The sequence below is a fragment of the Nothoprocta perdicaria genome, unplaced genomic scaffold (assembly GCF_003342845.1).
Source record: "Nothoprocta perdicaria isolate Ctin4 unplaced genomic scaffold, notPer1 scaffold_75, whole genome shotgun sequence".
Taxonomy (NCBI): Eukaryota; Metazoa; Chordata; class Aves; order Tinamiformes; family Tinamidae; genus Nothoprocta; species Nothoprocta perdicaria.
In genome coordinates, this window is record NW_020456032.1 from 1,211,483 (window position 1) to 1,353,398 (window position 141,916).

General features: G+C 44.7%; 4 protein-coding genes and 3 long non-coding RNA genes across 10 annotated transcripts; 3 read left to right on the top strand and 4 right to left on the bottom strand.

The window, feature by feature from the left end:
• The first annotated feature begins 23,728 nt into the window (after positions 1-23,728).
• Positions 23,729-24,601, top strand: LOC112957639. The gene is made up of 2 exons (XR_003251245.1): positions 23,729-24,021; positions 24,492-24,601. It is a non-coding gene; the product is annotated as an uncharacterized LOC112957639 (long non-coding RNA).
• A 15,247-nt stretch (positions 24,602-39,848) lies between these two features.
• LOC112957637 (urotensin-2 receptor-like) lies at positions 39,849-43,699 on the bottom strand. The gene is made up of 2 exons (XM_026051351.1): positions 43,655-43,699; positions 39,849-41,145 (listed from the first exon to the last, which is right to left on the bottom strand). Exon 2 carries the CDS (start codon positions 40,995-40,997, stop codon positions 39,849-39,851), a length of 1,149 nt encoding a protein of 382 aa, XP_025907136.1. The 5' UTR covers positions 40,998-41,145; positions 43,655-43,699.
• A 21,809-nt stretch (positions 43,700-65,508) lies between these two features.
• Positions 65,509-66,444, bottom strand: LOC112957662 (olfactory receptor 14C36-like). The gene has a single exon (XM_026051390.1). The coding sequence runs from the start codon at positions 66,442-66,444 to the stop codon at positions 65,509-65,511; it is 936 nt and encodes a 311-aa protein (XP_025907175.1).
• Positions 66,445-73,922: 7,478 nt separating this feature from the next.
• On the bottom strand, positions 73,923-75,135 carry LOC112957640. The gene is made up of 4 exons (XR_003251246.1): positions 75,063-75,135; positions 74,543-74,718; positions 74,224-74,323; positions 73,923-73,999 (listed from the first exon to the last, which is right to left on the bottom strand). It is a non-coding gene; the product is annotated as an uncharacterized LOC112957640 (long non-coding RNA).
• A 1,270-nt stretch (positions 75,136-76,405) lies between these two features.
• On the bottom strand, positions 76,406-77,500 carry LOC112957641. The gene is made up of 3 exons (XR_003251247.1): positions 77,410-77,500; positions 76,991-77,100; positions 76,406-76,492 (listed from the first exon to the last, which is right to left on the bottom strand). It is a non-coding gene; the product is annotated as an uncharacterized LOC112957641 (long non-coding RNA).
• Positions 77,501-93,395: 15,895 nt separating this feature from the next.
• LOC112957638 lies at positions 93,396-107,363 on the top strand. Of its 4 annotated transcripts, XM_026051353.1 has the most exons (7): positions 93,396-93,689; positions 94,328-94,565; positions 97,393-97,539; positions 98,674-98,985; positions 99,909-100,043; positions 101,252-101,392; positions 105,846-107,363. In XM_026051353.1, the coding sequence occupies exons 3-7, from the start codon at positions 97,476-97,478 to the stop codon at positions 105,887-105,889; spliced, it is 696 nt and encodes a 231-aa protein (XP_025907138.1). In that variant the 5' UTR covers positions 93,396-93,689; positions 94,328-94,565; positions 97,393-97,475; the 3' UTR covers positions 105,890-107,363. The 4 variants fall into 4 exon arrangements, with proteins under 4 accessions (XP_025907138.1, XP_025907139.1, XP_025907137.1 ...); XM_026051354.1 differs by lacking the exon at positions 93,396-93,689 and having other exon boundaries at positions 94,200-94,565; positions 97,390-97,539; XM_026051352.1 differs by lacking the exon at positions 93,396-93,689 and having other exon boundaries at positions 94,200-94,565.
• Positions 107,364-108,578: 1,215 nt separating this feature from the next.
• CD7 (CD7 molecule) lies at positions 108,579-115,622 on the top strand. Its single transcript, XM_026051356.1, has 5 exons — positions 108,579-108,956; positions 110,790-111,134; positions 113,154-113,501; positions 114,356-114,465; positions 115,456-115,622. Exons 1-5 carry the CDS (start codon positions 108,824-108,826, stop codon positions 115,564-115,566), a joined length of 1,047 nt encoding a protein of 348 aa, XP_025907141.1. The 5' UTR covers positions 108,579-108,823; the 3' UTR covers positions 115,567-115,622.
• Positions 115,623-141,916: the final 26,294 nt, after the last annotated feature.

Genomic DNA, 141,916 nt, shown 5'->3' on the forward strand with positions numbered 1-141,916 from the left:
AAATGCTGATGGAATAAACATGAGGAGCCAACGTTATTGCACCTCACATAACATATTGCTGACACCGGTTGCAGGAAACCTGAGCTCGCAAGGTGCACGACACGGCCCCGTGTAACACCCACTGCTATCACTGTTTTTGGAACTTGTCCATTCCTCTTGCTTCTCTGTGTGCTGCAAAGGAGTTGGAGTAATTAAAAAAAAAAATCTACATCAATGGAGGTTTTCTCCAGTTCTTTCAAGTGTTGCACAGATCAGGCCTATCACAGAGCTAAAAATTCTTCAGAGTTTGAAGTTGAGCACTTGACTTCACAGAATATGTGAAGTTTTGGTGCAAGTTAAGATTTGTGTGTCTTTGATAAGAAGAAAACCTTGAGAAATTTGGGCAAGTGCTTGTAAAATCTGCTGCTCTGGGGCAGAATGCTTTGGTCTAATGGTGTAATTGCAGACTTCACCCGGACTAATTGTGTCACCATAAATGTGTACTTTAATACAGTTGATCTTTTGGTCACCAGGTCACCTAGAACTCATGCTGAAAAAAAAACATACTAAAAAAGGATGACAAAAGAAGCCAGGAGCACGTGGGCCATCTCTGACTTGCTTCCAAATCTCGCTTCTGCACTGTTGAGGCCCATGGGAGCTGCTCTGCTCTCCCCGCTGCCCTGCTCGCGGCTCTCCTCTGGGCACAGCTCCCATGGGGAGCATTTTCCATGGGGGAGATGGCTGTGCTCTGGGCTCTGCTGCCAGCCACAGCCTTTCTGCTAGGCTGGTATCTGACTGCATAAATCCTCTTTGATATTTCCTTCCAGGCTTGACTGCCTTTCTTGCTTATCCCCTGCTCCCTCTCCCTTTTCCCTCTACAGCCAACAAAACTCTTGAGCTCGCAGTTCAAGCAGAACCCTTGAACTAGGCTGGGGCTGCGTTGACTGCTGAACAGGATTTGCCTTTTCCTGAATGGTTTCATTTAAGCTGTTAACTCTTCTTGCCTCCATTCAAGTTTTATTTGCACGTTGCACTAAGCTGGAGCTGCTGTAAGTACAAAATGCTAAGATCCTCTTCTTTGGGCTGACAATTTTTTGGGGGAATTGCTTTTGCTTAGCAGCTGCCTCTTACATTTGTAGCTAGTCAGTGCATCCCTTTCTTGATATATGGTACAACCTTACTTTTGGTGCAGTACTGTTCATCTATACACCTAGAGGAAAAAACCACATGACCTTGGATTTAAACTGCAAGTTGTCCTTGCTGAAATGCTGCCCACGTTTTGGGGCATTTCCCTGCTCAGAAAGCACTTGTATCATCTGTATCAACAGTTTTACCTCCTATTTCTGCTGCGAGTGTGTGTCATTTCATAAAATTCAATTTGTGCTTATAAACGGGCTGGCAAAAGGAAAACTACTCTAGGGTGAGCTAGCGTAAAATACTTTGTGTGCAGTTGGATCAGATTTACCAAAGTGACATCAAGTGACATCTTTAGCTGTACAAGAAGAGTGGTGAGTGTTGACCGAAGTCGTGGAAGCTCAAGCTGCCATGGGCTCCAGAGAGTACATCCAGCCTCTGTCTTCCTCCACCGTCCAATGTGGCATTTCAGTCCTGCACCCAGGACTTTCTCAAACCATTCCCAGGAACGAGGACTTTGGGCATCTTCAGATTTCTGTTTTTGCAGTCCTTGCCTATCACCTACTTAATTGTCTGTCTCCAGCTTACTTGTCCTTTATAATTGGCTCTTTGCTAATTTGCTTGGTTACCTCTTGAAATGTAATGAGAAAGATGAAGGTGACGACATAATTATTCTCTGATGGGTTAACAAGGCCTTTCAGCGAGCACAGAGTGGTTATAAGCATTTAGTCCAATTAGGAACATGGGTGACAGTGACTTCTATGTTTTCTGAACAGGGATGGATTTCATCCTTTGCAGAGCTCAGTGTTTTTGGCTTTTCTATATCCATGCACCTCTAAGGAAGGAAAAATGACATAAATACTAGACAGCATCCCTCATACAGTAATGAAAAGGGTGCATTTTGACTACTTTGACCTCCAGACTACTTTTTTTTAAACTGTGGCTGTGATAAGATCCCACAAAGCTAGAGAAGTCATGAAGGAATAGCTCAAGCTCTAGAGAAGTGAAATGAAGAACAGGAGTAGGTATTTTAAGAAAGAGAAAGTATATTCATTTTAAAACTGAGGGACCAAAAACAAGAAAGAATGAAGAAGAGATTTAGGGAAAAAAAAAACTCCAAAACTTTGGAGTTTGGCTGGGAGAGAAGGCATGGGGTGTGAAAGAGAAAAGAGGCAGAATGGTTATTTCAATGCTGATGAAATGACACAGGGTTTATTAGTCATCTGGATCGTAGAGATTTTAGCCATATTAAAAAAAAAAAAAAAAAAAAAAAAAAAAGAAAGAAAACCCTAGAGAAGTATTGACAGAAAAATCTCATTTTTTACTTTTTGCAGTGCTTACCAAGAAGGTGGCTATGAAAAGAGTTAGAGACTTCAGAGAATGATGGAGTTAGATGGAGACTGGCACTAATGCAAAGGATGTGATGTTAGATATGAAATATTGCAACAAATAAAGATTTGCACACCATGTGAGTTTAATAGACATTAGATTAAGAGGATAGGTATGGGAAAGAGTCATATACTGATAGTTTCACTTAAAGTTGACTGACTGCTACTGACAGTAAGTGAGGCAAGACAGAGAGTAAGTGAGGCAAGACAGGAATAGATTTACCTGCTAGGTATTTGCTACCAAGAAAAAAAACATGTTTTTCTATGCCAAGCTCACCATGCTCAGGACATGGCTCCAGCTACTTGGTTAAAGACCTCCCTGCATAGTTTGCTAATGTTGCTTGAGCACAAACACTGAACAAAAGCTTGGAGCTACGTACCTGTTTAGCTGCACAGCAATCATAAAATTTGCTAAGCAAATTGCTCAATTCAACAGCGTGATTGAAGAGTGGTCCCAAGATGAGCTCTGGGAAGTGGAGCAACAGACAGGGAGAATCCTAACCTCCTGAATAGCCTGCTAGAAATCCATTTGTGAAGCCTTGTAAAAGCAAGATTAAGCTCCAAAGAAATTGCCTGTGTGCCTGCACGCCTAAGGTGGATGCTGGGATCTACCTGCCAGCTGCCTGGAGGGAGAAGACATGAGGCAAGGTGGAGGGCTGTGCAAGAACGTGTATTCTAGCATCACGTTTCTCCCCAAAACAGCCAGAGAACTGAAGGTGCATGGTCCCTCACAGTGACACACAGAATTGTGAGTCAAGGGTAGGGCGAGGAAACACCATCCCTTTGCAGTCCTAGCCTGGATTTTTGCAGAGAAGCATGCTACTTGGAGCATTTATTTGCCAATGAGAAATTATGTGTATGGCTCATCTGTGTAACTGGTAAGCAGGCTTTCTCTTTCATCCTTCAGGAACTGGATCTGGGCAAGAAAATATTAGCGCAGCTTCTAGCAGTGCAATAGCTGCTCGGGCTCTCCAGGAGGTCTTGGCTGTGACTGGGAATTGTGCTAAGTGGGACCCGTTACACAGTATGGGTCAGGAGGTGGCAGACAGCGCTTGCTGCTCTGCTAGGTTTATCTAAGCAATTTATCTAAGCAATGTTCACACTATCACTATGTATGTGCTTAACATGTCTTGTTAGAGGCCTAGCTTGCATAGTGTGGGGGAAGAAGAAGTAACGGCAGGAGGGAAAGAGGTGGATTCCTCTGGAGGGTGACTGGGAGCCTCCGAGCTGGAGTGTCCAGCTCTGGAGAAGTCTCAGGCTTTTGTATGGCCGGTGAGAGAGACTCCTCCCAGAGGAGATGGAGACAGTGGGAAAAGGCTGTCTCTTTTGGTCCGTAATCTGTGCTAAGGTGAGCTGTCAAATTGAACTAGATGAGCACCCTGACTTTGTGTAGCACTAAGCTCACCTCAGCAGAGATGCTCTGCTGTAGTTTTAAATGTCAGTGTATATGAACAGACCACAAGATGGGAGGCAAAGGGAGTACGCATATTCTGTGCTAGCAAGAATTTAATAGCACTGTAAACCTCTGTAGCGAGGGCTCTTCTTTCTGCAGTGTTGCTTAGGATGGGATTGACTTGAATCGGTGATGCAGGAAGCTGGTGCAGAGCAGGAATGGCACAGTTTAATTGGAGCTGCAAAGCAGACACCTGAGAAGTCACTAAAGGGCAGGGGAAGATCAGGTCAAAGAAGGGAAAGAAGAAAGGGGAAGCAACAGGCAGGTAGAAGACAGCAATTAAAGGAAAATGCTTGAGAGATGTTCCTTATCAGGATCATCATCATCACTGTAAGGTGTTTTTGTTTAGTTCACTTAAACCTCATATTTGCAGTGAAAATGACTGCTTGCTCTGCCCTGCCCCTGCTTGTCAGCTCTGCCTGTAATTAAACAATGGTCATTTGGAAGAGTCTGCCGGCAATCCCTAAGCCTGGTTTTGGTTCTGATGAAAGCCTGCGCTCTGCGCCTGCTCTCCTTCTCCCCGCGTAGCATGTTCAGAAACATTGCTGAACCTGGCCTCCTTTCCACTGAGCTGTCGCCGATTTTATTCAATCAGAATTTGGGCCGAAGATACAGAGTCTGAGCCCAAACCACTAACACTCAATTGAAGATTATAGTTCAGAGGGTTATGTTTAATCAGAGGCTGGGTACAGGTGGCTATATTTTCTGTCAGTCTCTAGACTGATTATCTTTTATGAGTTATCTTTGGTCTCAGTGCCCTGCAGCTAACTCATTCTACAGGAATGCAAATATTTTAGCTTGGCTCAACTTCTCTCCCCGAAATATTTTGAGTTAATGTAAGTTGCTCCTGTTTTCCTTTTGATTTTCTGCATTATGTTGCTGCTCCGATGGCCTGTAGCCCAGGCTGCTGCATCTATCTAAACAGGAGCCTATCTAAACTGTGCACCTAGGACTGCTCTGCACGGGTCTTGGCTCTGGAAACAGAAGGAACATCCCCACCTGTAGGGGATGTCAGCTTGATATCTGCTCTGTCTTCACTGCTGGTGTTACCATCAACGCCTCTGTGCTAGGGCTGGACCACTTCTGCCTTCTTGCTTGCTGTCCAAGGGCCGGCTGCTTAATTCAGTGTCAACATGAGCTGGCTGCAGAGCAATAGTCTGGGATGAAACGGTCTAGATGTGACCTAGATTAGGATCTTTGGGTGGTATATTTATTTACAGTTGATACCCCTGGGGAAAACCTATTAACTAATTTCAGAGATAGTTACTTTTCCAACATGATAAGCAATCTCTGAGATTTGTTACAATCACAGCACTGTGAAGATACCCGGGCTCTCTTCCAAAGCCATGTTTTATCTTCACACACTATCTCTATGCTGCCTGGGAATTCTCATCCAGGAGCTATTTTGAGAGAGAAAGGCTGCAGCCGCTCGTGCCTGGGAACGTGCAGCACTGGGCTCTGCATGAGATCGCCGTGTTCAGGTGCCTGCTTCCCCACTGCCCGGGCTGCTGCTGCTGTCAGCCCCTGCAGCAGCACCCTTAGTTAGGGAGAAACTCTAGTCCGAGCCTGTGTAAATTAGTTCTGCACTCTCTAGAGTCCTGATTATGTCATGAGTAATGGTACTGCTCATCCCTTACTCATCAATGTGCCGCCAAACTATTTTCCACCCCTTTTCATTGTTCATCTTAAACTAGTGTTTTATTTAATGCGTGCTGACCATCGTGCTGATTTGATTCCTCGGATCGTGGTGAGGGCACAGAATAGTGGCTGATTTCACAGTAACCGGAGCAGACGTGACATAAGTTCTCAATCAGATAGGTCAACCGGGGTCAGAGATGCATTTTTCATAAGCAAGATATGAGTTTTAAATTTTAGCGTGAAACAAAATTAAAAGTGCCTGTGGCCTTTTCTACCACAGGAATTCTGACATTCCTTGAAAACACTGAATACTTTTCTCTTGCATTAACCTTGTGAAGTATCACAGCTGAAGTTGGCAGCCAAAATGTGCTTGATTAACTTCATCCAGAATCCAGACACACGTGGCAGCCTGGATTTATCACACATAGTTTCAGGCATCTGAAACTCCTGCTTCCTATCTAGTTAGTGCGGACAGAGAAGAGCACTTCCAAGGGCAAGACCAGCCAACATTGAGCTGTACTCGGTCAGTTCTGGTTTCCTGAGGTGGCTTGGAGTGACACAGTCTGTGCAGAGAGGATCTGGGAGCTGAGCAGGATGAGCCCCTGCATGATGCATTCTGCCCACGAGCAGAAAACCGACTTGAGGTAGGTTAGAGGCAAGGCTGGTTTGGTATTTCAGCTGCCTTAGGATGATGCATCAGCCTGGGAGATCGTGCCCTTTAAGCAAGGCAGAAAAACAAAGCAAAATAGAACCAAAAAGAAGAAATGAAAAAGAATGAAAGATTAAAAAAAAAAAAATCTAGATATCATTGCCTTGCATTATCAGAAATCTAAATGCACATCAAACCAAATTAAAGGTGAACACTCTCTGTAGACCCTTTAGCCAGCTAGTTTTTGAAAGCAGGCATTGCTGTTAGACTGAGGTTGTTCCTTAGTGAAAAAAACATGAAAAAAACCACCGTTAGCATTGTGTGATGTTGTCAGAACTACAGGATTGCTAAATGCATAGAGCATCTTGCTGCTGGTTATACAGGCTGAGCTGTTGCAATATTCCTGCTTTCCAGAAGCACTACGTGATTTTACTATTTCAGTTTGTAGCAAAAGGAAAGGAGACAGCCTGACCTTGTACTTGCAGATATGACCCATTTTACAAACAGATTTAGATTTTCTCTTTTTTTAAGCTGGGTGATTGCAGAAAAACTGGCACTCTTCCAAAAAAGTCCCAGCATAATGTTAATTCCTATGTGTTTTAGATGTGGAAACAAGGCATGAACTCGCATTTTCTCACGGCTGTGCTGCCTGCTTCTAGATAATCTTCTTGCCGTGTTAAGGTAGCCAGCATGCTCTGCATGAAGTGCTAGTGTAATACCTGCATTTTGGGGTTATTTCTCACCTGTCCTTCTTTGGTAGCAATGCAAAGATCCCATTGACCTTGGTCTTCAGGATGAAATGAATGGCAGGTGAGAAGCATCATGATGAACTCTGGTTACTTCCCATGCACCCCAGGATGTGCCCTGATGACACTGTGAGAAGGGCATCCTGTGCTGTGTGTGAGGCAGTGGGTCTGTGTGTACAACTTAAGGGAGAATTAAGTGCTTTCCTTGATGATGGCAACCTCAGTGGTGGCCAGTAATAGCTCAGTGGTGGCCAGTGATAGGACAAGGGGCAATGGGTATAAGTTGAAACACAGGAAGTTCTGTCTCCATATGAGGAAGAACTACTTGAATGTGAGGGTGCCAGAGCCCTGGCACAGGCTGCCCAGGGAGGTTGTGGAGTCTCCTTCTCTGGAGGTCTTCAAAACCCACCTGGATGCCACCCTGTGCCACATGCTCTGGGTGTCCCTGCTGGAGCAGGAAGGTTGGACTAGATGATCTCTAGAGGTCCCTTCCAACCTTGAACATTCTGTGATGATGTTACAGACTGATATCAAAGGAACAGAGTTAGTAGGAAATGATTTTGCTTTTTCCAATGGGGTCATGGAAAGAGAAGTCAGTGGGGGAAAAAAATTATCAGTGCAATATTCTGACTCTAGAGCTAGTGGGCAAAATTTTTTTGCTACCATATATATTTTTTTCTCTTTCTTTTTTTTCTTTTTTTTTTTTTTTCTCCCCCCTTCTATGGTGGTGAGGAAGAGATGAGGCTGCCTGCAATGCAGGATGGCTCCCAAGGGGAAAAGAGCCAAAATGGCCTCAGGAAGACAGCAAGAGCAGCCAAACTTCCCACACCAGCACTTTCTGGAGTGACAGTGCTAAAAAGCTGCTTAGATTGTGGGGACTGCAGAAGTGCATGGGTGACCTGTGCAAAATTGTCATGCCTGTGCTGGAGAGGGGCGTTACAACAAGGCCCTTAGAGTCACAGCCTGGGATAGAAGGTCACTGGGTTTTGTCTTTGTATCTCAGCACCACCAAAGCAATGGATATCAGCGCATACTTTGAAGAGAGCCTTTTTAAATCTGTCTGTGTCTCTCTCTCTCACACAAAGAGTTTCCCTTGGCACTTCAGCTAGTGATCGCAGCTATTTCTTCTTTGATGAAGCTTCTTGCTTCATCAAAGCCTCCTGCTTCCCCGTCTGCTTGCTTTAGCTCTCTCCTTCTAGCCAAGTCATAAATCCGGATTTGTAGCTCATCCCGTTCCCAGAGAAAGCAGACAGAGGGTTATGACTTCCCTGAGGGATGTGGTTTGGAGGAAGAATTGGCCCATCAAGTGGAAGAGATGAAAGGTAGTAGTCTGAAAATAGTGGACAAGTAAATTGATTTGGATTGAAATCATTCTAGTTTTAAATACAGTCTTCCTGGGAAAGCCCTTTAACCTCCACATATACCCCCCCTGAGGTCTCAGAATGCTCTTAGGATCTGAGTAATGTCAGCTGTTTCATCATTTGCACTGCTTTATTTTTCATGAAACTTTTACCAAGTCATTTATGAAGCCAAAATACAAAAAGATATTTCCTGGTGATTGGCACCACCGAGGAGCTACACAGATAGATCAGACTGTTATGATCCCAGAAACTGCACAGAACTGTAGAAAATCTTGAGAAAAACAAAGACAAGCTGCATGAATTTTTCATTTGCCTTCTGGATTCTGCTTGGTTGGGATCAGAGGACCACCCAGCACTTGCTAGTGTCAGTGGTTGATGGGGAAAAAGCTGAGCAAAGCCAGGGTGAGGAAGGTTGGGCACCTCTATGGCATGGCCACATGAGGTGTGCAGCAGCTCTAGCAGCTCTGGCTCTGCTCAGGCAGAGCTGTGCGACCATTTCACATCTCTGCAACTTGCTCCAAGTCATCCTTGCCTTGCTTGGGGCATTTATTTGACACAAAGAAGAGGTAAGGAAGCTTTAAAGGAGAAATGAATGCACATAAACTATTTTAGAGAGTACTGTCTGTACTCTCTTTAACCAATTGTATGTGTAAAGGTTGAGGAAACCTCCCAATGCAGTCTGCTGCAGAAAAAACACTACAGATAGTGGAGTAAATAATAATTCCACATTGCATGTAGCTTTTCATCAGCAGTTCTCAGATATAGTTCTCAACAGAGGAGGTCTGTAAGCCCAGAGAGTATCTTGGTCAGTGGTTACTTGGGAGCATGGGAGAGGCAATGCACTTGCTCTACCATAGCTTCCTTTGCAACTGTGACTCGCAGGGGCACAGTTTCCCACCTGGGCATAAACCAATTTAATTTATCCTCTTGCTTAATTGTATATTCTGTTTGGGCAGGATCTGTCATCATTTCTATGCAACTGAGCAGTGCCTGAACACAATGGTGTCTCATGGCTCTATTGTTACATGAGTGCTGATCCTAAATGCTTTGTGCACATTATCCATCTCAATAAACTTTACATCAGCCCAGTAAACTTTACATCAGTGAGACTGTCTTGGCTAAAACCATGCTCTGAGTCTGCACTGAAGTCATCATTAGTGCTCACCAGTTCTGTTGCCTAGCCCTGTGCATCAGTTCTGGCTGCAGAGATGCTCCCCAGTAGGTGAAGGTCTGTTACCTGGAGAATATCAACTAAAAAAGCAAACCTTGTTTTCCTGGAACCCCAGAGCCTCAGAAATGTTGAAGGCAGCAAATTATTGTGCTTCTGCAGATGAGAAGTTCCCTGAGTCCCTGGCTGTGTGCAAAAGCAATCAACACAAGTTTTGAAACCTAAGTTGGTGAACTCTTACAGAATATCAGCTTAAACCCATTACCACAGGGTTGTGTTTATTAGCTATGAGATTTTGGTAATTTTTGTCATTATGGAGTAAAACCATTAATTTTTAATTAACCATTTAATTGGAATTAAATGGAATTAACCATTTAATTCCATTTTTCCCCTCACAAGTTAGGTACACTTGGCGCATTAAGGTCTGACCTAATGGCAAACAACAGCAATACACGATTTAGATGGAAAACGTTTAGATGTTAGGCCAAACACTTGCTGAGGCTGGGGGCCTCAGTGAAAATGTGTATCCAGTTATCTTATACATCCAGCAGAGTTGTCACAGCAGAGGTACTAACTGCACCTAGTTATCAACACATTGTGAGCTCCCAGCTGCTCATCTCGACCTGATTTCCAAGAAGAAAAGCTTCACTAGTATGAACAGGCTGTTTCCAAACTGTGGAATGTAAGTGATATGTGACCTCCTGATAAGGGGTGAGCAAATCTCGCACAGTGATTTGTGGCAGATTCTGAGGTAACTTCCAGGTCCAAAGTATGTGAGAAGTCATTTCTCTCCATATTTATATAAGAGGTTTCTACTGATGTAGTCACAACCAATGGTGCTCTGTGGTTGAAGCTGGTACTAACCCAGAGTTTGGAAATAGGGCTCTAATCCAGCGGTGTCTGTGACTTTATGGTATGTTTGCAAATCCATGGGAGCATGATAATGTCCTGCTCTGAACAGCGGCTCTTTTAATTCCAGGATTTTAAAGTTCTTTATGAGTACTTGTTGGCTGAGTCTCATAAAGAGGACTAGAGGAATTACTTTTGTCCAAAAATTTATCTGATGGATTTTGTGCTGTTCTCATGAATTATCAACGAGCAATTTATGATGTGAGAAAACTTGTATAAAATTCAGAATAGTTCACCAAATGATTTCTGGCCTATACATTGAAGAAAACAGTACAGGAACATGTATTCAAAATCTGATTCTGGATTTATGTGGGTTAACTCTGTCTAGGACTATGAAGAGGCACAGTCTACTCTATATGCAGCTTGGAGTGTGAGCATTTCAAACTCACAGCAAAAGGACTTGTCTAGAGCAGCTTTAAGATGAATGTCAAAAGATTCTTAGATGATATGCAAATAAAAGAATTATCTCTAGTAGGAAAGAATTTTTTCAAGCCTGTTTTGCTGCTTATAACAGTCACATCTCCAAAAATCGCAAGTGTTTCTTGGCAAATGCTGCCCAAATCTCATAACCTTGGCAATGGGTTACTTTGAAATTCTTTGTTTTATAAGATGGCATTTGCACAGTTGCTGTTGAAATCCCAGCTAAGGAAGTAATAGTTTCAGCTTTTCACTGCCTAATAAAACATATCAACGAAAGGAGGAAAACAGCTGTCAAAGTGAGCTGAAATCTTATTGCAGCCAGGTTCCTGAGCCATCCTCCTTGTCCCTTAGAAGCTTTGTAGAGGGATTTTGAATGGCGTTAGCTGGAAACTGGAAGTCTGGCCTTTCTATCTTAGTAAACCCTTTCATGGTGACTTTGTCAGGCCTGTGTGGACAGGCTGTGTAATGACAGTGGCCATGCAAACCACCTGGAGACATAGGACCAGAGGGATTGGCAAAGAAGATGTATGTTCAGCAACCTCAGCCAGAAATGTCATTTATTGCATCTCCTCTGGCTGAGGATGAGCAGGATGGCAGGGCAGCACTGCATTGAAGAAAGCTAGGGTGTGTTTCCAAGCAGTTTGCCTCTAGATTTGTTTGTGTCTCTTCCTCTTCACAGCCAGTGGACATTAGCAGCATCTGCTCTGCTGAGAGTCTGCGTGGGATTCACCCCATCTACTCTCTCTGATTAAAGCTACATTTGCACATAAATGAGGCAATTAGGGCCTCCTCTGGAGCAGCTGAGGAGACACTGGTGCTCCTGACCCCTGGATGAATCCACCCAACTCACAGTTGGGTGAATCACTGTATCCTATGGAGGGGAGATCTGGAGCACCCGTATAGGCTGGACACTCCTCCTGAGGCGGCAGAAGTGATACCAGGTATTATATCGTATAAAATAATACAAAAAGGCTTTCACACAGAGTATCAGCTGTGGAAGGAACTATATGGGTATACAAATTCTCCAGGCACTCTCTGCTTCTTTTATTCTTGTAGTCTGCTGTATTCCAATGAATTGGTATCAGTGGAAATACTGACTCCTTTGTGTCTGCCTGTTGCAGTTACCTGGCTGTTGTTACCTCATGGTTGTCACCTGGGGTCTAGGAACACAGTAGATTTAGTCCCTGAACCTGCCCTTGACTATGATGGTGTCAAAAATTTTTCTGCAGCTTGTGGAATAACCCATCCATACAAAAGGAGCTGGATCATTTCCATGGGAACGGGGCACTCGGCTTGCTCCACAATGGGAAATACTGATTTGCATCCATGAATAAACATGACACCCCGGTGCCTTGGAGAGCCTGGGCTGGAGAAGAAGCGACTGCTGGCTAAGAAGTGTCGTTGTGCCCTGTGTGAAGGCGAGAGAGGGATCTCTGTCAAGTCCCATGGAAATAAGACCAAGCTGATGGCCTTTGGGTGAGGAGAGGCCTAGACTTGAGCTCTCTTTGATCCTCTGGGCTAGCAGGCCAGGATCTTATCTCTTAGGTTTTGATATTTTAACCGTGAGATTCATCTATGTGTCACAGGTTCAGTCTTCCCCTCAGTGTAAAATTGTGTTATCTGTTGTAAGGGGTTGGTCCTCCATGTTGAAAGCAAGGAAGTTCAGAACAGACTTGTTCAATTATCTGTGAGCTTATAAAGCTGGTATGTGATTCAGGAGAAAGCCCCTCCTTTGTTTTATTTCTTTTTATTATTTTTTATTGTTGTTGGCCAGCTTACCAGTCTGCTGCCTTTCACAGCCAATTGCATTTGTGACCTGAGCTCGTTGCAGCTCCTTAGTTAACTCTGAGAAAAACAAGCTGTGAGACAGATTTTGTCAACTCGTGCTTCCTTGGCTGTAGCAACCTGACAAAAATCTGAGAGCATTGATCACCTGGTAGTGGACCTGTTTTTTATAGTAACTTGGTGGGACATTCTGCCCCCACCTGTTGTTAGTGATGTTCTCTGAATTCCTCACTGACTTTCTCCTGTTTTCTCAATTATAATCTTTCATTTTCCCTTTGCTCAAAATCATTTTTGTACTGTAGTTCTACCTCAGCCTTGCCTTTTGCTCTGTGACAATCTTGCTTTAGCAGAACTAGTATCTGTTTCTCTCTGAGCCCATTTCTTGATAATGTCTGAGAAGAGTTGGCCATCCCTAATGTCAGTTCTCATCTGGATATATGTGGAGTGATATTTTGCTTGCTTTGCTAATCCCAGGTGGTGCTAAAAACAGAGATGGGGAATAAAGCACACAATGGAGTCTGTGTTAAAACAGGAGAAGTGCTTGCATGTTTGAACCATTTACTGTGTTTCATGAAAGTTCTGGTTTTTAAAAGTGGGTGTTCATTTAAGCAAGAGAGGCCTGTGTAGTGGATGACACCATGGTATAGTTACTCAGTAGAGGCCAGCAGGGAGATCTCCTACTTTGATGTTTTCCTCCGTTGGGTTATTTTTGCTTTGTTAAGAAATTCTAGGTATTACAGATGGACAAATGCAATGTGAAGGGATGGCAGCTGTTGGCTGCTGGCCTGTCCAGGCCGTTGGAGGCAATCTGCTAATGATGCCCATGGTCTCCCCTGATCGGACCCAATTTGTGCCCAGTTTGTTTGTAGCTGGTGATCTTCATTAACAGGAGAAGCTGGGGTTGACTTACCAGAGAAGGGAAGGGCTCTCAAAGTCAATGTCTGTGTCCTTGACCTGTTAGAGTTGGTGCAATAGCCAAATGCCATGGACACTAGGCAAGCATAGAGAGCGAGGATCATTTCAGGAAAATAGGGTTTTATTTTCAGTCTGTTCTCAACACAGAAGAATTGCAGTAACATGAGTCCTCCTGGGTGACAGCATAGCCCTCTGATGAGCTTATGGGCTGAGTACCAAGTTCCTGCTTGGCAGCTCTGTAATGGCTGGAATAGCAGGTAAGGACATGAACTGTTTTCCCTTGGCTCTTTACCTGGATCAGAAGTTTTACAAAGGGCAGCACCGTGATACCAATGAATTCTGGTACTTTCTGCTACAATCTTCATTGTTATCATAGCAAGTGAAATATCCAGTATGAAATACTTAGGCTCCTTGAGCCATTGACTCACATACTATCAAGGTTGACTCACTGTTGTTATTCTAAGTAGGATCCTGCTGTTTTCCTTTGAATAATCTTTCAGATGGGAATTCAGTCATGCTTCTTTCCACTTGTTGCTTTAGCCGGATGGGTTTCTCTGTGTTCTTGGCCCGTGTTTCTGGTTATAGAACAACCAAGTGCATTGTGTGCTGTGCAAGGATGAGGTCATGCTGGCACACTTGCTAACATACATATACCACGTGTCACACCAGGGTGTTGGGTTTCCTGTTGTATGCCATCCTAGACACACTGTGATGCACTAGCTCACAAGGCTGAGGACTTTGCTTTGGATATAAGAGGTGTCCTGTGTCTTGAGAACAAGTGGAGTATCACCCCTCGGTGCTTACTACTTGATAGAGGTTTAATGCTAGTCAACAAGAACTTCACATAGAAATAGTTTCTTCCCTGACCCCAGGTGCTTTGCAGAGGAACTAGCTGCCCACTGGGTGTTCAAGGGGGAGCTGACACAGCCTTTGATCCCCAGGCAGCCTTTGGTCTACCAAGCAGGCTTGTGTTTCCTCAGCTCTCCCATGTCTGCTGTCTTAGTTCTTGTGTGTCTCCGCGGGAGGCTGCATGTGTGTTGTGGCTTACAGAGATGCCTGACCCCATCCGTATCAATCACAAGAGTAAAAGCTCCTCTTCTGTACCTCGTCGATTAGACCTAAGCTGATGCGCTGAACTGGGGAGATGGGACAGAGCTCACCCAATACTCTGGTCACACACACTGCAAGGAGAGAGAGTGTAGGGATACTGAATTGCTTTTCTTTTCCGAGAGGTTATCTTCCACTCATTTTCATCACTTTTCCATTTTTTTACACTTTTCCATGTTTTTATACTGTACTTATTCCTGTTGTCCCTTATCCCTGATAGTAGCATTTAGGCAGGAGCTTACTAAGGCAGTGCTCCTAGAGCCAACGTCCTGCTGAACTGGAGACTTGCTTTTACTTTCTTTGCTTTTGAGACCTAACCACTCTGAAATTTTATATTGCTTATATCCTGAGTGGGACAGCTGTCCTAGAGAAAGAAAAAAAAAATAAACCACGGTCACAGTTAAAGAAATGCTGTTTTCCCTTTGTAACAGTATAACGGTTTCACAAATGGTATGCAAAACCTTATAATTTTTCTTGAAACACCACCATGAAACATTCTGTCTCACCCCGACATCTCAAAGACCGCAGGCTGCTTGACATTTAATGCATTTGGGCAGCCTGACTAGCTTGGCCATATTTCTCCATGTTATTTAACTTCAATGAAAATATGTTATTTTAAGCAAGACCCAGGAAAAAACTAACAGGACAGCTTAATATCTTTTACAAAACTACTTCTATCTCCTAAGGGCTCATCTCCTATCCAGGATCCTCAGTTCTCCTATCTACTAATAAGCAGGATGTGGCAAATACCCAGGTATGGTATCCTTGAATTAAGGAGAAAACAGAGACTAGATTGTTGAGCTCAGCTCAGCTACTAGACTCCCCATTTACTGTTCCCTTTCTGTCATAAGCAACATTTGTTTTGGGAAGATGAGGATTTGCAAGGTGTTGCTACATCAAACTCTTCTCAGAGAAGCTTTTTGGGGAATATCGTGAGTATCTGAACAGTTGCAAGAGTCCCACAGGATAGCCTAATAGTTAAAGGAATGGCTGGATATCTCAAACTCTTCAAAGAAATTAGTATTTTATAGTGGAAAACTTCAGACCATTGTTTGCTCTGGTATTGGATAATTATCATGACTGGGACCATGGGGACTGTGTGAACTGGCAGGGGAAAAGCCCATTCTCTGGGTTAGAAATGAAAATCAGTAAATTGGGAAAAAGCAAGGTTATGCAAAAAAAAAAAAAGAAAAAAAGAAAAAAAAAAGCAAGCAAATAATAATAAAAAAAAAAAAAAGCAAGAATGCAAAAGCAGGGATAAAGAGCCAGGAGCATCCTGGCCTCTGCTGAGATGACACTGGGCTCTGCAGCGTGTGCCTGGGGATGTCGGGAGGAGCGGGGCACCACGAAAGCGGGGTGCTCCCCCAGGGAGCAGGGACACCCCTCGTGCCATGAGGCCTGCACTGCTCAGGACAGGCAGTGTGCACAATTTAAGGCATGTTTTCAGCCTTTTCCATAACTTTGTCAGCAGCTAATTAAGGAGACATCTTAATTACTTCTTCATTTGTCTCTAGAAAGTAAAAGAGAACTTGGGTGCTCAGTGGATTAGGAGGCATTGAACATCTTGTAAAACCATCTGAGCCACGTGCCGTTATACATGGTAAGGGATTCTGTCTCTGCCTTTACAGCAGCCCCCAAAATTCTCCCGAGCCCTTACAGCTTCCTTCTGCTGCAGGAGGAAAGCAGAAGCTCGGCGATGCCTTGTCCGTGTCTCTTGCAGCGATATGCCCTTGGTAGCTTGACAGCTGCCCAGTTTTTAGCTCTTTTCAAGACTGCGGGCCAGGTGTCCAAAGAGCTGCGTGTTTGTGGAGCAGGGCCCACTGGGGCTGGCAGCTCCATGGATGGCCCTGTTCTTTGGGGTCTGCAGGGTGTTTTTTCTTGCTCGGCTGGCAAAGAGGTATGGGCTGGTGGTAAGGACTGTTTTCTTGAGCAAGGCAGAGCTGTTGTGGGAATTAATAATTCATAGAGTAATCAGCCCTAGTGGAAACTTGCACTGCTTAAGCTGCTTTCTTTTTCTTATTCATCTTGGGGATGAATGTAGCTGATCTGCATAGATAGGGGTTAATTTAATAACAGCAGGGAATGATGTTGTGACAGTGAAATACTGAAGCCTTCACCTCCAGGCACTGTTTGGCTGCTGGGCTTGGTGTTGATCTAGTCCATCCCAGGCAGGCATCCCATCGCAGACTCACAAATGTGTGGTGCTGAGCACTGGATCCTGGTTCACAGAATCACAGAATGCTCAAGGTTGGAAGGGACCTCTAGGGATCATCTCGTCCAACCTTCCTGCTCAAGCAGGGACACCCAGAGCATGTGGCACAGGGCGGCATCCAGGTGGGTTTTGAAGACCTCCAGAGAAGGAGACTCCACAGCCTCCCTGGGCAGCCTGTTCGACTCTGCCCATTGCCCTGTTGGGAGACTAGGGGAAAATTGCATCTGTTTGTTGTGCTATTGGGAAATGCTTTGACTGGTGGAAGCAGCACAGAAAAGCAATGGTCCTCTGCACTGAGGATGTGCTTGTGTGCTCTGGCTTGGAGAGGTCTTTGGTGTCGGGAGTATAGCAGGACTCTTGTTTTAGAAAATGTATAGTGAATTCATTATTCCTGGTACTGCATTTGCTATTTTCAGGTCAGGACTTCATTTCTTCCCTCATTAGACTGGATCAGGGCGAAGGGTAGTCTGCTTTCTGTGCTTTAGGAAGGCTTTGAGGAATGGGCAATGTCCCAGATAACCTAAAAATTCTGTGGCAGTGAGGAAGAGGCCCCCTTTCCCAGCACAGCTAGGGACCTCACAGTCTTTCTGACTATGTTTTTCATATCCTATCTTTCCTATCTACTATACCTACACAACTTTAATTTGAGAGAGTCTTATTTTATTTATCTCCTAAACTGGCTTTCAAATAACATTACCTTTCATAAGATACCAAGGAAGTGAAACAAATATGGTACAAAAAGCTCTGTACTCCGAGTAAACTCCTGGGACCCTGGAAGCCTTGGCAAGTTCAGCAATGAGTTCACAAGGCACAAGTGTGGCACCATCCTCCCTTGCCTTCTCTAGCATAGCAAACTTTATCCTTCTTGTTGCAGCTGGCTGTTGATCTGATTGCTGCATGCAAATCACTTTAAAAATAAGTATTTTATTTTGAAGAAATTAAGAGAAGCGGAATTACTTTCTTATTTCATAACAGTACAAAAAAGCTGGTATTGGGCATGGCTCCATATGGCTGATAGTGAAAGGTTTGCTAAGTACGCTGCTATTTTTCTGCCTATCTCAGGTATTAGTGCTTTTATTTATGGATTGACCGTACCAGTTTGCTGTGGGAATTCCTCTACATGACCTTCAGGCAGCATTGGTACTGCTTCTAACCACGGCTGGTGTATATTCTTACTTTGCACTTTACCTGAAGGTGCAATATGTTTTCTTGCCAGCTGCAGGTCTCTTCCGTAGACATCACTTTACCACCTGTGCCGGCTCGGGATTCTGCACTGGGTGTGGGAGTAGCTCTACTGCCACGTCTGCCCCCCAGAAAGGGACCTTGGTGTGTGTCCTCCAGGCTGCAGATGCTCCTTCTCCAAGCCAGTGGTGGAGCCTATGAGCCTCATTGACTGACCTTTTGCAGGGCAGTATTAGTTTATTTTCCAGCCTTATGAAGAGACCCTGTTATACCCTGTGTGGCCACTGTCCTGCAGGTGCCTGTGCCTGTGTTTAACACTGACATCTCAGCAGAGGTGGCACTTAGCAAATTCCGCTTTTCTGCCTTAACTCTTTTGGAATTCTAAAATGGAGCATGAGATTTGTAGGAGAACAAGTACAGATTTTATTTAGTAAGAAGGAAGCAATAAGTGTATGAAGCTTTCACTGCAAACCTGGAAACAATTAAATATACAATCAGGTCTGGATATTTAGCTGTATGCCTAGCTTAAAAGCTAGGTCTTGCCGAGCTCAATTTTGGGCTGGAGTGCATTTCACATGCTGCAGGTAGAGTTATAACTGACAGTCCTTTGGTGCCTGCCTCAAGTTTTGCAGAACGGAGTTCACTTGTCATACCAGAATTGCTTTTTAAATTGCTTCTGCCCTGTTTGTGGGTGAGTTAGCTTTAATGTGCACTCTTAGGCTCTTTTGAGAGTGACATTTTTTTTTCTGCATCAAACATCAGGAAAAAAAAGAGGTTAATTGTAAATGCCTTTTATGAAGCTCATGAAAGTCAATGCATTCATTACCAGCACGCTATACAGATGGGGCACATGTCAATACATTATTAACACAATTGTCAAGGTGCTTTGTCTGGATGTGTTTATAAGAGCAAACATAATCAGGCAAGAATTGGAATAAAAGCCAAAATATGTGTGATAAAGAGAATGGACAGACCCTGGCATGGTCATTCCTTCTGGATGCAGGGTGGGGTGAGACTTTCTGAACTGTGTATATTACCAGGACTTCTTCTGGGAAGTACAATCCCATGTCAAGTCAGGTTTTTTTTTTCCAACTTAGCTCTTGCTAAGTCAATCTTGATAAGCTAACGATAAGTGACAGAAGATCTCTGGCGCATCTGGCTGCTGTAGCTGAAGAGTGTCCTGCCTCCAGAGAGCCCTGTCTGCATCCAGAGCTATTGCTCTTCTGTGAAGGGACAAAACCCATGTACACTGCTGGGTGAGACAGCTCCTGTGGGTCACTGCTGAGCTGTGGCCACGTGTTCTTTTGTGCTGATTTTCTTACTCAGGCAGTTGTCTAGGGCACTGGGGCAAGATCACTGCTGAGATGGTGTGGTGACATCTTAAACTGTCTCACCTATTTGTTTAGTGAATTTGTTTCAGAGTCCCTTCCAGGTGGGAACCAGAACTGAAAGGATGGCTGGAGGGATGATAAAACATGACTCATGCTGTCTTTCATTCTCAAATCAGAAGAGAAGGGATCCTCTCCAGGAGGAGAAGGATGTGAGAAGATTATTTGAGCATTCATTTAAAGTGCCTTTGATTGTTCCATTCATCTAAGATCTCATGCTTTATTCCTACACTATTGTATTCGAATTGAATAATGGTACTTAATAAAAATGACATTCATTGTTGTTGCTATTGCTCTGAACAGGCTGGTAAAATCTCAGAGAAGCAATATAGCTGATTAGTTTGCAATGAAAAAGGTTACTGATATCAGGTTTTATGACCTGTGTGATAGTTCTGCTTAACCTTGTGCTTATTGCTTACTGGCAGTCCTACAAATACCCTACAGATCATAGGAATTTAACGTCAGCATCCTTCCAGACAAACAGGCTTTCTGGATTCTTGATAGGGAGAGAGGGCAGGATGTTTGTGTGTCCAGAATCTTCCTTTAGGCACCTTTTATAGAGGATCTGCAGGAAGGAGCCTTAGCTGTGAGCTTGACAGCCTGCCTGTGTTGCATGCTGCTTCATGAAGGAATGGAGTTGCTCTGGGTTGTCCAGATGGGTGGGCGCTGGTGTTTCTGAGAGCTCAAGCATCTCCTGTTGTGTTGCAGTCTCCAGGTACCCAGTAGGCTCTGCACAACACATCACACTGGCTTTGGCTTCACTCTGAATGTTCCTACCATTGTGGCTTTCATCCCAACTCTCACTGAATCACTGCATCATCCTGAGGTCACTGTATCCACTCTGTCTTGAGTAAGAAAGGGTAGACTTGGCTTTTACTCCCTTTACTCCCTGGCATTTCTTTTAACTCCCAAAAATCTGTGAGTGACCCATGTTCTACTTAGCTTTAAGTTTTACTATGAGGGCACTAGCCATGCTGTCCCAAAACATTCTGAAACCAAATTAAAGAGCTAAAAACTACAATTTTTCTCTTTTGGCTTCCATGTTGCTATGGCCACTTCTGTTCTTCTCACCTTGTCCTAATCCTTTTTGTCCCAGATGAAGACAGCTCCACAGTTCAGTAGAGACTGCAGCCGATCAACATTAAGTATATGCACAAAAGCACCATTATGTTTTGAAATGCCACCTTCTTGTTGAGAAGATTTGTGGATGTGTTCAGAGCTACAGCCAGTCTGAAGGTCTCTTCTGCAGTTTATATTTGAGAATTTCTACCCTACAGAAAGCTTAAGTCTGCTCACAGCTTGATACAAGATTCCATCCTTCCCCTGGTTCCCTTATGCGAGGCTTTACAGCCTTGGCTTCGGAGCTGGTTTCTGTACCCTGGGGCTTCATTTTAATGTGGGCCAAGAAAAGGTAATTCCAGTAGCATTTTGGGAGCTGTAAAACTGATGACTTTTGGAGCAAACACAGCCCAAATAAGACAGTGTGAAGTCTAAACAGGGATGTCTCTAGATGTTCCTTAAAATCTCTGGAGGACATTGGGTTAGTGGCATGCTTCCTCTGCCAAATTAAATAATCTGTGAACTAAATAATCTCCTGCATGATCTGTCCTAGAAATTTCATTATTCTTTCTGTCTTTTCAGATCTGTGCTGAAGGTCTCTGCAGAGATCAGTGCTTTGTTGTTGTTGTTGTTTTGTTTGTTTTTAGAGAGAAGACCAACGTACTATTGTAATTTTCTTCAAAAGCCAGTGAGCAACTTCCCGTTATCTTGTGGTCAGTCATATACTTTCTAGCTGAAATCCATGTTTGGTCATAGTGTTTATGTCCATTTTAGTGGGTTACAAACACCAGCTCAGCTGGAGGCAATTATTATCTGATATGTGCCCTGCGTAGAACATAATTATACTTGTCACTAAGTGGCACTGTGTAAATTACTCCTTAATTGCTACACATCAAATCAACAGTTACCCAGTCATTTCTCTGTGAAGTTAGAGTTCCAGTATTAGGCTCATCACTTTGGCATCTGCCTTCAACCAAATTCTCATTTGTTCCTTTCAGTACTTAAAATGTAATTTTCGGTGATGAAACCTTTTCAACGTATTTGGCATTAGTCCTGAAAATCCTCTGTTGGCCTTAACTATGTTGGTAGAGAGTTTAATATTTAAAACACAAGGAGTAATATAGAAGATAAGTCCTTCAAGGGCTACTGGCAAGATAATTATTGCATGTCTTTTGGGGCCAAAACCTCTCTTCTGGCTGGTAGGCTTATTCAAGAGGGGCTATAAGAGGGAGGAATGCAGAACTTTATGGTGATTTAGTTGGGCTATGCTATTTTTTGGGGGAGTGTGGGGTTCATAACGGTATTTGAATGCTATTAAAGTGGATGTAGTTTAGCCCTCTTAACCCTTGGTGAGTTAGGAGTGACTGGGCAGGAAAAAAACCCCAACCAGCGGGCGCACGTGCACCTCAGTGCCAAGATGTTTATCTGATCTGTGAACATCTGGCGGCCAGGCCCTGGACGAGACTGCTTCACTTGGCCGCTTCCCCGTGCCGTGGCGGAGGACGAGGCGGGCTGAGGTCTGTCCCACCGGTGCTGAGGGCGAACTCGCCGCCGGGCCCGTGACCCTGCTGCTCGGCTCCATGGGGCCTCCCCGGCCTAGGCCTCGCTGCAGCCGGGTCTGAGCATTTCTGGCCCGGGAGCGCCTTGCCTGCTTTCCACCTCGGTCCTCGTGGACTGCGAAGCTCAATCACTTAGTGCTGGGTCAAAATCCAGACATGGAGAGAAAATTTGATGGGAGTATATGTGACAGAAGAACCATGGAGGACTGTGGGGCTTGCTTTTGCAGAAGCAGGGGCTCTGTCCCCTTTCCGTAGTGCCAAGCAGACAGGACTGGGCAGCCCGGTAGAGGCTGTTAGAGCGAGGCACTTGTTTTCCTTCAGGCTTCCGCCCTGCTTTCTGTTGCTGACACCAGATACCGTTTGGCAGTGAAGCTGGGAGGAAAAGCCAGGGCTGGCGGCCAGCCTGCTCTGATTTTACATTCCAGGACTGTAATTCCTGAAGCAGTTTATGCGTGGACAGAGTGTTCAAAATAACAGAAGGAACATTTCCAGTTCGAGAAGGGCTCAGCAAAGTGCTTACGTGAAGCCTTCCTGTCTCCTTTTGCAAGCGGAGATGAGGAGCAAGTCCTGCAGTTGGAGCAAGCCTTGCTTGGGCCAGACAAACTGCTGCTGTGCTGGCCCAGCACACAGGCTTTAAATTCAGGGGTATTAACTCAAAGTGTCTGTTGCTATATTTTATAATAAAATTGCAAGCACAATTGAAGTATTTTAAATTCTTTGCAGTCTGAGGGCCTCCTATCCTTGGGTTTGATTTGGGTCTATACTGATGGCAAATTGTTCACCAGTTTTTCTGAAAAGCTGTCATGCTATTGAGTAAATTCTGTGTTTGTAAGACTCGTACAACCTTTTTAAATTGCTCTTTTTCTTTCTTTTATCTTTGGTTTGATTTCTGCCATCCACCTCCCTTATCATTGGATCTAGGCTCTTAAGGTGTATTTTCCAAAAGGTGTGGATTATGGCCAGACTGTGAATCCATAGGTGCTGCGGAGAAATAGTGCTATCCTAGAGCTGTGCCAGGAGTCCATCCTTGGACTGACATAGATGTTTGTCATATACTTGGGCGCATGAGAAAATAGATGGATTTAAGTTCCTCCTTTGTCTTCTTTGTCCTTTGTTTATGAATTGTACATCTGCAAGGACTAGGAAGATAATTGTATTTTTTTTAAAGCAAAGATGAGCTTTTCCAATAGTTGGGGTACTCCAGGACACAGAATTTTTTCTTTAAAAACAAACAACAACAACAAAAAAAGACTGTACATCTGAGATGTAGTGGAAAGCTATGGGAGCTGGTGGTACACGGTCCTATCATAATCCTGATAGAGAAATGGTTGTTAGGGTTATTGCATAACATGATGATGAATTCATTTTTTCTGTCCTGCATATACATCAAATATCATAGATGTACTTTTAGACTTATTTTTCATGTATTTGATTCATTGAAATCTGAATAGGGTTGGTAATTAAATGATAGATTTGATGTTAGTGGAGCACTGGAGAACTTTGTACCCATGGCTAGGACTCTTGAAAATCATTAACTGTAGATGTTTGCTCTGGGCACTCCTAACCAAGACCTCAGTACACATTTAATATATTCAAACCATGAAAATCATTGCAGACAAACTGCATAAACATGCAGTTAATGAAAAGTCTTGGCAAGCTCAGTACTTTTTATAGTGAGGTTCTTCTGTCTGCCCTATGGAAATAAAACAAAACGTGATTTCTCGTTCCCAGCTCTGACTGTTGGTTTTTTTTGCATGCCTAGGGTGATCTGCTGCAGTAAGGCTCTTGCCACAATGTCTGCCCCCTTCGAGAATGTGGTTGCTTTTTTCTGCCCTCACCAAACATTGAAGCTGATCACTTTATTTACCTTATGGATATAATCTTGCAACCTCCATCCAAAGAGGCTACATTTTTCTGGTGTTGAATCATCTGTGCTGAGTGCTCCATGAATAACGATCCTCCTAGAACTGTAAGTGACAGAATTCTTCATAATTGCTTAAATTTCTCAAAGTCCCCTGTGAAAGGTGTCTCACTGTTCTCAGTGACAAATCTGCAAGCTCCCTCAGAGCAGAAGATTTCAAAAACTGGAGAGCTTTCCCTTCAGGCTGCCTCCAGGCTCTTACTGACAAGTCACCACTCCTCAATGTAGAGACTGCTACTTTGGAATAGGAAGACCGGCATAGTCTTCCAGTTCCAAAGGTGAAGGTGAGGGTATTCCAAGAGTGAAGATGAGCCCTGAGTTGTGGCTCTTTTTTGTCTGGGCGCTGGTCTGGGTAATGGTGACGTTAGCTAGTGCTTTACTTGAGTTGCTGTTGGTTGTGCTACGTAACTACAGCTTGGGAAGTTCATGCTTAAGGTCTGCATGTGAGTCCTGGAGGGCTTTTGGTGTCTGGTTGCATTAATTGGGTCTAACTTTAGATAAATTTTGTTTCCCCACAGGAATAGTGATGGTTTCTTCCCATTCTGGATTTCCAAGTTAGACATGGCTGCGGGGAATATAATTATTCTTGTGATGTCTGCCACTGAGACTGGGCGCCATTTTTGGTAAATATTTGTCAAATTAAATGTTACATCTGCTTGTACTGTTTTTTTGTGACTCTTTGTGGCCAAACCCCAAAATATTTGAGCTAATGCATTTACTGGCAGGAATGCCTTGAGGAGAAGCTAATGTGAGAGATCATTTACAAGAAGCAAATGTGCCTATTTGTAAGTGTGAATATTTTCATCAGAAATCAAATTCCATGAGTGTGTTTCATGCAATTTGGGACCAAGAGCAATCTTATCTGACATAGACGTCCAGTCCACACTGAGCAATAAAAATCAAAGGATATAGATTGAACCAATGAAATGGCTCAGAGTGGGTCCTTAGATGAGGTATCATTAGAAGAAGTATCTGCATGAAATGAATCCAACTGAGAAAATAATAGCTAGATCTTTCATAGGTTTTGAAGGAAAAGATGTTATATACACTGAATATATTAGTGTATTTGCTTTGAGAAATGTCTATTTCCACTTTGTGCTTGCTAGTTCTATCTAGGTTGCACCATTCTGATCCCCATCTCTGTCTTCTGGATGCAGAAGAATTACGTCACAGAAAGGGTTCAGGATCTAGTTAACAGCATCAGGAAGAATGCTCTAATAGTCTCTTTTATTACAGCAAATGAGGGCCATCTCGTGCACAAATTTCTTTGGAGCTTGTCACTTCTCATATACCACTAATACATCAGTTGCCCAGAGCATGAAGGTGACTGCTCCCTCCACGGTGGTGGCAGCAAACCGTTCCCACTTCTGTCCTATTTTCTTCTGCTCACTCATTTAGTGAGAGTCAACAGTATTGTGGGGCAATTACAATGCCCTGGTAGTGTAATGAATTTGTTGGCTTCTGATTCAAAGTGTTGATGAACTGATTTAAAGAAGATCAATGGGAGCGGAAAATGTGCCTGATGGCTTTAGTACTCCAACATGAGGTACAATTTCTTTCTTCTTTTCAAAGAAAGTTAATCCTACAGACAGTCTTCCTACAGTGGAGATGTAGATGATGATTTCTCTTTACATTATGGCCATTCCCCAAGCTACACACTCCTGTGCAACTATTTGATCTGCTCTAAGAGTAGCAGAGGCAAAAGGAAAGAATGTTCTTTAATAAGTACTTGATAAAGACGTAGAGATGCCACCTGTTAGTTGCATTTATTTACAGCAGTTTGGTATCAATGTATGTTTGCTGCTTGTGTTTAAAGATGGTGTGAGATGGATGCCATATCAGAGCTACTGACTCAATCACATTGTATGATCGCAACCATCTGATGTGTCAGGATGCCTCTGCTGCTGCCTCAGCTCTTCCTTTGTGTGCTCTTGATAGTGCTAAGCAGTGTTTGCTTTCCAAGCCCTTTACAGACATGGTGAGGCAAGGAGGAGACTACTTTAGGATGACCAGACATTTTAGTTTGGCTGGCATTGACTCAGAATATGGATCCTTGTCTTCCTGTGAAGGCTTTCTGCAGGGCTCTCAATTCATGATTCTGGTCTTGGACATAGGAGTTTCCCAATTTCTCTTCCAGACTCTAGCTTTAGGAATTTACCTCTTCTGGACCTGTGATAGAAGACCTGGAGGCCAGTGATGTATGCTTTTAGAGAGCCCGGTACAAGGCATGTGCCTGTTGGACATCCTGTGCCAGGTTACATGTTATGTGCATGCTTGGTACACTACCCTTCCTTTTGCTCATGCGGATTTGATTCTGCAAGATCTTGGATTTGATTCAAAGACTCCCCATGGCTTCAAAACGGGCTTAGGATCTGACAGGGAAACTAGTAATTCCCAGTTTACCATATGAGCAGACTATGCTTTTTGACTACAAATGTGATGCTTGTAGAAAACTTCCCATACAGAAAACATTAATGGCCAAATAACAAGCCATATTGGATAACTGATTGAAAAAAATGGAAAATGGTGATTACTTATTTGATGAATATTTATTTGAATATTTATCTGGAAATAGAATATTTTGAATGCACAGTCTCTCAGCTAAATAATTAGCAGTAAATTATTTGATCATCTTTTACTTGCATGGTGCAGAAGTAGAACATGAATCAGACACTGTTGCCTACTGTCAGCACAGGCTGAGTTTCACCTCCTGAGAATAATATGGGTAATAGATGGTGAGAGTTGTGGAATAACATGAGCAGGAACATTTTTACTTATCTCCCAAGGATGTTTTCTCCCAGCCCTGCAAGGAGTCCTACTTCACAGTGAAAATCTGTGTGTTTCCTTTGAGGCAAGGAAGGTAATTAAAAGAGGCCCTTGCAGTGGAGGAACGCAATGCCAGCCTCTGCAGCACGCAGCCCTGCTGGCATCAGACACACCGCCAGTGGCTGGCCTCAGTGCTGGTGGCACGTGCATGGGCGTCCAAAGCAGAGCACTCTCCATGACCCCTTGGTGCTCCTTGAGCATCCAGCCATGAGCTCGGAGCATCCGTGTGCGCACTCAGGAGGGCTGCAGTGGCATCTGATCCTCTCTGCTGCAGCTCTTGTGCCCGCAAGGTAGGACCAGCTCAGCTCCTTCACGTCAGCAGCCCATGTCCTGGCCGGGGCTCTGGCCCCTGGAGCAAGGAGGGCACCTGAGCATGGCTGAGCTTTGCAGAGAGACAAGGAGGGTCCTGCTTGGGTTGGACCTCAGATTTACACAAGGAAGTCCTGCCAGGTCATCTCCCAAGAAGGGAATTTTCAGTTTTGAACATAAGTAAAGGAGATCTTAAAACTTCTGGAAAGCAGCTGGGATGCACAGCCTTGGGACACATCAATCCACCCTATCTCTGCAGCTTGAGAGAAGGACAGACAGACACAAAACCCAAAGGCTTTGTTGCATTTGTCAGACATGCAGATCAAACGCCAATTCCTGACTATGAAGTGCTTTAGTTGACTGCTGCTTCTGGAAGTAAATGATACCAGGCCACTAAATTCTTTCAAATCTCCATTCAGTATGACATCAGTGTTGGAACAAAGATGCCTGTGTTTTGTTTCTCCCGACGCTGTCTGCTTTTTCACTCTGCTTTCTGCTGTCCAAAACCCACTACTGTTGCTGCTGCTCGGGATGAAAGAAAATGCAGATTCCCTTTAGAGACTTATGATCATTTAAGAAAGAAAATAAGAAAGAAAGAAAACAAAAACCGAGAATAAAATTTGCTGCTCGTGGAAGATGAAAGTGCAGAATGAAAAACACTCTGCAGAGCAGGCACTGTGTGGATATGGGCTTTTCCCACTCTTGCTATGGTGCCAAGCCCTCATACTCAGCAAGGATTTCTGTCCTTGGGCTGCCTTGGATGGAAAGAGAAACTAAAAAGGCTAGTGACTTCACAGGGTGGAAAAATGTCCATTGCTGAAAAAGCTGAAACTACCAAATACTTTTAAAAAGGTAATGTTTCCAGAAGATTTGATATTCCAGGATGACACACCTAGCTAAAAAAAAAAAAACAATATTAATTAAGAAAAAATCTTCTTTCTGAGAAGCACTCAGGTTCCTGATTATGCTCTTGGTTTCTAGAATCTCTCTATTTAATATGTGTTCATTGCTGGCACTAACACGCAAGACATGAACTTCTGTCTCGAGATGCCATGCTTTGAAATGGTGATTTGTTCCTGAAGCCTGGAAAAATACAGGACCTGGATTCTTTCCCTACCTCATGGTTCTGGGGTCAGCCTGTTCCCGCCATCAGTAGAGATGACTTTTATCTTCTGAACTTCTAGCCCAGTGGTGCTGGTGGACGTCTGCAATGCAACAACTGTGTCTCTGTTGGAAGGTTATCCTCAAAGTGCCTTCAAGGATTGGACTGATAGATGAGAGTTTTGAAGGCTGCTTTTCATGCAAGAGCATCTGTCCAAAGAAACAGCAAACAAACCTTCTCCTTCCTTAGTAGTTTTAAAATTGGTACAGTTTGTTTTTCTGAGTCTGGATAGGATTCCATTTCTTAGAGCATGTGGTAATTAATTAAGTAATTAATTAAAAAGTACTTATTTGAAAACTTACTCACCCATGCACACTTGCTGTCTCTGTCTGGTAGCTTCTTTAATTTTGTGATGGAGCCAATAGCACAGGGACTGTCACAGAAAATGCTAGTAGTTAAGAAAAAAAGGAAAAAAGCCCTCAGTGCGCTGTCTCCTGCTTTTCCTGACTATATCCCTGTCAAAATGGGAGCATTAATTTCACATATGAGTGAGCTGGGGCTCACTGAGCTCTACCCGTGTGCTGCAAAACATTTGCAAGGACTTCAGGCAGTGGGAATGCACAGTGCTGTTGGCCTGTCCAAAGCCCACTGGCATCATCAGGGTGCTCTTCACTGTTTGCAGCTGCCTTTGAACTGCTCTCACATTTATTGTGCTTCAAATAATAGTGATTTTGAGATGCTTTGAGCTGCAGAATTATCTCAAGCATCTATTGTGGCTTGGGCCAACAAGGTAAAATTTTCTTACAGTGCCTGCTCTATGATTCCAATTGTACTGATTTTCTGTTGCTGTCTTGTACTGAGTAAGAGAATTCAGTCTTCTCTAGTTACAGTGGGTGCACGCTGTTCTTGCTGTGTTGGACTGTGGTGACACCAAGATTTCTGCACATCCTCTGCTCTACACAAAATTCTGAATCAAGCTGCAGGATTAACGCATCAGTATTTGACTTCTGTGTGATGAAGATCTGTCTTAGAGTTTAGTGGGGACAAGACTCATCAGGTTTAGCCCCTATGGAAAGGGGCTCTGAGAACCCCTTCTTCCAGCTGTTGACTGATTTTCTGTGTCACATTGGATCTGGGCAGTCTTCACATCCATCTGTATATTTTTTTAGTTTCAGATTTAATAAATACTTGCAGATGACTTCCCTGCAGGAATTTTAGGTGCTGACTTTTTTGTGCGGCTCTTGTATTCTCCTGGCTTTGCAAAGCTGCTTTGGCACCTTGAAGCAGGAGCTGTTCAGAGGGTACAAGTGTGATGCTCAGTAGATCTTTGTCGTTGTAGAGATCTTGGGAAAAAAGTTGTTGCATGAAAGACATTAGTGCTAGTGGCTCTTGATGGTCTTGCTGTGCCCCCTTACCCAAATTGTACCCAACTGTCTACTGGGAAAGCTAGTGGAGTTGCTCAGGGTTAGGAGGAATGATCTCCTAATGATGGACTGATTCCTAATGATGAGGAGTGATGGACTAGGTGATCTCTAGAGGTCTCTTCCAACCTTAACCACTCTGTGATTCTGTGAATGGGTTGCTTTGAGTTGCTCAGGGTTAGGAGGAACGTGTTGCTTTCACACAGCCATTTGCAGGCACTGAGCTCCTATCTCTTCTCCCTCTGCCATGCACAAAAGGACTATGCAGGCAAACCAACAGCCCTTCCAAGCATTTACATGTGGACAGCCACGTGTACATCCCTTGTACCCTAGCTGGGGTATTTTGCTGCCCCTAGGCAGTTTTCAGGTCCCTCATCAACAGGCATTGTCAGTCCCTGCCACCGTCTGCCATGCGGACTCTGCACAGCCCCAAATGAGAACGACAGACCCACAAGGAGTACATAAATAAGTAAAACTGAGACAGAGAAACCTCCATAAGAGTGCTGCCTTGGATGGTGCCAGGACAATCCTGTTCTGCATCCCCCTGCCAGAGTTTGGCCTAAAGAAACATCTGCCATCTAACCCAGCTTGGGTATATTTTTCTTTCATTTAAAAGAGCGCCCTTATAAACATCATTTCAGCGCCGGGGAGAGGCGCCAAGGATAACTGAGTGTTGTCCTGCGCGGTGTGAGCTGCAGCGTGCTGCGCAGCGCTCACATTTCAGCCTGCCTCCCAGGAGGGTGCATTTTTCCGTATGCTCCCCAGGTCCTGCGGTGCCAAATCACTTGGTGCTGAATCCATTTTGCAGCCCGCCAGGCACGTGGCTTCAGCTCAGCATGGCCCTAGCCAGACCTCCTGGGTCTCCCTGCTTGCACCCCGATCTTACTTCTTTGCCTCCCCCAAAATGGCAAGTCCTTTCTCCCCTTGAAAGTTACTTAGCAGAGAAATAAAGCAAGCACTTAACCATGTGTTCGTGCTAAAGATCCAACAGTAAGCTGCACTGTTAATTGCTTTGGGTATGGATTTCAAAGGACTTTGGAACTTGGTGGGACTTGGTGCAGACTTGGTCCAGATCTCATCTGTCCCAGGAGGAGATGCACGCTGTCTTGCCCATTTAGAGCTGAACAGTTTGAAATGTGTGCTCCTCTGAAGGTGTTTCCTCAACTTTAGGAGAAATCCGTAGCCCTTCTCCATTTCTCATAGATAATTCTGTTATCCAAAGCTGCAAAAGTCCTTTTCTCTATTCAGACCACCTCACTGTGTGTGAACTATGTGGATGCATTTGCTCTGGTCTAATGTTTCCATGTCTTCTTCCAGGACACTTTCCAGAAGTGGAAAGTTTGCTTGAGTATGGTGGGGAGTAACACATACAGATGCTAGCAGATTTATGTGGAGAAGGTCGATAAACCTTTCAAAGCTGTTTTAGGGGTGCAGCTTGAAGGCTCAAGTTGGCCCATGAGCAGCTACACTGGACATTAGTGCAAATGCTGGGATTTCGTGTTCACAAAGGTGAAAATTCAGCTTGCTTCCTACTTAGGAGAAATAATTTGACTGCTCCTAAAGTGATCTGACAGTAGCCCACTTCTGTTAGCCAAGATATGTGAAGTGATAGCTAATCCATTTGGACAGCATTTTTACATGTCGGTGATTGATTTACCTCACCAGTCAGAGTAGATCCAAATATTCTGGTGCAGCTCTTCCACACACACAGATATTTAGATACACCCATTCTTTTCACAGCAGGACAGAAAGGTTGTTTTATTATTTCTTGGAAAAAAAAAAAGATAATGTTTAACACAGTGATTCTGAAGCTTTCTAAGCTTCATGAGCCACCTGAGGCATCCCCTGGGTTTGCTCAGAGCAGCCTCTGTCCTGATGCATGGAGATCTCCAGGCACTTTCCTGCTGGGACCTGCTGGTGCAGATTGCTGCCTCTGAACGGCTCTCTGACAGCACGGCACTAACCTTTTGCAAGGTTACAGCCTTATCTCTAAAAACTATTTGTTGTAAATGTTCAAACGGAAGCCCCAAAGTTGCTCTTTGTCTCACGGTTGCATCTGAAGGGTATCAGTCACCGTTGTGGTGCTTCTGCACAAACTGCCTAAGACGAGCCTTGGAAGTAGTAGTCTGTGCCCGCAGAAGCTAAAGGCTAAATCGGCAAGACAGATAAAGGTTGAGGAAAAGGAAGGGCAACTTATTGGTAAAAAGCTTGAAAAACATTGACTGATCTGAGTTCCATGTTAAAGTTAGGAATTTAACTAATTTCAGCCAAATGTTCTCAACACATCACTGTTGCTCCTCTCTTTTTGGGGAGAAAGAACAATACATTTGCCATGGAAAGGGCCCTGTAACCATCTCTTCTCCCTGGGAGTGGCATTTTGTTGTCTTGACAGTTTGGCTATTGGGATGGAAGCTGAGATTTTGCTTTTCATGGCTTTGAGGAGAATTTTTTCTCCAAGAGAAATATCTAACACAGGTATTTGTGATTCTCAGAACATCCAAGATAATCCTCAGGCATTCCAGACCCAGGTATCAAAGCTAATGGGTTTGATTTTCAATTAGGGATTTTAAGAGTATAAAAGATAACTTTTATAAGGTAAAAGCTAAGTTTTGCATCTCCTGAGGCCGAGTGCAGCTTCTTCATGCAGGACAGTTGCAATTTTTCCTGTAATGTGGACCGGGAGTGGCAAAGCCTTGATGCCAAGTGCTGTGAATGCCCCAGGGTGCTGAAGTTTGTGGAGCACCTGTGGTTTATAGGACATCTGCCTCTCTCACAGGTGGAGTGGTGTAAGGTGTTGGAGCCCCTCTCAGCTGGGCAAGTGTGAATGAAAGTCCATTTCTTGCCTTGGAGAAGAAGGGTGGCACCATACGTGTTTGCTTTAGTGCAAGAACTGCCACAGACTGTCCAAGGACAGATTTTTTCAGACATCTCTTTCAAACCAAGGCAAAAAATTTAGCCAGCAGAAAATGAATCTGTCCCCAGCAGTTCACCAAGATCTTTTCCCTTTAATTAGCTAAACTAAATTGTAATCAAACTACCACTGATTAATGAGGGGTTGCTAAATGGGAAACTGTTCTTGCTATTTTTGGTCCATCAGAAAAAAAACCCAAGGGACATGATGATGTTCTAATGCAGCCAGATGGCCAGTGCTGTTGTGCCGAAACCCCGCTCTAGAGGAGGAGGCTGGGCAGGGTTCAGCAGCCAAGGAAGGCTCCACATGGGCTGCCATTAGAGAGCAGAAATGTGCCGTTTTCTGATGCTCTGAGGATTGGGAAGCTTTGGAAAATCCCACTTTATACCAGTCATACTGATTTTAGTGTGACTTATAAATAGGCCCTGCATCTGAATCCTGCAACTACTACTAAAGTATTACCTTATGTCTACAATATCATTTGATATCTTTGCTGCTACTATTGTAGATGATTTAAATCGGTGTGTAATGAGGTCAAAGGGCCTTTTCTTTTTTTGGCATAGACTGATTCAACTGCCTTGACTCCGGTGGGAATCAACCTATTTGTATTGCTTAATGACTTGGCTCCGCAGTGTTTCTTTGGTAAGCTCGATGTGATGAAATCCAAGATTCATAGCCTTGGCTGGAAGCACAGCTCCAGCAGACTTTGTGTGAACTTAAACACACAGTATTTCCAGTGAGCTCAGCCTGAACAGTAATATATTTCTGTCAGTCACGCAGCTTGGCCCGTAGTCTTCGTCGCAAGAGTTTATCTTCTACGTGGTACCTGCACACGTCAGCCAGTGGCAGGTAGGACCCACATGCTGCTCTGCTCCTAGCTCACTTTGAGCCAGATTTTGTTAAATTTTGCCAAACATTTTGGCAATAGACAAGAAAAGGATGAAATCCACATAACTGTTTTCCTCCCTTGGCTAGAAGGAGTTTCTTCTTTCACAGCCATCTCCCAAGTGAACTTTCTGGAGTTGATGCAGCTCTAGCTTGGCAAGGAGAGCATGGATGGGTATATGGATGCTGCAGGCATTGGGGCTCCTGCCCTGCTGCCCTGGCTTGCCCTTAATGCCGAGCTCCATCTAGTCCCTGCTCTGAAAACAGGCACTTGGCTCTAAAGTTACTGAAGAGTGCGGGAGACTCATTGACTCACAGAGACATTTTGGATGCACAGTTTTGTTTGTAAAATGCTTGTGCTTAATGAATTAATCAATTAACCATAAACTGCATAATTGTATGGGTGCATTACCCCTGAGATATAAAATAAACCCAAGCAGAGGAAAAGGCAGAGTGTGTCACTGCTGCCCACGTGTTCTCCACTCTGCATCTTCTGATTTGATGATTGAAAGCAGACAAAATTTCGTGCAAAAGGAAAACCTTGGAAGGAAATATTCTTACATACATTCCCAAAGTACGTGGGCAGCAGCTGCTACTCTGCTGTAGAAGACTCCCCAACTCACTCTTTTCTCTTTCTTTCTTACTGCAGGGTAGGGATAAGAGTAAGAAAGGTTATTCTAAGGTTAGAAATGCCTCATGTCCAGGCGGCTCAAAGCACTGCACTGGTGTTCATATTTGGCTGCTGGCATTCGCCTTTCTTTTCCAAAAGTATTAATTCCTTCAGATGATCTGTCTGTTGGCAGTAAAACCATTTGTGAGGCTTTTGACATATTTGAAAAGACAGATCTTGGCTTTTTAGTGTCTGCCTTTGGTGCCAATATTTTACCCCTCACTCTTACTGGAGTTTTAGATCACCTGCAATAAGTGGATGCCTGAATCAGCCACTAACCAATCAGGTTAGTTGTCACAATCAAAATTTCCATGCCAAATCCTCTCCCATCTCATCCCATATTGCTGGATGGTTTAATAAACAATTAGGGCAGATTCCTTCACTGATTTTTTTTTTTTTTATATTTGCTGTTATTGTGGTATTTTATCTTTCTAGACAGCTTTAAACTAGTAACAGCAGCTACTTGACAACTGATCAAATGTAATGGCAGTCAAAATTCTGACTCCTTGTGCCTTTTGCTCTTTAAAAATATATTTAGATATTTGCACTTTCTCTGCTGACAAAAACATGAATTCTCGCAAACAGATGGCTTTGCAGATGAGAAACCTTTCGGACAGCTGGATTTAGCAGCAATCCTTCAGCTTGCATATAAATTTCACTGCCCTCTCTGAATTTTTTGACTGGTGATATCCCTGATGTCTAGATTGTAGATCTGAGGTATTTGTTCTTGGGAAACCAGAATAAAACCAGGCAGAGATGTCTCCTGAGGCATTCCCAGGTCCTGTTTCGGCAGCCCTACTGTTGCCCTTTGGCTTCTCATGGCGAGGGGGACATCCTGGTCAGTGAGCCACATGCATGGTTCACATAAACCTTCTTTGACCTCATCCGTGACCAGAGCTCAGCTCTGTTTGGTCCCCTGATGCAGCCGCAGGTCCATGGCTAGGGCCTCTGCTGCAGCAGCTCTGCCCTGGCCGCGTCTCCCCAGCATAGACTCAGGAGCTGGTTTAAGGCAACGTTAATCCACAGCAAGTCCACCGCTGTGGGACCCCAAAGCAGACCCACGTGCAGCAGGAACCATCTTCCAGAGGCTTGTGGTAATGTTACTTGTTAGTGCTCCAAGTATGTGCTGAAGTTAAGTGAATTAGCTTGGATCATTGAAGGCTAACACTGTATTTGAGTCACATGTGTGGTGATAAACTCGGGGAAATGCCTTGGTTTAAAAAAAAAAAAGTGGAAAAAACATGTGTAAATGGCTGAATTGGGTCTAATTCTTTTTCTGTTGGTGCCTTTCTTCTCAAGTGGTGTGCTTGCTTCTTGTGTTGCTCCTGGGTGTGATGCTAGTGGCCTGGAATTGGTCTATCATAACTCATAAGGCCTCTTTAATGAGTAATAAGAGTTAATGAATGCCCGTTTTGGTGCATGTGAGGATAAGAATATTTATCCATATATGTGTTTCTTTGTCAGTATTAGCTGCCACTCAGCGTCCACTCATTCAACAGTGTGAGAGGTTTCTGCAACACCTGCAGTCAGCTTTCAGTTTTGCTGTACCGAATAGTCTAGAATCAACAAACTTTATCCTTTTGCTCTGTTTCTTCTTTTCCAGCCCATTTATAGGTATGCCTTTCTGTTCCTGCAGCACCATGTGTTCACTGATGTTACACTTCTTGATTATCTTGATTACACCGAGTTTTTGATATTCTTAAATCAAAATCCTTAATTGCAAATCAGATCTACAGCATCTTACTACAGCATCTTACAGTTGTGATGTTAGGGTATGGCATCTCATACAAGAAGCAGATGGAGTAGATCTGCACGCACAGCTTGCCCAGATTCAAGGTGGGTCTCAAGAGTATTCATCATACTTGGATGTCACTTGAGAACAAAGCTGATCAAATTGAGGAGAGGATCTGATACCTTCTTTTTTTTTTTTTTTTTCCTCAAAGAAGTCTCCAATTGTGCATCATAGATGATGTGAGAAAGGAGTAATACCTGAGTGAATTTCTCAGGAAATTCAGGAATATCTCAGCACTGGCAAGGGAATCATTCCTTCCAGGCAGCTCTGCCAAGGGGCTGATGTTATCCAAGATCTACTCAACCTTTGGCCTCCCCTTTCACTGCCACCCAGCAAACATTGAAGTTTCCCACCCTTGAGAAATGAAATGCTGCAGATTGAAAAATCCCACCTTTGTAGCCCAGCCAGATATTGAGCTAGTGACCTAGAGTTAAACCTCCTTTCATTCCTGCTCCTAATCCAACCAGTACGTGCACATCTGACAACTGGAAATGAACCAAAACTATGAATGTTGTGTTATTGTCCAGACATCTTCTGGGAGCATGTGCCAAGGCTTTTTGGGCTAGTTAGTGATAACCTGAAGAACTGCTGCTCTGGCTGTTCTCCCAGGCAACAAGGTGAGACCCTGGTGCAGTGTGAAGCAGGTGGCCCAGGTTTGCCCCATCCTACACCCATCCTTGAAGTCAGTGAGGCCATGAGGATGAGGAAGGGGCTTAGATGGGACTTGGGCTGCAGAGTTGCTCTGCCTCAGACCAGGATACAAACCCAGCAGCCGCAGACAGTGGGTTTGTGATGGCTGGTGCAGCTCCGAGGGCCATCTCCATCCAGGCAGGTGTCATCCAGGCTGAGCAGATGCTCTTTGCCTGCTGAGCTGTGAGACTTTTTGTAAGAGTGCTGTTGTTTGAACCAAATGAGAGAGAGTTTTAAAAACTATGTTGAAGCGAGATGAGGAGTAATACTGTTTCTTGAAGTGAGAAATTGTGCTGTTTTGCCTCCTAAAGGCTGAATTGAGGCAATTCAGTATTAAAAAAAAAAAAAAAAAAAAAAAGAGAATCCAGAAGGATTCTTGCACTTTTGGGCAGATTTTCCAATAACTTGCGTAAACCTGGATCCTTTTTTTCTGGCAAAAACACTATCCAGATGAAACATGCTGCCTGTCCTCAGCTGTAATTTGCTGCCTGTTTGAGTCCCCAGAGGTTTAGAGGTCTGTGTCCTTGGCCTTTTTGGACAGAGTGCATTTACAGCTAGAGTTTAAGTCCTGAGCTGCTGCTAAATGTTCCCTGGCTTAAACTAGCTAAAAACCTAGAGTTTTGATCTCAACCACCTGGATTTCAGGTCATAAAACATGGCCTGCAGCGTGCCAAATGGTGGGTGGATTTAAGCTTTCAGGGTGGTGAAGTAGTAGAAATACGGATCAAATGGGGCACAGGTGTTCAGGGTACACAAGCACGCAGATGTACACACCCCTTCCATACCAATCTCAACTTACAGTGGCATATTTCTGCGAAATCAGGGGCAAAATTAACTTTCGGATTCTTGACTGATAATGAAGTTCTGCAGGTGGAATAAATAGGGTGCAGTAATTATTTTACAGCTGTACTTAACTGAGAAATTCATTTTGATCTTGGAGGAAGCAGTTCTTCCTTTGGACTTTGCTGATGGCAGAAGCTCCACCACGTATGCTTGACGGGTCTTGAGGATGAGTTGCTGTTTGTTTTATGACCAGGACAGCCATCTGTTTTGTAGTACTTGAAGACAGCTGAATTCTCACAAGTTCTTTGGGAATGCAGAGCTGCTTGTGGATGGCTCGGAGCCTTGATTTTTACCTGTAGACAGGATGTTACTCCCTGTCACTGCCTGCACTGAGTGGTGATGGATATACATGCTTGAAGGAGGGAAAAAACAAAAACAAAAAACCAGCCTGGGCTGGAATTGGAAAGGTTTGATTGAACTATTTCATCATTCAAAGATGAACCAGCACTGATGGAAAAGAAACCTGCCATCACTGCCTTACTGGTGAGTATGTGCTTTTTTCCTGGCTGATTTAACAACCCGCTGCAAGCCCTTGCTGGGAGCTCAGCACCAATTTCAAGCAAGAAATGAGAAGCAGTAGAACCTGATGGAGGCTGCGTGTCCTCTTTGTCAAGCAAGGAGACCTGCATGCATGGCCCTGTGTCAGAGGAGCTCCCGCTGTGGATGCTCAAGCCCAAAGCACCTCTCGGGGCTAGCAGGGCTTCTGGCACAGCCCTGGTTTCACACCACATGTTCATATTGCTTTTACTTTCGCATATACAGAGCCATGACAATTTTTTTCATGTATTTTATGTGAGATGCTCTGGTTGTGCTTGGCTTGCTTATGCCGATAGTTCTGTTGGGGAGAAAGGGGTTAGGCTGCTTAATGCTCCCTTGTACTCCAAGTAAAGGTTCCGTGCAGCCTGCATTGGTATGTAAACCTGAATGTGCTGAGATTTTGAAAACAGCCTCTTGTTTTGATTGCCAGATTTTAAAAAAGAGGGACTGCATTTTCTCAAGGTTCAAGCCAGAGTAGCTTTCCATCAGAAGCAGAGCTTGTGTTGTCCCTGTGAGGCATCACCACGTAAGTACACTGAAGGGGAATAGATGGTTTGAAGGAGAATTCAGTTCCTTTATAAGAAAATGCCAAATGGAGTGTCACACCACGTTTATGAGTTTGCTCCTAAGCATTAATTTACTTCAAAGTCTGTAGCATGGGTAGAGGTTTGTTAGCTTTGCAGATTGCAGTAGTTGTATCCTTGCTAATGAGGCCACAAGTCTAACATAAGCAGAGGACTCCCGGCAGCATCCCTCAAAAGGTACTTTTAGACACCTTGGAGAAGTGCCAAACATCAGCGAGAGCATATTTACACTTAATGAGGACTCATCATCAGAGAAAGCCAGGACAGGCAAAGTGCTTCCTGTGTAGACAGGGCTATATTCTCATTTGGTAGAAGCAAAATCATCTCCTGTGAACACAACAAGGGCACTTTTGCTTTTATAACTGAGGATACTGGGGACTGCCAGCTGGAGATCCCATCTCCTCACCCGCTCCTCTCTTCCCTTCCCTGGCTGGATGGGTGACATCGGTCCGGTCTCTCTGATGAGTGTTGCAGTTTGCTTGTGGCTGCCCAAAGCATGACAAAATTAGAAGTTTCTGAGTCTTCCTTGGAGGAGGGAAAAGGGCAGATATTCTGGCAAAGGATGTGTTTGTGGGGCATAGAAAATATCCCCTCCTAGCATGGGTGCTCATGTGTTCGGGTAAGTGTGTTAAAGGGTGCTGAGTGTCTGCCCAGCTGTGGCACTGTGTTAACACACGTGCCAGCACATTGCAGGGCAATACTGCATATTCTGCTGTGGACACTTGTGTGGACTGAAAATCAAGGCAAGTGCATACACATAAGTTTAAGACCAAGTAAATGTGAATGAGACCAAAAGCAAGGAGTAAATGTCCTGGGATATTCTTCTTCCAAATTGTTCAGTTCTACCCCCAACTCAAACTGGACTGCATATCACAAACATCAGTTGCTTTGTCTTTATTTCATTGTTTCCAGTCCTCGTACAACTACTAATCAAGCTTTACTGCTTTAAAAAGAACAGACTACAGCCATTCACAAAAGAACATAATTCTTAACTCTGTGAGACACCAAATACCATTAAAAACCATGGCCTTATTATAGACTTTCATTATTGATGGCTACTCGAGGAGATAATACACTATAAAATATAAAGATAAAAAGCAAAAGACTATTTAGATAGATGTTCAGCTGAGTGTTACTAACATCAAATCAGTGGCACTGAAGGAAATGAGAAGAGACGTGGCAGAGCCTCTGGATTAAACGTGTGCCCATTACGACCTGCTAAGGCCTTGCCTTTACAATGTGCACTTTAAATCAAAGCAACATTGAAGTCAATATTCATTGTTCTTGGGAGATATATTTTTGTTTTCAGGCACTGCTGTTTCCCAAAGGAGCATGACCAAGAATATATGTCTCTGTGCAGTGCTGACTGCTCATGGAGAGGGATCTCCCTGAAATTCTCTGGAATCGGTTCCTCCTTTGGAAGTACCCACTGCTGCTGCTAAGAGACCGCTGTCTGTTCTTCAAGTATTCCCGGTAGTTTTTGGTGAGCAGGGTGTAAAGGAAAGGGTTGATACAGCTGTTGCTGTAGGTTAAGCAGGTTGTCAGATAATTAATGTTCTTCATAACCTTGGGAGATAATGGTAAAGATTCATAATACTGGAAGAGGAGCTGCCATATCCAGAAAGGCAAGAAGCAAGCCCAGAAAACCAGCACAATAGTGAAGATTAAATAGAGCACCTTCTGATTTGGCAGCCGGTTGGTCTGCTTGAATGATGCTGTTTGCGACACCCAGTAGATTTTAGCTAATCTGATATAGAGATGGCCAATGATTACCCCTGGGCCCACAATGCTCGTACCAAAAAGGATGGTGAGATAAACTTTGTAGGAGAGCTTGCTCCAGGTGGGCAGGCAAATACTTTTGTTGTCTCTTTGCACCAGCTGGATCATGATGAGCATTGGAAGGGTGAGCAGCAGTGACACGAGCCAGATGACAACAGCAATGGCTTTTCGGTAGCTCTTGGATCTCTTCACCGTGTCCAGGGGCTTCAGCACGGCGAAGTAACGCTCTGTGCTCATGACTGTGAGGGTGAAGATGCTGGCATGCATGGTGAGAAAGTCCAGACTGAAGAGGATGCGGCAGCCAATGTCCCCGAAGTACCATTTCTGAATGAAGTAGGTTCCAACAATGAAGGGGATGGTGAGAAGATAGAGCAGGTCTGCCAGTGCAAGGTTGATGATGTAAATGTACATGGAAGCAGATGATCGCAGGTAATGGCACATCACGAGCAAGGTGTAGACATTGCCTGTCACCCCAATCACACACATAAGGGAGAGGATTGTCCCGATGGTGCATATGGCGATCATGTCCTCCATGGAACTGGTGGCTGGAGGGCCATCCCAGGTGGCATTGATGGAGGTATTGGTTCTGATCTTAAGCAGGCTGCCATCACTTGTGTCTGTGATCGTGAAAGGAGTTGCTGAAAAGTGGATCTCCAGCTCATCGATTAGGGACATCCTTCTTGCTTTTTAATGCTGGATATTCTGTTCATGCCACAGGGGTCTGCAGATCTGTTTTTCCTGTTTCGAGAAATGTGATCTCTGCTGGGATCTGGTAAATCATTTCTTAGCGGGTTCTCACCCAAAGATGATTCTGCTTTCTCTACTAAAGACATCAGAAAATAGCATATTAGAAGATTAGCATATTAGACTGGTAGAGCAACAGAATTTATCATTCAGAAGTCATCTATCCTGAGTACATATCCGCACTGCCTGCAGGTACCAAGAGTCTTCTGCATTGAGGCTCCTCAACACAAAGGTTATGCTACCTTATGCCAGGTTCTACCTGGTTATGTCAGGTTTCAGGACTGGAACCTCTTGCTGCAATCCTCAAATTTAGTTTGTGGTTGGGAAGAAAAAAAAGCCTTCCTAAATTCATTGATTCATTGATAAATATTTTGGATACTTATCAGTAGGATTACTTAAACCATGGTGACCTGGCATTGACTAAGATCTTAATAACAAGGAGTCCACAACACCAGAAAAGGGAACGCAAACCTTGACATGCCATTTTCATCCAAATTGATGTCTCTTTTCTTTCAGTGACCCACTCAAAGTCTTGCCCAGCACATCTGCAAAGTTTCCACAGAGCAACTTTCCTTGAATAAGCTCCTGCTAAGTCTCATCCTGCAGTTTCAAACTGTAGAGAAGTGGTGGAGAACAAACCTATTTTCAATCTATATAGCAAGCTGCGCCATATGCATATGAACTGTTTTTTTTCATGCTCTCTCATGTGAACCCCCAGATATTCACATATATCCATGCATACATACGTTTCCAACAATTTTGTCTGTGAAGATGCCTAAATAGCCCTATGCGGAGAATTGTGTGCTTGCTCTGCAGCATTTAGGGCAAGTGATAGCCCTTTTATGCTGGAGCTATTGGTTAGCTCAAGCTTAACCCTATACACTGGCTCTGTGTGTTGGCAAAGGGAGATCAGACCTACCTGAGAAAAATACTAAAGAGGTACCTAATAAGCTAGAATTTTAAGGTGCAGCACAGGTTTGTGCCAACCTGCACATCTATCGGCTTTTGTACTATATGCTTTATGGAGCTCAGATTGTCTGTTCTTATGGGGAAGTTCTGCAAGAAGGGGTCCTGACTGCCAGCGCTCAGCAGGCAAAGATTTCCCAATGCCCCATTCTGCTGGCCAGGTTGGGTTTGTTTTATTATGGAAATTAGGCATTTTGCAGCTTTTTCCAATTAATTCAGTATCCCTTTTGCACCCACATCAACTCCAACCTGTGTGCCCTTCCTCCCACTTGCTGCTTGGCAGCAGAGTTACAGCACGAGGCTCTGTTCTGTCCATATACCATATGACCATATACCATTCTGACCATATACCCTGACAGAGGGTATATGGTACCATATGACCATATACCATTCTGACCATATACCGTGACAGAGTAACCACTACAGCTACAGACCGGACAATGTTCATCCTCTTCACGACTTCCCCTCATCTCCCTTCCCCATTACAACCTGCTGTGGTTGGCTCGTGCTGTAGACACATTATGCAAAGAGTCTGTACAAAAGGGCACAATCCAGCCCGCAGGGGTTTCTCCCTGCTTAGCAATTGGTAGAGGGCTGCACAGAACCCATCCCACCATCCCTTTGAGTGGAAACATCCAAAAGGTAAAGGCTGAACACAGTCCTCGAGTGGACAGTGCTCCTTCTGTGAGCACTTTCTCCTGATTTCAGCTTTGACACTTGCATCTCAGCTATTCCGGACCTTGTAAAACCAAACTGCTTCCTCCCTGGCCATGTGAGCAGTGGTGTCCCTTGCAGCTCTGCCTTTGGGCATGTGCTGCCAGCCTCTCCATGCACCACCTTGCTCCCTCGGTACTCTCTGTGACACTGGGCTTCCTCATTCGCATACAGACTGTGCTGGCAGCCGAGGCGCTGCCCGTGAAGGAGCCGCAGATGCTTGCAGGCTCTGCCTGCTCCTCTGCCTTCTGCCTGCTGCTTCGGAAAGGAAGGGCTCTGCACGGGACGCTCCGGCTAAGCCCAGTGCAGGTCGCACATGCTGCTCTTGAGTGCAGCTGGCTTCATGCTAGCTTGTTTCCAGGAGCATGTTTTCATGCATCAGGAGCTCATCTATTGCAGCTGCCCTGATGGCACTCTGGGCGCTGTGAAGAAGGGCAGATCTGTCTTGTGCCTGGGCACATTTGTGCCCACCCCAGGGTGACAGCTTGTGCCTGAGAGAGCTCAGCACACCACATCTCCCCGCTCTTCTCTTCCACTGAGCCCGCGTTTCACTTAATGCATCAAATTGCCACAGCCTCTAAGTTCATTCAAATGCTTCACCTGTCTCGAAACAAAGCCTGCAGCTAGGCAGGTCCTCAGTCCTCCAGCAGAGAAATTAAATACAATGAGGAGACCCTGCATTGTTTTAATGCTACAGCCCTCCCTGCACCCATGCATAAATGCATATACTCACACACATGCACACGCACACAGTAAACAGCTTGTTATCCCAAGCAGCAGTTTAAAGCATCTTATGGTCTAAACATTTTTCTCAGCCATTCCTACCTCTTGCTCTACCGTATCGCCACACAAAGGTACCATGCACATCCATTAAGCTACAAACAGAAAGGAATACATCCTGCTCAAACCTTGCTCTTAAATCCAGCAGAGGAAGTTTCTTACAAAAAATAAAAAAAGATGATTTTAAAAAGGACTTAAAACTGTAACTGAAAAAAAAAGAAAAACAGATAAAAGAGAATTCTTCATAGAAAGATAGTGAGAGATCCCTGGTGCTCTGTCGCATCTGGAAAGGCAGTGGCAAGAAATGTGCGTGCTACCTCGCCAAGTATGTTTGAAATCTGTGCGCTCTTAATACTCTCATTCTCCTCCCTTAACTCACGCCTGCTATTTCTGTTTCTCAGTGACGTGAGGCATAGCGTGGCTTTGACTGCAGCCAGAGAAGATCCTTTTTAAAGCAGCAGCGTTTTGACAGCTGGGGCTCACTTTGCCAGCTTGCCTGGTCTGGCCATGAGCCAGCTGTAAATGCAACATGTCACTGCTCTTTCCATCCCAGGACCTGTGATATGGAAAGCTGGCCAGCCCCTCCTTGCATTGCACAGAAGAGTAGGAATGTTTAATGTTGCCTGATCAAAACAGTTGTGTTGGGGAAGAGGTCGTGGGCCAGAGAGGGTTAAATTCCTCTGGAGAGGGTTGGCAGCCCACATGAAAGGCTGAGCTCCTCAGTGCTGCGATGGACTCCAAAGTGAAGTCAAAGTTTATTTGGATTGGATGGTATATGAACAAGTGAATCCATGCAGTGGTATCATGCACGGCAGCATCTGAGATATTTTCGACTGGCAATAACAAAATGTTAGCCAGGTTATTTGGGGTTCGGCTCGTTGCCTTTCCCCAGCGATACTCTAGGAATGCGAAGACCAAGTGAGAGCTATCTTGCACCTAGAAAACAGCAGTGCTGAGGAAGGGGCTAGCACTGAGGAATGGCTAAGCTAGACTCAGGAATATTTTAGCAACTGAATATTGTGTAGGTTGACTGTGCGGGACTTATCTTTTCTCCTTAGCTTTAGCTCCATGGAGAGCTGCCCATGGTTCATGGGCATGAGTGAGGACTGCCCATTGCCCCAGCTCACCTGTGATGGATGTAAGTGTTGGGAAGATGCTGGTCAAGTCTGTTGCTCTGTCAGTGCTCTGCATTTGACTGATCCCTACCTTCAGCAGTTCTTCCAAGTGGGAGGTTTGGTGCTTCTGTGAGGTGGCAGCTGGTTGCTCGACCTGGTCCCTATTGCCCTCCTTCATCTTTGTTACTGACCAAGAGCCAGTTCCTTCTCCAGCTTGTTCCCTAAATACCTGTATTGTTTCTGTGTTGTTCTCTGCCTTTTATGCTTTGTCATCTGGGAGCTTCCAGAAGCATCTTATTTCTGAGGTCTCTCTGTAGAGTGAACCCAGTTCACTGCTTGGTGAATAAAGGTGGTGCAGCCGGGGAGCATGTGCACCCTCGGAATAGTGCCTGAACGGCACGGGGTGACTGCGGCAGGTCTGGAGAACACCTGCTGTGCTGCAACAGGTCGGCTGGTCTCCAAAGTATGAAGATATTGCTGAGATAAGAGCTTTTGTCTGTGGCAAAGTCTTCAGTTGGGAGAAATCGCTCAGATGAAGGTTTGATTTTGCAATGAAAATAAATTTCATATTTGCACCTTTAATGAGGGCTTCACAGGTCTCTCTGCTCCAAAGCAAGATCCTAGCTAGTATTTTGAAAAGTGCCATTTGGGAAGGTGAGGGTGCCCCAGGACTATACTTGCTGCCTCTTGAGCTGCTCTCCAGGCTTCCCCAGGTGCCTGTGAGAGGTCAAACAGCCTGATGATTCTGGGCCACCAATGGCCATCCTGTCACTGCTGACTAATAAATCTGAATTTTGAGAAGTAGCATGTGGCTAAAATCTCTTGCGTGGAGGTCTCACCTCTCCTCATTAGCAATGCTAGGCTGGCAGTCATCAGTGGGTGCCTGAGTTCAGCACCCTAGGGTGGCCTTGCTGATAACTCAGCTCTCATGTCCTGTTAAGAGGACAATGCTCTGAGATCAGGCACAAGCGCTGCTCGCTAATCAGTAACATGAATTTGAGACATATCCACTAGGCATGGCTTAGATGTGCCAGTTCCTGTGTGTGGAAGGTGTGTCCAGAGGTCACCTTAGTGATGTTTCCATCTCTGCAGGACATAGTAGAGAGTTTACAGTAAACTGATGCTTCCAGTTTCCATCAAACTCTTGTCGTTCCTTGGTGTCTGAGATTGAGTTAGTTTTGAACCATGCTATGGAGGGAAAGAGAGAATGGGAAGGTTTCTGCCTAATCACCAGTTTCCTGGACTAATTAGCCATATCCTGGTGTTTTATCTTTGGTGTTTAAGCTGCTTGAAAAGCATTATACCAGCATGTTGGTTTATTAGGACATATCCATGGACACAGAGCTGCCTTTAGAGCAGACTGGATTCACATATGGTCAAAAGGCATTTGTGCCTTGCTAGAGCCATTGGAGAAGATGTCTGGCGAGTCATTTGAGAGCAGTGTGGGCAGCGTCAGGTCCTCAGTCCCGACTCTGAGGGCTGTTTGTGGTTTCATTTTCCCTTTTTCTGCTCCCCTTATTTTCCTCATCTGCATAACAGAGATCACTGCGTTCATTGCTTTTGCTCATTCCTCAGTGTTCGGAGTATCCGGACTTTTCGGATTTATCAGATGCTTTTAGAGCTGTAGATAGGAGTCCCAGCCGTTGTTGGTTGCAGCATGATTAGGAATTGCACAGGAATATCGGATGAGGGTACAAGTTCTCTGAGCAATGAGACAGGTCTGTTTTTAATCATTCATGCAGTTTTCACTGCCACAGGATCCTATGCTTCTGCACAGGATCTGTTGATGTTGCTGTAATGTCAATGACCTTTATTATTCTATTTTCTATGGGGCAAAGACCCATTCTCCCCTTTGCCACTGGGATTTATGCCAATGCTCTGGGAATGTGATTGAGCTTGGTTATTGAGTCAAACCTTGCTCAAGCAGTCAAACCTCTTGGGTCTCTCAGGCTGGGCTCTACACCCTGCTGGGCTGTCTGCCACCTTCACCTTGTCTCTGCAGGGGCCCACTTGGCGCTTTTTGTTTTTGCAAGAGCAATTTTGAGAAAAGGTTTGTCAGCATCAATGGACTTCCCTCTGTTCCAAGCAGGAAGTATGTGTTTGCCTACATATCACACTTGAAAAAAAAATGTAATAAAGTGCTGCTCCCTCTGAGCAGGGAACAGTTTGTACAAATGGAAGCAAAGAAAAATTTTTATGTATGTGTCTTGGTCTAGGTCAGTTCTAGAAATGTGTGCAAGCTCGAAGTAAGACCTGACTCCCATTTTTCTAACTCCTTTCTGTTCACGACAGACATCCCCTTTAATACCAGAAGCAGGCATGATATAATACGTATTTTAACTCTTACTGTGGCAGCACAGAGATTCGGATTAGCTTTTGGGAAACTGTCCCTGATGTCAGGGTCAGCCCAGAAGAACACCAAGCATTCGCAGCATCATGGAAGTGCATTTACCCTTAGTGTCTGTGGGGCGCAATTCCACTTGTTTATTTCCACGGAGCTCACCGGGTATAGTCAGAAGCAGACTCTTCTTCAAACCTTTGCTCAAATCCTGTGTCTTATCCATGGCTCCATTTCTTCTTCTGTAAAATTCAAGTAAAAAGTCCTTGCCGGAGCTGACAGTTGACTTTCTTGGCTTGCCTTTGAGGAGACCGGGCTGTGCACTATGAGATGGAGGATGCTGATGCAGGGATTGGGTTACAGCTCCATGGGTTTCTCTGCAGTTGCCCACTCTTTAGGTGCCTACAGTGTGACCAGCCCTCCCCTGCCACGTCCTTCACCGTAAGCCAGCGGCACTGAGTTAAGTGTCCTGGAGCACCAACACAGGAACTCCTTGAGGAGGCATCAGCTGCATTTACAGCAGCTATGGATCCACTGACTCCTAGCTTGTCCTACCCGCCGGGGCACAGGCTCTTCCCCAGGAGATCTGCTGCCTACAGGTCCTGCAGAGCACCTGGATCCTGCAGCCTTTCCCAGCTCTCTGGAAAGACAACTGGATGCAGCCGGCTGAGTGCCTGGGGTACCTCACAGGTGAATTTGTCCCTCATCTACCCTGCAAGGCGTATTGCAGACCTGTTAAAGTGACATCACCGTGAACCTGCACGCCAGAGCCTGCAAAGGTGGGAGAGGAATATCCAGCTACCAGGTTGTCTTTGTGGAAAAGATGACTCAGACATCTTATATAGGTGCTTCTTCCTCCACATTGCAGTGCTGCTGGTTTTAAATACTCGCTGAGCAAGCTATTGCTCCCTTGTAGCTCCTTGTGCTTTGCTTGCTGGCCAGGATAGGAATGGATTTCTCACAGGCAGTCAGGGCTCCTTCAAGACTTGGCTCCCACTTATTTAAGATTTACAAACCACTTATCTCACACTCAAGGTATGTCCAGGGGAAGCCTTGATGGGTTGAAACTATTAGGGAGCTATACTCACACAGGAGATAAGATCATACAACGGCTGCTACTGAGATAGAGGAGGCCAGTGACCTTTCTTTTCCTGAAACTAGCTGGCCTTAGCTATTTGTCAGCCTAAATGAAGTGATTCTGCTTTGTCTTTATTTCTCCTTCAACTTTAGGAATAGATATTCACTAGGAAGACCAGTGTACTGGCATATTCCAGCTTGGCATAGGCATATTCCAGCTTTTCCTGCCCTCCATTGAACAAATGGGCTTGCGTTGAGTTGTGGACTGGTCTGTGTGGTCAGAGACTGGCTGGGAACCTCCTTAGCCCTGGGGCCGGGTGAATTAAAGAAGCTCCTTAGTGCTTCTTGGTGCGATGTCACTGCATGAAGAAGGGACAGATAAGCCCGACACCCAAGCAAATTGGAGCTGCACTCAAATTTACTCCGTGACAGTTCGCTCCGTCATAGCAATCTGTGCTGCTCCGGTATGAAATGAATTTCAGTGAACAACATTAGCACAGTTCTAGGGGATGATCTTTAAAATGCATAAGGAAAGTATTCAGTGTTACCGCTACCCCGTCTTACTGTATGCCAACCACACGTAAAACCACATCTGTGGGTTAAAAATCTGCCACTAGGGAGGCCCCCTTTCTTGATTGTTTGTGTGTAAAGCTTTCTGTGGTTACAAATTTCAAATGTGCTCGTAAATCATCTGCAGTATCAAATGCCAAAGGACCTTCATACCAATGCAAACAAAGCTCTGTTGAAGCATACTGATTTACAGTATATTTAGGCTTTACAAGTGTGCTTTTCCAGATCCATTCACTCCTCCACATATTTATAAGTGTAAACTGTGTGGATAGGAACAACCATCAGACCCAGCTGGTGTACTGAGGTTTTGATCAGGGTACCAGGAAGGTCTCACCTGAGCTTTTTCAGGGCTTTCCCCTTAGCTCATCACATTTACACACATTTATGCGCAACAGCTGCTAACTGTACTGCAATGTTCATCATTCCAAGCCCAGATGGTGAGTCAGGCCTTCAAAATTATGAGATTGTCTCAAATATCAGGATTTCATCCTTTGTTGTCTTTTTTTATTATTCCTTTTAAATTCGTTTGCTCTGCTCTTCTGTCTCTGTCTTCTGTGATCAGGTTGCCCAATCTCCCAGAACCTCCATGACTTTGTGAAGACGACCTAATCTGCACAGTCCCTTTTACACTTTTATTAACCAGATCTATGATATGTTGTTTAAGCTTGTTTATCCTCTGGCCTCCCCAGCTCCTTTTCAATTTCTGGAAGAACTGCAGAGAACTGGATTATATAGGGAGAGGGAATCAGACTGTGCTAGCCGGAAAGAGCTATTCCTTCCCTCCCAAAGCCATAAAGTGCCTCACTTTTACAAATATTTTTTTAGAAAACCTCTTCAAGTGAAAGTGAGTTTGGTCTAGGTAACATTCCACATTTCCCTTTACTCCAGTTACAATCTGATAGTCTTTTTGATAGCATTAGAAGAGTGATTGTAGTAGGAGGACACAGAAAGTTTCCTCCTTCGTGGGCTATTCCACCCCTCAGCCTCATCCCCCATAGGTGTTCTGGGGAAAGTCAGACTCCCACCATTTCCACATGAAGCTTCTCTAACTATTTCTTAGGCATCGCCTTAGCACGGAGGGCAGTGCAAAACTGCAGCTTTTACAACTTGCCAGGCGGAAAGAAAAGAAAAGAAAAGAAAAGAAAAGAAAAGAAAAGAAAAGAAAAGAAAAGAAAAGAAAAGAAAAGAAAAGAAAAGAAAAGAAAAGAAANAAAGAAAAGAAAAGAAAAGAAAAGAAAAGAAAAGAAAAGAAAAGAAAAGAAAAGAAAAGAAAAGAAAAGAAAAGAAAAGAAAAGAAAAGAAAAGAGAAAAGAGAAAAGAGAAAAGAGAAGAAGAAAAGAAAGAAGAGAAAGAAGGTAAGAAAGCTTTTCTAGTGGCATATAAAGAGCAACAAATATAAATATGACTGTGTAGAATTTATTTGCCTTCCTGCATGCATGGGACAAAGCTGGAAGGAGCTAGAGACAGTAGGAGTCCCTGCACGGTGTTTGGGTGAGGGACACCTCTCAGCAGCTGTGCTTCTTCAAACTCTTTTTTTTTTAAAAAAAAAAAAGCAGCCCTGCAGATAGTAAATTCCAATTCAGTGGAATATATTTTCTTATTTAGTCTGAGAGGCAGAGAGTAGCATCAGTAGACTTTGTCTGAGCAGAAGTCCCATGATGTTCCTGGACAATATCCTAGCTGTGGGGCTGCTGTCCTTTGCTCCTCAGATGCTCCTGCTCCAGTCTCTCCAGGACCTCACCTCTCCAGAAGCAGGCAGCCCTTTTCAGGATGTAGGGATAGCAGCAGTGGCTAACACCCCTTGTCAGAGATGGCTGCACCATAGTCTCACCTGGCTCTTTTCCTTAAAATGCAGCATCTGAGCTTGTCCCCCCTGGCAGGCAGAGCTCAGCGTGTTTACCTCCTGTGCCCCACAGCTGCCATGCGTGTGGCTGCATGGTCCCTGCTGGGAACCAGAGACCTAAAAGTGGTGCCAGAAATAACAGATGTTTTAAAAATGAAGCATTTTGCACCCCCATCTGCTATCAGCACCTAATTGCGTCCTGCAATTAGGTGCTGATAGCAGATGTGTCACGCAGGCAAGGCGGCTCCTCCACAGGAGCCCGCTGGGTCACGGGCACAGGAACTGCCGGGCTCTGCTCAGGAACCGAAACACCCGAACAGGGACAGGGCCGGGCTGCTGAGTGGGGAGGTGGCACCATTCCACCTCCCACCAGCTTTGTGGTGCAGGAATGGGCTGGGGAAGTCAGATGTGGCAGAGAACGTGGGCACTTCAGCCTGCGTGGGAGGTGCTTTCCCTTTGAGGATGATTGTTTCCTCCTTGTATATTGTATATTGTGTATTGTATATTATATATATTTTTTTCCTGTGTCTCCAGACCTAGAGCATGTCACCTCTTGATCCTTCACAGAATCACAGAATGTTCAAGGTTGGAAGGGACCTCTAGAGATCATCTGGTCCAACCTTTCCTCTCTAGCAGTGACACCCAGAGCATGTGGCACAGGGCGGCATCCAGGTGGGTTTTGAAGACCTCCAGAGAAGGAGACTCCACAGCCTCCCTGGGCAGCCTGTGCCAGGCTTAATCCTTGTGAGGATCTTGTGGGATGCAGTTTTTGTATCCCAAATTTTTGTCAGTGGGGTTTGCTCTCCCAGCTGCACCTGGGTTGCCTCCTGCTTTACTGTAGAGTTTGCAATCCTTACTCATTCTCTAGCATCGTGAGGTTTGTACAAAGGTTCTACAAAGAAAGGGAAGTGAGATGCTTCGTTTTCATGGTTAAGCCCCAAATCTGTGTTCAAAATCACTCTTATTTCACTACAAAAGCCAGATGGGGTAAGGAAGATTGCTTCAGATGTGCATGTTTGGAGTCACAGCCCAGTACCCACACTCAGTATAGATTCTGTGCCCAGCAGCCTTTTCCACAGTGCCTGCTTGGCTATTCACATTTCCTCCTTTCAGGTGCCAGCTCTCCAAATTCTCACAATTCCTTTCTTTTTAATCCCTAATCTGGCTCTTTTTGGAGAGCCAGTGCCATTTTCATATCCTTAGCAGAATGCTTTAAATCAAATAACTCAGGCTTAAATGTTGGAAGGTCAGGGCTCTGGAGAAGCCCACTTGGACTGATTGGACATGATGCTCTTAAAACAGCCAGATCTTTGCATGTTGCCTGTATCCTATCCAAATGCAAGACATTGGGTTCCATGGTGCAGCACGTGGTAAGGAATGAGAGTTGTGGTGCACAGTCTATTTTTGTGAGTCTTTAAACACCTCAAAGGTTATCTCTAGGAAAAATGCCCGTTTAAGGATGTGGTTTTAGTGGGTTTTATTATACTTTTGCCTGCCCTTATTAATGGTATGTGAGTCACTGCAATTAAGTATCTTACAACCTTCTGCAGGCAGACTTTCGATGACTTGTGGTTGCTATAACTCCTGAGAGTGAGTACCAGTCCCCTCAGGCCATTCACATAATTTGATCCATTCCTCTGTGCCACGGCAACATCTGACAGTGTTTTCCCCTTGCAGCAGAGCAAGAGCTTCCTGTTTCTCCATTGGGTGCTGAAATCCATGGAAGCCAACTGCATTTCCCATGATCAGAAGGGAGGGGAGTCTTTTGGAACTTGCTAGAATTCAACAATGAACAAGTGATGTCCTTGTGCCACTGCAGCACCCTAAAGAGGGAACAGGATGTATCGCCAGTGCTGCAACCATCTGTGGTGCCCATCATGGCCTCCCCTGATTCATCTAATTGCCTCAAGTTAATTACATTAGTATGAAAGATAAAGTCTTGACTTGCTTTGAAGAAAAGGGGTTTCAGGCATCTTGATAAGAATAGAATAATGATGCTTGTGTCTCACCACTTGGCTATGTTTGGCATGAGCCCACAGCATGTGGCATGAGCCTGCAGAGCTGGGCAAGTTCTCACAATACTGTAGAGCCCAGCATGAATCCATATGAGCCTGTAAAGCCCAATGGGAACGTGTACAAACCCTGAGAGCTCTGCAGGGGTCCAATTCCAAATCATAGAGTCTTTCAAGAGCCCATAGGAAACTGCAAAGCATGGAAGGAGGATGTAGAGGCTGGAATGAGCCCCTAGGAACACGTGGCACATGCCCACAAGAGACCACAGAGACTTACAGTAATATATAGAGCCTGTCTTGAGCTGTACAAGTGCACAGAGCCTGGCACAGGCCTATATAAGAACATATGATCCAGCACAGGCCCATAAGTGTCCATAGAGCCTGGCATGGGTCAGTATGAGCCCCTAGAGCCTGGTTCCAAAGCCATACAAGCCTGTATGACTCTTCACAGGCTTGTTTAGCCTGACATGAACCTATATGAGCCCATAGAGTGCAACACAGGCCCATATGAGCCCATACAGCCCAGCAGAAGCCTGTAGAATGCTGTAGAGCCTGGCATGAACATGAAAAAGCTCCTAGAGACTAGCATGAGCCTGTAGCACTTCTATGAAGCCACTTGAGCCCACAGAGCCTTACATAGGCCCATAAGAGCCCATATAGAGTAACATAAACCCATATGAGCCTGTAGATTCCAGCACAGTCCTGTACAAGCCTGTAGAGGCTGGGATTAACCTGTACAAGCCTATGGAGTCTGTCATGAGACCCTGTGAATCTGTACTACTAGTATGAGCACGTATGAACCTCTAGAGCTTGGCAAGGGTCAGTGTAAGTCTGTAGAGCCTGACATGAGTCTGTGAAGTCCAGCAGAGGCATGTATGAAGGCAGGTCTCTATAATCCTATAGAGCCTGATACGAGATGCCGCGAGCTCACAGATCCTGGGGCAGGTTCATATGTGCCTGTTGAGCCTGATACAGGCCTGACCAGAATCTTTAGGGGTTACAGAGACCAACAGGAGCCACTACGAGTGTATAGAGCCTGGCAGGAGCCTGTATGAGCCTGTAGAGCCTGGCCTGTAGAACCTGGGGGATTTGGCACAAGCTGCTACAAGGCTGTAGATCACAGCACAGGCAGCCCAAGCTTGCAGAATCAGGCAAGAACCCGTATGAGGCCACAGAAGCTGCCATGAGACTGTAAGAGCCCTCAGACCATGGCAGGAGCCCAGATGCACCTTTAGAGCCTGACAGCAGCTTGTGCAAGCTTGGAGAAGTCAACAGGAGTCTGTATGAAGCTATACAGGTGGGCAAGGGCCTCTATGAGTCCATAGAGCCCAGCACAGTCCGAAACAACCCACAGAGCACAACAGGAGTCTGTATCAACTCACAGTGCTCAGCAAAGGCCAGTACGAGCCTGTGGAATGTGAATGAAGCTCAAACAAGCCCATAATGCTGGATACAGGCCTGCTTGCATCTGTAAAGCCTGGCAGGAGTTTGTGCAAGTCCATGGAGCCTGGTGAGACCTGCTACAAGCCTCAAGAGTTCAGCAAAAGGCCAGTATGTTGTATATAATAGTATTTACTTAGCACTAATAACTACATTTTACTGAATTCTAAGGCTGCACCTTGCTAACTTTTCCCTACATAGTTTGAGTGAATTCAAACAAGGAGAGAACATGGAGATAAGAAAGTGAGAAAACAGCTACAGCAGTAATCAGTAAGTATTATAACCCCATCGGGAGACAAGAAGGAAACCAACTAAGAGTGAAGAAGCTACTACTTGCTGAGCAATCATTGGTGTAAATGGTAGAATGGACAATGAACATGAAGGAGGTGCTTCTGGGATGCCTCAGAGGAAACACAAAGCTTGACCTATAATACTAGAAAAAGTCATCATATAAAGAAGTATTTTGTATCTTTTGGATAAGTAGGAAGCTAGAGTTGAACCCTGCTAAGAACACTGGATTGAACAGTTTCCCAACAGCAGGCTAGGTTTTCCCTGTTGGCTTGCAATGACCCTGTGAACCTAGTCTAAGGATTCAGATGGTTGCACCCATCGCATGGATGCCTTTGCTTTGCTTCTGCCCAGTGGGAAAGACCTGGGAGTGCCAACTCGCTGATGGGTGTCCAAGCAGCCATGCAGGGTCTGATGAGGGAGCGCTGGGAATGCAGCCTGGCCACAAGGCCATGGCCTAGAGAACAGGCTGTGAGCAGCCCAAAGCATCAGAGAGAAGGAAGAGACAGCTCTGGGAACCAGCAGCTGAGCTACAGCCTTCTTGCATGCCTGCAAGAAAATCTTTACCCCTTGGAAAGACAGAGGGCTTGAGCTCTGAGCACTTTCACATGGCAGCTGCCAAAGGACACCTGGAAACCAGGCTGAAGACCAGGGTCCCATGAGAGGGCTGGGGAATCTCGTTTGACTGGGACGAGGAGACATGCTGGGTCAGGCTGAGCATGCCAAGTAGGGTGTGGATGCAAGTGTGGGACAGAAGAGCCCCATTCACACCAGCAGACTTCCAGGAAAGCTAGGAAGGACTTGTCAGTACCTGCGTGCTACAGATCCCTGCCTGTCTTGTGACTCTGTTCCCAGAAAGTGGCCCATTTGTGAGTTCGCCATTCTCATTTTTAGCACTGGAGGAAATGTCCCACATGGGTGAATGATACTTGGGTTTCTCTTGGCACCCAGCCCCCTGCCAGTGCTCCAGATGCCCATGCTCAAGTTGTCCCCCAACTCTTGCTCTGGGGCAATGACCCTCAGAGTTGAGGGGGCACCAGCCGCTGCTTGCAAATTCCCAGGCACCCCTAAGGCCGTGGCTGGTGCCACCCCTTGCCTGCAGCTGCTGTGGGGGCAAGATGTGGCTGTTGCCCCCAGCCCCTCAGCACTATTTTTCCCTTCCTGACACTGCAGCCTGGCCTGCAGTGGGCCACTGGGCAAATCCCTTGCTCATTTTTACTCCCAGCTTTAATTTATCTGGTTAAATGGACAGGCAGTGAAAAGAAGACCTCCCTCTGCAGTTAAGAAGTGTAACATAGAACCTGAACACAGAACATGGGGGTACAGGGAGAACCACTCGTGATGGAAGATAATGGCTTGCCTGAACTCAGTCAGCATTCTCATTCTCCTGGCCCCAGTATCTCTTTCTTTTGTGCCTGCTGTCATGGTCTTTCTCTAGAGTTCCCTCTAACTGCATCTCAGCACAGTGCTGGGTAGCCCGGTGAAAGCAGGGCAGATGTTGAGGGGGAAGTTAGATGTGAGATGCTAGATGTGAGACCCCCCCCCAGTGCCATTGGGGGGTCTGACATCTGTACTCCCAGGGACTTCCCAAACAAGGTCTACTGGTGCTGCAGCCTCTTTGCCCGCACGTCGAGCTCCAGGGCCTCCTAAGTCTCCTTCGTCAGAAACAGCCTGTGCAGGTGTGCTGCTTTCCTGCCCTTTGGCCTTCTCCCGGTGTTGAACACAGGTGTGGGGGTGTCCAGGCATCCTGTCCCATTTCAGTGGGGCCAGGGGAGGGTTGCTTGATTCTGCTGGTTCACTGCTGACACCTCAAATGGCCTCCCAGTACAGCAAGTCCTGCCAGCCAACTCCAAGGGGCAGGAAAGGACCCCAGTTCACCCAAGAGACAACCCCCAACCTTCCTCTGGTGACCCTCTCACACGAGCAGGCCCATTCCTAGCCATAGCCATCAGTGCCTCTTATTCTTCCACACAGGGTGCCAGTTAAAGACTCCTTTCCCTCCTCTGAAATATTGCTGGGGAGTAGAGGGCAAGCCAGTAGAGGGCAAGCCAGTAGAGGGCAAGGAGAAACACCACTCCTAGCCAGAGGAATTTAGCAGAGGAAGCACTTCTCTTGGGAATCCCTCTGCCAATTCAGTTCTGCTGTCCATTTCCACCATTCCCAATGCACATTGTACGTCTCCAAGAGTTGCAGGACGCAGTTTGCTCCAACAGAAGTTGGCTGCAAGAGCAGGGAACTGTTCTCTCCCCATCTGCCCGTGGCCCTCCTGCCTTTCACCTCTACCAGCCTCTTCACACACACTCCTCCTGCTGCCCACAGCCTTCAACTCACCATGCAGCTAGGCCTGCTGGCATCAGGTGCTAGTCTAGGCCATTCCCATGCCAGAAGAAACTGGGCAATGCCATAATCAGTTCCAGAGCTCAGGCACTGCCTGAAAACTCACACAGGTGAGACACTCAAGTGTCTGGGATCAAGGCTGGTGTATATTTACTCTTGATGCAGCCTTTGCAATCTCTCCGGCTTTCTCTTCTTCTCTGCTCTGTGCAGGAAGGCAGTGGTGCTTTCCTCCTTAAGGGTGCTCAGACCTCTGGCAGTGTTTCCTGATGCTGCCAAGCTTGCAGTGGCACCAGAAGACAAATCTGTGGCTGCTTCTGACCTCCCTCAGGTGCTCTCAACTCAGAGCACTGGGACAGCCTGCAACTAGAGAGCTTGCACATCCTTCAGCACACTTGGTCTGGTCTGCCCTCAGAGTCCCATGAGAAGCTTGGCACCAGGCAGGGTCCCCAGGGATGTCTGACCTGTCTTCTGTCCTTTAGAGCTTCTGGCCCTTTCAAACTTGCATTTCCCTTGAAAGACCTGTGAGATATCTGATATGATCTGATGCCACTTATTTGAATTTCTTAAGGCCAGGGTGAGCTTTGCATCTCTGTCTTCTGCGTTATAAACAAAACAAAACAACAACAAAAAAATATTTGTCTATGAACAGAGAACAATGAATGTCAGTTACCTCAATCTTAGGAAGGCTTTTGATGCTTTCTCCCACAACATACATGTTAGGAATTTATGGTTGAAATGTGTTGACAACCAAATGGCCAAATAACTGGTTGGATGTTTGGGCTCACAGGGAAATGGTGAATAGGTAGTGTGCTTCCTGGAGGTTTACCCAATGGAACACCCAATGGAGCACCACAGGGTCATTCCCAGCACCTGCCTGTTTAACACCTTTATGAATGAGCTGGAGGGGACACATTTCATCATGTTTGTAGCTGCCCCAAAACTGAATGGAATTGGTCTTGTGCTTGCAGTCTGTCTTTGAGAGGGACCTAGACAGGTAATAGGAATGAACTGTATCATGAAATCCAGCAAGTAAAAATGCCAGGTTGCTGCATCAGGGACAGACTAAACCCCAAAGGGTGATTTTTATTTTTCCAGAATACAAAGATTTTTACAGAATGTAAAATATGATACAGCAGCATTCCTGGGCAGCAAAGAAGGCCAGCAGTCTGAAAAAGGCTGAAAGTCTTGGACAGAATTGATACCTTTTTCCCGTTGGCTGTTATCATTGCCACTGAGACCTGTGAGTAGACACCAGGACCTCATTGTCACCTTGTCCCCATAGGAGACCAGGAGGTGCCAGGTCATTGTCCTGAACATAGCATTGCATATCGCCATCTTCACACTGATACCAAGAAGACCCTTAGCAATGCATGGGTGAAAGGATGTCCCTTTACAGGGGTTGGGTGTACACATTCGGCCATTTTTTCTTTAAAAGCACAAAAAGAGTTAATGTGACATCAAAGCAACCTGCACATTTCCGTTGCCTACCTGTAATCAGTGATTACAATTTTCTGCTCTAATAAACCTCTGAGGAATCTTTGTTAATAATGGTCCTCAGTGGGACCCATTAATGCTTTATGAAACCTTAGTGTTTGCTTCTAACTTTGAGTTCTTGAATGTTTTGTTTAATCTCCTCTCAGTAGCTGTGCTTCATGGACTTCAGCATCAAATACATCCTGGGATTCATTAAAATGCAAAAAGCCCCGAGGTACCATGTCTCTCCCTATAACTTTCTTCAAGTCTTGTATTGCTAATTGGAGAAGTTTCAGGAGTGTCCATGAAAGACATCGAGACTTCAAAAATATATGGGTACTTCTTTTTTCCAGATTCTAAAATAAGTGACAGCAACGTTCTCCATATCGATCCAGAGTGTCTCCTAATGAAATCAGAATATGTAGAAAAAGCATTGTGCTAGATCCATGGCTACTGTTTATGGATATGAGGTCACTTATTCCTCAGTTCCTGTTAGGCCAGTTCTAGAGCCATGGCTTCTGTTGGTAGTTGTGAGGTCAGTTCTGGCTGAGGCCCTGATGGGGCAATGCTAGGAGCACTGCTGGTGTTTGGGGTTGTGAGGTCCCTTGTGTCACAGAATCACAGACTTTTTGAGGTTGGAAGGGACCTCTAGAGATCATCTAGTCCAACTCTCTCTGCTCAAGCAGGGACACCCAGAGCATGTGACACAGGGTGGCATCCAGGTGGGTTTTGAAGATCTCCAGAGAAGGAGACTTCACAACCTCCCTGGGCAGCCTGTTCCAGGTCTCTGTCACCCTCACAGAAGTTCTTCCTCACCTGGAGATGGAACTTCCTGTGTTTTAATCTGTACCCATTACCTCTTGTCCCTTTGCTGGCCTCCACCAAGAAGAGTTTTGCCCCATCCTCTTTACATCCTCCAACTGGGTATTTTTTACATGTTGATAAGATCCCCTCTCAATCTTCCCTTCTGAAGGATTCTGAAGCAGGCCCAGCTCACATCATATCAGCACCTGATAAGCTAATATTATGGCTATGATTGTTGTTTGTAGTTTTGTCTTCTTCCTAAGGCCCTAACAGGCACTGGCTTCACAACCCCAAACAGCAGCATTGCCCTCCCGGGGCCTCAGAAGTGACCTCATAAACACACTTGTGTACCAGTGCATACAGTGATAACCGGTAATTGGGCATTTAAGCGTAACAGGAGATTCAGAAATGGAAGTATATTAAGATGTATGCTTGTGCAACAGAGGCTGCAAGACATGAGTAACTATTCCCTTATGCCTGTTAGAGGAAGAGATTAACACTAGGCTTTTCATCATCACTATCCAATACACAGAAAAAGGGAGACCTCTAACGCCATAGTGAAAAGACTGGAAAAATGCCATCAATCCATGCATGCATTTTTTTTCTTTGCAAACAAATCAAAACTCTCTTATGAGGTCCAGAGTCTAATCTCTGCTAGTTTTCTTCCTCACTCCCCTCAGGATCTGCAACTCCACCATCTCATGACTACTGCAGACAAAGCTGCTTTTCACATCCCTCATCAGGTCCTCCTTGTTTTCAGGTTCTAGATCCAGAAACAGGTGACCCTTGTCGAGCTACATGGCTTAGCTATGCTAGGACATTGTCCTGCACGCCCTCCAGTATCCCCTGGAGACTTTGCATCCTGCTGCAATGTCCTCTCAATGAATGTCAGGGATACTAAAGAAGCTTCATGAGAACTAGCACCTGTCAAAAACTTGGAGTCTGTTCCTTGGCCCCATCAGGACGTTTAACCTGCTTCTTGCCACCAGCAAGCATAGAGAAGGCCTTGGAAAGTGCACTTCTTGAGGCATCTACAGGGCAGAAATGAGGGCACAGAGGGTGAGATGCAGTCTGTGAGTGCCGACAGGGAAAATACCATGGGCAATGCAGTCCCGGGCACCCCTCTCAGTGCCAGGAACCCAAGAGCTCTGAGTCTTCTTCAAGTTACAGAGGCTTTAGGGGCTTCAGACAAAGGCACTCAAAAGGCTGGCATTTGTTACAAGAATCTTAGACTCATCCTAATGTTCAGGTAGAGTACAGTGCAAGGACACCAAGATGGACATGGGATGGAGTAAGGGGCATACAAGCACAGAACTGGGTATGTACAGCCTAGACCAGAGAAGGCCAAGGAGTTTCGTCATGTTCTGCATAGCCTCCTCATGGATGCCACAGGGAAGATGGAGGAGGATTTTCATGGACACTAATAATATGAGCGGCAACAGGGACTGATTGGATGATGGGAATTTTTTCTTTGATGTTAAAAACAAAACCTTTTCTCTCCGAGGGTGGCCTTTTTATGCATAGGCACAAGGATCCAGAAAATTTCTCAGACCTCCATGCTTGGAGATCATCAAGATTGTCATCAAGATCATCAATCACCATTCTTTCACCAGAAGAGGTCCCAGTATTTTCTCTACTGAGACATGCCTTGAGCAGGGTGTTGGAACTCTGCCTCCAGGTGTGTCCCCACTTAGAGGCCCAACTTCCTGTCAGGTGGCATCTCCGCTTTCTGCAAAGGTCAGGGTAGGCACAGGTCTCAGCTGTCTCAGGTCCAGCATCAGGTATTCATCACAACGCTCATGAGACCAGATCCTTAATTTGCTCATACACCTGCCTTGGGTACCCAGCCTGTGCTTGTGGGGCAGCATGAGGACCCTCCCCAGCTAACATTTGGTATGAAGAGGGTAGACCTGCAAAATATTCTCCTTGGCCTGTAATGTGCACATTTCCTTGAACTCTTTTAACCATACACAATAGCTTATAGGAGTCAAAGCAATTCATAGCATTGATTTCCAGTCATGCGGAGTCAGCATGTAACTTTCTGCTATAGATTCCAACAATGTCATAGTTACACTCCACAATATCCCATTCTCCTCTGCCACTTTTCATAATTCCTTCACAACCTCATACAACAATGCTTCCCACTGTGGTGGCACGTGAGGTCGATACCCTACTGGCATGGCAGTTAGTATTTCCAGATCCTCCCTCCTAACAGCCTCCCTTTCAAACACTTCCCACCGATCTGGCCTGTTATATCTCTTCATACTCCCGTCATGGGGCCTGGATCGAATGAGTCGTCACTCTCAGAGTCAGACACTTCCTGACACAGTGCCGAAGGGGTCAATATTTCCTTCTGGTCATTCTCATCATTCAGACGGGTCCATACAGTTTTTAACGTAAGCATCATTTGCCCCCAAGTGGCCACATGCCGTACTGCCACGGCATCTCCATCTGCCATTGCCTTTTTAAGTCTTTTTCCAACATCTTCCCAAACGTCCTGCTGGAAAGTGCCATCTTGTGGAAAAGCAGACACTTTCTCTCAGCTCCATTCTAATAAAGTCACTAAATCTTTCCCGGAGACTTCCTGGTTTTACTTATACATCATGCATTGAAGTATGTCCAGGCTGCATTTCTGCTCTTGAGACATTCTGCCTCCCATGGTTAGCTGCTCACCTGTCTAGGTGATGGGTGCACACCAGAGCTTCTGCTTACTGCAATCCTGGTTCAGCTAGTCTATGCTTCTGGGTTTGGACTTTGTGAGCCTCCTTTATGGTCCTTGTTCGGGCACCATTTGCAGCATATGAAGACACAGACTCCAGTGTGGTCTACCAAAGATCCTTAACAATGGCAACAAGTGATATGTTCTACCATCTTGCATACAGCTTTGGCACACGATGCACAGCTGCAGTTCAACCAGTAGAGTAACTGATCATCCGCAGAATAGTCCAACGAGGTTCTTAATCATGTGCTAGCCATGTGGTTGTGATTTCTTCTTCTTCTTATGTCGTTTCTTTCTGTTCATGAGATATTCCTTACTGCTGTCCTTGAGGTCAACCTCCACATATGGGATGGACATTGCCTAAAGGCAGAATTCCTTGTTTGAGAACAGGAAAATCCAAGATGTTGTGGGGTGTTTCCCCAACCACCACTTCAAAACGAGAATGTTTCCCTGTAGGTCCTCTGTTTTAGAAACATGCTTGAAACACGATGGTTAATGTCACTAGAAACATGATGGTTGTTTTGGAGATCCCGTGCATTTGATATGGCCCTGTAGGCTTAGTGTCACTGCATTAAAACAATTGTCTTTATATGTAACACGCATTCACAGAATCACAGAATCATAGAATGATTGAGGCTGGAAGGGACCTCTAGAGATCATATAGTCCAACTCCCCTGCTCAAGCAGGGACACGTTGCACAGGATTTCATCCAGATGGGTTTTTAAGATCTCCAAGGAAGGAGACCCCGCAACGTCTCTGGGCAGTCTGTTCAGTGCTCTGTCACCCTCACAGTAAAGAAATTTTTCCTTGTATGGAAATGGAACTTCCTGTGTTTTAATTCATACCCATTACCCCTTGTGCTGTCACTGGCCCCATTCTTTTTACATTACATGTGCATGTTGATTAAATTTCCTCTCAGTCTTCTCTTTTCCAGGCTAAACAGGCCCAACTCACTCAGTCTTTGTGTGAAGAAAAGAAGGAAAAGAGGAGATGTTAGCATGGATTCACCACAGGGAAGTTATGTTTAACCAATCTGATAGCCTTCTACAATGGGTTGACTGGCTGGCTGGAAGAGCAAAGAACCATGGATGTTGTCTACCTTGACTTCAGCAAGGCTTTTGACATTGTCTCCCATAACATCCTCATGGACAAGCTCAGGAAGTGTGGGTTAGATGAGTGGACAGTGAGGTGGATTGAGAACTGGCTGGATGGCAGAGCTCAGAGGGTGGTGATAAATGGGGCCCAGTCAAGTTGGAGGCCTGTGGTCATCAGTGTCTCCCAGGGGTCAGTACTAGGTCCAGTGTCGTTCAGTTTGTTCATCAGTGTTTTGGAGGAGGGCACAGAGTGCACCCTGAGCAAGTCTGCAGATGATACCAAGCTGAGTGGAGTGGCCAACACTCCAGAGGGCTGTGCTGCCATTCAGAAGGACCTGGACAGGCTGGAGAGTTGGGCAGAGAGGAACCTCATGAAGTTCAACAAGGACAAGTGGAGAGTCGTGAACCTGGGGAAGAATAAACCCCAACAGCAATACAGAGTAGGGGCTGACCTGCTGGCAAGCAGCTCTGCAGAGAGGGATATGGGAGTTCTGGGTGACAACCAGTTAATTATGAGGCAGCAATGCACCCTTGTGCTCAAGAAGGCCAATGGGATCCTGGTCTGCATTAAGAGATGCGTTGCCAGCAGGTAAAGGGAGGTGATCATCCCCCTCTACTCAGTTCTAGTGAGGCTGCTCTTGGAACATTGTGTGCAGTTCTGGGCTCCCCAGTACAAGAAGGATGTAGATCTTGTAGAGAGGGTCCAGCGTAGAGCAACAAAGATGACTAAGGGACTGGAGCATCTATTATATGAGGAAAGACTAAACAAGCTAGGCCTGTTTAGCCTGGATAAATGAAAACTGAGAGGGGATCTGATCAATATGTGTTTATGATATATTTATCTCTGAGGGGAGAATATAAAGAGGAGGGGGGCCAAACTCTTTTTGACAGTGGCCAATGACAGGACAAGGAGTTATGGGTATGAATTAAAACACAGAAAGTTCCATCTCTGTGTGAGGAAGACCTTTACTGTGAGGGTGCTAGAGCTCCGGAACAGGCTGCCCAGGGAGGCTGTGGATTTTCCTTTTCTGGAGCTCTTCAAAACCCACCTGGATGTGACCTGATGCCACATGCTCTAGGTGTCCCTGCTTGAATGTGGGGGTTAGACTAGGTGATCTCCAGCCGTCCCTTCCAACCTCAACTATTCTGTAATTCTGTGATCCTGATTTCCAACAACCTAAGGGTCCGAATTGTCTGATGCAGGAAGGGTCCTGTATTTTTAGCTATTGCCAACATTCTCACCAGTGATAACACCACACAATCAAAAGTGTTAACAAAACCCCCAAGTTTGCTTAATGTACTTGTAAGGTGAATACTTCATGTAGCATGCTGACCAAAGAGTGATTTTTACTCCAAGTTGTTGGCAATTCATAGGGACAGGACAGATGACTTAGGTCTTGTCTTGTTTTCAGTCAAGCCTCAGTAATGATGAATTCCACTGCAATTGTATCTACATTTAATGACAGCAAGGCTTTTCCATCAGAGCAGAGGTGGAGGATCATCATTATCACCAGGTCCTCAGGCAGTTCCCCAAGGAAAACAAGCCCCTGCCCAAGCATGGCACAAGGGAGCTACCCTCTCCCTACCAACCTTGTCTATGTCTCTTCCACCTCACTGGGGACTGGAGCTATCTAAGCTCAGGGCACCTAATCACCGTGCATGTGATCCATGCCTAGAAAGGTGCATGGCAGGTCAAAGAGCATGGGAGGCAATGGGTCCATTGAGCAGCCCCATTTGGGACCTCATAGATGAGCCAGGAAGGGCTGAAGCCCCTGGAATCAGCTGAGCTGTGGATGCTACTTTGACTTCAACTCCATGCTGAGAGCAACAGATTCTCAGCCTTGACAGGAAGCAGCTTGTGGTAGGGCTGAGAACATGGTACTATCCCAGACTGTCCCATTTAGAGGCAGAGGAGGACAAGGCATTGTGGGGTTGGCCAATAGCTCTGCCCCTCGCTCGCCAGCAAGGTAGTCTCTGGGACAGGCAGAACCTTTCTAGGTGTGTGTGGTCTTTCTATTTATGAAGTCATTGAGGAGTTTTGATGGGAAGGGTCCTCAGGATTTCTCCAGTCCAACCTCCCACGCTAAGTATATGTATCTATGAGGAAAGGTGTAGCGAGCTGGGCCTGTTTAGCCTGGAGAAGACTGAGAGGGGATCTTATCAATGAGAGGGGATCTTATCAACGTGTACAAATACTTGAGGGGAGGATGTAAGGAGGAGGGGGCCAAAGTCTTCTCGACAGTGGCCAGTGACAGAACAAGAGATGAGTCCAAACTGAAACAGAGAAAGTTCCCTCTCCATGTGAGGAAAAATGTCTTTACTGTGAGGTTGACAGAGCCCTGGAACAGGCTGCCCAGAGAGGTTTTCAAGTGTTCTTCTTTGGAGATCTTCAAAACTTGCCTGGACACAACCCTGTGCCATGTGCTGTAGGCATCCCTGCTTGAGCAGAGGGGTTGGACTAGATGATCTCTAGTGGTCGCTTCCAACCTCAACCACTCTGTGAGTCTGTGTGATTCTGTAGGGTTGGTCAGAGCTCTGCAGTCTTGTCCTGATCCCTTGCAGATTGCTTGGCTGTGCCTGATGCTGGTTACCAGACTTGCTCTGCTCCTCCTGTCCGGTCACTGAGGTACTGCGCCTCTCATCAGTGGGTTGCTGTTCCATCTGTGTTGCCAGAACCCTCAACTCCCAACTCCCCTTCCTCTACAGAGCAGGCCTGCCCTTGCTACTCCTGACAGCATACTCTTTGTAGCAGGAACCTAATCACAAATGGTGCATGAACAGTTGAGCTGTGATACAGAAGAACCTGCTCTTCTAACCCATTATAAAAATAGACTGCATTCCCTGTGAATGAGTGGACTCACTCAATGGATAATTATTGGAAGTGACACTGTACCCATTGAAATAATTTCCTCAGAGCATCCTTGAGCTCCTTGTTCCTCAAACTGTAGATGAGAGGGTTCACTGTTGGAGGCACCACTGCATACAGAAAAGACACCACCAGATCCAGAGCTGGGAAGGAGACGGAGGTGGGCTTCAGGTAAGCAAACATGACAGTGCTGACAAACAGGGCAACCACAACCAGGTGAGGGAGGCACATGGAAAAGGCTTTGTGCCGGCCCTGCTCAAAGGGGATTCTCAGCACAGCAGTGAAGATCTGCACATAGGACAGAACAATGAACACAAAACACCCAAAGACTAAACAGCCATGAACCACAATAAGGACATCTTCCCTGAGGTAGGCATCTGAGCAGGACAGCTTGAGAATCTGATCGATTTCACAAAAGAACTGCTCCACCACATTGCCTTGGCAGAGGGGTATTGAAAAGGTGTTTCCAGTGTGCAGGACAGCAAGAAGAATGCCACTGCCCCAGGCAGCTAGTGCCATATTGCAACAAGCTTTGGTGCCCATAAGGGTCCCATAGTGCAGAGGTCTGCATATGGCAACAAAGCGATCGTAGGCCATGGCAGTGAGAAGAAAATATTCTGCCACGAGTAAGAAAACAAGCAGAAAGACCTGGGCAGCACATCCCGAGTAGGAAATTGTCCTTGCGTCCCTGAGAGAATTGGCCATGAATTTAGGGACAGTGACAGAGATGGTTCCGAGATCAAGGAGGGAGAGATTGAAAAGAAAGAAGTACATGGGGGTGTGGAGGCGGTGGTCATAGGCTACGGCTGTGATGATGAGGCTGTTGCCCAGAAGGGCCACCAGGTACATGCACAGAAAAAGACTGAAAAGCAACAGCTGCAGCTCCCGTGTGTCTGTGAATATCAGGAGAAGGAACTCGTTAACGGAGGTGCTGTTAGACATTTGCTGCTTTATGGCATGGGGGATGACCCCAAGAAAAAAGAAACTGAGAAGTAAGAAGGATATTTCAATAGTAATAAAACAAGGTTCATTCTTTCATAAACTCCCCATATTGCATCCCTTTGCTGAGAGGATTTATGTGCTCCATTTCGTACTGTCTGGATATGCTGCAAGGAGCAGAGGCCTCTGCCTATGGGCTGCACAGAATTCAGTCCCGGTGTATAGTATGGTTAGCAGGAATGAGAATGGGAATGAGTCTGACTGACATTCACAATTCCTGTCGTGTGAAATCCAGTTGTCACATGGAAAGGTTTTTCACATGTTCACCATCAGTTCTAATAAATCAGCATTGAGGAACAAACTATTAAGGATTTTAAAATGTTGCTTATTTTCTTTAAGATCTCCTTGTTACCCCTGGGAAGTATTGCTCAAAGGTGGAAATCTCTGTCATTCCTGTTGTAAATCCTATAATGAAAAACTCATTTTCATTTGGCAGAGAGTGAGGACTAGTCTATTAGCCTTCGTCCCAGCTGTCATGTGTTTCCACCTCTTTGATGTGGAAGATGATCCACTCATATGTTGCCCTGAAAAGAAAAGTCACCGTTGAGAGCACAGGAATCCAGTTTCAAGCTGCAGAACTTCTTTCCCTTTGTCAGATCACCAGCAGGACATCTCCGTATTCTAGCCAAGGACACACAAGGCTCTTTTCAGCGACCCCCATTTCCATACTCTTTGCATCTCTGTAGCTTCTTCATGAGTCTGTCATAGACATCACAGAGATGCTATGAGACAGCTGTGCCCTTCTGGAGAGCCCCTAGTCTGAGAGGATACCACAGGGAAATGGGCAAATGTCGTAAAGATGGTCTCTCCTTAAGGGAGAATATGCTCTTTTCCCAACAACATGGGCCAAACTTCCTGAGCCTTACAGCTCAGAAGCAGTTTGGGTCAACCTCTCTCCAATGCAGACCCCTCTTGCACAAGTCACAGGGTTGGTGTCTGAATTGCAGTTGAATACCTTGCCCCCTCCCTGATCCCAGGATGCTTGAGAGAAGAGCAAGAGCAGCATGGAGAGGAAGGGAAATACGGACCACCACCGTGGTCCTGCTGCCAAGGAAGGTAAACAGAGTTGGGCATGCTGCTTTGCAGACAGTGCTCTCACAGGGCAGTCACTCTCACTCCCTTCGTTGGGCAGCATGAAATGGGTCCATGTCAGGAAAGATACCCTCCTCCTACATCAGAGGTCTGACTGCAGAAAAGGTGTTGGACTCCATGCTTTTGAGGGCAGAGGTTCTGCTGTATGGCACATATGGGGCTTAATCAGAAGAAGAGAATATCTGCATCAGAGGGACTGCCCATGACTTGCCCAAGTCCATCCTCCCATGATGATTCTCATTATTCATCATCTCATTCCCTGCGCATCTCATTCCCTGCGCATCTCCTGCCTGGAGCTGTCCCAGCCAGATGTTTCTCCGTCCCAATGTCTTTTCCCTGCCAGTGCTCACAGACCCCATTCCATCTGCTTTGTGTGCTCAGTTCTGTTCTACAAAATTGTCCTGCCCCAGGGCATTGGTCAGGGGCATCTCTGTGCATGCAGGTCTTAAGGAGCAGGTCAGATAAAACCCAGTGAGGCCATAAAGGTTATGCTGGTGCTGTTTGTTGGCTGAGGAGGGGATTAAGGAATTTGCTGAGGTTTCTCACAAACCTATTGATCTCTGAGAATGAAGACTGAAGATTCCCAGTCACTAAAATAGAAAACTCTTTTGTTTTTTGTTTTTTTCTTCCCCTGCCAAAATAAGGAAACAGAAAATGCAGATAACAGAACAAAAGCTCCTTCCTTTCAAATAATCATTTTTTCACCTTGGTCTGGGAGAAAAAAAAAAAAAGAAAAAAGAAAAAAATTCCTCAAATATGCCCTGTACATGAGCTAGAGCTGTGAGCATCCCTGAATCATGCAGCACCCTCTCAACAGGTGAACCTGTCCTGCTGGGGTCAGACCTCCCACTCTGTGCTTCTTCCTGCTGCACCATGAGGAATTCCTCAGACATGCTAAGCGCTGATGCTTGCAAGTGGCAGAGTCGCTGCCCTAGGCACACAGCAGCCTGCAGCACAGGGACATTGCTCTGTATTACGGTCCAGAGCAGGCTTGGGTGCACACCCTGGCTTCACACCCCTGTAGCATCCCTGACAGAAGATAGCAGCATGCCTTGTCCTTCCAACAGTGTGACTGCTCTGAAGCATCTCCTTCTCTTCAAAAAGTCAGATGCGGCATCTCAAAAAATCTATCAGTCATGGGATGAGATGGGTTTAGAAGACCCCTTCAGCAACCCGAGTAGCATTGCTCCACAGACAGACACTTACCATGTCAAAAACTGCAGATTTCTCCAACAATGAGCACTCCTCTGCCCCCCCACTCCACACTGCTTTTCATTTCTGTCTTATGTCAGCAAGAGTAGGCAGTGCCTGGAAGCCTGCTACTCTTTGCAAAGGAACTGTTCCTGGACAGAGATGTCTCTTGGCAGTGCTACCAGGTTGCCAAGAGCTCCCTCTGTCCCTGGAGCTTGGTCCCACTTGGGAACAGTGGCCTTGCTGAAAAGTATGACTTTATTTTTCCTTTTACTCCCTCCTCCTGTGAGATGTTCACTGAAGCAAGCTAAAATAATGAGAATGCTACATTGCAAACAACTAATTTAATTTAGTGCAGACACTTGATTCAGTGATATACAAGTAGCCCAGCTGCATCATGTCAGATACTTGGGGTGTCTTGCACAACCATGTATCTCTAGCAGGTACAGCATCGGACCTATAGCAAAACCATGCCCTTCAGGATGGGTTGCTAAGCAAGTGCTCGAGGCCATCTCAGCTTTCCTCCTTGTGCCCAAGTAAATGAATCCCTCCAACATCTTTAGGCCAAGTCCATGATGTCTACATCCAACCATCTTGCATAGATGGGAGGCACATTACACCAAGATCTTCACTTGGTCATTTCTGAAGATTGATTCACCTTTGTCACAGGTCACATAGTGCCACAAATCAGGTCAGGCAGCACATTCCTCTCCTGCCATTCCTGCAGAGCCCACCTCTGTTTCTACCAGGCCTCGGGTACTGAAATATTTGTTGTCAGACTGGGAACCTCATTTCACCATTACAGTGCCTGACAGCCAAACGCTATGCAGATGGCTGTTAATTTTGTAGAGACACTTGAGTTTCAGTGCTTCATAGGGCACAGCTGGATGTGTGGCTGCTGTTTGTGCTTATGAGGTCACTTTTTCCTTGTTGTGTGGTTTTGAGGTCAGTTATGCCCAAGGGCCCAACTGGCCAGTGCTGGTTATGAAGTTGCTGTTTATTGTTAGGTCACTTCTGCCTCAGTGCCTGGTACGCCAGTGCTAGGTCTATGGCTGCTGCTTCTCGTTGTGAGTTTACTTTTCTTTCAGTGACTTAAAGACCAGTTTCTGGCCCATGGCTCTTTCTTACCGTTGTGAGGTCTCCTGTGTCATAGTGCCTGATAGGCTAGTGGTGGTCACTGGATAACGCTTGGGGTGTTGGCATCTACTTCTGCCTCAGTGCTGGACAGGCCAGTACTAAGCTCTGGGCTCCTGTTTGTGGTCAAGAGGTCACAGATGCTTCAGGGATCTCAGAAGCCCAGCATCATGGCTGCTGTTTGTCGTGCTGAGGTCATTCGGGCCTCAGTGCGTCACAGAACACTGCTAGGCACATGGCTGCTGTGTGCGTTGTGAGGTCGCTTGTACCTCACAAGTGCCCTGTAGGCCAGTGGTTGTCACGAAGTTGCTCTTTGGCATTTTGAGGTGTCTTCTGCATCAATGTCTGATAGGCCAATGCTGGTGTTTTAGTCACTATCTGTGGCCGTCAGGTCACTTGTGTTACAGGACCTGATAGGCCAGTTCTAGGCCCACAGATACCTTCTGCTGTTGTGAGATCGCCTCTTCCTGAAGCCTAAATAGGCCAGTCTATGGCCATGGCTGCTCTTTGTGCATGTGAGGTGACTTGTGCCTCAGTCCCTTGTATGCCAGTCCTGATTATGTGTCTGCTTTTTGTGGTTATGAGGTCACTTGTGGTTCAGTGTCTGATGGGCTAGTGTTAGGTACATGACTGTGCTTGAGAGGTGATGTTTGTGGAGAAAATTTCCAAAATACTTTAGTTTTTTAGCGGAAGAACAGGAAATGTCACTTGGCCCTACAAGCGGAACCTTAGCCCTATTTTGTTGTTGGTGGTGGTGGGTTTTTGTTTTTGTGTTTGTTGTTGTTGTTCAAAGGTAACACCAAAAAGATAACACCACTCTACTTTTCTACCAAAAAGACCCACCATTCTACTGTGGGTCTTCTTGTAGAAATAGGATGTAGGAAAGAAGGGACAGAGTGCGTCCTTCCTCTTTTAGGTACAAAAGCTTTTTTTTTTTTTTTTTTTTTAAAGTCCTCAACTTCAAATTTTCTGCTCTGTATTACTTAAGGTAGAAATGTTATGCTGGAAAAAAGGAAACATACCCTTAACACACCTTAAAGTCCTCATCCAGAGGCCTCTTTATCCAGGAAACTTATCCCTGCGAGGCTCCCAAGCTATGGATCGGGCCAGGTAGCAAATCTGGTGAATTTTTTCCTATGTCTTCTAACTCTGGGGAATGCCATTTCTCATTTTTGGACTTTGTTTGGTTCTGGTGCTTTTCAGTGTCACCTTGGGCAGTACATCTCCTCTGAGCTCAGTCCCTGTACCCTGCACTCACTGCTTCCAGCATCCTGACTCTACTGGGGGTGTGTTGCGGGTTACCGTGGTGCTCGGAATACAAAGGACTTGAAGATACAAAGCAAGCACAACCACGGCCTACAGGGAAAGAGAGGTGGTCTGTTTGTATGGGAGAGTATTAAATGCTAAGAGGAGAGAGTCTGGAGTAAGATATGAATGTTGTCTTCAATCATTGCCATTAACTTGGGACACGGAGTAGTATAACGTGCATGTGTGCATGGGCTCCTCTGTTGGGCTTTGCTGGGAGAGGGTTAGCATTAAAGGCTGACTTCTGTGTTTCCAGTTAGCTGGAGCATGAGCAGCCAGCCCTGTCAACCACACTGGCTGCACCTGAGGCCCCTTATGTCCCCCCAGCTTTGTCATCTTTATGGATGCATCTCTCCAGAGGGGAGGATGCCCTCTGTGCCCTGTTGCACTTGCCTCCAGCACTGGCGGGCAGCGTGGGGTGTTGACATGCAGAGCTTGGCGTGGCCGGGCCTGGGTCCTGGGCAAGGGGACACCAGCAGGGCTGCCTGCTCCACAGGTGGACAATCTGCAGCCTGGTTGTGACGCCCCAGTGCCTGCCCTGGCTAACAGGGCCCTGTATGAGATCATGACACTTGGCCTCTCTCTGTGCTGGCTCCCGCTTTGCTGTATCCTCTGCCCAGCTTGATGGGTCTGGCCTTGCCTGCCCTGGTCACACATGGCTGTGTGGTCAGGGCCATGTGCATGTGAGTGGTCCTGCTCCCACAAAGCCTCCATCTCCCATCTAGCTGGGCCTCCTTCAATTTCCTTTGACCATATGCAGTTGCAAGACATCATTAGTTCCCTTATCCTTGCATCTGCCGCTCAGTGGCAGCGGAGTGCTTACAGCTTCTCATCAGCCATGCTGCCATTTCACCCGCCCGAGGTCCTTCTCACACTCCTGCTAGGCGCCTCACTGTGTGCCAGCGGGTTCTCTGCCACCTCCTCTCACTCCTGGCACCTTTTAACAAAGCACGCCAAAGGGAAAAGATGTGGGAAAGAAACACTGCTTCTTTTCCCAATGAGATTGCATAGTGCCAACAGTCCCATTCTAAAGATTGCACACAACTCAGCAGTTGCTTTCCTGTCTTTACTTGATTCACCTACCCACATGATGTCCACTACTGAGAGCTCTGCAAAATCAAAAGGGCAGAGGAGCAGCCAGAGGAGAACGAGGAGAGGTGAAATCTCCCTTCTCAATCTTTCTCCGTTTTTCTTCTATTTTGTTGTCGCTCCCTTCTGCATGGGAATGCTTTCTTTTTCTGCTTCTTTGCTCTTCCCTTTTCTGGGAAGAGCCTTCAAGACAGGAAGGAACTGACAGAGCCAAAGGGGCTTATTTTTGATGGGAGTATTTCCCAGCCCACTGCTCTGGTACTGACGAGCGACCTGAATCTGCTCAGTTGCTGCTGAAGTGATGCCCATCTTGCCCTCTGGACGCTGATGACAGGTGCAGCCAGCTGCTTTTACCAGAGTGCTCATGTGACCTGGCTTGCTGTGTTCGTCCTCTGCCTCAGGATCGGCAGCAAGGAATTTTTCCAGAGCTCCTGTCCTTATCTGGGCGCTTCCTGTCACTACGGCAAGATGTGCGCGTGTTTCCACTGCTGTAGTGCTGCTGAGGGCAGGTTTGCTCGCTTCTTTCCAGGTTGTGAGTGCACCTCCTCTTGGGAGAATGAGCACCCCTTTCCTGGGCATCGGTGTCATTTGGAGCCTCTTGCAGGGCTCCATTTCTCTTTAAATATCTTGAATTCTGCATTTCAAAAGAAGACATTCTAAGCTCTATGCAAACACAAAGCTTGGAAAAGCCCCTCCCGCAAACTCTTCCCACCAGGTAGTCCTACAGTTGTCTCAGGAGATGGAAAAACAAACAAAACCCAAGAGAACAAGAAAAAACAGTCTGCTTTAGCTCTTCAGTGCATATTTTGCACCTAGCACCTCTTTTGGTGCCTATTGGAAACAAATAAGCATCCCTTTTGAAAGGTCATGCAAAGAGCAGAGCATGGCTTAAAGAAGTTCTTTCTCTCTCTTTCTTTACGTATATACGCATGATGGATGTGTGTCCATCTTTCTCTTTGAAACTTTTCCCGAAAGCCCTGTCATCCTTGTTCCAGTGCTGAGGAATAAGCCATTCTGGTTTTGCTGTCTCAACGAATGTCTCAGCACTAAAAATAAACCAAGGAAATTTTAGAGTCTTTTGTTCATGGTTTGAGTATGATTAGGAACTGCTTCCAATGCCTTGCAAGGCTTCAGGAAGCTGGGCTGCAAGGAAAGAAGCACCAAGGTTGCACTCAGTTTAACATGAGCCACTGAGGGATTAAGGGATTCTGCCTGCAGCAGAGGAGCTGTGAAGAAAGCTGTCGTGTGGCAGAGAAAACACCACAATTTGGTGCCTCAACTCTTCTCTCTCTTCCCTCCACAAATACCTTCATCATATGAGGTGGATGCTGTGGTGCCAGAAGTGCAGCTTCTTATTAGCTCCTTATTAGCTCCCTGCTGCCCGAGGAGCGAAGGGGAGGAAGATGGCACTGGTGCATAAGAAGGGAGTTCTCTCCAGGTAGTTCATCATAGCGCCTTGGGAAACAACAGTCATCTCATCTGAGACATGTTCTGTTAGCCTCCCCGTGGGCTGAATCCCATCCTACCACATTCTAGGAGCAGCTGCCATGTCCTGCTGAAAATGTAAGCAAAACTACAAACTGAAAATTAGATACTAGTCTTCTTACCATGGCTGTCCCTTCCAGAGCAAGAACTCCTGCTTACACCACCTCTGGCCTGGCTTTCCCCTCATGTCAGTGCTCAACAGCTACAGAGAGCACATATGGAACAAGTCACACAAGTGCAGCAGGGGATGGTCAAGCAATGAAAGGTAATACATGGCATGGGGAATTCCACAAGGGACAGATTTGATTCTACTAATAGTCTTTTCCTGCCAGGACAGAAAGAAAAGCTCAGAGGGGGAGAAGGAGAGAAGGTTGAGTAGTGCCAAAAGGAAATGTACCCTGAACCCACTGGACTACTTGCTCTTACCTGATATAAAAAAGTAAATACACCTGCTGACTGAGGACGGTTTGATGTCACGGGGGACGACCAAGTCATCGTTCATCTCGTACCACAGCTCATTACTGGCCTACAAATAAAATCGGCAATGCCTTTAGAGCTAGTGCGTGGTTTCTTCAGGAAAACCCCAAGAGAACACTACGAGACAGAGCATGCTTCAAGACTAGTCACAAGGAGACACCTTACAAGTCCTTTTCCCTCGAAAGCAGTGGCTGCCAGTAAGAGGCTGGGGCAAGTTTCTCTTCAGCAACACAGAGTTTACCCTGCAAGAAATGGAGCTGATACTTACTTAACTTGGTCAAGCAGATATAGTGTCCTGCATGACCACTGATCCCTCTGCGCACCAGGACAATGCATAAGGCGCAGAGGACGCGTTCTCCAACGCGCTGAGACATGTCAAAGGTCCAAATACTCTGGGTAGTCCACATCCTGAAGACAGAGCAAGGTTCAAACCCATTTGGGAACCTTGTATGAAAGACAGAGAAGAAAACATGCCTGAGAACATGGGCTAGACCCTTTTTGATAGACACTTCCTCTGCTTCCTCAGAGATCAATCCCCAAGACAGCATTTAATCATTTCAGTTGCAGGAACTGCTCAATACAAAATTAACTCCTGAAGAGCAGAGCGCACACTTACCATCGCATGAGAACTTTACTGTTTCTGGAAGAGAAAATGTAAGACCTACTTCTCGTGCTGATTTTTCCTAGGCATTTTCCGTTGCTACAGTTACACTTGGCAGATATTAGCAACTTTCAGAGGAGTCTTCTGCCATGGGAAACCTCCCTGCCCAAGAAGGCTGCACACATACCTTACTAGTCTTCTCGCCAGCAAAATCAGCAAATCTTTTCAGTGCTGTGGTGAGAACACTGGGAGAGGGATGTACTGTAAGCCCGTTGGATGCAGCACCATCTTTTCACACCTTCAAAGCAAGCACAGGTATTTGTTTCAACCCACTGGCAGAACAGCTAGCTGCAGTTTCCACAATTCAAGAACAGCGCAAGGAGTTCTGCTAGTAAGCCAGCAGAGCTCATTCCAGGGGAGCCAGCTGAGGGTCACCTAGGCACACAGATGCCCTCCACAGGGTACACTAGCACATTCCAGAACATGTGGTGGCCTCCCATCCCAGATGCTTGTGCACAGCTCCTACCTGCTTGAGCTCACTGCTACACAGAGGATGCAACTTTTAACTCCTGCCTGTTGGAAGAGGTTGTTGCACAGCTTCACAGTTAGCAAGGTTGACCATCTCTGGGAAGACAGCACAAGGAAGAAAATTCTCCTGTGCTTCTCAGAAAAGATTTCCAGCAACTTGCACAGAATAAGAAAGGCTCTGCTTTGAGAACCAAGTGTACCCTTTTCTAGCTTTGGGTGACTTCAGGGCACCACAAAAAGCTGCATCTCATCCTCTTGTTTATCTTTTTGAGTTAAGTCAAAGGATAACTTCTGCTTGGAGGCAGGCAGGATCTCCTATGTGGGTGGCATCAGAAAGAATCTTACTTGCTGCACTTGCAGTAATTGTCACCATTTAGCAGCTCAGGTCTCACAAATCCCCTCTAGTCTGCTGGGGACAGAGGACGCTGCCTGGATGAGGAAGAAAGTAGAACACTGAGTTCCTGGAAACTCACATCCCAACCCAAGACTGCTCTTTTGCTGCAGGGCGTCCCTTGTTAACATCCGTGAATCCTACTGCAAAGCAGTGAGCACTGGGAAGAAGGGAGCTGAAGGAGAGTGTGCCCAACACTGACCTTGCTTGAAAGTCTTGACAACACTGGGAAGTCTTGAAAGCCTTCTTTGAAAGTCTCTATTAAATTACTTGTATACAAAGAGCTACCTGTCCATGGTTCCGCGCAAGGAACACATGCCTTTGTATACGTAACAAAGCCAAAAAAACAAAGCAAACAAAGCCCCCAAACAAAGCAATAGAAAAGTCATTGTATACCAATCAGAAGTGTACATAAGTAGTACTGAGAAAGTATCATAGGATGAGCATGTGTGCAGAGCAACCACCCAGCCATTACCCCACCTTTTTGCTATGAACAGCATACATTCCTAAGAAAACTCTGACGATTTGAGAAAGACACAGAAGACCAAAATTCAAAATCTCAGCACCTTCAGAGGCATCTTCAAACAAAATTTCAAAACCTTTTACCTTTATCTCCAAAGGGATATCGAGGGACACCTCAGAAAACTGTGAAAGTGCTTGGTGGCTCAAGCATGTTACTGGAATCCCAACAGAAGGACCTTAAAAAATCAGAAGGACACTCACTTTGTCTATTGCCATTATGGAGATCCACTATTTCACTCGCACTGCACACTCTTTGTGACAAACATGCACAAAGGCACAGTTCTAAGGGCAGTAATATCAAAGAGTACCTCTGGATGTTAGGAATCCTGCAAATATTTGGAGAATGACAATATTACCATGCAATGCATGAAATGCTAGAGAAAACTGAAAGGATAAATTGGTTCTGCTTACTTGGTGCCTCCTTTCAAGCAAGCAGTGTGCATACCACCCACGGTGTAATGTGAGAATTTATGAGCATCTTCCTGCTTGTCACAGCAGAAACGCTCCCCTCTTCCTCGTAAATATGAAGAGTTATACAATATTTATCTTGTAAGAAGGGACTGTATAGATACCTTACGAATCTTTTTGACAGCAAAATCAGCAAATTCTCCAAATGCGTTGCACCCCTGCAAATTCAGGTGTTTCTACAAAGAATGCCTTCTGAAAAGACTTACGTGTAAGGTCGCTGAAGACAGCCAGAGGCTCAATGGCATTTTCAGAGCAGGACAGGACCTCGTTCACATGTGTTTCATTGTATACAGCATGCAGAAACCTTGCTCACGATCTGTTGAATGTCAAGGAAGAAACCACCTTGTTCTAGTGAAGGTCACCTATGTTCCAGTGGAAAACCTCAAGTAACAAAAATGTTGAAGCTGTAAGTGCACTCTCTGCCCTTCATTCCACTTGGTCTTCTCAAAAGTGCCAAGAGTCCAGTTTCCCTCCCTCCATTCGGTCCTTTGGGCAGCACCTGCCTGGTGCCCGCCCCTGTTCCCCATGGACCCCACTGCACAACTGCCTCGCCTCACCTGGCCCTTCTTGGTGCCCCCTCTGCCTGGACTCTGAAGCTGGGAGGCTGGGTCCCCAATGGACTCACCCATTCTCCCTGCACCACAGAGGCTGGCAGGTGGTCCAAGCAATCCTGTCAGTGTCCGTGGGACCCAGCCAAGCCTGGGTGCCTGGGCTGCCCTGTAAATGCATAAAGGGTTGCCCCAGACAGGAAGTGTGGGTGCCCCCACTCTTCTTGTATGGGTGCCCCCACTCTTCTTGTATGGGTTTGCGTGCACTCCCCATCCTCCCCGCTACCAAATCTGCACTTGCATGGTTCTGTGAAGTGAGGCCTCTCTCTCTTGTGTAGTCCATCCCTCAGCAGTTAGCCTTGGCACAAGGAGAGACATGGTGCAGAAGGCGGGGGTGGTCCTCAGGATCCACATCATGCTGCCCAGATCCCCGCTCTTGCAGTGGGGACCGAAAGCCAGACAATTCATAGCAGTGGATCACTCGACTTGTGTCGATGAAGAACGCAGCTAACTGCAAGAATTAAAGTGAATTGCAGGACAATTGATAATTGACATTCCAACGCACTTGTGGCCACGGGCTCCTCCTGGGGCTACACCTGCCTGTGGGTCGCTTGACGGTCCGTTGTCTCCTGCACTGTGCCAGCGTTATTGTGCCATCCCTCAGGGAAGGACTGAGGGGACAGGGCATGGTGGTGGCATCTGCAATGGTTAGTGTGGTGGCAGAGGAGCCTGGGGCCCTGGCGGGTGTGCTGGTGTCCCCAGACACACAGCTGCACCCCCTGGCTGCGGCGCCCGTCTGCCTGCACCGGCTGTGGGTGCCGTGCAGCGTCTCATCGCAGCCACCCTCCACCTCCGCCGCGCCCCCGTGTTCTGGGAGCAGCAATGGCTGCCACGGCGCCACATGGCCTGTGGTGTGGAATACCTGGAGCGCCTCGCAGGCCCGCGCCCCATGCAGCCTTCATCCCCTTACGTGCAGACTCGGGCCAAAGCCCCGCTCCCAAAGTGCCTGCTCTGCGTAGTTCATCCCGCTGGACCCTCGATGCAACTGAGACGTAGTGGTCCAGTGACCGTCACCTCCCATCCACCACCACCGCCTGGGCCAGTTGTCCTGCGCTCTGCCGGTGGTGTGCTCTGCCTCCATCCCTCTCTCCTGCCATGTGCGGGGCAAGAGTAGAGGCAGTGGCTGTGAAGGCGAGAGGAGGAGGCAAGGTGTGCCCTGGGTGTGGGAGCATGCAGCGTTGTGTGAGCAAGCGGAGTCCGTGTGTTTGGGTGCCGGAGCGGGGGGATGTGGGCCCCGTGCCAGGCCCACACACGGCTGTCTGCAAGTAGGGCACCACGGCAGTCCTGCATGGTGCTCCCACGCACACGCACCCATGGGCAGCTCGCCTCACACGCTCCATGGCTGCCAGCATGCAGTGTTGTCTACTGCTACCGAGCCCTTCTCCTCAGTGACCTTGGGTGGGGTCGCCTCAGGCAGTAAGTGAAAAGTGGGAGGAACAGCAGCACTCCCTGGAGTGGGGGTCAGGGAGTGCCCAGTGCCCTTGGCACCTGCTGCCCTGAGCAGGGTGGTTGTGCCGCGACATGGTCCCAGAGAGGTGGTGCCGCGCTGCGGCTCCCAGAGCGCCAGTCCAGCTGCAGCACAGACCCAGCTGCAGTGCCCCTCTACTCACCCCCTGGGCCCTGCCATGGGCCGCATGCCGAGCTCTAGCACAGCTGCCTTAGGAAGGCAACGCGGCGCAGCAAGCGGGGCGGGCAGCACAGGGCAATGGTGGCAGCGGTGGCATGGGGCGCGAACCACACAGAAGGAATGCAGGTGAAAACTACTATGAAAGAATAAAGTAAGATTAAATAAAAAAATAGAGAAAAAGAGTGTGAACACTTAAAAAATAACACCGACCATTCAGAAAACAAACCAAAATATTAAAAAGGAGCAAGTGGTGGGCACCCCTGCCCCTGCCAGAGCCCGCGTGCCTCCTACCTTGCCAAGGGGCGAATGCAGCAGCCGTCTCAGGGAGCTCGGGTGGCCGGGCGCAGGGAGCAGGGGAGGCTGGGGAGCGCCTGCAGCAGCTCCAGGGCGGTTTGGAAGGAGGAGGCGGCCTCCGAAGGAGGGGGTGGCCTCGAGGCATGGCGCCGCGCCTCTCTCATGGTGCCTTCAGGTGCCGGTACAACAGCACGCATTCATCCGCAGCGCCCCAGTCCCCTCCGCCCCAGCCGCGTGTCTGCTGCCAACTCTGAGCTCTGCCATGCAGCCAGTTCTCCTGTCCACCTCACTGTCCACTCATCTATCCCGCACCTCCGGAGCGTGACCAGGAGGATGCTGTGAGGGACGGTGTCAAAAGCCTAGCTGAAATCTTACTCATAGGGATGCACCGATCCTGAGCTCTTGGAAGGCAATAGACCTCTCTGGATAAGGCGTTGGGTCTGCAGATTGGTGCCTCCATGCCCTGCAGCAGGGAGTCACCCACAACAATCACTCCACTGCTTCTTCTAGGTGCTTCTTTTCTCCTGCAAGAAGTGGGACTAAAGAGAAACATCACAGTACTGCCTGCCACTTTCCAAAATGCCAGGGCACCTCAGATGAGCCTGAAGAAGGAGCTCTGGAAGAACCCAAAAAATGGCAGTATGAAAAATGTGTCTAGCAACTTAAGACCAAAAATGATCTCTGTCAGCGTAAAAGATCTGTGCACCCTGTGGTTAGACAGCAGCTTGAGATAGCTTCTCCTGCCAGCTCACGTCTACAGATTGGTACTTCTATGGTAAGGTGGGTGTGTATGATAAGTGTGCTCCAGCCAACTCAGTGCTGTAATCATCTGTAGGAAAAGGGTACCACAATGCTGAGGTGGGAGCATGCACTGTGCAGCGCATTCCAGTGTGCTTGCTGCTGCCATTGCATATCCAAAAATTGGTACTGGAAAGGTAAGGGAGGGTTTGCACGTGTAGTAGTAGCAGACTGCGCTTGCTGCTGCCATCCTATGTCTGGAAATCTGGCCCTGGAATGGAAAAGGAGGGTGTGCATGCAGGCAAAGTGTGCTCCGGTGCACTGGCTGCTGCCAGCACTTGGGGGAATATGGGTACTGCAACATGCTGTGGGCGGGTGGTCGCACGTGCAGTGCACTCCAGCACACTGGCTGCTACCACGGCTTGCAAATTGGTACCGCTGTGGTAAAGCGGAGCGGCACACATGAGCACGCGCTCCGGTGTGATCGCTGCTGCACTCATGTGTTCATCAAATTGGTACTGGAGCAGTCAGCGCATGCAATGTGTTCTCTGGCGCGCCCGCTGCTGCCCTCATGTATTGGAAAATGCTTCATGTATTGGAAAATGGGTACTAGAGCACTAAGGTGAGGTTCCTATGCGCAGTGCTCCTGCGTGCTCGATGCCATCGTGAGTCTCAAAATCTGTACTGCAACACTGGGGTCAGGGGTGTGCATGCACAGCACACTCTGCGCTTGCTGCTGCCTTGCTGTGTTGGAAAATCTCCTCTCCTTGCATCACAGTGCAGCAGCAGCACTTCTGTCACAGGCCTTGCTCCACGGGTTGCAGGCACGCTCCTCGCGTACTTTTTGGCCAGCATGAGAACTCCTCATTGTCTTGCAGGGACATGCCCAGATTTCCTTGCAATTTCATGACTCCAGCCTTGGGGAGGCAGAGTTGGCTTTGGAGGAGGATGCCCAGTGCTTGCAGCCAGGGCAGGACATGTGCGTGTGCCTGTTAAGGTGCAAGGGGGACCTGGTGTTGGCATGCCCTATTTCCAAGGGCTGTGCTGTAGCCTGGCCATGCCCCTCCAGTGCCATGTGCCAAGGTGCAAGGGGATCACTCTTGGCTGCCCAAAATGCATTGTGCTGATCTAACAAGGAATCCCATGCTAGTCCCCGTTAGCTGAGAGAGCACTGCACTGCTGTCCTTGAAGCAGGCCTCCACAGTGCTCCCCTGAGCGAGTGCACACGGAGGCCTGCGGAGGCTGCACCAAAGCCCATAGTAGCCCCCCGACCCAGTGTGCGTGGAGGCGTGGGGAAGCTGCATAAAAGCCCATAGGGCCCCCATGGCCCAGCGCACATGGAGGCCTGGGGAACTTGCATGAAAGCCTGTAAGGTTCCACTGTGCACAGAGGCCCGAGGAGGCCGCATGAAAGCCTGTAGGGCATCTCTTGTTGCAGTGTGCACAGAGGCCCGGGGAGGCCACACAAAACCCTGTAGGGCCTTCCCGGCACGGTGCGCACAGAGAGCCAAGGAGGTCACACTGGCTCATCCCCTGGCTTAGTGCGCACTAAAGGGGACCAGTGCGTACGGAGGCCCAGAGAGGCTGCACGAAAGCCCGTATGGACCCAGAGGCCCAGTGCGCATGGATGCCTGGGGATGCCACATGAAATCTTTTAATTCCTCCCACCTGGTGTGCAAGGAGGCCTATGGAGGCTGCACGAAAGCCCGAAGGGCCCCAGGGGCCCAGTGTGCATGGAGGGCTGAGGAGGCTGCTCGTAAGCCTGTAGGGCCCCTCCAGCCCAGTATGCCTGGAGACTGGGAGAGACCGCACAAAAGACTGTAGGACCTTGCTGGTCCAATATGGATGGAGGCCCACACAAAAGCCCATAGGTTTCACCCGGTGTGAATGGAGTGAATTCACATAGTGGGTATGGAGGCCTGCGGAGGCTGAAGGAATGCTCCTATGACCCCCATTGCAGTGTGCACAGAGGCCTGGGGAGGCCACACAAAGTCCCGTAGGGCCCCTCCAGCACAGTGTACACAGAGGCCCAGGAAGGGCGGACGAAATCCAATAGGACCTCCCCTCGCAAAGTTACCATGGAGGCCCAGGGAGGCTACACAAAAGCCCATAGGGCCCCAGAAGCCTAGTGCACATAGAAGTCCAGGGAGGCCACATGAAATCCCGTGGGGCCCCTGGTGCCCAGCGCACATGGAACCCTGGGGAGGCCGCACAAAAGCCTGTAGGGTCCCCTCAGCACAATGAGCACGGAGGCCCAGGGAGGCCAGTCGAAAGCCAGTAGGGTCTCCTGGGCCCAGTGCGCATGAAGGTTTCCATGGTCCACACAAAAGCCTGTCAGGCCTCCCTGGCCCAGTGTGCATGGAGGCCCCATGGGGCCACACAAAACCCCTTATGGCCCCTCTTTGTGTGCGCGGAAACCTCAGGGGATCACATGAAGGGCCACATGGCTTCCCTGGCCCAATGCACACTGAGGACCTTGGAAGTTGCATGAAAGCCCATAGGACCCCACCGGCCCAGTGCGCACGGCGGCTCCAGGTTGTCGCACAAAGTCCTTTACAGCTCCCCTGGGCCCAGTAAGCATGGTAGCCCTGGGGGGCTCTACCAAAGCTTGTAGAGACCGCCTGGGCCCATGCACACAAAGGCTCCAGGGGTCTGCAGGAATGCCTGTAGGGCTCCTCCATCCCCATGCACACATAAGCCCCAGTAGACAAAGGCCTGTAGGGCACCCAGGCCCAGTGCGCACAAACACCCGAGGTGGCCACAAGGAAGCCCATAGCACCTTCCCGGCCCTGTGTGCAGGGAGGCCTGGGGGGCCACACCAAGGCCCATAGAACCCCTTCATTCTCACGCACATGGAGGTCCCAGGGGTCTGCATGAAGGCTTGTAGGTGCCCCCTCGTTTCCGTATGCATGGGGGCCCCGCAGAGCTGCACGGATGCCCGTACAGCCCCTCCGACCCCGTGTGCAGGGAGACTCCAGGGAGCTGCACAGAGGCCTACAGGACCCCCTGGCCGCATGCACATGGAGGCCCTAGGGCCATAGGGGATTTTTTGTTCTATATTTGTCCAGTGCTTGTACAAGGTGGAAGTGAATCAGAGGCTGAGATTTAGGGCGCTGTTCCAGGAAAATGCTATTTACTTGAAAGTGTCCTGTTTACAGGAAGTTGAGATCTGGAGTTATACTGCTTAAGTATCCAACAGCAATGGCAGTTGTGGCTCTGAATGGCTCTGATCTCTGATGCGAGTTCCTAGGCATTATATGCAACTTTGCCAAGAACTTAGCAGGACAAAACTCTAAAAAGACATTAGGTTACGTACCAGAATCGAATATTATTACAGGAAATAATTATTCTGCAATTGTAACTGGGTACAGCTTTGATTACCTTGAAAATGCTTTGAAAAGGGCATTCAATTCTGTTGTTGGTGACTTATGGGGTGATTTCTGGATGGAGAAAAGTACCCCTTCCCCTCACCCGGGCAGCTCTGGCACATGTTAAGTGTTGAGCTCCAGATGTTTTCCATCCTCCCTGTAGCGGCTCCCTGGGCACATGGTCCCTCTTAGGGGTTTTCTTCTGTGTTGTGGCTCAGCAATGCCCAGAAATAGCACCTAGCTCTACGTTCCTCGGGCCCCAGGATGCATCGGTTTCAGATGAGAGCTGGCTATACTGTGCATCCAGTATATGATGGATGATGTATAGGGAAAACTATATTGAAATGCTGGTTGGTTGTAGTATTGTACACCTGTGATTTACCTGCAAAGCTCTGAAATGTGCATGTATCTTCAGTTCTATTTCTAGTTTTACTGTCACATCACAGCACCATTGATGGGACAAATCTGAAACTTACCTCTGCTCTGAGCAGTGTCTGGTCTCAGGGCCTCACGCCCAGCTGTCCTGGCTGAGAACATGTTGTTTCATGCAACGAACCTCTTCCCTCACTTCCGGCTGTTAATTGTGAACTTGAACTTTGGAAAACTACTGAGAGCTATTGAACCACTCCCACTTCCTCCTGGCAGGAGGGTGCACCAAGGCCATGAAATGCAGGGATTGCGGGGAGGCTCTTCAGGGCAGAGACTCCCTCTCCTTTCATGCTTGCAAAGTCTGGCTCCAGCTGTGTCTGGCTCCATCCCCTGCAGTGGAGATTGGATTTTCCTCCCCAGCCTCAGAGCTTCCACTCTGCTAGCCAGCCTGCATCTGTGGTTTCCTCCTCTTATTCCTATGGCAAATGCTAAGCTCTTAATTCTTAAGAAAATATGTCATTCCTGGCTTTTCATAAAAGCCAAGCACAATTCACTAGAATGACAGAATAACGGCAGCTGTGTGACCTAGATTCAACAAATTGCCCTCTCTAATGTATCTTCAGGGGTCTTATGTCAAAAATATTTGTTTTCTTACTGGCTTATCATGTCAAAATTCTTCATTTTTGCTTTACTCTCATTAATTTAGAACTAATTGAAAAAAACAAGCTGTGCTTATACTGAGGTTATTGCATTATCTATTTTGTTATACATGACTGAAAAAGTATAAAGTCAGCTAGGGTCCCACAACAGCAGCACAAGATAGGGGTGTATATTTACATATAATTGCCCTGAGAAGTGGTAGGCAGTGAGTTGGGTTGTCATGTCAAGCTCAGCATGTGCATGGAATCATGGCTAAAGGAATGGGATCAGCTGAACCTGCTGTGCCACCGGATTGCTGAGATCTCTTCCCATCAATCTGTGCTTGAGGTGCCTGAAAGATCAACATGAGCAAGGTTCATTCATTTGCTTGCCTGAATGTGGTTGAAGGTGGCTGTACAGACTGGTATCCAAGGATTTCTGCCCTTTTGCACAGCACAGATTCACTTTATTTGATAAAACAAAGCCTAAGAAATGGTTTAATTGTCATCTCCCAGACTCTGTGTTTTTTAAAAAAGGTGGTAGTAGTGGTGGGCTCAATTTTAGGAATGATGTTGGTATTAGAGCAAAATATATTAAAACTCTAATGTTTTGTCCTACATCTGGAGCACCACTGAGCACCACTGCACGTGGCCCCCACGCTTTGCTGCATTCACTTACCTTTGTAAGGACAGTAGGGAAATAAATCCTGCATTTTTATTTTATTCCTAGGTGGGTAACGTCTTTTACACATTTGGTTTTGCAGATTCCTGTGTTAAAAGCCAAATGATTCCTTGGCAGTGCATGGGTACTTCGAACATAGAGAAGGGATCTCTTCTGTTATAAAATTATTTCCTGGATGTTTCCAGGAATATCCTTTTAAGATGTTCTCATGAAGGAGCAGTTCTCACATGCATAGTGTCCATAGAAGATGAGTTGTGTGAGTGGAGCAGAAAAGTCAACCAAGGGTCCCTAAGAAGAACCGAATATGGTCCAACAGAAATATGCATGTGATTTTGGGGAATGGGAAAAAAGAAAGTGGGGAATTTTGGTGTCCTGGCTCAGTTCCTGATCAAATACACATGTTGCCTGTGCTATGCTGCAATTTTGTGGTGTGTCTGAGATGTTTTGAACACAGAAATAATTGAAGTTCAGCTTTGAAATAACTGAATCCTGCATATAATTTGACTGTTTCACAACTATCTTTAATGATGCTCTAATTATGTAGTATTAAATAACATAATTATGTTGTCTTTTTTATGTATGAAAAATCTAAATACAGTGCCTTTTGGCTAACCCCGTTTGCCCCTCTGCCTTCTATTTCAGAAGAGCAGGACTGCTTATTTTCATTACTTGCCTACGTCAACTGTTTAACCCCATTTTCCCTGTGTTATTCTGATTAAAAAAAGAAAACAGTTTAAAAGGCCAAATCCAGTTATAATTTTGTTTACTTTTACATAATGTCATACAAATGGTCAACCACTAGCCTTCGTTTGATAGGCTGTCCCCTTTTCCCTTAAGCACAATGAATGTTCTAGGCCCACATTCCTTTACACATCTTCCTTGGACCAAACATCCCTTGACGTGGTGTCTGGTGAGACATTGACCCGCTCTGCTGGCTCTGGCTGAGTCCTTGCATCTGGCTGTGAGCAACTATCTATAAATTTCTCTGGAGATGGAGTAGGTCTGGGACTTGTTTTTTTGGCAGGCAGCAGTTCAGACATCTCTGAGCTGGAGTTTTCATCATAGAGCTTAAGAGATCCTGTGAGGTCTTTATGAATCTGACCAATCCCAAATCAACTAATGGTTTCTAGGTTGTCATTTCATGTTCTAGTGAGGGGCTCTTCTTTTGATTTGCTTTCAGCATGCAGCACAAGGGTGACTTTGTGAACTCGCTTTCCTGCACTGCAGGGACAGGTGAGGTGATGGTTTTTGGCCACCTTCTCAGCATCATGCAGCATATCATGGAGATTGTGAAGGTGTCTATTGCTTTTTCAGGCCCTTCCTACTGCAACTCATGTTTCATCTTCGTTTCTCCTCTTTGCATCTTTTCAAGTGCTAATCTATCTGTCTGAAATGTGACATGATCTACACAAAGATGTGGGCACTGGATTTTCACAGCAGCATAGCAATATTATTTTGTTCTCTATTTCCCTCTTAGTAATTGTGAATGTTTGGTTTCATTTTGTGACCAAGTTACCAACTTACTATATGTTTTTCTCTCTGAAAATCACATCTCTTCTATTGCACAATCTGCACGATTTCAGCTAATTTTTAGCAGAAATGATAGCAAAAGGAAAATAAGTGGTGTGCCAATAAATGAGCATCCTGTAGGATTTAGACTGTAATGTACTGGATTCTGACAGTGCCTTATGGAAGAACTGTCTCTACAGACAAACGGAGTCTGCTGAAATCCGTGTTGGAGGAAATGGCGTGAATTTTCAGGTAGTCCCCAGACACAGCAAATAGATGGGGTGGGGGAAAAGAAACCTGTGCCTTCAGCAAGAATCAGACTTTGGAATAAAAAAAATTGGTTGAGAACAAATGGAGATTGTCTAGATAAAGCGACCAAAATCATCTTTATAGTTGTCAGAAAAGATAAGCTGTGCTCTAATGAGCTTTTGGCTGCAAAATAAGGTTAAATCAACAAATGTTATTCTGATTTTGCACAAGAGGTTGGTGGTTATTACAAGCCACTAAACCAGCAGGGTCACAGAAATGTGCTTCACATGCCAGGCACAGACACGTGACAAGCAAAAGCTTGAATCTGTTACACCTATGCTTTATCTCTTCTGCTCCATGATCCTTTTGCTTCATGCCAAGGGGCTTTGGAGTGTGGCATCCGCAAGCTGACTGGGTTGCAACCACAGAATGTGCCCCTCCTGCAGGCCTAAATAGTCCTGCCCCAAGTCTGCATTCTTCTATTCTTCCTTCTCCATTTGGATAGCAGGAGAAGAGAAGATTGAGAGGGGATCTGATTAATATGTGTAAATACCTGAAGAGTAAGTGAGGGAGGAAGGGGGCAAACTCTTCTCAGTGGTGGCCAGTGATAGGACAAGGGACAATGGATATAAGTTGAAACACAGGAAATTCCATCTCCGGGTGAGGAGGAACTTCTTGTGAGGGTGACAGAGCCCTGGCACAGGCTGCCCAGGGAGGTTGTGGGGTCTCCTTCTCTGGAGGTCTTCAAAACCCACCTGGATGCCACCCTGTGCCACATGCTCTGGGTGTCCCTGCTTGAGTGGGAAGGTTGGACTAGATGATCTCTAGAGGTCCCTTCCAACCTCAACCATTCTGTGATTCTGTGAACATACCGTGATAAGCAGTTGCTTAGTGTCCCTTCCTGGGAAAATAAAAATAGTATCTAGACCAAAGGTGAAAGACTGGTGATTCATGGTATGTTTACTGTGAACAGGGCAAAGCTCATCCTAGTGTAAAATGGCTGTTGTTCTGCAGGTGTTACACTACAGCTGAGCCGGAAGGAGCTGGTGTTCCCAAGCATCTCGTGCTCAGGAAGATTATGTCAATCTGTTTAAATATCCACTGAACACAAAGAAAAGAAAAGAAAAGAAAAGAAAAGAAAAGAAAAGAAAAGAAAAGAAAAGAAAAGAAAAGAAAAGAAAAGAAAAGAAAAGAAAAGAAAAGANAGAAAAGAAAAGAAAAGAAAAGAAAAGAAAAGAAAAGAAAAGAAAAGAAAAGAAAAGAAAAGAAAAGAAAAGAAAAGAAAAGAAAAGAAAAGAAAGAAAAGAAAAGAAAAAAGAGAAAGGAAAGGAAAGGAAAGGAAAGGAAAGGAAAGGAAAGGAAAGGAAAGGAAAGGAAAGGAAAGGAAAGGAAAGGGAAAAATCCTCAAATTCCTTTTGAAAAATTGAGCAAATTCAGACCTCCCCCCCCAATATCCTTAATGCAGATCCTGCCTGCATGTGATGTTTCAATTAGACGTGCTTCGTTATAATGAAACATGCCACTGGTGCATGAAACACCTATTGCTATATTGAACACTTTCCATTCTAACTTCAGACATCGTTTTAATCGTTGTATTAGGCACAAGCAAATTCCTCTGATGTTTAAATGTCTCCTGTTACAGAAGGCAGACAAGCTGGACCCAAAGGCAATTCTCCTCTCTTGCAGATGTATTCTCACTAGTGGATGTGCAGGCGTTGAGCTGTGAGGCGGGGAATGTTGTCTCCAGGGCAATGTTTCCACCCCTCTGACTATGACATTTTCCTGACAGCTGTGGTAAACCAGCTGCTCTTGCCAGCACATGTCCTTTAGTCATTGTTTGCTCTGAAATAAACAACCTATTTTCCTTCTTAGTAGTGAAAAAACCCTATAATCTATTTCCTAATACCTCTGTAGGAATCTTGCTTCAATATCAATGTACAGAGCATTCATACATGAAGCATGCACAATCACTTGGCCAAGCTGACACTGTGATGCAGCCTGTTGTACTAAAATGAGATGACCGAGTGGGAAACTGCCGTTTACCAGCTGTTTCCAGCACTTTCACCTGCAGGTTTCTTATTAAACAGGCACAATATTTCTCTCCCTGGATGGAAGAACACGCTGTGCAGCTGCCCACAGCTGCTGGATTGCAACACATGTGGACCCGACAATACCTGTGTCAGCTGGGAATCTGCTTCATTTTGGGTATTCCCAAAATTGCTTTGTCCAAGGGGCATAGGTGGCCATGAGCTACCCTGCAACCTGCCTTGCACGGCTGCCCTCCTGCCCGGGGTCTTCCTGGACAGAAATATGAAGTTTTCACTTCAAATAAACAACTGTGCTCACTCCGGTTGGCTTACCCATGGCAGCTCTACAAGACCTATACAAGAAACAGTATCTTGAGCCCCAACTGTCCTAAGTACAACCTTCCTTTTCAGAGAAGGTGGGAAAAAAAAGGAAGAGAAGAAAGAATTTAATGGGTCTATCATTTGAAAAAGAATGCAGGAACTGAGAGATAATTATTTTATATAAATTTTCAAGTAGTAGAAGTATAGTGAGAGTGCTTGCTGCCTCTTAGCAGTAGGTCAGAAGGCTTCTTCACTTGGATGAGGATGACCCAGGAAAGAAATACGAGAAAATATATGTTGGGGGAAGGAAATACTGCTATTGAGTTCAAAAAGGGTTTATCGTGGTCTCACAATGTGGGTGTGTTTTCTGACATGCTGATAAGACGAAATAATTGAGAGAGGCTACAGGTTTCCTTGAAAAGGCCAGGGAACCTCCTAGACTATCTAGCATTACAGACCATGTTCCACTTATTTTGGGGGTCTCAGTGAAATTATCTTTTGGTATTAATTAAAAAGCAGAGCCAAAAAGAGTATTTCAAAGAAGTGAAGTAGACGTGAGAATGTACTGAAAAGAGAGGGAGATAAGTTGTGTATAACTTTATGTATGTGGTTATAAAGTTCAGTTCCAGCCAGGGCCAGGATGCCTGACAAAGGAAGCGGAGGAATTTGAGCTTTTAAAGGAAATATTCCTAATTGAGTGCCTTGAGCTGGCAACTTGAGTGTGTAACTCCAGACACATCATTCGGCATTGGAATATTTTTCTAAGAAATGTTCCTAAGCTGTATGCAAGAGCAGATGGAATTAGCTATGGGTACACTTGAGGGAAAGCAGTGCAGTAGCAGTTTTGCAGCACTATGATTAAACCCAAGATTGCTGATCTAAGCATGGAGTCTGCTAACAAAATTTGAAATTTTGTGGTCCTAAGCTCACTGTCCACCTCTTTACTTACTGGAGGTCAGCATACAGGTTCAGGAAATGGTAAAGGCATAGAGCCTTCCAGGAGCAGCACCTCCTCTCTAGGAGCTTGTCAACAAAAGCAAAACCCCAAAGCTGCAGGTCAGGTAGCAAACTAGGGGACAATGTGCATATGAATGTCCTGAGTTATACGCTAACAAATATCTTCTGTCTTTCGGGCTTAAGCTAACAGCTGAGCTGTGGACTTTGAGCAGATATCTGTCCTGCTGGAGGTAGTCAAAGCTTTTGTGAATGGGGAGCTACGCTGCAATTTGTGAGCAGCTGCTGTGAACCTTTCATGCTGCATAGAGTGCTGTTGCAAGCACAAGGAGAGCTTAAAGATCCAGGCAGGGGTGAAAATATCAGATAGAGACCAGGAATATTTTATGGTGGTTATGATGCAAAAGGAAAGGTTATCTCATGTGCTAAAAGAACGCAAGCCAAGCAGAAGAGCTTATGGCTCTGTGGAGCTATACAGGCTCATAGAAAAGAGGGAAAGGAGCGGAGTCAGCCTCTCCACAAACCTCTTTCCTGCCATAGCCTTGCACTGTGCTCACTGATGGCTGAAACACATGTTGACAGTGTAGTTGCTCTCCCTTCCTTACAAAAACTGGGAATGAAAGAGAAAAAAAAAAGTTGTCCTCGGGCTTCCTTCCCCCACTCCCTGGCTGCAATAGCAGCTGCACTGCTAATACGTCACTGTTATGCAAACAGTAATAAAGGTTAGATTTTTTTTTTTTGAAGTAGGATACCGTCAGTTGAGAGCTGCCTCCTCCCGCACCTTCATCCCGTTTCATAGCACACAAGTCTTTCCTTGTGACCCTAATCATTAATGACCCTCAATCAGTAGCTGCTATCTTAATCAAAGGCCATTTCTCCAACAGACTGCAGGCAGATCATGCAGGATGGTACCTGCTTGTCAAGTAGTATTCCTTCCTAGGGCACCCCAGAGGAGGCTTAGCCTCCTCCCTCTTCCATTCTCTGCTAAAGGTTGGAAGTGGTTTCAGGTATAGTCCAAAATGTATATGAATGGAGAATAAAAAATGCTCCCTTGACTGCTTTTTCTGTGCCTTCACAGTGTCAGCAGTTCTAAAGGCAGTTCAAGGTAGGGGTATATTTGTGTCTAGATCCCTCCTAATGTTAGCTGGGATTCAACTTGGTTTGGGCTGCAGCATCTAAATCTAAATCTAAAATTGCTGTGCCCTGCAACTCTGAATAACTTTTACTATTGGATTGGTTTCTAGTGGTTCTTTTCAATATCCTTGAAGCAGGAGCTTTGACTTCTGATGGCAAACATCTCAGATATCTGCTCTGAGGTTTCCAGGAAATAGGCCTGGGCTTCTCATTGCCCTCATTGAGTAACTACATCATGTGCAAAACTGTACCCCTTGCCAACTTTTATGTAGCTTTTGTAGTGTCTGGTATTACTTAAAGCAGAAGGACTTTGAAATGTTCCTGCTATAAATCATAATTGCTGTTGGGATCCCTGGGCAGGAGTAGATGATAACATTCTGACAATGATACTGTTATCTGTGCCACATTGGAAACCTACCAAAGGGAATATCAAACATGATGTAATTCAGTGCTTTTATTGTGATGTTTACCAAAGCAGGGCACCTTCCTTGTCACAGACAGCAAATAAGGCTGTAAAAGACCCCGATGACAGTGCCGAGCACGAGGGGAGAGCTCTCCCCATCCCGTCCCATCCTATCCCACATCCAAAGGCCGTGTTAACAGCCAGACCCATAAAACGTTGCTACTGCTGTTATCTTGAAGATATTCTAGAAATATTTTATTTTATTAAATAAAAATATTATCTTGAAAATATTCTAGATCAATGTTAAAGTGCTGGAGCTGTGACAAAAATTAAACACTGGAAAGTCATCAAAATGAATGGTGTGTGGCAGGAAACATTCTTTTTTGTTGTTGTTGTTTATTTGTTTTGTTTTTCCCTGGAACGCTGCTTGCCTTGACAAGCAAGGGGCTGTGGTAATTTATATAATCATAGAATAATTATGTTTGGAAAAGACCTTCAAGCTCATTGAGTCCAACTGTTCTGACAACACCAGAGGCTCATTAGGAGAAGAATTCTCCTTTGTGCCCCGAAGAGGAGCACATGAGATGTAATAAAATCTAAATTATGAATATTTAGCTGTCACTCCAGTCTTGTACACCATGCGCTTTGGTGCTGTCACCCTGCTTTCCACCGCTGTGCCAAAGTCGCTGGTATCACTAACGTGACATATTTTTCCCCCGTGGTTCTGCTGCCTTGCCCATGAGGCTGGTGTCCACCAGGAAGATGAATGGTGAGTTCCTGCTCCAACATCTGTTCTGGATGTGTGTTCTTGTGTTCTCCATCCTGACGCTGAGGGTGCTGGGCCATGCTTCTTTCTGAAGAATTCAGCTATAGTGCTGTAGTCCTTTATTTTCATTTTGTAATATTCCTTTCTAATCAATCCCATCTGCCTTTCTGCTGTTTCCTCACAGTTTCTTTGCAGAAGACAACAATTCAAATGGGGCACTGTACCTCACCAGCAAATTATTACAATTGAGGGAGAGTGAAGACACAGTTTGTTTTCCTGATCAAATAATTTGTTTTCTATTCTTACACCATTTCTTTGTATAGAAGTCACAGACATCTATGTTAAACGATGATGCAAAACCCACTACTAATAGAATAAACTGCCTTTTGGTGAAATTTCTTTCCATCCCCTAGGTTCTATCATTTTGTTTTGTTTTGTTTTTTTCCTCAGGTATACAGGAATTTATATCCACTAGAAGAAGCTATTCAGTCTAATTATTTTATCTTACCAGTTTCTGAATATGTTTCTTGACTATATCAGATGTTCTTGTATTATAAATAAATAAAAACACCCATGACTTTTAATCACATATTATTTTGAATACCAGTATTGCATCCCCTGTGTGACTAGCTTTCAAAAGCATGAGCTAATATCAGGGATTAATTTTGGCCTTTAAAAACTTAAAAGTCTCAAAATGTAAATAAAACAGCTGTCTGAATCTATCTGAAGCTCAAAATATACTTCTTAGAAGAACCTACAAAAACTATTTCTGCCAGCAATAATATTAATAGCCAGTTTTGTTTGCATAGCAGTAAGTCACCACTGCTGAGACATATTTGTCAGCTGTTTTTTATAGTAGCATATTTTATAGTTGTTCCATGTAACACGTGGAACATGTAACACATATAGTTGTTCCACGTATTTAGTGTATATACTAAATTTTGTAATGCAAATTTGCCCCCAAAGAAAACTTCACCTGGTATTCACAGTGGCTGACTGGTGATTTATAATCACAACAATCACTTTTATGATACTGAACAGATTGTGTTTTAGACAATTGCGTCTTTCATTTATGTATTATATTTTCTGGTATATGACTTCAAGTGCTATTTTTCTGACATTCCAGGTGAGCAAAGCAGCCCGTGCCAGACATAAAAGGGTGTCTGAGACAAGCAGCAGAGTGAAAAAATGAACACGGCTGAAAACTTGCTCCTCTTTGGTATGAGACATATCTGCTTAGAAACTGGAAGGTGGAGTGGTTTCTCTTCTTTGGTATGAGATATATCTGCTTAGAAGGAGGAAGGAGTGGTTTTGGTTTGTTTTGCTTTTCCTTCCTTTGTTCTGGTTGTTCCTTTTTGATCTCCTTTCAAGATTGCAGGTGATCTCAAGTGAAATACCAGACCGAGAAACAGTGTGGATTCATGGCAGGGCAGGTAGGGAACCCCACTGAGGAGTGGGCAGAGATTATCTCCCCTCCCTCCCAACAGGTAGGACTGCTCATGCTGTGATGTGTAAGGGACACTAGAACAGTCAAAGAACCAAAGTGTAGCTTGAAGCAAGCCTCTCTTGGTAGGTCAACAGTGATCCCTGCCAGGCGTTTAGCCAAACTGCCCCCAGTTCAGTTGTCTTCTCCAGGACCACCCTTGCAGTTGGCTGGTAGCAGACCTAACAGCGGGTCTAACATCCACTCCACTTTATATCCCTCAACACCTAGAGTATTAGGTGTAACTCCTGTTACCCATGGAGGTGGGGGACTCCATAAACCAGCCCTTGAGGTGCTGCAGGTGTGTGCGGGTTCCTTTCCTCGTGATCCTCAGCTGTAACCTGGCAGTGGTGTCACCTGGCTTCACTCCACAGGCACCGCCCTGCCAGAAGTGAAAGTGAAAATCCAGTTGCCTTTTAAAGAAGGGAAAACTGGCAGTGTTCCTTTTCTGCTCGGGAACCTCGACAGCTTCTGCGTCTGGCGTGCTGAGCTCTGAGAGGGCTGCAAATACTTCAGCAACAGGAAAGTCTTCTACGGGATGTGGAGTCTTCTGCTGCTGGGCGCACCTCCAGGGCGCACTTAACACTTCATTGGGAATACGTCACTGTTGAGGTACCTGTACTGTATGATTCTTTGTGAGTTTTTACCCTGTAGCTGCCCTTTTCTCTAACCAAGTATTGCTCTTTCCTCTTTTAAAGCAAATATTTTGGAACGTGCAGAAAAAGTGTCATTGGGAGAAAGGAAATGAACTGTGTTAGGAAGATGACGGTAAAAATATTTCTAAGTGTCTTGCTTTTGGATGAGAAGCTATCACCAGACTTGGAACTGATTGTATGTTGTGTTCCTTGAGGCTATGGCTAGGTTCCCAAATGAGATTTGGGGGACTTCCATGTGTTAAAAGGGAAACAAATGAAAACAAAAGCAAAACAAAAAGCAAAAGAGACACGTAAAGCCTCAGTCAGCAAAGATACTGATTTTAAAATAAAGAAAATTAGTGAAGGAGTTAATTCTACTTGGTTTAATATGCTGCAAACTGGAAACCATGATTTCAGTAGTGTTCTTGAATGCTCTGGGGGAAAGTGACTTGGAGGAGCCACCTAAGGAGGCACTGTGATGTGCCCAGTAGAGTTATGTAGGTGTTTTGCAGCTCAAAGACACTGTCTTGTTGGTTCCTCTTTCCACTGGCTTTTGAAAACAGGGAAACAAAGTTCCCTTGCATCCTTATATCCTTACATACTTGCATCCTTGCATATCTGGCTGATCAACATGGTGAAACTGGTTCTGAAAGTAATACTGGAGGTAATTTGTATCTGTGTGGCTGTAAGGAGAGCCTGGTGAGCCTGCCCAGGTTTCCTCATTTTCGAGGAAACAACTAACAGTGAAACTATGTAGGATTTATGAAGCTCTTATTTTATTTTGCTACCCCCTTACTTCATTCAATAGTGCCATTTCCTTCAAGCTGCTTGAGACTTAAGGTATGTCAATGGGTATCATACGAGGCGTTTCTGAAAGTTGACTGCATTATTCCACAAATAGAGTTGGTCCTCATCATCATGTAAACCATAGGCTAAAATGCTTATAAAGCTGCAAAGCCTTGGGATATTTGCTTAGGAGAAACAGCCACCCCTCCTGTGCTCAGGAATCAGGAGGCCAGATAGTGCACGCTGGAAGAAGTCTTTTGCTGGCAGCTGGCATGGTTTTGCTAAAGCTCTGTAGATAACTTGCTTCAGGAGCTCTGCAAACTACTTGCGTGGTTTGTGTTGCCTCGAAATGAAAGATAAACAGGCAAAAATCTTTATGGGAATGTTTTCCTGCCCAAAGCGGGTGTTTTGATCCTGGGTTTGAGTGTTTTATTTTTAAAAATCCCCTTAAAACTAAGGGGAGAAAGTGGCCTGGGTGCGACTTGAAGAAATCTGCCAAAAATAGAGGTTTATATGAGAGGCCAGTGAAAAAGAAATATGACAGCACAGGGACAAGGCAGAGCAAGGTAGGCATTTGGCAAGCTGGGTTGCAGCTAATGAAAAAGAATATAAGATAAGAGGAGGAATAATTAACGACACAGATAAGAGGAAGGGGCATGCCCTGTTAGCAGAGTTGAAGCAGAGGGAGGATAATGCACTGAGACTTATAGAAAGGAAGAGAAAGCAAAACGAACAAGGACAGAAGATGGGATTTTGAGGCTGAAAGCTGCTAGGAAAAGGCTACTCATTGTCCTTAACCTGCCTGTGAATGCTGCTGGATGCGCTGAGACTGGCTTGTGAAGGCTGCATCCAGACAGCAAACATGGACCGAGAAGGACAAGGTGAGTGATACTTGTTGGCCGGCCCATAGAGTAAGAAGGGAGCAGGTGGAACCAGTCTGTGTACTTGAGAAGAGGAAGGGTTGTGTGAAACAATCCCAAATAAGCTGGTTTGGCCAGGAGAAAAGAAAAAGCAAATCTGATCTTTTGAAGGTTCTGGCTGAAGGTTCTGATCTGGGGCTTCATGCTGGAGGGAGAGTGTAAAAATTGCAAGGAGATGCAGGTGAATGTGAGTGAGAAGAAAAACGTGTAAAATGTAAGAATTGGTCCCTCATGTGGTGCAAAGTGGAAATAGAGGGACTGCACTGCTGTGATGCTCTGTGAATCAGAAAAGCAGATTTCTGCAGCACTGCTACACGCTGGTGCTGCAGTGAGGTGCCTACTTTCTCCTAGCAGTAGGCTAGTGAGGAAAACTGAGTGAGTTTTCAAGGTTTTTCTTTTCCCTTTTAGGAAAAAAAAAAACCAAACTTGTGTCTTACTAAAACATATTTCATAAATTCATGACAATTTGATTGCTGTGAGCCAGGACCTCTTTATCTGACCAAATTCCAAAAAATCACTCATTTTTTTTATTTGGCTGGTTTTGGTTTTAATTTGAACTTATTTCATTATCAGTTCCTTTTGATTAAAAGTATGTTCTATTTTGAAATATAGTATTTCATGTTAGGTCAAATAAAACATTTGGATAGCTTTCCTGTTTAGCTTTTGTGTGTGTGTTTAGGAGGTGTCAGCATGTCGGGAAGTTATTGAGTGCTGCAAGTTGATGTGTGTAGAGCCACTGCCTTGAAGTACCTGGAAGTATTGGATCTCCAACCTCCTGCCCATCAGGGCAGGGAGGGATTTCCCAAGAATACGTGGTTTCTACTGCAGAGGTGCCCCCACAGCTGGAAAAGGGGGTGGGTTTGGTATTTGTTACATCCATTGGCCCCAAAAAATCAGGTTCAGTCTTCTGAACCCCAGCCCCAACTCATGGTGGCAGTAGCAGCTGAGCACTGTGAGATTTCCTTTGCCTTTATTCCAGGTTTCTTGGATCAAAGAAGCTTTGCAGCACTGGGGCTGGGAATTGCTTCCTTCTTGACTGGGGAAAGGCAAAACAAAAAGGAAAAGGAATGCTAAACATTATATTTAATGTTTCAGCAGAGGTGTGGCTGTAAGGAGAGCCTCGTGAGCCTGCCCAGGAGTTGTAGAGGACCCCAGCAGAGCCAAGCAGCCAGGACAGCCTGATGGATTCTCTTCCCTGCATCGGTTTATGTCTCCTGCTTGGGACCATTTCATCTCCCTTTCTAAGTGAGTCTCATGGTTTGCTCACGTGAGTGGACCCCTGAGTCCTGCATGCCCATGGGTACTTCTGCCAGGCTGCTTGTACCTGGAAAATTGTTGTCTATGGGAGCCTTGTGTGTCCTGAGATCTGGATATCTGCTGGAGATGCACAGATCTCCAGGGCTATCGGAGTGTGTCAAGGATTTCTGGAGCGACAGTAGATGAGAAGGGATGATATCTTTGGGCCTAGTTGGGCATTCAGCCCTTCTAACTCAACCAGGGCTCCCTTCCCAAGCTGCCAGCTTCCTAGTCCAAACCCCCAGCAAACCTCAGCAGTGTCCAGAGTTCTGTCAGAAGTGAGAGTGAAAATCCAGTTGTAACTTACTACTACTGTAGTATGTAGTACTACTGTAGTAGTATCTCCCCTGCTGTCAACAACAACAAAAAAATAGTGCTGCCCTCTCTGTTTTCACCAAAAAGAAACGAGGTAAGCAAAGGATAAACCAAAATACCCCCATCTAGAAATGTGGCTTTGCCAAGGTTCTTCGGTAGAAGTACAAATTCTAGCAGGAAATGGCCTTTGAAGTGCAGCTGGCTGGAGACAGGAAGCAATTCGTGAGTGTAGATTGTACAGGAGTAAGGAAGCCTGGCTGAGAAGTTGTTAACATCTGCTGTCTGTAGTCGGGGGTGGAGGCACCACTTTTCTCTTTCCTTCCAGGAAAAACGGCACAAAGGATAGAGCTGTGCACGCTGTTAGGGACTACCTTACAGATGGTCTTTTTCAAGCACAGGGCTGTTTCATGTTTACAGGATAGAGCATAAATTAGAGGTAGATTTTAATTCTGTGTATTTGATAGGGCTGGGCCACAATAATAGAAGCAGAACAGTGAAGGAAGGGGGAGATGGGCTGAGGGTCGGACTGAGGTTTGCATAGTCTTACAGAAGTCCATTATATAAACTTATTTGCAAGCTCTGGTTTTCCTGATTTCCTCTTGCATTTTTGTTGCCCTCGATTATTAGCTCGATACGGACATAATACAGACAATTTTTGTCCCTACTTAAGCAGGGACTGGGTTTGTCCCCCACAAACTAGTCCCATTCTCTAAAATGTGGTGAGCAAAATGCTAAAAAATAATATTTTTTTCTTTATTTCTCTTACAGCTACTGCCTTGCTGACTGGTGACCCGGCTAAGAAGACTCCCCGTTCTTCTGTTGGCAGCACCAAAGTGACAGTCTACAACTGCAGGCGCTGTGGTCTCACTGTATGCGAGTTATCCAATTTCAGTTGCTGTACTATAATCGGTGAAACACAAGACAAGACATTTTCAAATGAAGTCATTCAACTGGTGACCAGTGAAGCACGTATCACTATGTGCTTTCAGCAAGCAGATGCTTTTCCAGAAGGAATTTATGCCATTATCTGGGCCAAAGACGAGGGAATAGGAGAGTCATGTGGCATGCTGAAAGCTGAAGGTATGGCCAGCTGGGAGCCTAGCTCTGAACAAACTGAAAATTTCCAATTATGAATCAAGACTGTTATATATTTGGGCAGACAGTGAGGTTAATGAGGCAACTAACTTCAGATGAGTATTTCAAGAAGTGAAGACAAAGTAATTTATAAAAAATAAAACACTTTCAGGACAAACTGTACTTAAAAGTACTCTGGTAGAGTTCCAAATAAATGCACAAATTACCCTAATATAATGTGTTCAGCCTAACAACCTCATGTGTGTTTCGTTTCTGATTGCTCTAAACCTCTTCCTCCTGGCATCTGTGCCTTCCACTGTAAAATATGGACATGAGAGCAATCCATAAGCTGATGTACTTCAATATAAGCTTTATTTTGAAGTAAACTCAGCTCTGTCCTTTCTTCAAGTGAAAGGACTAAGACCTATTGTCTTCAACTTAAGCCAAGAAAAACCAATACAATTTCACAGAGGCATGGAGGGTAGGAGCAAGATGTACCCTGTGAGACTTTGGTAGCTTATAGAGTACATCTGTGGCATCTGTGACTCTGTGGGAGCTACTTCTCTTGTTTGTTTGCAATGATTGATTCTCATGGGTAAATGGAACAAAAACATGGTTCATATTTCAATAGAATCTTAATCACACAGTTTTAATGGAATGCATCTTACAAGTCTTCTGGCATTCTTAATTAAGTGTAAAAAAAACAACCACCACCAACAAAAAAAAACCCACTTATTGCTTTCTTCAGCTTTTCTTTTTACTCTAGTTGATGAACTGGACTGCTGATTTGAACGTTTGTTGAACAAAAGACAGTTGTAACAATTTCAACTTTTTTTTGTGAAGAGAGAATCCTTTTTATGCTCTAATGCTAGGTTAAATATCTTATCGACTGGTGGTTATTTATAGTTAACACTTGTTTTATCTTTCAGCTTCTCCAGAGAACAGGCCAGATGCTGTCGTTATGGAGTGGAAGACTTGTTGTACCACAGAGATTGAGCTCGCAGTGTCCAGCAGTCCCTTGAATTGCTCATCACTCCCCATATTTGCAGATGAAAATAGCATCTGTAAGTCCCTCCATCCCTGCACGTGTTTGTTTGGCACTAGATGGGAGCAGATTTAGCCTAGGCAGCTTGCTGTAAAAATGACTTGTAGATTTGGGGGTTGTGCAGTATATTCACATATGCTCTATGTATATCCAGTCTATGTATATCCAAGCTCAGAGAGTACATGCTGAGTTCTGGCCTGGACACAGATATAAGTTGCAGTGTATATTCCCCCCAACATCCTATAGAGGACACTGAGGAAGGGGCAATGAAGGCACTTGGTGGGTGTGCAACAAGGTGGGCATTCAAACAACTCCATTTACAAGTAAATGATAAATAAGGCCTTTCCTCCAGACTAAGAGGACATTTGTCACATGCATTTATTTAATACCCACATTTGTTTGTTGGTAGAAATGCCTACAATTTTTCTTCAGTTATAGTCAAAAAGTTATGGTCGTGGCTTAAAACAAGTGCACTGTCTGGCCTTTTCTGTGGAGAAACCTTAGTAAGGATGTATAGCACTTCAGTTTATTGCTGTTGTTTTTTTGATAATTTTTGCATGCATTTTGGTTAATTTGACTACTTGTCTTCCAAATTAGACTAGTATTACAATATTTCTTTCTAGCTATTTCTATGTTTAAATTCTTTTTATATAAGGCTTAGAAAAACTGATGAAACCTGATTTCTTTAGTGGCCTTTGAACATAGGAAGGATATATTACCTAGCTGAATGTTCTGACTTTATCAGATTCCCCTTCCTGCCATGTGCACTATCCAGAACAATGCCACCCTGAAGAGTGGTTTACCAGCCTTTCTTTTCCTCTAATTGCATCTTTTGTTTTATTAAAACACTGGCTTCCCACAAGATCACTAAAAGTCTTCTGGAGAGTTTCTTGACCTTCTTCCATTTTCAGGAAACAAGGTTTTGCATCTCTTGTTTGTGCTCAGTTTGGGTAAGAGATTGATTCAAAGGAGTCTGTGGGGTGAAGAATCAGCCCTGATTGCAAATAGTCATTATTTTACACTGTAATGAAGACACATTACAGGTATCTCCATTAAGAGTGAAGACTATTCTGTGTTCTCATTTATCCATTCCTTATTATGAGCATTTGTAAGGTACATTTGCAGAAGTATCAGGCTCAGTTCTTCCTAGCTCATGTTTATGAGGTAGGCTCCTGTCTTAGAGCATTTGCTTCATTCACGTATTCTTTATTTTCTTCTACCCTACAGATTCTGCCTCGCCTTCCATCAGCAGACAAGGCACCTCTGGCATCACTGCCACGTTCACGGTTCTTGTGGTCTGTGCTGTAGCAGTAGCGGCATTTTTTGTTCTGAAAAAACAAAAATGTAAAGGTACAGTCTGCTGTAAAGGTACAGTCTACAGTCACGTTGTCTAAGGGTAACTTGGCTTAGAAGCCAAGTTCTAATGAAAATTCTAATGAAAATTCTTCTAATGAAAAGGGGCGCATATGCAGTTTTCTTTCTGGAGCTCATTTCCATTAAATTAATTTTTGCAGTTCCTAAATGATGTTGATATGTGAAGGTCAGGCTGGGCTAATAGCTGGTTTGAAGTCTATCTCTCTCTGGCATTATGGCGCAGTGCCCAGTCATCTGGCTTTGTCAGGGAACAAAAATGAATAGAAAAATAAAATAAACCTCCTCCTTGCTAAAATAAAACAGCCAAGGGGTTGCGCCTCTCAGCCATATCTCAACGCCACCTAATTCCTTAGGTTCTCAAATGGCAACACTGCATCCCAGAAAATAGCACGTATGCTATGGCAAACATTTTAAGTGAGGTGTGCTGAGCACCTTTCCCAGTAGTGACATACCACTTTCCAGGGTGATGGGGGTTTGCAACCTGCAAAGCAAGCTTGGGAAATGCTGGAACAGGCTCTGTGGAATAAACAGAGAGTGTGTGAATAACATATTTTGGAAATAGTCTTATATATTAGTTTAGATTCTTCTAAATAATTCCTTACTACTGCTAATATTTTCTTGGTATTTTATACTGCTAATATTTTCTTGGCAGGCCAATGTGGGAGACACTGTGGTGGGTGTCTGCTACAGGTCACCTGACCAGGAGGAGGAGGTTGACGGGGCCTTCTACAGGCAGCTGGAAGTTGCCTCACGGTCACAGGCCCTGGTTCTCATGGGGGACTTTAACTACCTCGACATCAGCTGGAAAGACAGCACAGCGAGGCACAAACGGTCCTGGAGGTTTCTACAGTGTGTCAACAACTACTTTTTGATGCAGGTTGTGGAGGAGCCGACGAGGAGAGGTGGGCTGCTGGACCTCATACTAACAAACAGAGAGGGCCTGGTTGAAGATGTGAAGGTGGGGGGCAGCCTTGGCTGCAGTGATCATGAGCTGGTGGACTTCAGGATCCAAAGAGGAGGAGGCAGGGCAGTTAGTAGCCTTGCCACCCTGGACTTCAGGAGGGCCAACTTTAGCCTCCTCAGAGACCTGCTGGGAAAGATCCCATGGGCTAGGGCTCTAGAAGGAAGAGGGGCCCAGGAGAGCTGGTTAGTTTTCAAGCAGCATTTCCACCATGCCCAGAAACAGTGCATCCCTGTGTGCAAGAAGTCAGGCAGAGGGGGCAGGAGGCCAGCGTGGATGAGCAGAGAGCTCCTGGCAAAACTCCAGCAGAAGAAGGCAGTATACAGAATGTGGAAGAAAGGACAGGCCCCTTGGGAGGAATACAGGAGCGTTGTCAGGGAATGCTGGGATGCTACAAGGAAAGCTAAGGCACATCTGGAACTAAATCTGGCAAGGGATGTTAAGAGTAACAACAAAAACTTTTTCAAATATATTAACAACAAAAGGAAGGTCAGGGAGAATGTGGGTCCATTAATGAACGGGGTGGGTACCTTGGTTACGGAAGACGAGGAGAAAGCAGAGCTGCTGAATGCCACCTTTGCTTCAGTGTTTGTCAGGGGCAGCCCTCTAGAATTCCAGGCCCTAGGGACACAAGAAGTGAGCTGGAGAGAGGAAGACTTGTCCTGGGTAGAGGAAGAGTGGGTCAGAGAGCACCTAAGGAAACTCGACACCCACAAATCCATGGGCCCTGATGGGATGCACCCCAGGGTGTTGCGGGAACTGGCAGATGTCATAGCCGAGCCGCTCGCCATCATCTTCGGAAGGTCTTGGAGAACGGGGGAGGTGCCGGAGGACTGGAAGAAAGCCAACGTCACCCCGGTCTTCAAAAAGGGCAAGAAGGAGGACCCGGGCAACTACAGGCCAGTGAGCCTCACCTCCATCCCTGGAAAAGTGATGGAACAGCTCATCCTGGCTGCTGTCTCCAGACACGTGGAGGAGAAGGTGCTCAGGAGTAGCCAACATGGATTCACGAAGGGGAAATCATGCTCGACTAACCTGATCGCCTTCTATAAAGGAGTGACTACCTGGATAGATGAGGGCAGAGCAGTGGATGTCATCTATCTGGACTTCAGCAAGGCTTTTGACACTGTCCCTCACAGCATCCTCCTGGGCAAGCTCGAAGGGTGTGGGATAGATGAGTGGACGGGGAGGTGGATTAGGAATTGGCTTGATGGCAGGGTGCAGAGAGTGGTTGTCAATGGTGCGGAGTCCAGCTGGAGGCCTGTACTTAGTGGTGTCCCCCAGGGGTCGGTCCTCGGTCCGGTCCTGTTCAACTTATTCATTAACGACCTGGATGAAGGGCTGGAGTGCTCCCTCAGCAAGTTTGCCGACGATACCAAACTGGGWGGAGTAGCTGATMGCCCTGAGGGCTGTGCTGCCATCCAGAGGGACCTGGACASACTGGASGACTGGGCGGTGAGAAACCTCATGAGGTTCAACAAGGGCAAGTGCAGGGTCCTGCACTTGGGGAGGAATAACCCYGGACAGCAGTACAGATTAGGAGTGGACCTGCTGGAGAGCAGCCCCGCAGAGAGGGACCTCGGCGTCATGGTGGATGACAAGATGACCATGAGACAGCAGTGTGCCGTCGTGGCCAAGGCGGCCAACGGGATCCTGGAGTGTGTTAAGAAGAGCGTCTCCAGCAGGTCGAGGGAGGTGATCATCCCCCTCTACTCAGCCCTGGTGAGACCACATCTGGAGTACTGCGTCCAGTTCTGGGCTCCCCAGTACAAGAGGGATGTGGAGCTGCTGGAGAGAGTCCAGCGCAGGGCTACCAGGATGATCAGGGGCCTGGAACATCTGCCCTATGAGCAAAGGCTGAGGGAGCTGGGCCTGTTCAGCCTGGAGAAGAGGAGGCTGAGGGGGGACCTGATCAGCGTGTATAAATACCTCAAGGGAGGCAGTGAGGAGGAGGGGGCGGCCTCTTTTCAGTGGTGGACAGTGACAGGTCTAGAGGAAACGGCCACAAGCTTAGGCACCAAAAGTTCCACAGGAGCTTAAGGAAACACTTCTTTACAGTGAGGGTGACAGAGCCCTGGATCAGGCTGCCCAGGGAGGTTGTGGAGTCTCCTCCTCTGGAGATCTTTAAAACCCGCTTGGATGCAGCCCTGTGCCATGTGCTCTGGGTGACCCTGCGTGTGCAGGGGGGTTGGACTAGATGACCTCTGAGGTCCCTTCCAACCTTAGGCATTCTGTGATTCTATTCCCTAGGACTCTCCATCGTGCATAATCAGATTTTTATAGGTGAGAGAAAATTTCAATATCTGATTTAGTTATAGTGTATGATAACACTGCATTACTATGGTGGCATGTGGTTGTTAAATGAATGACTAAGAGCATTTACTAAGACCATGTTTAGTAGTAGATGTCCATTTTCTCACTGCAGCAAGCCTTTGTCAATACATTTTCATCTCTTAGCTCTAGTCCTATGCCTTTCAATGACTCTACAGTTGTTCTCATGCTCGTCTACTAATCACTCCTTCAGAAAACCTTAGACCTGGACCTGCAGTTTCCTTCTCTATATCCTGCAGCCAGCTTTTGGTTTTCTGGCACCCTGTGTAATGCCAGGAGCCAAAATATTTAATCTCAGTTACTGATCTACCCAGTCTTTCAGCAGAAGCAAATGCTGTTTCTGGCCCTTCCTCTGGGAGTTGCTTGCGTTTTTCTGGGATGCAGTTTACCCATGCAAACTTGGGAGTCTAAGAATTAAATTTCTGAGTTAGTTTAAGTAGGTTAAGTAGTTGGTTAGAAGTTATAGTCTAAGGGTTTTTTTGTCCCCCCCCCCATTGCTTTCAGCTGAATGGAAAACAGCTGTCTCAAAGGTGATTAGTCTTGTCTTAAAATCAGTTTTAAGTGGGATAGATGAATTCTGCTGTGAAGGTGTTTGTTTCTGTCTGGTTCCTATAAAGGAAGCCAAAGATTATGTGCTGAGACTTTGAAATATCCACAGTTAATGAAACAGTCATTTGTGAAAAATGATTTGCACGCATGCTTGCAAAAACAAAAAAAAAGGTGCAAACAAACACAACCATAGTCTCAGTTCTCAATGTAGTTCTACTATTGAGACATAATATTATGTTGCAACAGGTTGGACAGCTTGGATAGCCATGGGCTTTGGTGTAAGGGGTAAAAATTTACAGTGACTTTGCTGTGGTCTTGCCTTGAGATATAGCACCCAGTGATGTTCTCAGACCTGTCCTGCAGCTCTTCTAAGACTTGCAGGCCACAGAAAACCAGGGTAGAGTTTCAGCAGAGACACTGGGAAATTCCTGGGCGTAGACTTTTAGTCTTTCAGCTTGGTCCAGAAGCACATGGACAGTACTGCAGTTCTGAGGACTTCACACTCCAGATCTGCAAGCCTAGGCACAAACCTGTACTGAACCCAGGCTGTGCTTTGGGTAGCAAGATATTTCTTCAATAACGAGATTATTTCCTTCTGTTCTGCAGGTGGAGCAGCAGCTCCTGAAATGGAAAACAGCAACACTGTTTAAAAGCCATCTGTAAACAAGAGGGGAAAAAAACCTTTATACCAGGAGCATGGTCTTCATTGATGAATTGCAGCCCTCTGCTAAAGATGCAGACATTCATTGTATTCAAAATCTCATTGTAATTTTTGCAAATATACTTCTAGTGCTTCCATGCATTCAGTGAGGACTGTGATTGTTGCAGTTGATTTCAGGCCCTCGTGATCAATGTGAGACTTCATGGAAGACTGCACTCACCGTGAGCTGTGCAGCAGGCTCAGTAGAGAAGTCTTAAATCATCTGAATCCTTTCAAAGATTTTTGTGGTTCAAATTATCAGTTCATCTGCAATTCTTCAGAACAACCTATCTCTATGCAGGAAGGATGTGTTGAACCCTGAGGGAGATGGTTTGTGCAGATCCTGTATCACAACACAATAACACTAACATAGTCTTAATCTTTTACTTGCCAAATGATATTAAATTTCCACAAGAAGAAAGTTTGTACAGGTGGCTGAGTGTAATTCTTGCAAAGTGCTGTGACTTGTGAGTAAATTTGCTACTAACAGCAGCTGCTCTGCACTTGGTCCTGTGTGTGGCACACAGGAGGATCATATCCAGCTCCTGAGAAAATGGCATGAGGTTGTGGAGGCCGTTGTGCCCTCCTGGGCTTGACAAATGTGTGTTGTCAATCTTCGTGGCAATGCAGATCATAAGGCTGGCAATCTTCATGCTGCTCCTTTTTAATAGTAATGCAGGCAAATAAGAGAGGTAGCCGGGTTGATAGACATGCTCGCTGTTCCAGAGTCAGGAAAGAACACAGTATTGCTGCATCTGAAGACAGGTTTGGGTATTCTATGTGCAGACTCTGGCTAACAGATCCAGTTCAGAGATTATGATATGGTAGTTTGGAGGCAGTATGTGATCTTCAGAGGATTTCATTCATATTTGATTTGAAGGAATCCTCAAAAGCTTTCGTTCTTCATAAACTAGCAGAATTTTGAGTAAGAATGAGCAGCACCGCACTTGCAAAATCAGATCCATGAAATTGAGATGCCAAACTTGTTTCAGCATGACTCACCTAGCCATAAAACTGTGACTGAAATGTAGGGCAGGAAATCTCAAAGATTTGTGTGGGATATTGAGGCACTCCTAAACTTTGTCACAGTTAAATGTAAATTGAAAAGCCCATCATCAAAGATGGGCAAAAACATATTTTTTATTAATTTTAAAAATACAGAAATCCTCTATGCTTAAAGATTGCTATTTGTCATTATTTTTTACCATGAGTGCTTTGCACTCTTGCTGGTTTAAGATAATCTTGAGTATTTGGAGCAACTCAGTTCTGAAATCTTATGTCATGGTGTTTTAATATGTTTATTCAATAAGACAAAGCTGAGAGTGCAAGGATCGTGAGGCAGAAGAAAAGAGCTTTTATGTCCTTGTACAGCTCCTTAGCCCAACTGTAGTTTCCTTTTTTCTTCAAAAAAAAGGATTTTTTTTGAGGGGGATAGCTGTTAAGTCTCTGCAGAGTAGGACTGTGCTCGAAAAAGGGGTGATGAAGAGGCTGGTTTGTGCCAGGAGCCTCTGTCCTGAGGAACTAGCATGGCTATGGCAATAGCCTGGGAAAGGAGCACACAAGTCAGGAATGGGTCTGTCTTTTACCGCAAGTATTTTACCCCAGTGGTTTGAAAGGTAGAGATAGAGATATAGGTAGGTACAAAGAGAATTTCTGTTGAGATTTGTTTTGTAATAGTGCCCTTCCTCCAGCGTGCTTTTTTTTTTTTTTTTTTTTTTTTTTTTTTTTTTTTTTTTGTGCTGTAGATACCTGTAGATTTTTTTTCATCCCACATCTCAGGGAAAACCATTCATCCCACATCTCAGGGAAAAAAAAAGTCATAAATAGTTTTAAAGATCTACATTATTTGTACCTAGCAGTCAAATTGCATTGTTTTAAATGACTTATGAATAAACACATGCAGTCAATTATTTACTTAGGAAATAAAGACATTCATCAAATGACAAATGATAGTTATTTTACTTCACTGTTCTGTTGTTGTTGCTCTGTAGTACCATAGCTCCCACCTCAGCAAGGCATCACCATCATGTGATTCCAAAACTCACAAATCCAGGATTAGTGTCACCATTCATTTGTTAATTATTGAAAAAACCAAAGAACATGATTAAAAATGTCTCCTAGCATTGCCTTTTGTATTTAATAGTGAGACTTTGCAGGTCTAGCTCAAGGTTAATTTCACAAGCTGGCTGAATTAAGGACTCTCTTCAATCTTTTTTGTGTAAGCTTTCAAGCAAGCAAGAAATTCTTTGGGAACACGCACTTTTTCCTCCTTTTTCCTACATTCACCCCCTGAGTTGCTGAAGGAAGAGCTGTTCATTTTGTCGAGAGACTGAGCTGTGAACCCCATCTAAGATTCCCTTTTGCTGGTAGCTCTTGTGTTACTGCAGGCCCTACAGATAAAGCTGTTGGGTGTGGAGATGCTGGGCATGCTGAAGGATACATCCTAGCCTGTTGCTTGGAAAATAATGTAGGTTTTCAGTGCCAAAATGCAATTTTCTGAACTTAAAACTGAATTTAAGATTTGTCTGAAGCAAGAGATTCCCTCTCCTGCCACCCCAAAACCCAGAATTTAGGAATTACTGTGCATGCAATGGAGACAACTCAGTTTCTGGGTTCTTGAAGGTGTCCCACAGAAGTTGTTAGCTGCCTTGGACACTGGGAGGTGCAGCTTTGCATCTACCTTTCCTCAGCTGACCAGATTTGAAACTGTCAGGGTTTGAAGTGTGAAGTCAAAGACAAAATATACCTCAAGAGAGACTGCGCTTTCCCCTCGCTCACATCCGCTGCGGCAGTAAGAAGAGAAGCGAGTTGCTGAGGAGAAGCTCATGTGTTTCAGCAGAGCAGATCTTGTAGCTCGAAGAAACCGGGCCGCCTCTTGGCCCTGATGCCCTTTTTCAGGTATTTAATCCAACAAGGAGGTAGCAGAGAAGAACTAAAAAGATCTTTGGAAATGCTGTGGATATCATCTCTACTAGCTCCAGCTCTCCTTCTTCTCCTGTGCTGCCCAGGCCTCCACGGTAGGTACAGTACTATCCTCTTTCACAGGTGGCTTTTTTTTCTTTTTTTTTTTTTTTTTAATTTATTGTCTCACAAAGTCAATTACTGCTAGAAAAAAAAAGGATAGAGCTGTGAAAAACACACTTGGAAATGCTAGATTGTGGATGTTTTTTGTGCTCAGAAGCATTCCTACATGCTTGGAAATGATTCCATGTAGAAATAGTAAGAGTTGTTCTCCTAGCAATTCTACAGGAATCATGTTTATGTTGTTAAGGCTGATATGGGGAACCCACTACTGGAAAAAACAGAGTATTGGTATTTACAAAGGACATGATCATTGAAAATATAATAAAACCTTACTATAAATATCTGTATGTTATAGTTATTGATAGAGGACAAGCTGGGGACTTGCTTGGGGAAAACAATGCGGTTCTCTGAGGAGAACAGCCTTAAGGAAAAACATATCTTTAAACAGTTACCCTTTTTTCTGCCCCTGTTGACTCCTGAAGAAGACAATGACTTGAAATTTCAACAAACACTATCTGCAAATCAAAACGCCTAAGAAGTAGATGCTGCGAAAGCCACTGGCAATATTTGTGGCTAATATTTTTGCCATTCTTCAGTTAGCAGTTGCACAGGAATCATTATTGATTTCTGCAACTATAACCTCACTCTTGAAAATTTACCTTTTTTTTTTTTTTTGCTGTGATCTAGTTGGGTTCTCACCTACATCAGTGAAATGTGGGTCAACCTGGAAGCAATTTGAGGCTGTTGGGGCTGAATTCCCTGGATTTTCCTTGGTTGCTTCTTAAGGTGGAGGATGCTGTGCTTCCCCAGCCTTCTCCTTCTCCTTCTCCTTCTCCTTCTCCTTCTCCTTCTCCTTCTCCTTCTCCTTCTCCTTCTCCTTCTCCTTCTCCTTCTCCTTCTCCTTCNCTCCTTCTCCTTCTCCTTCTCCTTCTCCTTCTCCTTCTCCTTCTCCTTCTCCTTCTCCTTCTCCTTCTCCTTCTCCTTCTCCTTCTCCTTCTCCTCTTCTCCCTTTGAAGGCAATTGCTGACCACTCTGGTCACTTTAGATCCTTCTCTAATGATACAGGAGGAGCATCTTCATAGCTGCTCAAGTTGACCTGATCTACTGTTTGTCAATTCCCATGACTTAACAGTCATGGGAATGTGTGTCTGACCTTGTCTGACCTGTCTTTCTGTGTCTGACCTTGGCATTCCCCTGTTAAAATAACCTAGTAAGTAAGGATGTGGGAATCATCAATCTGCTTTGTGAATGCTGAATTATTCAACCTCTTTCCATAATATTTTCTCATTATATGTTTGTACACCGTTGTGCTTTAATATGGGACGAATGTTTATACCTTGGCAACTCACTCCCTAACAGAATACATTTTCTGGAAAGAAACCTTTTTTTTTTTCCCCCACAAATCTCTATTTTTCTTCTTTTTTTTCTGTCACTGGTGATCACTTTGAGCTGTAGATTGAGACTCTCATGTAGTTCCCATTACCGGACTCAGTTCAATAAAGATTTTATTTAGAAAGCTTGTAGGATCATATTGTGAAATTACAGAGCAGGCTAAATGTTTTACTTGAGTGCTAGAAACCTCTTTTTCTTTATTTTTCACGGTCTTTCTAAGCTCTAAGGAGATGCTGAGTTGCACAGGTCAGTGCATATAAGAGCAAAAACACCACAGCAGTCAGGATAGCCAGGAAACCATATATATATAGGATAGCAAGACAAAGTTCCAGGCTTACAGGGCTGTTCTCCTGACTGAGAAGTAGTTGTTTTTGCAAGCTACTTTGATATTCATAGATCAAGAAAATCTCTGATACTTGATTTTTTATTTTTAGGTGAAGAAAATGAACTCCTTGAACATTCACCAGACTTTATCAGTGCTTGGGAAGGAGATTCTATCAGCATAACTTGCTCTATGAAAAAATCAGAAAGTGAAGAAGGGACGTATTTGAGGACTAGTATTCAGAAAACCAATGTGGTATATCTTTCCAAGCACAATACTTCATTTATCCTTCCTGCTTTAGCTGATCGTATCTACTTTTCAAATGAAGGAACAAAATTGAGAATAACTTTTAAAAATGTACTGGAAAGCGATGCCAATATCTACCTTTGCACCAATATAATTAAAGAAAGCAATTACATAATGTTGGATGGGAAGAGAACCGTGGTAGTGGTGAGAGGTACTGAAGTTCCACTTTTTATATCATGAATGAATAAATACAAGTATATAGTTTAAAGCAAAAATGGGTAAAAACATGGTAGGAGAGAGAGTCTATGCAGAATGTTGCATATGCCTGTTCCGATGAGGTATTAATTTGAAATAAAGTGTGGACTTGTTCCCTGATAGATGAAGAAACCAATTTAATTGGAAGCGTACCAAGAAAACCCTTAGAATACATGACTAATATGATTCTAGCTATGGATTTCACAAGAGCTATAGGTTTTGGTAACAGTCAGCAACCTGTGAGAACCTGCAGATACATGCTTTCACAACAAGGAGAACATTTTTTGAAATAACAATCAAAGCAATCTGCCTGTGAGCAACAGTGTCAAGTTTGGTAAATCTCTCTTGTTTTTACTATTCATTCTTGAATGACAGATTGATAGGACTTGGGAAGCTAACTGCTTATGCAGTATTTGTGAATTAGGCATCAGTGGATGCAGGTGATTTTATCTGATTGTTTTAGCAGTTCAGTGTTTAGCTTAATGTTTAACAGTGTTGAGTATTTTTTTTTCTTTTAAACAAACAGTTGAAGAATGGGCAAAGGAGAAGAATTTTTCTGTATTTTTTTTTCTTTAAATGACTGCATTTCTTTCCTTTCCTCTCCCAAAGACATGCACAAACTAATTCACTGCTGTATTATGATCTTCTACATCTAAGAAGGCTGTGACCATTTCCTCCCTTGGGCTTCTCTTTCTCGAACTTTTTGACTCTGCTTTCTCAGACTCTTATCGTTCTTCTTGCCCTTCTGTGAATTTGTTCCAGTTTGCCTATATTTTCTGAAAATGTGTTAGCCAAATGGGATTCAATCATCCTGAAGATAGTTTGCCATGGTTAGAAGCATCCTTTCTCACGCTGCAGAGAACTCTCTCCTGCTGTTCCTGCTGTACAGCACAAAATGAGGTTCTCCTGTTGTGCCTCACTGAGTTAAGATTCAGTAGATTCAGCAAACATTGTCTTGCAGACTCCAAATTTGTTTTTTCCCTGTTTCTTTAGGTTTTTTAAAATCTCTTCTATGTTATTTGGTCATGTGTTTCTTTTTCTTTGAAGCTAGGATTTCATAGACATTTTTACTGATTTTCATCTTGTTCATTTCAGAATATTTCTCCATATTATTTTTTAAATTATCATCTATCTATCTTTGAACCTAATACTCTTATATGAAAGGCTTGCAAACGTCCCAGAATTATGTTTTTTTAAAAAAGTGATAAATCCCATCTATGTTCCCTCAACCATGTGTCGGTGCTAATGTCAAAGAAAACAGGGCATGGCCTCAGAGGAACTTAGTGAAATGTCTTGCTACCTGGATGCATAGCAAGTCATGCAGCCTGCAGCCCTGTCCCTGGTCTTCCTTCAGCTCCTCCTGCTTTGGCCTGGCTACGGTGCTTCAAACGCAACTATCGCTCTCTGTTTGCACCCTGTAGCCCCTGCAGCAATGAACTACCATCTCATGAGTCGAAAGCCCCTCCTCTACCAGATATTTTCCTGTTTTGCACATGATAAAATGCAATGCAGCTATTGCACATCAGTGAAAATGATTTGGATTGTGTATCCTTCTCAAATCACCCCTTCAGGCTCCCAGGGAAAGCGGCAAAATCACTTGGATAGGACATGTTGTTGCTGTACCCACTTCGTCTATTCTTTAACCACAGTTAATAATCAATGTGTTCAGTTGCTCTGAACACTTTGCAAGGACTTACATTTGTCCGAATGCCCTAAACTTCCCTTATTCTACTTAGTCAAGTTGCATGTACTTCTCCAGGTTTCCCTGCCCTGTTCCTTTGCTTTGGAAAGTAATTGTTGATGCCCCTTGGGTTGCTTCAGCCTCTTTAAATACACCCAGAGAAATATCCTCAGACTTGTACTGACCCACTCTATCTGAATTTCGATGGACTGATACATGGGAACTGATGTATGCATTCCCTTGTTCAAATGCACTGTTACGTATCTGGTAACCATTAATCTCTCTTGATTTTAGCTAAAGATAATGGAGTTGTTGAACAGTCACCACCTTCACTCAGTGTTGAGCAAGGCGAGTCCATCACCATTAACTGTTCACTGAAGAGCTCCCATGAAGAAGACGGGATCTTCTTGCTCAAGACTCACATGAAACCTGAAAGAGTGTTATATGTTTCAAGGCAGAATGCTTCAACAATCTCTACCACCTTTGCAAATCGCTTAGAGTACTCGAAGGAAGAGGAGACATTAGTGGTAACTCTGCACAACCTGCAAAAAAATGACAGTGACATATATGTGTGTGTAGGAGTGGTGAAAAATTCCATTGCCCTCTCACTGAATGGAAGTGGCACCATGGTGCTCGTTAAAGGTACTGTACCTTTACTTGTATAAGCAAAGGTAACTGTAGGCCCGCTATAAATGAAAAGGTGGACAGAAAGCTTGCAGAATTTTAACCTGACCGGGTAGAGCACTAATCCATGGCTAGACTTGTTCTAATACTTGAGAAAGTCTGGAGAGAGAGCTCGGGCTCCTTTGTGCTCTGTTGTATTGGGACACATAGTGAGACCATACATTTTTATGGGTCTTGTACTACTGGAGGAGAAAAATATTAATTTCTGTCCTCCAGCGTGTTAAAAAAACGTAAACAACAAACACTGTAGTGTGTCTGTGAATAATCTGTTTCAGGAAATGAATCAATACTTTTGGCATCAGATCTGTGACCATAAAGTGACATAAATGTCTTCCAGATACCCTTCTAGAAACCATTAACAGCAGCAATGCTTTGTTTATGTTTGATAAAGATCCCATTAGGGAGCATCCTCAGGTATCTGAAGTACCAGAGATTGGAGCACAGATGATTTCATATACATCTCACATGCAGGAAGCGTCCTGGTATATTTTCCAGAGACAGAGGGGTTTCGTTGTTGTTTTTCCTTTCTATAAGATAGTGTTGTAACCGTTTGCTAATATGAGGACAAAACCAGCAATCCCACTGATGCAGCACAACCTCCTCATTCACACTCACCTCCTGCCTCCCAAAGGCCAATGAGAATATTGATGGGATGACAAACGTCCATGTGTAGCATGCTGCTGGGATCTAATTTCCTGATGACTAGAGCCCACTGCAGACATTATTTTTTTCATAATATATATATGAAATAGAAATATATAATTTTGCATTTCTTCATGTTTATAATAATGATTATATAATTCCACATGCAGAAGTGGAGCAGAGAGGGTGCCGCCATAGTTCCTGGATCTTCTGTGGTCTCACTGCTGTGGTGGTGATGCTGCTTTCTGCGCTGATATGCTTCGTCCTCTACCGTTTCAATGTAAGTATGCAGTCTTCAGGCCAAAGCAAATACGATCTCTGTTCAATAAATAGGAGCACCTTCAGTAACAGCCAAAAGGTCATATTTGTAAATAATGATTAACTCAACACATGAAAAATCTAAGGAATCATGACTTTGTATTGCGTCTCCTTAGCCATATGTGTCATACACAAGGACACAGTTATTACCTCCAAGAATTTATGCTTCTGTAACTTCTAGTAAATGATGACATATTGTTTGTCTTTCAGACTTCAAGTAAGCTTTGTCGCCAGAAGCTCATCCAGTTCCTCTCCCTGTATACATTTCCCTAAAAAGGCAATTTGCCACTCTGTTAAGATTCATATTTTCAATCAAGAAGGAGCTGTTTATAGCCATCTTGTAATAGATGTGAGAGAAAGCTTTTCAGGAAATTCAGAGACAACACAAAGTCCTGAAACAGCTTTCTGTCTGACGGTAGCACTAGGAATACTTGAGAAAGTGACCAAGATATTTTTTTCCATTACTGAATTTCTTGCATCCATTTTCCCCAGAAAGTGCCCAGAATTACTTGTCTCTGATAGATCCTAATTTTTTATAAAAAATCACTGATTCACAACATAGTACGTGATTGTTGAGGCTTCTATGCTATCCCTACACTGTTGTTTCAATACTGCTAAAAAGCAGTGGTATAACATTATTCTGCAAAGCCAAAGGTCCTCGTGGGACTTGGTCCCTTATATTTATCAGTAACCGATAACAGTAACAGTTTAAGATTAAGCATTATTTATGTTGGGGCTACAGATACTTCCAACCCTTCAATGAACTTCTATTGTACCATAAAGGAATATATAATTGACAGGTACAAGCTTCAGTGACCAGGTCTAAGACCTCACTGGGAATTTTAAAAGTATATTTCTACCTCCTGCGTTGGGAATCCTAAAATGTAAATCAGCTTCTTGGTAAGGGTGTTTTCGAGCACAGTTCTGAATTGCTGGTTGCTTTGTTTTGCAGATAAAGAAATGTTTCCAGAAAAGAAAACCAAATGTGGTATATGAAGATATGTCATATAGTTCTAGACGAAGCACTTTGGTCAGAACTAACACTTACAGCGGTAGCAATTAACCACCCGCTAGCTGGAACCGTACATGGATCAACAGTTCCTTTCCAGACCTCTTAGCAATTTGATGCAGTAGTTGAATTGAAAATGCTCTCATCACTTTTGTTTGTAAAAAGTATCCGTTTCACTGATAAAGCTCTGTTTCCTCTTCTTTCGATCACTTGTGAAATATAGTTTGTTTCTTTTTGTATGTACAGGAAATGTACAGAAAGCTGGTACCTTGCAGGTGTGTTTTCAGTGAAGTGCAGAACACAGTACTGTTGAACTGTAAATTTGGCTACATGCAGTATATGAACTTGTTTCTCTAATAAATAAGCTTTTCAGGAAAGGTGGGATTGATGGAGATGCCTGGTGAAGAGCTTTGGGAAGTGTTCAGGAAGACCATGATTTAATAATACGTTTAATAATATGCTGTGGATCTCCATGTGAATTGATTATAGTTCTTTCCAGAATCCACATTAATCTCTCAAAATGATTAGACAGTTAAAACTACTCCAGTAGTAAAGCAAAGACATCTCTTCAGAAACGAATTTAGACAGAGTTCTAGTTCCTAATTAATTTTAATTTGTGACAGTTCAATATTACAGATGAAGTACTGGATATATGCATATTTAACTATTTATAATTTGTAAGAGTGCCACAAAAATATTTAAGATGACTGCTCTTGCCAGAGAACTTGGCATGGCTGTTGTAAGTCTTGACCTGGTTGATCTGCAAAGCAATTAGATGTGGGCACTTGAGACAAGACGGCTTTGTGGAAAAGCGGAAATATTTGTAACATACTGGTGTTGTCTCAAATTCAAGGTGTCTTAAATTTACACGGCAGAATGCAAAAAACAAACAAATAAACAAACAAAAAGCCCTACTTTTTATTTGGTAATGGCTTAGAAGAGTTTGCTAGAAAGAGTTTCACTCTCCTTTAGCTAAAGGAAAAGCTTCCTCCAGGAGTGGATGGGTTTCCAGAGATGGGTTAGCTATGGGAAGCCAATAGTTTACAATCTTGTAGTCCCAGATAAGTCTAAAATCAGCTTGTTGTGAGGCCCTACTACAGGACCAACTGGTAGTTTGTGGTTTCTGGGACGGGGCCAAGGACTTGTCTTTGTTGATGTTTGTTAAGTTTTGTTCAGTTTTTAGAGGCAGCATGGCTGGTTTGCAGCTTGTGAGCGTGTAGAGCTGTGCTTCATCCAGCCACACAAGAGGCAGTCTGTGCAGACAGCTCCGCCGAGTTTTGTGATTCAAAAGCTTCTTGCAAATGCCTTGTAACTTGCTCCTGAGCAAGTCTTCCTCAATAGGCAATATAATTTTATATCCATTTTTCTCTTTATTTACATAATCCTTTTTCATTTTTAAATTAATCTCTGATGATAATTTATTAAACCGTCTCATTGTAACTACAAAAAAAAATCCTTTAAGAGAGAAAAATGTGAAAGGGCAACAGATAAGAAATGGGCAGTGCTGTACAGGCTGGTGCATCCTTTCAACGTGGTATGTACAAAGTCACTAGAACGTGGAGTTGCTGGGTTCTGCTAGATCTAAAATTGGGAGATGGCACCTCATCACAACTGCCTGTGTAACATCAGCCAGCTCTGGGGACAAGAGATTGTGCTGGCTCCCTCCTCAGGGATGGTTTTTGCTCACTTTGCTTGCTGTATGCAGTCAATAAAGTACTGGGAAGTTTGTAGCTTGCCTTGATGTCCTGTGTAATGGGCAAAGCACCTATAATCCCCCGTGCAGCTGCAGGCAGCACCCCTGCTCACCACAGCAATGTGACGGAGCGGTTTTCACAGCCAACATACAGTCGGAAGGAAAGAGGTGACTAAGGTGGAGTTTTGGGAATGCATTTCCTACAAATATTCACCTAGTCACCAGTTTACACTCGTGGTAATTTTGCAAGCCAAAAGTAGCTGCAAGCAGGTGGGTATGGCCCCAGGAGGGTCCCATGTCCCTTCCTCATGGCCCAGGCAAGAATCACGGACTCATTATGATTGGAATAGACCTTCAAGATCGAGTCCAACTATAAACCCCACAACACCAATATCTGTTAAACTATGTCCCTAAGCACCACCTCATCTACGCATTTCTTGAACAGTGTCAGGAATAGTGACTCCACTGCTTCCATGGGCAGTGTGTTCCAGTGTTTGACTACTCTTTCCTTGTAGACTGTTTTCCTAATATCTAACCTGAACCTCCCTTGGTGTAACTTGAGGCCATTGCCTCTTGTCCTAGTGATAGATAGTTGGGAGAAATGATCAGCCCCACCTCGCTACAACCTCCTTTCAGGTAGTTGTACGTCAGGAGGTCCTGTGTCCCCCCTCAGTGCATCATCCCGTGGAGTCCTATATCCCTTTGCCATGACTCAGGGGTGCACAGCCCTAGCAGGGACCCATGTCCCTCTGCCATGGCCCAAGTGAGCGCAGGCCTAGCAGGGTCCATGGAGCCTGTGCAGGTGCTGCCCCATCCCCAGCCTTGCAGCAGGCCTTGTTGCCATGGTACCTAGCAGCCCCCAGGCTGGCCTACTGCCTGGAGCCAGCATGGTGCTGCAGGCCCAGGCCCCTGGCCTTCTCAGCCTCGGTTCTACGGTCTTCACCTCAGGAGCTCTCTGCCATTTGCTTAGGACCTCTCAGTGGTATCTGCCAACGGGATTGTATCAAACCCAGAGCAACCACCGGAGGTTTCGCCCCATGCTTTTTAAGTAGCCATGAGAAATCGGGGTGTTGAGGTGGCAGTTCACAGAGACCTCGCAAAGCTGCCGTTCACAGGGGATAAGGTTGTGGGGCACCATAACAACATGGGCTCCTCTGCCTGGCACCCAGCCTGTGTGGCAACCAACATGCAGTCATGCAGCCAGGACTGCTATAAGGAAGTGACTCCAGTTCAGAGATGGATGTAGATCAGGCCAGATAAGATGTTCCAGCAAATTTGGCACTGAGCTAAGAACTACAGTGACTGTTTTAAATCAAAGTCCTGTCAGCTGAATTCTTGAGGACATCTGTGGGTCTTATTCTTACAGTCTCTCCTACATGCTGAGTCTCCTGTGTGTATAATAGCATTTAACAGAGTGCTGCTAAAGGTCATTTGATGACCATGAATCGTAAGGCTGCAGTTCTTGGAATGCAGTGTTCATATTTGGGTGCTAAATGATCTGTGCTTAGGCCTGTGATGCATCATGGGTTCTTCTCCTGTGTGGGGTGGCTGGAGTTGCCCAGCTACTTACCCATCCCCATGTTTGAGGAGCTGGTTACTATTTGAAGGGCAGCATCCCCTCCTACAAAAATGACATTGCATCCCACCACAAGGGGTTTGTGAGGTTATCTTTGCTTCATGGAATTGAAATATTCATCTTTGGGGAAAAAAAAAAAAAAAAGTGTGTTTAGTACCATAGGACTATACTCGGAGAGAGGGAGAGAGGTTGAAGACGAGCAGACTAGCAGGTAACATCAGCTTTCTGTTACAGTGCTGCTTGCAAGCATGACCACAACTGTGAACAAAACAAGCTGAGAAAGGAAGCAGTAGTGGAGGTTTCTCTGCTTTTAAAAATATGTAAAGCTTAGGTGAGGAAAATGACATTTGATGAGCTCTTTCAGAGTTGTAGCTGTGTGGAAGGGCAGAATGCCAAAACCAAAGATGTTAACACAAACAGCAGTAAGCAATCTACTCAAAGACAACTGTCAAGGATATAAGCTAAGCTCAAACCTGCTAAGGTCCCAGCAGCAGTATCAAGTTCAGGCAGGAGGTTAGATACTAGGGTGTTCAAAGTGGGGGTATTTGGTCTCAGAGCTTCTCTGCAAGGTAGACAAACAGCTTTTCTTCCCCAAAGTTGAGGACAGAATTACTTTGGGGTTATACTGCTGCTTTTGCTGTTGGTTTGTCTCTTGTCCTTGGACTGGAAAGGGATATGGTTATCAACGTAAATGTGGTACAGGACTGTAAGAGGGAGCCAGTGCCCTCAGTAGCATGAGTGCTATCATTGTATTAGTGAAAGCATCTTCACCATCGCAAGGGCTAAATGGCTGAAACTGCAACTGGCAGCAAAGAAGCTGCATGTAGGGGAGCAGAAGCTGTGGCTTAGTGCTGCAGTTTGCAGAGCAGGGAGGAAGCTGAGGGAGCTGAGCAAGGACTATATATGAGATGCAGAGAAAACATGAGAGGGAAGTAACAGCAGCCCTTTCTCATATAAAGTGTGAAAGCATACCTGGGTATACTTGTCCAAGTGATATTTTATCAGTGGGAGCAATCAATTCATTCACAGATGAGAGAATTTACTACTCTGCTCTGCTAGAACAAAAAGTAAAAAAAAAAAAAAAAAAAAGAATTTTCTTTCTCCACACATACTCTCTTGTCTCTCTTTCAATCTTCTGAGAAACCACAAAGTCTAGCTTGCTGCTCAGGGAGTGTATATGCAGTATATTATCTTTGATCAGAGACATAATTGATGGTCAGCTTGTGGGCAAATGACATTTACAAGTATACAGCTATTTTCTAGAGTAAGGTTTTGAGGCCGAACGGATATTATATGAAAATGTTCTTCTGTGAAAGAGACTTAAACACTTTGTGAGTTTCTCTACCGCTCTGAGTCACATAAACTGTAAGGATAATATGCAATTTCTTGTAGAGGGTCTTCTGAACATGGTGATATGCAGTGACTAAATTCTACTAGCTTTTTGACTCAGAAGTCTATCAACAAAGAAAATTAGTTCAAGATTTCAAAAAAGTCATTGACAAGAAGCCATGCATATATGTGTTTACATAGCGAAGGAGAAGAAATTACAATTCCTAAATCCTATCAAGGCTAACGTTACAAATAGAGGCCTTCCTCAGATAGCCATATATTCCTTCTTTGTAGAAGCCATTTTAGAAATTAAGCTATTTCATTCTGAAAGTTTTATTTCTGTCTTAGCTGAAACAAGAAATAGTAGAGCTTGTAGGACATTTTCAGCACTGAGAGCTTCAAAAAGACAGTCCAAAACAAATATTTGCCACTTTTAGACTTGCTCAGAACCTGGCAAACCAAGAGGGATCCATTCTTGAAAGCAATATTTTAAAGAGCTTTCTTACTGTACTTGTCCTCATGGGTCTCTTGCTGGTAAACCTCACCATTACGATAATGTTAAATTACCAAACAGTAATAATAATAATAATAATAATAATAATAATAATAGAACCTTATACAGGTAGAATCATAGAATCATTATGTTTGGAAAAGGCCTTCAAGGTCATCGAGTCCAACTGTAAACCCTTCAGCACCATACCATGGATAAAGATATTAAAGAGGACATATAAAGAGAATAGTAAAGAAACTATATTCATTAATTACATGCCTTCTTCGTCTAGTTTCTCTTAGGTTGTGTCACCCTTCAAGAAGAGAAAAAAGTCTGTGGTAAAGACGCAGATGTTTGGGAGCCACAGGGATGCCTGAAGTTTTATGTTTCTATCTGATGCTTAGCATCGCTGCAGAGTGGACTACCCAGAGGTCTGTTTTATCATCCCGCAGTCTTGAGAGATGGAATCATGATGATGCTTGGGCTTGTTTTGCTCAAAGCACTGTGCATTCATTAGTCAGCTGAATTTGAAGTCTTTCCCATTTTAAAGAACAGAGACTGAAGCACTAGCTAGTTGGACTTAGATTGGCACTAGATGCAACTAGACTAAGATCAGGAAGTCAGAGGTTGGGTCAGACAGTAAATAGGTTTTTATTCAGCATATCACGCAAACCTACCAGCATAAACAGGTCATATTTCTACTGTGGAAATATTTCATTTGTCTGCGGAATGATGTAGAGTAGGGTAATGTGACAAACAAATGTGTTTATTTGTGAGCTGGCCTCACCTTAATTCCTTCACATTTAGGAGCTCTGTTTTTTAAATTTTGAGCTACCTAGCATAAGGAGTTAGGAGAAAGGGCCATTCAGTTTTACCCCAAGGCTGCTCTTTTTGCAACAGCACTTCTTGTGTGTGCCACTGGCACGCTGTGAGGGACTAGTTTCTGTGTATGGTGACTTGAATGTTTATCTAGTCGAATTTTTTTCTAGAGGGTGATCTTACTCTGTCAGTCACAGTTGATATGATCAGAGGGTTTTTTTTTTTTTTTTTTGGTCTTTTTTTGATGCGGTTTGTTTATCTACAAGTAGGATCTATGACATGTATAGCAGAGATTTGCCATATGATATTTATCACTGCTTACATACCAATTACTGAATGGGAGAGTGTTTGAGTTCATAGGTTTATCACTCTATCTAGGCATTTCTGCATTATATTTGCTCATCTTTCCTCTGCATTTTGCTAGTTCAGATATTAGCAGCTGTCTGCCTGTGGCAACTCTAATTCCCACGTGGGATTGTATGCTCTGTCTATGGTTAGGCTACTCCTGGTACACTTGCATGCTCACATCTTGGTGTCACAAGCTGCAGCACACATAGGCATGCCAGGTAGCTTTGCTCAGACACTGGTACAGTCTTAGCTACAGAAGTCTTGCCTTTCACGATGGAATTTTTTGAAAAAATGTCCAGAAATGACTTTCAGCCCAAGTTTCATATGGACCAACTTGCATATTACTTGCGTCTGCTTAGACAAAAAGTGATCACCTCTGAAAGGTCCTGGTTGAAGTCACCTCTTTGGTGGCTATTTTAAGTGTGTTTATCTATGCATACATTCTACTTAAGAGACTATAATTAACTTGTGCTACGCTTCTGCATGTAAAGATTTCAGACCAGCAACAGGTGGGAAACTAATTTCTGACTTAAGGTTTCTTGCAGTTTAGAGGGCCTGGTAATGAGATGCAGCTGAGTCTTCTTTAGGTGCACAAAATAAAATGGAGGCATGGAGGAGAGAGGCTTGGTTTGTCTGGGCTGGTGGTTAGGATGGTTTTTTTTAAGGTAAGTACTGGGTTTTTCTTGTGGGTTCTAAAGCAGCATTGTACCAGCAGTAGGAAAGCATCTTTTTGGTCCTAAAAGCTGGTATAGTTTCATAGACTCAGCTCAAGTGTAGGTGTACCTAAGCGTGAATCAAATGTGGGTTTCTTTGCAATCAAACACGGTATTACTGCTGTATGTATGTGCCTAATAGTAGTTCTAAAAACAATAATAAATGAGATAGCAATGTAAATATCTGTGAGTTGTTCTATAAGCCTTTATATCTAGCTGAATTACTCTTTTTTAATTTTTTTTACCCTCTTATTTGTTCTGAAGTTTTATTATAAAAGCAGTAGGGAAGTACCTGGTTTAGTAGGCTTGGCTCAGGTGTAGGTACATTTGAGTGATTCAATCCTAGCTTTTGTTTTTGTTTTTTTTTTTTTTTTTAATCTCTCTGTATTCCTGCTGTAAATTTTTGCCTAATGCTAGATGGAAAATAATAATAAGTGAAATAGTAATGTAAATGCTTATGATTTGTTTTATAGGTTGTTAGCCTTTGTTTCTAGCTGATTTGTGGAACACTTTATTCTCTTAATAGAGTAGAAGTTTTTAATGATGTGTGCAGTGGGAGGATTTGTAGAGGGGAGCAAAATACCATTAAAATGAGTTAATTTTTGCTTGAAGGAGAGCTGAGGTAATGGTCAAGGGTAATGGTCGTCATGTAGTTGTTTCCTCTGGGACAATTTTGACTCTGGCTCTTCCTGAGCTAAGTTTTTTCCTTTTCAAAATTTATGTAATTCCTTCTCAGCTCTACCATGAAGCTCTATATCGTACACAGGCAGAGTATGCATCAAATCTGTTGCTTCAATGCTTCAAAACCAGAAGTTGAATATGGTGTGCTTTCAGTTTCATGCTTAGTTGCCTTTGCCATAGAAGTTTTTATTTATTTATTTTAATCTAAATATGCAGAAAAAGCCCCTTCTACTTTTTGCAATTTGTGGGTGGTTTGGGTGTTTTTTTTTTTTTTTTTTTTTTTTTTTNGTCTGCTTAGGCAGCTTGGGCTACTGTGCATCTTTAAAGGTGATAGCTGAGGTAATGGGAATTGCTAACCAGTCCATGAATTGTTTATGCAGATCAAGTTGCTGGCTCCTAGTAACTAAAATTACACTGAAGTCCAAGAGTTGCCCAAACTGGATTCATCTCATCGCGCTGCCTGGACAAGCATATTGTGAGTGATGCTTGTCCACACTTGGCCAAGTATCCATGCGAAACAGAACAGAGGATGATAGGGTGAGGAAGAAGGAGATCCCTGTTCCCTCTAAAACAGAGAGTTGCAGAGAGTGGAGCACAGTAGTAAATTGTAAATTCCACATGCATTTTCCCAGCACTGCTCTATTGCTTTCTGTGGATATAGGTCCTGACCTGTTGGCTTGGCTGGGATTCTTGTGCAGCACTGAACTGTGTAGCTTTTCTTTCGTTGCTAGAAGTGTCTGCTTCATGAAACTCCTTTTGCTTTGACTCATGTCATGGTTAGTCTTTGCCCATTACAAAAGCATGATTTCCTCACTGTCTCCTGTTCCAATGTCCTCCTTTAGTTTTGCAAGTCTCTCCATTGACCTCAACTCCAGCAAGATTCGATTATAAATACAAGTGGAAAATAGCTGCCTCCCTATCTTCTTGGGATAGACTCCATTGCTATATTCAAGCAGAAGCTTTCAGTCTGATGAAATCAATCCAGTTCAATGGGCTGAAGATGAAGTAACCTGTCAGTGGAGGGGGGGAATCTGATAGTAAGTAAAGTTGTCCTAAGTGATGTTTAGCAGTGTGGAGGTCTTCAAAACCCGCCTGGATGCCACCCTGTGCCACATGCTCTGGGTGTCCCCGCTTGAGCGGGTAGGTTGGACTAGATGATGTCTAGAGGTCCCTTCCAACCTTGAACATTCTGTGATACGCTTGTTCTCTGTCTCTAGCAAACCTAGCAGTGAGGCTCAGTCTAAGCCTGCCTTCTCCTTACCTGGAAAGTGGTCTTAGACAAAGTAGCAGGAAAAAGAAAAGACTTCATCACTTTCTGCAGTTCCACTACATCGTGGTGTGTGGTACTTCAGTTCTCTGGGGCTGTCCTTTGACTAACAAAGGACTTACTTAGCTTCTAAGGTAATTTGAAACTTTTCAACTGCACTGCAAGCCTGGGATAAAACAGGCAGACAAATGCAGTAATTTAAGCAGTTAGGAGCTGTCTTACAAAAGTCTTCCATGCTGGAAATGCTTTCTCAGAAGGAAGATTAGTTCATGGGTATCAGAAGTTGCATTTTTTTCTTCCTTCTTTTCGACCCTGCTTTTTTGTGTTCCTTCTGTGTGTACATCCTGTTTTGTTTTAAAAGGAAACAAGAACAATAAGCTTTGTCTCTGAGGTACTTCAATTTGATACATATAAAGTAGTTAAAAATGTATTCAACGCTATCAAAAATCCAGCCCAGTGGGTGAGAAGGGAGAGTGGAGGGTGGTTACTAAAAGTTCCTCTACAGCTGGAGGAAGAGGAAATACCAGAGGCTATTAGGAGGAAATCCAAACTTAATACTTTGTGGTTTAGCTTTTCTCTTTTTTCCTTTTGCATTTGTGAAAGAACACTTAAAGGATTTAAATGGTAGATATTGTGTAAGAGTTGGCATCATAGGAAAACCTTTGGCCACATATCAATGCTTAATGTTGTAACAGTATAAAGGGTTTTATTAATATCTATTCACTTGCTTAGCTTGAGACACTAATTAGGAACATCCTCATTAATGAGGAAGGGTACTCTCTGACTTTTTTTTTTTAAATGCATCCTTCTAAAACACTTGAAGATTATGTTAGGGAAGAGGCATCTTCAAGGATGTAGTAGTAATGAGCTTGGGCCAGCAAAGATCACAGACTTGGTTGATGGTTAGAACTGTAAGGAGCTCTGAGAGGTCATTTAGTCTCTACATATATTACAAAACTACAAGCAGGTGTATCTAGGTTTAGGCCACCCCAAGAGTGAAATATTTCCCTAACCTATTATGTCATCCTACTGACGACTTTAGTTCTTTCTATAAAAGAACCATGAGATCACAAAAGAACGTGAATCCCTGATGTACCACCATTTGAGAAGAGAAAAACTGGTAAAAAGTTACGTATAGAGGTAGCAGCAACATGAAAAAATAGTTATGAGATTATTGATATGAAAATTTCATTGAATAAGCAAAGTTTACTGAAACAGTCCAACAAAAGTAGCAAAATGCCTCGTATTCAGGGGCTTAGTATGCAGACAGGATCAGAGAATGAATGGATATACCTACCAGTGAATATTATGGTGAGAAAAAAGTGTTCCATGCTGGGCTAAGGAAACAGAAGATGACAGCTGAGCTCTTGCACATCAGTTGTAGTGTCTGAATTTCTAGAGATTTCTGCACGTACATATGTGCACATGCGGGTGTGAATGCACACCCTCCACATTCCAGCTTGAGCTTATTCCTATCAAATATTCATCAGAGGAAGATTTTCATCTGCACATTTTGCATTATTCAGGCTTAGAAGCATGTCGTTGACTTTCATGTTACCTACAGGATTTAGATAGAAGGGATAAAACAGAAGCTTCTTTAATTTCCTACATTTAGGATTTCTGCTTCTTTAAAAATTCCTTTGAAGATTAGTCTTAATGATAGATCTTTAACTTGGAGCCTTTCTCTCAGGAGGGGAAAAAAAGGAAGGAGGGGGATGGAGGGGGGGACTTAGTACTGAAAACAGATGAGCCTGCTCCAGACAAGTCTCTGCAGTTAACCATCAACCATGCATGGAGAACATAGCAAGCTGTATTTCTTTTCAGCATTTGCTTTTTCCCAATAAGCCTGCCTTTAATCCCAATGGGTAACAGTTTTCCGCTGCCTCCCCATACTCTCACGAGTAAAATATGAGTGTTCTCCTTTAAGTAATTTTCTCATGCATTGCAACAAAAGAGAATACTGAGCTGGTTAAAACTGAGTTTCAAGCCCTTGGTATTAGATGCTTGTTCTTGCATGCAAAATCTTGGTCTGTCCCAAAATGTGGTTTTTCAGAAGCTGCTAAGCAGCCTTCTGAAAGAGAGAAGGGATGTAGCCCCCCACCCGAGGTGTGCTATTCACTACCATAAAATTTGAATTTGAGGTCACACAGAGGGGCTCAGATTTGCTACAAACACAATGATGCTATTTCTGTTGGCACTTTATGAAGAAACATGCAGAGAACTTAAGGAGGAGGCTACCTCATCTATCATGCTAGATAATATAAACAAATGAGGATAACTGGCATGAAGGGAGACAGTAATAGCACTGTTTGTAACTCTGATTTTGTTAGGCCTCATTTGTTCCTCTTTGGGGCACAAAGGAGAAAATGAGCCTGTGGTGTGGCCAAAAGAGTTATTGGGTGAATGATGTATGAACTTACACAGGACTGTGTTTGTGTTAAAGGTGGAGTAGGAGCAGACTAACACTGTGTTAGAGTGCTACTCCTTGTTACCTATATTGCCAAGTATGAAAAACTGAGCCTTGGCTCTAAATATAGCTAGACACGCTAGATCTACAGGGCTAAGACAGGTTTGGTTGACAGTGGAGATGATTATGGCTGTCCTCTTTCAGATTTTTTTTTAACCTAAAAGCTCATTATTCCTGGTTTTTAGGGGAAAAATCTGAAGCATGTTCTTCTCTGATGGGAAGCAGATGGACAATTAAATTGGTCTATTTTCAGAGATTACTTGCTATGATGAACCCTCCTCAAAGAAGGCAGACAGACTTGCTTTGTAGACTGCTTTGAGAAGCTCTTGGTTACTTTATTAGTTCTTAGTGGATTTTTTTCTAACTTCATCTACTTAAGTTTGAGTCCGCTGTGGTTATGACCCACTGCTTTTGCATTAGCAAATCTTGTTTCAGTTTAGCAAGAGTATTAAAAGGTAACGAGCTAGTCAAGTGTTTTAAATTGGATAGAGCAGGTTGAATGTGTTGATCAGAGGAAACCGGAAACTTTTGGAGCAATGTGTATTTTAAACCACAAAAAGACAGCAACTTAGCAGACTAAACTACAAGTCTTGCAGACAAGCACCAGAGTCAAGAAACTGCTGAGCCTAAGCAAATGTCATTGATTTTTTCCTCAAAATCTACAAGTACACATACTGGGTAGGTACGTGGAGGAACTAACATTGTGGATTTATGTCTGTATGTAATAGAGAAAAGTATCTAGATAAACTCTTATTTTCTGCAACTGTCTATGAGGTGACTTTTCTAGCCTTCAGAAAAGAGAAGTTAAATTCTCATGGCTGGAGGAAAACAATCAAGTTTTAGGCATATTTCAGAGATCTGCATTTCAGTCAAGTTTAAGGACTGAGGAGCAGGTTCTTGAAACCAGGATTAGGACAACTGATGCAGTAATGTCCAAGAGCTGTCAAAGTTCATACAGTTCCTGCCATGACCAGCATTGTCTTTTTCTCTTGGCCTATGCTAAACTAGGGATCACCACACAGCTGTATCTTATGCTACAGACTAATCAGTGGTAGGAAACAGTTTGACCTTGGATGTTTTGTTAGCTTTTCAAGAAAAAAATGAGAAACAACAAAATTAAGCAAACATGATTAATCAGGCAATTTAAAAATACTTCAGGCATGGGTCATTTTGCCTTTTGATGTCTACAGAGAAGACTGTCTGAATTGGTCACTTAGGGTTTTGTTTTGTTTTTTGAATCTGCAAAAGGAGCTGATACCTCCTTGAAAAGAGTACACGTTATCCCTTGCTGGAGTCTCCTCCTGCCTGTGGAGCGTAAAGGAAGAATCACAGAATGACAAAACCACTGAAGTTGGAAAGAACCTTTGGAGATCATCTGGTCCAACTCCCTGCACAAGCAGGGGTACATAGAGCACATTACACAGGTGTGTATGTATGCTCTATTATGTCCAGGCAGGTTTGGGAGATCCCTGGAGAAGGAGATTCCACAGCTTCTCTAGGCAACCTGTTCCAGTACTCTGCTAGCCTTGAAAATCTTGAAGCAGATTTTCCTCAAATTCAGGTTAGCTGAATTCAGCCAAGCAGGAACTTCTGTTTTTCAGTTTGTGGCTGTTGCTGCTTGTCCTTTCTGTGGACACCACTAAAAACAGTCTGACCTTATCCTCTTGGTGCCCTCCCTTGAAATAATTTATACCTACTGCTAAGATATCTTCTCAGACTTTTCTGCTCTAGATCTACTCTTCCCAATGCTCCCCAGGATTTGTCTTGTCTTCCCTGTTTGTTTTCTTGGCCATAGGAGCACTTTGCTGACTTGCAGTCAACTTGTCCACCAGGACTTTCAGGTCAACTCCCAAACTGTACTAATGTCTGGAGTTTTTCCTCTCTAGATGGAGGACCTTGAACTTGCATTTCATGAACATCACTGGCTTTTCTCTGCCCACTTCTGTGGCCTGTCCAGGTCCCTCTGAATGGCAGCACAGGCCTCTGGTGTATCACCCACCCTTACTGGTTCTGTATCATCAGCAAATTTGCTAGGGTGTGCTCTGTCACTTCATCTAGGTCATTGATGAATAAGTTTAGCAGGATTGGATCTGGTGTTGATTCCTGGGGGACACTGCTAGATGTAGGCCTCCCACCAGCCTCTGCACCACCGATCTCAAACCTCTGAGCTCTACTCAGTTCTCTAACCCATGCTTTCTGAGCTGGCCTATGCAGGTTGTAGGAGACAATATCAAAATCCTTGCTGGAGTCAAGATAGACAACATCCACTGCTCTCTCTTCATAAGCTCAGCCAGAAGAAGTGTGTGCTGCAGAGAAGTTTGAACAGATAAATCCCAGCTTACACAGCAGCATCTCTTTTCAAAGCGTTGGCAAAAGAGCTGGAAGCATCCCAGCAAAGCTGGCATATGTGGAGGAGTGACAACCATGATGCAGCTTTCAGGGGCTTCGTTACTACTAGAGCTTTCATGAAAAGGCTTCACTTAGCTTTACACTGAGATTGGAAGAGACGGTTGTTAATTAAATAATCAACTGTTTAAAATGTATTTATTAGGGTTTAACAGGCAGGCCACAGATATGCATCAATTACAGAGCCACAATATCTGCCATAAATGTTTTTCACCCCATAATCAAATACGACTTAATTAGACAATGCTGTGAGAACAGTCATAATAAATAGAATGGGAAAGACGTGCTTTTATAATTGAGATTTAATCAGCTAGCTCTTGTATGTTCATTGAATAATTGATTATTCTACACATATTTATCAAGGATTAAAAACTCAGTGGGTAGATATGCAAATCCCACATTAAATACATCTGAAATTCTCAAATATCATTTAATGCATATTAACATTTTGATTAAATCTAAATGACATGTGGAAGATCTCCCTTCTACAGTGGGATATTTGATTGCATTTTATTGCTTTTTTCCGAGCTAAATTGCTGGTGTTTATTGCTTTATAAGTAGTTGCAGGATGTGGGCAGCAACAGGCCAAAGAAAAAAGATAGATTCTCATTGCAGGAAGCCTTAAGAGTCCACCCTGGATGGAACACCAAGAGATATTTTTATATTGACTGCTACTGAGTAGACAAAAATAAGATGAATAATCATATATAGCACTAAGGTACTAAAGGTACTTTAGTAGTACCTTTAGTAGTAAAGGTACTTCCTTTAGTACCTTAGTGCTATATATGATAGAATAGATATACAGATATATTCATGGTGACTCTCTGTACCTTCTTAAAACTACAATAACAATTAAAAAATGGGAGAGGATGGACTATGTGATCTCTAGAGGTCCCTTCCAACCTTAAGGATTCCATGATTTTATGATAGAGAAAATAAATAGAAACAGCCTTTATGGTCCAGTGAGGTGTGAGTGAACAGTACGAGGGTTTCAGGGTTATCCAAGAACTGGCAGAGCACACTGGCCAGATGAGATGCATCCCACTAGTTGGTCCAGATGTTGCTGGAAGGACCACCTGCAAAGCCTTGCAGAAATTACCCTGGGGCTGCTGAGGGTAACATTTCCCAACAGGTTATCAATTTAACTCATGTTTGTAGGCAGTATTTTTTTGTCTAAAGGTTAAGCAAGAGTAAGAAAGAGCGTGTGACTGTGGTTAGTCGTAACAGCTTATATCTGAAGAGACAGCCCTTGGTTTGTCTGTTGTCTTGAAAGCAGAAATAGAAACATGCTCAGTGACATTTGAAGAAGGAAGGCGTAAGCCTGCCCGTTCTTCTCATACCATCCTCAATGACATTTGCATTTCTCAAAGTCTGAAGAATAGACTTTTTATTTTTTGTAGTAGACCATATATTTCCCCTGGAAGTCTTTTCTTTTGGAAGATTTGGGTGATAAATGGAGGACCTGAGTGTGGTGGTGGTGGAGCAGGAAGGGAGTGACAGTGGGTCTGTCTCTGGAGAGCCCAAGCAGGTACTGAAGAAAGTGCCCTGATCCTTTCCTGGAGTCTCCTCTCCCTTGATCTCCACAAAGGAGCAAATGCATCCTGGGCTGTCTGATAACAAGGAGTATTAACACAAAAGCTTTCCCGGTGCAGAGCTAATTTCCAGTTTCCCATCTTTCCTTTCATAGGGCACCTGGACATGCAGCAGTGGAAGGAAGGAAAATGAGAGCTTCCCACCTTTGCTTTCCACCTTTGACAACTTTTAGACTCTTAAACAGCTTCCAGATGTGATGAGACCCTTGATTAGTGGATTTTAAATGGTGATAGTGTACATTCCTTCAATATGCAGACTGTCTAGAAACAATCCTCTGCCTCTGCGCAACAAGTGTCTTGACCATAGCTTGAAAACTCAAGGCCAGTTGGGATTAGATACAGAATTTATCTCTATTCCCTAGGTTTGGGCAGGCATACTACTTAAAAAGGCTCTTTCCTGTGAAGGAAATATCTCTGCTATCTGGCTAGAGGTTCAACTTGCTTCTGCTTGCAGAATGGTCTTCCCAGTGCAGGCAATGGAGAGTCACAAGGGCACAGTGCAGCTTTTGCAGTGCAGAGTACCTATTTTCTGCTTTTGGAAGGTTCTCCTGCCAGTTACAAGTTGAACACAAGAGGGTGATGTTTCCTCAGGAACTATGCTGCCAGTGTGCTGTATGATGAACAGGAGAAAATAGCTCTCAATTTTCTAAACTGTAAGGGCTAGACTTGCTCCAGTTTGAACCTTATGTGGTATGGGGCCCAGCCCTGCAGGGTGCTCTGGGACTTGTTGAGTATTAGGACACGTGTCTGAACAATCATGTCCAACTCTGAGTAGACATTCGGCCTGGGAATGCAGCAGATCATTTGATCTAACAGCACTTTTTTTTTCCCCCCATGTATTTTCTCACATAGCCCATGATTTGGATGCTCCTGAAGACTCTTCAGGTATTTTCAGAGGTGCAAACTCTGACATCTGTGTGGATCACAGAGCAGTTCTGCAGTGTGTGCCTCTCCGGTGCATACTGGCTGCTCATCACTGACTGTGTCCCCTCTAAGAGCTGTAGAAGTACAGTGCAAAAGAACCTGTTTGTGACCCTAGCAGGGGTTAGGGCCCCAGTACACCGGCTGGTTGCTGGAGAATTGCAGGCACTGTGTCCCAAACATCACGGGTATGGGCATCTCTTGGATGCTGGCAGGGCAGCCTGCACTTGCGCGTTGTGTGGGATGTGTATGACGCTGTCAGCAGGAGCCAGGTTAGATGTGCTCACCTCTCCTTAGCTCTTCTCTTGCCTTCTGTGGAGCCTTGGATGTACACTTGCTCCATGTTGGGGCTTTGTAGGTGATCCTTTGAGACTGTTGGTCTGTCTTGGTCCAGCACACTTGCCTCTGTGCTTAGATTGCAGGATCCAGTTGGCCCAGGAGCAGAATCAGGGTCCTTCTGGATTAATTGTCAGATGCCACTTACAGCCCTGTCTAGACCTGTTTTTCTGAGCTGATGAAAAGCCCTGGCCTCCTTAGGAAGCTTTTTCCCCTCCATGAGAAAAGCTAAGGTTGAGTCTTGCCCTACTCTCTATGCTCTGCCAGTGAAGGTAGGCACTGATTTGGGATTCTCTCCCTGAGTTGCCACTTGGCTCTTCTGTCTCACTGTTCTTTCCTGAATCAGGTGGTGTCTCAGCCTCTGTCAGCAGCAACAGGATGAGTTGACCCTCTGAAATTACAGGTTTCCACAGAGACTGCTGGATGCTTCACTGGATGTGTAATCCCTGTGCTTGGAGCCCGTATGAGACAATGTGATATAAATTACTGCAGACTAAATATATGTTCAGGATGTGTTGGAAGTTGGCAGTGAAGCTGGCCAGGGTAGCCAGGGAGGGAGGAGGAAAATGGCTAGATTTCTTTCCCTCCATGCTGTACTTGAATAAAAATGCTTGGTGTCTATGGAAAGACCTTAATGTGACTTTGGAAAGGAAGCAGTGGAGGAGATTGAGCCACAACTCGCTGGACGGAGGCTCTGGAGCGCAGCGTGCCTTGAAACCGCGGGACGCAACCACCAGCCAGCTTGGAGCAAGATGAAGCTGGGAGCAGATTCCTTCACAGCAGCTGAGAAAGGCTTTTTTACCTCCTCTTAACTGGGGGTATATGGACTTTTTCTGTGATTCATTCTCATCCATGGCTCATTTTTGGTCCTTCGTATGCATTCTGCCGCATGTTGGCAGCAATCTGAGGCAGTTTGCATCCCCCTTAGAAGAACACAATCCAAAGTTCAGTTGTCTTGAACTTTGTATTTTAATTGACTTATTTTGCATTTTGCTTGGTTTCCTCAGTGAAATTAGATTGCATTCTACTTGTTTTTTCTGTTCAGAGTCACTTTTTGGCTCTTTGCCCAGACCAGAAAAGCCCCAAATTTTCCAATACTGAATGTGATTAGAGGTGGGGCCAAAGTCTGATATAAAACATTCTTCTTTGAATGAGCAGACAGCTGTGCACATGGCAGTGGCCTTTGCTTCCTTTCTCTCTTGAGATGGGAAATCCAACCTGACAGTGCTTGCAAATCCTGGATTTTTGTCATTGGGAAGTGCTTTATATTGAGTCCCTGGAGAAAAAAAAAAAAACTGGTGAAATTAAACTTCAAGGAATTCCTGATAGTGTTTTGAAGGCTAATACTCACCTTATTTCATCATTTGAGAATAGGAGCATGATTTGTTTAGATGAAATTTCAAGGTGGAAACTGCATCTCTAGCTGAACATCTTGATGTACCTGTCCTTGCCCTTACTTTCCCTCTGTGGAGAGAGAATGCTTGACCTCTCCTCTGTGAAACAGTCTACTCATTTTCATTACATTACTGAGGCTCTTTTCAGTTTTCAAAATAAAATGACAGTGCTAAGGAAACAGTTCATACAGTAGGATCTTTGTAACATCTAATTGGTAAAAGCAGGGAAGTTAACTGTGATGCAAACCAAGTTTCTGTTGAAGTGAGTAAGTTTTCCAGCCCGGATAGGAATAGTAGCATTACCACTGAAGTTCCAGAAAGCCAGAATGAGCTAAATGGCAGTCACCAGGCAGCAGACAATACTTTGAGTTGCCAGCAGAGCTCCAGAAGAGTGGGTGGATTTTTCACCCAGCAGTTTGATAGCAATCCTCCAGCAGGGAAGCAGAGACCTTTGTGCTTGCACCTTCTGCTGAACAAGGCTGTATACATTTGTTAGGTGTGTATGGATGGGAAGGATCACTCTAGTTGCTGCATTTATGCAAAAAAAGCATGGTTTTGATCAACTTTGTCGTCATCCTGCTGGCTGAGAGATGTCAAGAGATCTTATTTTGTCCCCAAAGGTAATGTGTAGTATCTGGAGTGCTGCTCAGCCTCTGTAAAATGCTCCCCACAAAGATCACTTTCTGGCTGGGCTTTGCTTGTTAGATGCTGATCCATTCTGTAAGAGGCACTTGAGATATCCACCTCCTTCCAAAAAGAGAACCCGTGGGCACAAAAATTCCCCACAAAAATGAGAGTAGGTAGGTAGGTCATCCAGCATGGCAAGGGCAAGGAGATGGAAATAGCTGTGTATGCCCATCAGACAGACCTCAGTGATGGGCTTTAGGTATTGTGCTATAAATCATCTCTTCTAGTGCTGGAGTTGTGCAGGTTTCCCTCACCTGACACTTGTCCTGTCTTTGTCTAAAATGTTCCCCAAGGTGACTTGGCTTTGCTGCCAGATGTACTTTCTTAGGCAACTTTGCTGTCTCAAAGCCAGTAGCACATACTCTTCCTCCTGTTTGTATATGTGGGCACTGCCACTTTCTCCACCTTCAGCTGTCCAAAAACCTTAGAGAAAGCTTGACTTTGCATGGGTTTAATTGGGCTTGGAACATGGAAGAACTTGAACGGCAGCCAGCAACGAGATGTTGATTTGTGTGTTGCTGGAAGGAGAATGGCTCAGCACAGGCAGCCTGGTAGGAGGTCAGGGGAAGTGTATGGTACCTGTGGTGGAATGGGAATGTGATGTTCCTGATATTAGCACTTTCATCGGGCTATCGGTCTGTGTTATCTAGAGCTCAGTGTATCTGTTTGCTAGAACAAACTGAGTAACTGATTATAAAGGATGGTCTTTACAAATCTTGGCCTTTCTGGTGTTGAGATCTTATGCAAGTGCTGCTGTTGTGCTCATGTTCATGCATGTTCACATACATATGGTTTCTGTTTCATGTTAGTTAGGAGGGACACCTTGTGTAAATACGCACTGTGTTTAAGCTGAATGTGTTGTCACTAGGTTATTGTCCTTTTATAAGTCAACAGGTTCATGCTTGCAGCTGTAAATGGTTTTAGCCTGTACTTGCAGCCTCCTTGTGCTCCCATTTGTGTAAAAACTGCTGTATATGAATGATGAGGGCTTGTCCGCACCCTAATCTGGAAATAAAACTAGCTGTTCTTGCAGACCCTGGTCTCGGACCCTGGGGCAGTGGGTTTGCTGTTGTCTCCTCTGCATCTCCTTGCATCTCCTTTGAGCCTTCCCATGCAGAGGGGGCTGGAAAAGAAAAGAAACTTGCTGGCAAGACAATGTGGGATAGAAATAGTGAACAGATATCAGGTGGTTGCTGCCTGATGGGTTAGGGAGGAGGGGTAAAAAGGCAGACTCAAAAGCATTACAAAATAGTGTTCTGTTCCTGTGAGTTGCAAAACTTAATTCCGGCTGACAAGAAAGGGCACAGCCATGGGACTGAATGCCCAGAGGAGAACTCGGAGCCAGCCAGCACTGCAGAGAGGGAAGGAAGAAAAAAAAGGGGAAAAAAACCAAACCTCTCAGAGTTCTCCTAGGATAAGACACACATGGTCCAAATTTGCAACCTCCAGCAGTTCTTAACACTGGCTTTACAAGAGCTGCTAAATAAAAGGAATCCCTCCTCACTCTGTAGTACCTAGACACAACCATAAAGCAATTTTGGCTTCAGTAAGTGGCTTAGGGTGTACAATAGTTTACTAATTTCTTTGCTGATTCAGCTGACAGGTCTGAATCAAATCAGACAAACTTGGGGCTGGGGGAAGGGGATGAAGATCTTAGAGTCAGCAGCCCCTCTTGGGTTTTGTTCCCATGGGCAAGGGCTGATGAGTGCTCCCCATTTTGTTTCTTTGCTGATTAAACTAAGAAGCGAGACCAAAGAATACAGGAGAAAAGGGTTAAAGGATTAGGAGATGTTCTTTGAACTGCCATGTGGCAAGGTAATGAGGCATGAATTATTAAAATGATTTCAATTACAACTGGCAGCCACATGCACAGCTTTCACACTGGCTTTCTTCCTGTGCGTGAAGACAGGTTTGCAAGTGTTCACAATTGCTTAGAATAGAGACGCTTTTCAGAAATGTTGGGTTTTATATTTTTAAAATGTAACGTTTCCCTGGCTAAGCTGCTTTTGTGGTCAGATCAAGTGATGTGTCAATGAAGCAGGCATGATTTAGCAGAAAGACAAGTTTGCTGCTTTGGAAGCTTATGGGGATGGATTATCGTGTTGTTGAAAGGACATGGGTATTATTGGCCTCTTAATACTTGGATCAAATCTGTTAGCTGTGTGGCACTGGCCGTATGTTTCTGATGCCAAGAATTGCTTTGGCTTTAATGGAAAAAGCAATATTTTTTGTACCATACCGCATATTATTTTCCTTGTATGTGCATAGCTCAAAGTAGTGGCTGAACACCTGAGAGTGATTCTGCTCAGAGATTTGTAGGCAATGATCGGACTGATTTATGCTCAGCCCCTGTAAAGCCTGGCACCACACCGCTAGCTGACTTTCCCATATTTCTTCATGATCTAAGTGCTGATAGAGAAATGGAAATATTATCAGGAACAGCTCCATCTGTTGACTGCTAATAATTTTACACTAAAGCCCATATCTGGTTCAGAATGAATGCTTTCAGGTCTAGCTCCTTAGAATACCCAGGTGGCCATAAAGACAAGCACAGTAAGACCTGCACTGTTTGCTAAAGTAGGTGGTGTAGAGATGTTCCAGTGAGATCAGAACTGGATGAATCTTTTATAAAGAATGATTTACTTTTTTCTTTTTTTTTTTCTCTCCTCTATTCATGAATTGCCTGAGGAAAAAGTAAAACTCAATCCATCTGGGCTCAGATCAGCAAGTAACTACTGAAGTGTGCGGTATCCCGAAGCTGCATCTCTGAGCAGCTTACCTGGAGCATTCCCTGCTGCTTGTTGCCCCATACCATTTGTTTAGAGTTTTAACCCATTCCGTGAGTTCCCAGAATTGCACAGGTAGAGGGAACAACCTTGACAGGCCTTCTTTTCCATAGCAGATGTTTACCACAGCAAAAGCCTGAGGAATTTCAGGTCCCATTTTAGTGCTGTTGGATGAATCTTAGGCAACCTTGGGGGGCAAGTCATGGTCCTATTGAGGACCCCTTGCTTGAAATAATCTGTTCTGTCTCGAGACTTCAATTAACCCAGACCAGAGAAGTTATCCCTAAAAGCTGTTGCAAGTGGAAAGTATAGTTACTTTCTTGTGTTTTATTAGGGAAGGAAAAGAGAAGGCAAATGAAGTAGCATTACAATTGGCTTAGGTAGACACAGAATGCCTTTATTGGGAAAAGAAAACTGCAACAGTATACAAATTTAGATTAATTAAAGCTCTTACTGGATTGCTCACAAATAGCGGCCACAGTGTTCGGCGGATAATTGTCTATGGGGGAGTGTCTAATGCACGGGCCAGCCACGAGAGGGCAAGGGAGCTACAAAAACCTGTGCAAAAATTAATCCTTCGGGCAGGGAAACAATAGGCTGAGGAGCAGGGCTGCAGGCTAGGCTGGAGCTGGGCGAGCAGCCTCTCCAGGTCCAGCTTAAACACAACACCACCAGGAAGGCCTTCGCACTGGAGCCTCCTGTGATATTCCTCTTAGAGTTTATGATTTTGCCTTCTTGCGGCAGAGCTGGTTTTCTTTGGCAGCGGCGGGGGACGAGGGTTTGCTTGAGCGGCGACCCTGCCAGCAGGCGACCCTTTCTGTAGCTGCTCTCCAGAGTTTTCCCCGTGCGATCTGCATGGGTTCCTGGATGACAACCCACTTTTTGCTATTCCTTCGGTACAGCCTCAGCGCTGAAGCAGATGAGAAGAGCATGGGGGATGAGGAGGGAGAAGGAATTCCTTGCTGCTACATTCGCGGAGTTCCTGGCACCGGCCAGCTCAGCAAGCTCCTCCTGAAACAGCTCCAGACGCTGAACTCATTCCTAGTAGGAAACCATTCATGCTCTAGCTAGAGCCGTAGGTGACTCTCGAGAGCCCCCAAAGCACTGGAGCACTGACAGTAGTCAGGAGTCTCTGATGCTCCTAGGTTTATTTTGGCAGGTTGGAGACTCTGGCTTGCAATGAGAGGCCGGAGTTGTTCACATGTGGTGGTTTCCATGAATTCCATGCACTTTTCTTTAAATGGCTATCAGAGTACAGAATTTGACTCAAACTCCAGTTCTCTTTATTCTTGGCTGTCCTTGTCACAGTCCCTGTCTCCTCAAGAGGAAGAAAGGTGACATTGCACAGCATGACCTTGTTGACTTGTTTCAGCAGCGTTCTCGTTGCAGGTCTGGAGGACAGGAGCTGCCTGCTACCTGTGAATGTGAGCGCTAAAAAGTCCTGTAGTTTATATCAGGCTTAGGATATTTTCAAAAGACTTGCAAAGAGATAAATGTGGGCTGTGAGGTGACTGCTGAGCAACAAGTCTGGGGTTGTAATTTGTCATTCAGCAGATCCAAGTCCCCACAGTTAACTGTGCTCTTCAATATCTGCCTCTGTCCTCTCTCTGCAGTCTGTTTTAAGGCCCTTTTTGAGGTGGCTGCATTAGTCAAATCATGCTGTTACCTGCTGAGCTGCAACAGTCTTCTTCCAGTGTTTAATCACCTCTTTGCTTATCTCTCTGCAGTGATGATTCATTTGGATTGATCAGCTTTCTGAGCTGGGCGTGAAGGAGTCAGCCCTTGCTGCTTTGCTGCTGAAACTGCTCTGTTTGGGGCGATGCTCTTTAAAGCTGCTGCCTATTCCAGCTATTCTTGCAGTTATTCTTGCGCCCTTCGCTCCAAAAATCACTGGGCGTTTTGGAAGCTTTCCAAATATCTCCCTACTCAACTAATTTGGAAACCCTGGGCTTTATAGGAGTTTAGGTTCATGTAGGAATTGATTGGAAAAGTGGTTAAGAAGCTTGTCTGTTGCTGTCTTGAATATTGTGCAGGCTTTTCTAGTCACTGCTAGGTGAGGGCGAAGGAATTGTTTTTAATTCTGGAGTAAATGATATCCATGCAAGATAAAGAACACTGGAGAAGCAAGATGGATTGAGCTATGCCTGTGGAAGACCAAAGAAAGCAACAGTGGAAATGTGTCCTTAGCAAGCAAAGAAGAAACCTAAGTGATATGGATGTCGAGTGACAGTGTTCAACAAATAAACCCACACAGTTTACCAGAGATCCTGAGGATGATGTAACTGTAGATTTGGGATAAACTAGTTGCTTTGTGTATCTCAGTTTCCCCACCTGTAAAGCTGGATAATAATACTTTTTCCCCCCAAGAAAAGCTGTAAATGCTGACTGTAAACTGCACCATGTTATGGTACTGAAAAAAACAGTGGCTATTATTATTCACTCTTTATTTCTGCATTCCCTGGAAATCAATTTTATTTGTTTTGTTTTTTAAAACTTGGAATTGATGGCTGGACCAAATTATAGCTTGGAAGCTGGAAGGGACAAGAAAAGGCATCCAAGATGCTGCTCAGTTTGCGCGGCACAGGGCGGAATTGCTGAGGCTGCATCACTTGCAGCTCTCGAGCCCAGGGCCAGCACACAGAATTCCCTGCTTACAGCTTTTCCATTTCACATGCCAAATATCCAGCTTCTCAGTCTGTTATAAATCTTCCCTAATTCTGTAATTGCTTTGGTAGTGATTATAGGCAGACTCTTGTTGATCCTTCTGTGGTTTTTCTTTATCCACATTTTTTGTGGGCTTTTTTCATTGTTGCTGATTCTTTTTTCCAGTTCCTTGTTCCCCTCTTCCAGCTGTAGCAGGCCCCATGCCTCTAGTCCTGTGTCTCCTGAGCAGCATGCTGAACCAACGCTACTCCTGGTGCTTCCATTAACAGCTGCTGGGGAAAGGGGCATCTTGTGCCTGCCTCTTGCACACTTATATTTGCATGAACATATACTAAGTTCATGCATGTAAGAACATGATCCAAATCAAGTTTGCAGGACAACTGCATTCAGAGATGAGTTCAGAAATAATGACAAACAGTTCATCCTTATCTGAGGCTGTACCATCCTTTAAAGACCCGTGGATGGCACTAAGCACAAGTAGATACAACAGCAGCAAAATGATTGTGCCCGGCTCTTTGCTTAGCATATTCACAAGTCCTGGAGCTAGGTTGGTCACTACTGCTGAGTATGTGGTGTGTAGTCTCTCCCATTAAGCACTGGTTAGTGCTGGGTTCTTCATATACTTCCTCTGTACGCAGCAGGGTCAATAAGCCTGGCTCTTCAGAGCTTCAACACTGTCTCTGTTCCATCTCTTTTCTTTCTTCAGATGTGTAAGGTCACTTCTATAAACTGGTGCTTTTGCAAATATAACTGATAGTCTGTATCGACCCAGTGTAGTTACTGTGGTGTAAACCTCTGCCCTGGGTTATGTACGATGCTTGGATCAAAGTGAGTGATAGCTCACTTGCTGACGGGTGAGACCCAGGTCTTATCTAAAACACTGCAGTACCTTAGAAGGACGTGACTGACAAAGAAGTTACAGTTCTTGCTTCATTTGTGTAGTTCCCGCTCAAGTTCCAGGACCATAAGAGCCACAAATCAATGGAGTTTCCCGTTTGTGAAAAGCAGATGAAGCTTTGAGGGGTCTGAGAGTGTGATCCATGTTGTGCTTTGTCAAACTTTCAGCTAGTTTTAGAAGGGATCAGCTGGTATTTTTGAAAACAACCTGGAGATTTTGGTGATCCTTAAGAGGAACATTCCTGTAACTTAGCTCATAAAGCATCTAAAAGAGCTTTTTATTTTCAGAGATGACTGCTATTGAGAATAGAAAATTATTACCACCTGTCATTCCTGTTACCTGACACTTTCCTCTTGCTCTTTAGGCATTGACTACTACCTTTAATTTAAAAAAAAAAATGTGTGTGTGTGTTAATATCTTCAGCTTTGATTTCAGGCTGAAATATTCTCTTCCCTCAACATGGGAGAGGCTGTTCTATGAAAATATCCATCTGATGTACCTTGTGGCTGAGCAGATGTTATCTGCTTGGTAATGAAATTCTGCCTTGAGTAATTGGACACTCTTCCTGGTTCCTTGTAATTAAGGGCAGTAGAAAAGAACAAAACCTGCTGATTTGATATGAATAATTGCTTCATTAAGTTATTTGCTTCCTCACCATATCCATTAGCCCAAAGTGGAAAGCAGCATGACCATCAGACCATATAGGACAATACTGTTATACTGTGGGTCTTTGGCATTGCGTTGTAAGATGGAATCACAGGAGGGGAAAAAAAAATTAAAGAATGCTCTGCTAAGTTATTTACCTTTTAACCATGCAAAATTTAAACTGCAGGAAGTCTGTCTTCTTCATCCTAAGTGAATCAGTGTCCAGAAAAGCAGAGAGTTAATGTATGAGGCTTTAGATCAACACAACTTCCTTGCCTCCTGTGTCTGAGTGCTGGGGATTGAGGTTTAAAGGCTGAACATCTGCGAGCTGCTGTGGAGCAGGAGATAGGAGAGCTGCTTTAAAGCCTGGCCACTAGCAAGAGGAAAGGGTTTCAGAACTGGAATGTAGCAGGTACTGACTGTGGTCTTTCATGGTCCTTTCTTTGCATTAGCTGTGTTGGATCTGGAAGGGCCTTCATGTACAGTTGGGTACATGTGGGCTCAACAGTGAGCCTGTTGTGACACTTGGGATAGGTCAACACATCTTTGTTCAGTTACATGGAGCAGTGGGCTTAACTGGGACCTCAGCTGCAGTTTTAAGCAGAAGATTCTGTATGGGGTCTGGTCTCCTCGGCACATCTGACTGTCTCATCTCTCTGATTAAGTGGTTTGGCTGGTCATGAATAACCTGT

Bases quoted from the DNA above. Each gene is read 5' to 3' on its own strand.
- LOC112957637 (XM_026051351.1), bottom strand. From the start codon at position 40,997: ATGTCCCTAATCGATGAGCTGGAGATCCACTTTTCAGCAACTCCTTTC.
- LOC112957662 (XM_026051390.1), bottom strand. From the start codon at position 66,444: ATGTCTAACAGCACCTCCGTTAACGAGTTCCTTCTCCTGATATTCACA.
- LOC112957638 (XM_026051353.1), top strand. From the start codon at position 97,476: ATGGATTCTCTTCCCTGCATCGGTTTATGTCTCCTGCTTGGGACCATT. The intron at 97,540-98,673 runs GTGAGTCTCATG...TTTCTCTTACAG, and splicing joins CATTTCATCTCCCTTTCTAA to CTACTGCCTTGCTGACTGGT. The intron at 100,044-101,251 runs GTAAGTCCCTCC...TCTACCCTACAG, and splicing joins TGCAGATGAAAATAGCATCT to ATTCTGCCTCGCCTTCCATC.
- CD7 (XM_026051356.1), top strand. From the start codon at position 108,824: ATGCCCTTTTTCAGGTATTTAATCCAACAAGGAGGTAGCAGAGAAGAA. The intron at 111,135-113,153 runs GTACTGAAGTTC...TCTTGATTTTAG, and splicing joins AACCGTGGTAGTGGTGAGAG to CTAAAGATAATGGAGTTGTT. The intron at 114,466-115,455 runs GTAAGTATGCAG...TTTGTTTTGCAG, and splicing joins TCGTCCTCTACCGTTTCAAT to ATAAAGAAATGTTTCCAGAA.